This window comes from Vigna unguiculata, chromosome 6 (assembly GCF_037176805.1).
Source record: "Vigna unguiculata cultivar grain cowpea cultivar isolate G323 ecotype 2 chromosome 6, ASM3717680v1, whole genome shotgun sequence".
Classification (NCBI taxonomy): Eukaryota; Viridiplantae; Streptophyta; class Magnoliopsida; order Fabales; family Fabaceae; genus Vigna; species Vigna unguiculata.
This window is the reverse complement of record NC_140797.1, coordinates 36736364-36860592: the sequence shown is the minus strand read 5'-3', so window position 1 is coordinate 36860592 and position 124229 is coordinate 36736364. Positions and strand designations below refer to the sequence as shown.

Below are 124229 nucleotides of genomic sequence, written 5' to 3'. Positions count from 1 at the left end.
TTTGTTACGTGTAGTTGCTACAAAAGAAAATCCCAATGTTGACTATTCAAAGGTTGCAATGCAAAAGCCCCGTGCTATATATTAGGAGGGTTTGAAACCGCGGATAAATAGTAGAGGTTTCAAAATCACATGTAAATGCTATTTTACTATAAGTTAGTCAAAATTATTGATAATCTATCAATGACATTGATTTTTCTAGAAGAAAAACAAATCGTTGGAAACTTCCTTAACATGATTAAAATCTCCAAAAATGTCATAAATAATCTCTGATAAAATTATTTTTGTTGCAGTGTATTAACACTATTTTTATTTTTTTGTGTTTTAATAAAAAAAATATTAATGATATTTTAATTAAAGTTTGATGAAATAATATTATTATGGTGAATTATTATAATTAAGATGTTTTCGTTTTACAATTCCAGGTTCTATCATCTATGTTTTCGTAAGATTAGATCTTGTCTTTAACATTCACTGAAAAGAAAAATATTAGGTGTCATTTGCTAGACGAATAAATATTTATTAAAATATATACACACTTATGTTGCACTTCAGGTTGCTAACCTTTCAGACACAATCCAAAGTTGTGAAAGCACATGGGTAACACATAGGAAAATTACCACACACCTTCCTAAGGAATCTATGTAGTCTTTCACGTAACCTCCCTACAACAAATTCATTAAATAAAAATTGATTTAGTGATAAAAAGTTATCTATTCATTATATAGACATATTTAAAAGTTGAGCATTAGTGTTGGAATTCTTGAAAAATATTAGAATATTGATATTTTTAAGGAATAAATTGTTTAGGAGTGAATATTAAGTCTAACTCAATCCTATAAAACAGATTTATAAGTTGAGATTTGCACTCACTTAATTTTTTTATCAGTAGAGAATTAATTAATTCATATAGAAAGCACCGGGGTGGGGTGCTTATATACTATGAAATTGTCTTATCTCGTTAATGAGGGACTTCCAACACACCGAGGGGTATATACATATCAAGCGTGAGACTAAACATTAATGAGTGGTCCGATAATGGCCCAATAGACTTTAACAATCAATAATGGCTCTGGTTAAGAAGTGAACTTTAAGTCTAATTTAACCTCATAGAACTGACTTGTAAGGTGAGGTTTGCACCTACATATATACTCTAAATTGACCTTATCTCTAATGTGAGACTTCCAACATAACGAGAGAGGTGTTGGAAGTTTGATGTATACTACCCTTTTTAGCATAAAAATATGTAAGTTTATACTCTGCACCATTATCATTACACCTTGGCGTGAATGGTGTGTGTTGAAAGTCTCACATTGACTAAAGATAAGGTGATTTTGTAGTATATATGTGGATGCAAACCTTACAAGCCAATTTTGTAGAGTTGAGTTAGACTTAAAGTCCACTTTTAACATGATATCAAAGTCATTGTTAAAGTCCATCATAACAAAATTTTTTATTGGGCAATATTGTTCCACTCGCTATCAGACCACCCATATATGTTAAGTCTGATGCTCGAGATGTATATACCTCGGCGTGATTACGTTAATTAAAGATAAGGCCAACTTATCTAAAAACTTAATTATTGCATTCTTCATATCACAAGCAGTCATAACAACTTTGAATTTTGCAGGCATGGCCTTTTGGAATTTTTCCATAGTCTATCCACATTGCTAACATATACATTTGTTAAAAAAAATACTTTTAACAATACTAATATATTAAGTTATCTTTACATAAAAGAAATGCAAACACCATTAAAGAAATTAATGTCGATGGAAAAACAATTCTAATAGCTTTTCTGGTGAAGGTTGAATCTCGTGTCGATATTATTATTAGTTAGTTAAAAGGTTTGAGTCTCCATTTATGTTTGATATTTGAGTGAGATTAGATATTACATATATTTTCCTTCACGATATATACCATTTTGTTTGAGATAAATATACACTACAAAGCTATGTTTAGTTTAAGAAAAAAAAAGTAATTAACAAATTAGGTGAAAAATGAGACGTTTTTTAATTATTTAGTAGGAAACTACGTGCATAAAAAATTAAAATGTGAAATATGTTTTTTTTTTGTAATTATTAAAATAAATTTCGGTTTTGCCCAAAATCTGAGGGGTAACTACATTCACATGAATTTTGTTCTTTCCTTTTCCTTTATAAATGCAATTTAAAGTAAAGAAAAAGAAGAGTTTAATATTTTGGTTTCCTCTTCATCTGTATGCTTAGTTAGAGAAGAGAATAGAGAGAGAAAACAATAAGTGAAAGAGAAAAGATAATATAACATAAATGGGAAAACATAGAATAGAAATGAATATTATTTAAGTAAAGAAAAATAGAATGAAAAAAAATAATTTAAGATTTTTTAAATAACAAGTTTTAATAGATAGTTATTTTAATTTAAGAAAATGGTTAATTTTTTTAAAAAAAATGTTAAATAAAAAAACAGTTAAATTTTAAAAAAAAATACTTAAAACAGAAAATTGATAAAATTAATTTAGAAAAATATTATTTAAAGAGTAAAATAGAAAACAAAAATGTAGACACCAATGTTTTTCTTTTTAAAAAAATTCCTTAATAATATTGATTGTAAAATAATACATAAGTTATACAAAATTTGAAATTTTTACCCGATAAATAAAATTTAAAAATTTATAATTTTTATTTTAAGCGATCAAATTATTCAAATTCTAAAAAAAAAAATCAACTAAATATTTCAAATTTTTAACAAATAAATTAGCTTTTAAAAATTCTATTTCCTCACTTTCTCACACTTCTCACACTTTTTTATTATATTTTTTTCTTTATTTATTTTAGAAAAAAAAATTTATTTTCACTATCACTAGTACAATGAACGCTTTATATTTTGGTTAAACTATAATCATTATAATAAGTGTGTATATAATCCAATTTTTTCACTAGTGTATTTAGAAAAGATAAAATCACATATTCTTTATATAACCAAATTCAATATACACACATCTTTCAATATAAAAAATATCTTAATTTATATTATTTTAAAGTGATAGTTCATTTATATATATATATATATATATATATATATATATATATATATATATATATATATATATATATATATATATATATATATATTGGGATGTCAATCTAAATAATATAGTGATACCTAACTTAAGTTTCTTTAGAAAGTGATAATTCATTTTATATATTGAACTTCCATTTATAGATAATACCTCATCATTTTAAAATCAAGATTAAATAACCAGATGGAGAAATGTAATTAATATAAGATGGTGTGAATGGAGTTCTACAAATTAATAGGATACAGACTTTTTCATATTAAAAAATATATACTTTTTAGATACCTATTATTACCTACATTTTCCTTCTCTTTTATTCATCTACCTACTCTGCCATATCAAATTTTTTACTTCAAACTTTACCATAAAAGCAAGAGACAAAATCTTAATTGCTCACCTTTCTCCTCTCATTTATTCACCTGAACCAAGGAATCATCTAAAGTTAATTAATAAGATTCAAAACTTTATACAATATTAATTGATAGTGTCTGAAAATATTAAAATAATAAATAGTTCGTAATATCTTTTAGTTTTCAGAAGGATAATTGAAAATGGTGTTATTGATTTAATAACATAAACGAATTATGAAAATAAGTTCGATATATATATATATATATATATATATATATATATATATATATATATATATATATATATATAATAAGGATAATTTTGATTCACTTTTTTATCTATTTTTAATTTATTGTTTTAATTATTTTTTAATTTTTTAATAATATGATATAATGATTTAAAAATAAATAAATAAATAAATAAATCAAAATATAATTATTTTTATAATAATATAAATAGACAGCTCAATTTTATGTTGTTGATGTTAAACAAAAACATTCAGATTATCTTCAAGACATATTACAGAAGTTTCTTTGACAGCAAAAGTTTAAAGAGGTTAAGAAAATGTATAACAAATAAAATAAAATTTGACTTGAATTTACTATATAATACTAGGATAACTATTCCTCCAAAACAGAATTTGAAAACTGGTTACTATTAAGTCTCATTGGAATTGAATTTTTTTAAACCACAAAAAAAGGTTAATTTTTTATAATGTGATTAAATAAAATTCTCTTTTTTGTTAGAATATGATAGTTTTTATATTTATTAGTCGCGTTCGTAATAAAATGTTTCAAAATAAACGACAAAAATGGAAAAAGAAAAAGAAAAACTCTAAATTGAAGCTTATTAAAGAAATGGAAATGATTAGGGTGGAAGTGTGGGAGTGGATAACCATGCATCTACTCTTCCCGCGCCACAAGGTAAAAATTAAACCCTAGTTAGATTAGGTGGATAAAAGGTATTAAAAAAAGCTTAACATTTTTCTAATTACCATGTGCATCACATTGGTTTAATTAAGTAGAAATCACGTTCATTACCAACTTTTTATATGGTAAGTAAGTAGTTTATGTCATTTTTTTCTAAATTTGGTGAAAAAAAAAATAGATCGTTGATCTAGTTTTTCATTGGTTCATCAACATTACAGTAAAGTGGGTTGCCGATGCCAATTATTTTATTAATTTTATTTATGAAAAAGTCAGATTATGTCGTAAATTTAAACTTATTTTAACACAAATAAATATATCACTTTTATATTTGTATTATTAATGTTTTCATATATATTTTCTTGTGGGAAAGAGAGAGGGCAAAGAGAGAGGTGTGGAACAATTATTGAAAATAGTTTAAGTGTGAATTAAAGTCTCATATTTGATAGAACAGATGGAGTTAAACATTGTATGAAAAGACAATGCCATTTTCTCTTACCAGGTATTATATTTTCTTTTAATTTTAAATCTACCTATAAATGAATTGAATTAAGGGCTTGATAAATAAGTTTGATTATTCTTTGAGACTTTTCTTTTTCTTATTTGAGTCCATTGAAATTGAAGTCATGAGTAATTATTGTATTTAGGTGAGTATAGATGGAAACACCTTTCGTTAGAGCTTAAAGTAGTTGTTCTTAAATCAGCAGGTAACCGACCAACCAAGCTAAGCTAAAAAAACTCATAAATATCTAAATTTTATATCATTGAAAGAAATTTTAAATCAACGTTTCCTGTCATATAGACTTTATTTAAATTCCCATATAGATTTTATTTGAATAAAATTTTCTATTAAGTTATGAGCAATTTTTTTATGCATTAAAAAAAAGATAACAGGCTGTTTTTATGTTTTGTTAATTTATAAACATTAATTAGAACTTAATTGTAGGAATTGCCCACTTTATGGATAGCCACATGTACTGATGAAGTTTTACACCACTAATTAGTTTAATCTTTAGATTTTTCCCCCCCAAAATAATACGTTTTAAATAAAAATTTCATAAATAGATTTTTGAAATATTATTTCTCCAAATGAACAAGCTTATTGTTTTTCTAAAATGTAAAGGAAAAACAAAAGAAAATAACAATTAATATTAATATTATGGCGAATTTTTTTAAAATAATTAATTAAAATATTGAATTTAAATTTTCATTATTTTAAGAGAAGTAATAGAAAATAATTTATGATTATTTAAAATATAATTAGAAATCAAAATTGTTATTACTGAGCTTTTAATAATTAAAAGTATTATAATAAAAAACATTTATGATTAATAATAAAAACAATAATGATAAAATTTTCTAAAATTTAAAATTTATATTTTATTTCTTATTATCTTTCTTACAAACCATTATAATAATAACAAATTTTATTTTAAATTATATTACAAAATTATTAGTAATGTAAATTTTATTCTCTCTTAAATTATTTTTTAATTTTTTTATCTTTAAATAATTAACATTTAATCTCAGAATTTTTGATTATTTTTTAAATTACTTTTCTCATATTTTAATTTTTAACTTTTTAATTTTTTCATCCTTCAAAAAACAATTAAAATAAAAGAAATTTCCTTTAGGAATTAGGTTTTTGGAAGCCGAATTCTAAAGGGGTTTGGCATTAAGAAATCAGTTGAGAATTTGACTCCCGTCTGCTTGGGGAAATAATGTTTTATTAGGTTCATTTCAAGATTTTTTTTTTCAAAAATAATATTATTTAGGAAGATTTGAAGATATTAATTTTGAAATATAATTTAGAATAATATTTTTCATTATTATAATGGTTTTGTAAAAAAAATTGAATGAGAAATATAGGATAACTTTAAAATTTTATAACATTATTATACTTATTATTATTATTATTAATCATAAATATTTTTTATTATAATATTTTTATTTTTCAAAAAATTAATAATAAAAAATTGAATTCCAAATTATGATACAAAAATATCATAAATTATTTTTTATTTATTCAGTTTCTTAAAGTAATTAAGATTTAAATCCAATGTTTGTAATTAATTATTTTAAATTCGTTTTCCATAATTTTAATTTTAATTTTTAATTATTTAATTTTTCCTCCCATTTCAGAAAAAAAAATATCAAATACGTCCATTTGAAAATATAATGTTTCAACAAATCTATCCAATAAGTCTATTAGGAATTTAAAAATATATATTATTTTGAGAAGAAAATTCTAATCTTTAGATCAGTATTTGTTGCTTCTTTTTTTTTTCTGTTGTTTTTAATGAATTTGGATTCTTTGTTGAGTTTTTTTTACTGTTCTTCTACGTGCCTTCATAATACATGATTACTACTAATTTTGAATTTTGATAAAATATATTAAAAAAATATTTAAATATCAATACAATGTATTTTTAATATTCAGCACAGAAGATAATATAAAAAAATAGTAAAGAATCTGTACTCGTTATTAATACCGAGGAACTCATTATTTTTACATTTGGGCCTTCATGTTTTTGGTTACGGGCTTTTCAGTTAAGTTGCAAAATAATCACTTTTGCTTTCTGCAGCTCCAATGATTACCACCGCATTTCGTTAAGAATAGTAAAAAGACTAAGCAACCCTCCGTTGCTGCACCATTGTTGCAGAAATTCTGTTATAGAAAACATTAAGGTTATTCTATAAAATATCTCATATGTTCTGAGAAGCTGATTTTAGAAATCCTGTTCTTGAAATTTTATTTTAGAAAGCTTAGTCTTTAAAATTCCTTTCAAATGCATCTCATATATTTTGAAAATCTTATTTTAAAAAATTCATTTAAAAAATTTTACTCAGAAATCATATTCTGAATATTTCAGAAGATTTTCAGAATAGGAAATCTAGAAGTCACTATTACGAAGTGTTGAATGATTTTTTCAAAACTTATAGAGGTAGAATTAATAATTATGGAAGTGCAGAAGCAAAAGGCGAACTAAGGCCCTACTTGGGCTTTGAATACAAAGCTTTTTGTCTTACTATTAATGTGATCCAATTATAGTCATTAAGCATTTTCTTATAAAAGAAACTACAATAAGCTATTCTTACTATTAATTTTGTTTTCTTATATATTTTCTCTTATCTTTAAAATATTAAATATGTAAATCAAATATTTATATTTTCCAATTTTATTAAATAAAACCTAAAATATCTAAAAAATAATAATAAAATAACATTAAAATATAAAAACAAAAATTAAAACATGATAATGTCAATTATTTATCAACCAAAATAAAAATTGAAAATTATCTTATCCAAATGAAAAATTAATCGGTTAGATTTAAAGATCTCATCGTGAAAAAACATAAACAATTTATGATCTTCAAACAAATGATCACATGGTTAAAATTTATAAGGAAAAGAAAAATATTAATAAAAATTAATTTTTAGAGAGATAAAATATTTTAAAACAATAAAACTTATTTATAAAATTTTTGTTCATACTTAAATATTTTATTATTAAAATAATCGAGTTCTATTATTTTAAACATAATAATACGAATTGTAAATTACTATTTTCTAAATCTTTACAGTAAATTTTTGATATATTTATTATCAAAAAAATTGTTCTTTGGTAGCTAATTAAATATAGTTGATCACTATTAAAATTAGCTATCGAAATAGGTATTGATTTCATGTTGAGTAGAAAAAGTTAGTAGCAAAAATGTTTAAGGATTTTTTTTATTCTATTGCTGAATTATATTTTCTTTTTTCTTTCTAAATGATGTGAGAACACATATATGTTTAAATTTAAGCCTTTCAATTAAGACTTGTCTAATATTTCTATTTTAAGTAATGAAAACACATGGATTATATAATTAGCACTAGCTTAAATTGATGTTAATTTAAATAAATATTAAAAATTTATATAACTGTTAATTGAAATGACACTAATTTAAACTATTCAAAAATAAATAAAGTTTATATTGACTCAATCAATACTAAATTAATAAATATTTAAAATAAACTAAATAAAATATACATAAAATTAATTTTAATTACAACGACAAGTACTTTAATAACTATTATAATACATGAATTAATATCTGTTAATCGACAGTAATTTTAATAAACAGTATAATAGATATTAATGCATATCTAACTTTAATAAATGTTATGATAAATCATATTAACAGTTAAGTTAATACTAATTTAAAAAAATATTAAATTAGTATTTACTATTTCAATATAGACCTAAAATTTTCTTCAATTGCTTAGATTCATTCAAAGAGTTGACATAACAATGTCAAAAATAATAATGCAGGCATGCTCATGATTTATATTTCTTATGGCTCCAGAGATATAAAAGTCATAATAGCCTACAACTAAATAATTGGTTATTACAAGTACATATTTGTCAACGATCAAATTGTATACATAAAAAGCTTGAAAACTGTTTTCATTATATAGTGAGAGAAAAAAAAAAGGGAAAAAATGCCTTTGACTTTTTTATAAAATTAAATCAATTTATATTCAAGTTAAAAAAAGAACTGTAAAAGTATGTATGAAAGAATTGGTACGAATGAGGATATATATATATATATATATATATATATATATATATATATTTTATTTTTCTCCTTTAATTTTTATTATAGAAAAATCTCATCCGAAATACACTACATATTTCTTAGACATTTACCAATTAAAAATTTAGGGCATATACAATAAAGTCATTTTAGTTAATACTACTTAGTCCAAGCTCTCCAATTGTCTTATCTCTTACTCGTCTAAATTTCAACACTTTCTCACTCTCTCTCACTATAGAATGAAAACACCATTTGTACATTTTTGTGTTGTTTAAGAACTTGTTGATCGTTTTCAGAAGTATGTAAAAACATTTTTCTTTGTAATGATGAAACCAAATTCATTTATATATTATAGACTTAAATAGTCATTTGGTTCTAGTTTTGGTTGACTTTTTTCACTTTGATCTTACTTTTGAAAATGTTTTCAATTTGGTCATACCTTTCGTAATTTTTATTCAAACAACTCCTTTTTGTTAACTTCGTCTAAATCGTTAACGGAACAGTGGCCAGCATGGTGATCTTGTGTGACGTGGATACTGTTAAGTGACGTGTCCGTTTGCACTGTGCTAACCATTTAATTGTAATTATAGATTCATTTTAGGGTTTAAGTTGAATTAAATTGGGTGTAGGGTTGTTTACGTCGAATTGGGGATTTGGGGGTCGAATTGGGAATTTTTTTGTCGCTCTGTGAAATTATGGAATTGCGCCTTTGAGATCAATTTCTGGCATCCAAGGTTTACGCTCATCTTTGTACAATCGTTGCGGAGGGAAAAACGTGTTCATCATTAAACCCAATCAATACTGAGCAAAAATAAAACCCTAAAGCAGGACATACCTCCATGATGAACACGTTTTTCCCTCCGTAACGATTGTACAAAGATAGCATAAACCTTGGATGCCAGAAATTGATCTTAAAGGCGCGCAATTCCAGAATTTCACATAGCGACGAAAAAATCCCCAATTCGACCCCCAAATCCCCAATTCGACATAAACAACCCTAAACCCAATTTAATTCAACTTAAACCCTAAAATGAATCTGCAATTAAATTAAATGGTCAGCACAGTGCAAACGAACATGTCACTAAACAGTATCCACGTCACACAAAATCATCATGCTGGCCACTGTTCTGTTAACAATTTAGACGGAGTTAACGAAAAGGAGTTGATTGAAAAAAAAAATTACGAAAGGTAGGACCAAATTGAAAACATTTTCAAAAGTAGGACCAAAGTGAAAAAAGTCGATCAAAACTAGGACCAAATGACTATTTAAGCCTATATTATATATATGTACGTACAGTTAATAAAGAAATTAACTCAACATTTCTTTGACAACTTAATAAACATTTCCCTTATTCAATAGAAGAGTACAAGAAAATTATCTATTAACAACTAATTTTAGTAAAAAAAAATGTTAGTTACTATAGTAACAAATCTAAATATTAATTTATAAAATAAAAAAAATGTTGATTACTAAAATATTCATTATTAATAATAAAAAATATAATTGGTTTTTAAATTGATTTATAAAATTTTGCTAACAAAATTTTAACTATAAAAATAATTAGTTTATTAATTGGTCACTAGATATTAGTTACCAAAATTTTAATTATCAAAAGAATTAATTTTTAAATTAATTTATAATTAATTAGTGACCAATTTAACAATCAATTATAATTTTTATTTATAATAGTAACTATTTTAGTAATCAATAATTTTTTATTTTATAAATTAATATTAAACTGATCATGAATACAAATTTGTGATCACTAAAATTGATTATATTTTAACATTTTTTATAATGAAAATACATTAATAGAAAAAAAAAATGAAGAAAGGCACTTTAAACTTCAATTTGCAACGTGTGCAATATATAGTTCAGAAAAATGACATGTTTATCTTTGTTTCTATATGATTTGAAATTTTTATTGCCTGATTTATTTAAATTCGAAAATATACGAGAAAAGAAAAAAAACACGAGTTAATGTATTATATAAGTTTTAACATTATGTGCACTGTTTAAAATAGATGTTTAAAAAGAAATAATATTACCATAAATGTAATGCCATATTTTACAAAATAGTACATTATAATAACTTGATTTTTTTTATTATATATATATATATATATATATATATATATATATATATATATATATATATATATATATATATATATAATTTTATTATTATTATTTTGGCCCTGCCCGTTCAATTGATTCCTGTTCCATTCCGGTACCTAATTTTGAATTCTCAAACTTGTGGAATTGTTTCATATTATCTAGCATTCAATGATAAGAAATGTGAATGATTGAAGCCAATTTTGCTTTTGCACCAACTTTTGGTTAAATCTATGCTTCTTGATTCGTGAATTTAAAGTATATATCACGGTTAAAAAAAATTCATATTTTCTATCAATTTTTTTTTTAAATTTTTTTTTAAGAAATATTTTTAAATTTTGTTTAAAAAAAAAGTTTGTAAAAAATTGCTACCAATTTTTTTACAAAATATTTTATATAAAACACTTTTCGCAACAAATTTGGTAAGAAATACTTACAAATTTTATAATTTTATAAGAAATAATTATCTATAAAAGAATTATTTGTCAATTAAGATTCTTAAAAAAATGACAAAAAAATAAATTTTTTTTTTTGCAAATTTTTTAATAAAGTTACAAGAAAAATTTCGTATAATATAATTTTTTTTAATAATGTATAGTGTATGGCTCCAAGAACAATCATTTAACGGACATCAAACAAATTTTTTATTGCTTGAAATTGCAGAAAAAAAAAAAGTTATATATATGTACCACGAACTAGCCAAGATCTTATTTCACATGTTTATGTTTAAAGCATCAAATGTTTTGCATTAACCATATTATTGTGTGACTAATGATAAATTATTGCATTTATTATTAACACTGTTGACAATAGCTTTAGGATAACATGAAGTATTTCTATGATTTTATGTTATTTTAATGCTCTGTCTTCCTATAATTGATTGAGTTCGTGGTAATCATAGTGATCACTGCCTCAGGGTCAATGCAAGTATATGCTTTTGACCCAAGAAAAATAATTAAGATTTCTTTAATGTCTCTAATGAAAAATATGACTCCTAAAGGTTAGCTTTTGCAATTATTTTCTAGACTTCAACTTTAGAAAAAAATTTGCATCACTCACGTTCCCACATGTCTCATTATTTTACTTGGTACAATCACGTTCCTGTTTAATGTTCTGCTGTCAGGCGAATGTCTTAAACTTATTTATTATTAAATGGATGAAGAGATTTTTAATTTACAATGAATTTGGTTATATATTATAAAAAGTTTGCCTGAGTTGGAATTTATATTTTTAAGTTTATTAATATTTAATATCTTTTATATACAAATACTTTGGATTTAGAGTACTCTTTTGTTTCACTATTTTTTTTATTGTTGATAAAAAATATATTTACCAGCATATATCAGGTTAGTCTTTAATATTAATTGTACAAATAATTATGCTTTGGACATATTATTTATATCTGAATATTAACAAGAAAACATGTTTTGGTCATCTTTGCCAGCTCACTGCTATATAAAAAAAAGAATCTGCATTTGAATTCTTATTATCTAAAACTTCAGGAACGAATATCCTCCTACTTGCAATAAACTTCGAAGACGTTTTAGTTAGGAACAATTAAAGTATTTATGACAATGAGAATCATGATTTGATTAATTCCATTTTTCATTTAATATAAACACAGTCTGAGACATGTAACATTTCTTGACTTCATGTTTGTAGCCAACGTGGCCGGGGCAATGTTATGCACATCCAGTTGTATCATGTATAAAATATCATGAGAATAACTAGTTGAAACATTAATTAATTAATTTCCTTCTATATAAATCATACCCTAGCCAAAGCAACAATAACAAAGTTCAAAGCAGGGTAAGAGCACAACACGATGGCTTCTATTATCCAATCCCTGCTTGTTCTTCTTCTAGCCACTTTCCTCACATTTATGGTCCCTTCCGATGCACACCTGAGTCCTAATTTCTATGACAAACTTTGTCCCAAGGCATTACCAATCATAAAATCAGTTGTTCAGCGAGCAATTATTCGTGAACGACGCATTGGAGCTTCACTGCTGCGTCTGCATTTCCATGACTGCTTTGTTAATGTAAGTTATCAATTACTGTGTATTGAGAATATATATATATATATATATATATGAGTCTAAGTTTCACGTCGTCGAGAAAAATTTAACATCATAAAAGTATGTGATCCTTAAATCCATTATCTTAAAGTTTTGAATTAGGAGTGATGTGAAGTTGTGCTCGTATGTCACTGCTATGCTATATTCATGGTCTAATTTTCTATGTTAATTATCAAAGCTGAAAACTTCGTTATTACTTTCCATATACAGGGCCAATGGCAAGTTAAAGTTGCTGATATCAGTTTACATGCATGGTTTACGTAAATGAAAGTTTCTTCCCGCCAAAACCACGTTTTGATATTATAACCAAGCATACATATGTTAACACAACATTATATGCCAGAAGTGTTTATGGACAGTTTTTTACAAGCATGATTTTAAGACATGGAACATGCATGTCACTTTCTATTTCTATGTTGTTACTGATTATATATGTTGAATGGTTGGGATGACTCATACACAGGGATGTGATGGATCAGTTCTGTTGGATGACACAAGGAACTTCACCGGCGAGAAAACAGCCCTACCAAATCTGAACTCCATTAGAGGGTTTGAAGTGGTTGATGAGATTAAGGCAGCAGTTGACAAAGCTTGCAAAGGCCATGTCGTTTCATGTGCTGATATCTTAGCTACAGCTGCTCGTGATTCTGTGGCCATCGTAAGCATATATTATAGTTCATAGTTCATTGATTGTTTATGTGGAGATCTAAAAAATTGTAACATTTTGTGTTGCTAATATCAGTTGGGAGGTCCAAATCTATGGTACTCGGTGCTATTAGGCAGAAGAGATGCTAGAACTGCAAGCAAGGATGCTGCAAACACAAACCTTCCGGCTCCATTTTTCAGCTTCTCGCAGCTTCTCAGCAGTTTCAATTCTCACGGGATGAACCTGAAGGACTTGGTGGCACTCTCTGGTGGCCACACCATAGGGTTTGCAAGGTGTACTAACTTCAGAAACCGCATCTACAACGACACCAACATTAACCCTACCTTTGCAGCCTCTTTGCGCAGAACATGCCCTAGAGTTGGTGGTGATAATAACTTGGCTCCATTGGACCCAACCCCTGCAAATGTTGACACTTCGTACTTCAAGGAATTGCTCTGCAAAAAGGGTCTCCTTCACTCTGATCAAGAACTCTACAAGGGGGTTGGCAGTGAAAGTGACAAGCTGGTGAAGCTTTATAGCATGAACCCTTTTGCATTTGCTAACGATTTTAAGGCTTCTATGATCAAGATGGGGAACTTGAAGCCTCTCACCGGGAGAAAGGGAGAGATCAGACGCAATTGCAGAAGGGTTAACTAATGCTGAACTGAATCCACTCATAAAGATTCAAAGATTGAGAAATTATTATTATACTATGTCTGTGGTTGTGTTTTTTATGTTTTCTACTTTGTTAAGATTAACGTGTTAGGTTCAAATAACTCTGAACCATAAGTGTCAAAAGAAGCCTGCTAAAGATAAAAGTCTCTGTAAGACAGTGACTATGCAACAATTTGTACTTTCTGAATTCGTGCACCGAGTGAATCACCGCAAGATTTTTTAAATTTTGTTATTCGATCCAACTGAAATAATTAAATTTTGTTATTCTCATTTTGTATTTAATCTATATATGAAAACAATAACGTACACTACTTAACAGCAAATGGGTTACATTATGTTTGCTTGTTTCTCTCAACTTTTAATCTCTCCGTATTATGCGCAATTTACCAGCGGGTATACACTCATCTCCATATATGGCTCCAATCATAAGCTTAATTTTAGGTCGAACAATGTATATATTATGCAAATGTATTATATAGGTTAACTGATGAAGTATGGTCATTTGGTAATAAACTTTGAAGTTTCTATATTATACTTTATTATCAATAACAAATTAATATATTATAAATACAATATTTACATACGATTATCAAGAGATGTTGTATTCTTGAATACAAATGTTTTTTTATAAAATGTGTGTATTTTTTAATGAAAATTTACTGATAGAGACAAATGTTTTAAAAATTATACAAAATAAATCGTATTTATGAAACATGTATTTATAATAAAATTCAATAAATATACAATCGTACTTTCAAATATCTACTTTATATATGTGTGTGTTGAAGTAGTACTCTTACTACATGACTTTACTTTGTTTTAAAAGTTGCCACTTCTCCACTTCTTTCTTTTCTATTTTTTTTCTAAATTTGTATATAATATATATTTTTACTTTAAATTATCTTTTAAAATTATGATTAATGGATTTTTTTAACTTTTTACATTTTTCTAAACTTTTATATAATCATTTCTTTTGTATTGACATATTCATTTTAATAATATAATTGTTTTTATAATCTTTTAAATGTTAAAGGTAAAAATCAAGAATAGTAAAGAGTAGTAATGAATTTTAAGATGTGACATTCGATTATTTTATTATTCAAAATATTATATTATAAAAAAATTTCTACTAATCGATTTTTGTTTTATATAAATCACTATCTCTTTAAAAGCTTTATTCTAAAAATTTCTCTATGCCTTTTTTCTATTTCTTTGAAATCATCCTTCACATGTTTAAAATTCAGAGACCATAGGAGGAATTTTTGGAGAGAGCACTACATCCAATTATCATAATTCAAAATAGACTAAGTTCACTATTTGTTCAATTTTTGAGTTAATGTAATGTCATGAGTTGTATATGATCCCCAGGTTCATGCATGTAACATAAAAGAATTCAAGGTAAATCTATATTTGTTTGTGATCATGATGGTGTATTATGATATTTGATTGGGGTTTTATTTATGTAGTTAGACCATCTCTTGAAAATACAAATTTAAGAAACTTTGAGTTAGAGAATTTTTTATCTAGGTAAGAGAAGCTATAATAATTTATATTTTGTTTATATAACTTATCATGTTCACCTATGTATATGTTGGTCGTAATTGAATGGTTAGATTGTTGGCGATTACTTCTTGCGTCTTATCATTTTCTTCATGCACTCCATCAATTCCGAAATTTATTTTCAGGAACACAAAAAACAATTTCAATTTTTTTTTTCCAGAAAACAAATGTCCTCTCTTTTACTGAAAACACTTTCTGAAAGGTTTTTTTATGGGATGCGGGAAGAAATTGTCTATATTGTTTGTTTGACTGTAAATCAGTTTAATATCTAAACATTGTTGAGTTAAAATTGGTATTTGATTGGTTTAATTTTGCATTGTCTCAGTTTCTTCATCATCTTATATTCGTGGTACGGGCAGTCAAAAACTATGTTTTCTTTGGTTTTCCCTTAGTTCGTTCCACTCCTAAATACTTGAATGGAACATGCCACAATTTAATTCCTTCAAAAATATTTTTAGCTCATTAATATTTAGACTTGTCCCTCCAATCTTACTTTTATGAAAATTAATTAACACTAAAGTCTAATAAGTTCAAAGCATCTGAAGATAATTTTTATTACTAATACGTATTTTAAGTCTTCAGTATTACACACAAACAATTTTTTTTTTTATCTTTGATTGATGTTTGTGCACAACCATGTGTTTACAATCTTTGTGCCTTTAAAAAATATTAGGCTCTTTTGTTCATGTTGATGGTGTACTCTTACTTGTATTAGTAGACTGTTATATTATCTGATTGGATGAGGACATGAATGCAATGTTTTCTATTTATAATGAGTTTATAATTAATTCTATCTTTTTTTAATTGGTAAGTATAAATATGTATTTAAATAGGAGCACATGGGGTACTCCAACTCTTATACACAATTTATATACATTGATACATTGTTTCTGAAATACTTTATTCCTGCTATATTCATATTCTACTAAGAGTTCATTTCTACATCCTATTATTGTGTCCTACTCTGTTTTCCATCTTAATAACAAGACTGCTATTACAAATACACGTGTATGTGAAAATTTCAAATAATTTGGACCAAACATTTGATTGCCTCTATGTGCCTTCAACAAAAAGACAAAGACACCATAACACAACAATTAAGTTAAAGTGAATAGGATGTGATGGATTTATTGTGTACGTGATTAACCATAAGCTTCATCCCATATCCAGTTCTATATTGTTAGTACAGTAAAAGTCATTGATATCTTCATACCACCACTCATATTTCAGCTAATTCTTGAGAATCTTCAATTGTTACATAAGGGCATGTCTCCTTCCCGTGATTTTGTGTTATTCCTTTAAGATTGGTCTATTTTTTTTTTCAGAATAATTTATCTTAAAAATGATTTATCATATTTTTCACATGGTCAGCCTTCTATTGCAAATCATTTCCGTGCAATTTGGTGGGTAATAGCATGGGAGAGAAGGATGTATGGTTAGAATTGTTCTTGATGATTTTTTTTGTTTCTTTTTCCTTCCTTCTTTGTTTTTAATATTTGAATTGAGTTCGATAAAAAAAATCTAACACTTGTTTCGTAACAATTATATATCGATCTCAGCTAAATCTTCTACAACTACTAAAAGTAGGGATGAAGTTAATGAGTTACTTTAACTTCAACTCCTCACTTGAACTATCCTTAACTAAAACTGAAATTGATATGAGTGTAAACAACTCACAATCCATCTAATCCATGTACTACAAAAAATGTACTACAAAAGCTTAATTTATCCATCATGTACTAAAAAAGCTTTTAGTTTATAGTAGCTAATTTGTTTTTGACTACTGATCTGGCACCAATGGTACCTCTTTATTTTATATTTCTGTGTCTTTCTGAAAAAAAAAAAAAAAACAAAGACTCACCCACAGCAACTTACCCACAGCAACATAAACCCTAAGTGCACCCACAGTAATACCAGCAACTTAAATCCTAAACTCAGCCACAACAACTTACAAATCATGTATTACTTGTGACAGAATATTTTTCGAAAATTCGTACTACCTTAAACAATAACAAATTCATTTATTTCCATTCGAGAATGAATTAAAATTAAATAAATATTATATACTTAGTCACCAAGGGTTCGCCTATGCAAACGGGTAGTTGTTAGGGTTATCATTAATTCAATGCCAATTAATAGATTTTCTTTTTATATATTTATATTCCTATAAAAATTTATATGCATGCATATAGTGTTGACTTTTGAAGAAATCATCATAGTTGAATTTTAGTTTTTCTTTTCAATGAATTCAATGGGTCAGTTCGATATATATATATATATATATATATATATATATATATATATATATATATATATATATATGTTTATTATCAATTTTTGCAATCCAATTATACTTAATATATCCCTTTATATATATTTTTTTTGACAATGATGGCAATTCGATTTAAATTACGACTTTATACAAATTTTGAATCCCCCTAAGCCGACCGAATAAGTAGTACTAGTAGTACAGCACGAAAAAGAAACTATATATAAAATACTGTTTACTTTTGTTTTAATTAACATTGCAGAATTGGTCGAGTTTTTCGTTTCAATATATTCAACTTTACTTGGTTAACATTTTTGTCAATTATATTCATATATAAATAATAGTTATGATAAACAAATACCAACTAGCTATTCCCACGCGCATGTTTTATGATCAGTTTACTTTATAAAAGTTGGCATTGACTTTTCACTGCCTGCTCACAATTTGAAAATTTGATCACTAATAAGGTTTACACAAAAAATTTATAATAAAAAAATATATAATGTATCGTACAATCGTCGGAATATTTTAAATGCTTATGAATGAATTTAAAGTTGAAATCAAATTTATTTCACGAGTTTAATTGGTTTTGTACCAACAACAACTCTTTTTGACCCGTGATACGTATCAGAAACCTACGGGTTTTTTTTTTTTTCTTGGTTACTTTATCCATTTTCTGTTTTCTTTGTGAACCTGTGTTTCAAAAACTTCCGTGTAAAATATCCATTATATTTTTCTGTATTCTGAAATATTAGTACTCAAATTTTGAGGACAAGATTCTTAAAACAACTCTTTACTGTTTTTGTTTAACATTCTTAGTTTTTGCTAAACATGCGACTTTTTCCCATTTCAAGCTGGCATGCATTATGCACTTACAGTTGCATGCAATGCATAGAAATGTGTGGCCTGTGGGGGCAATATTTGAACATTTCTCTTACGCGGTTTCGTCAATTTGTAATTTAGCAAACTCAAGTTGAAACATAACGATCCAAAAATTTTACTTAGATTACTGAAACAAGTAAGCTATAGCTGGTTGGTACTTGGAGCCTATATAAATTCCCCCTTAGCAATTAAGAATAACTCACACAAATCATAGACTTGTTAAGTTCATGATCCAAAAGGATATGGCTTCTCATCTCCAACACTTGGTTGTTATTGCCATGGCCACACTTCTCACAATCCCTTCGCATGCACAACAACTCACTCCTGATTTTTACAACAAGGTTTGCCCTCAGGCACTTCCAGTCATTAAGTCAGTTGTTCAAAGAGCCATATTCCGTGAACGCCGAATGGGAGCATCTTTACTGCGTTTGCACTTTCATGACTGCTTTGTCAATGTGAGTTGCATACAGATCCATGCACACGCATCCACTCATCTTTTTTCTAACCAATTCATGCATAGTTCATATCACTAATTCTAACTAATAATTTCAGTTTATACTGAGTAAATGGTAACAGAAAATTTCAAACAACTTTCTATTGGAAGCAATGAAACCATTCCTGATAAAGTTAATGCATGCAACAATTATTCTCCTAAAAAAATAATGAGTATGGCTGAAATTATAGGGCTGTGATGGATCAGTTCTGCTGGATGACACCCCAAATTTCACAGGGGAGAAGACTGCACTCCCAAATATTGGCTCAATCAGAGGTTTGGAGGTGATTGATGAAATCAAAGCAGCTGTTGACAAAGCTTGCAAACGTCCTGTGGTATCATGTGCAGATATCTTAGCAATTGCTGCTCGTGATTCCATTTCTATTGTGAGTGTCGATTATCTTGATGTATCAATTCATTTTTAAAGTTTAAAAATCGATGAATTTTAATTTTATATCAAAGTATCAAAGTTCAGGACTAAAAATATATTTTCTAGTTCCAAAAGTAACGAGTGTGGTTCTGTGTTAACAGTTGGGAGGTTCAGTGTATTGGTACAAAGTGGCATTAGGAAGAAGGGACGCAAGAACTGCAGTCAAGGATGCTGCAAACTCAAATCTTCCTCCGCCATTTTTCAGCCTCTCTCAGCTTCTTTCAAATTTCCAATCTCATGGACTTGACCTTAAAGATCTCGTAGCTCTTTCTGGTGCACACACCATTGGATTTGCACAATGTTCCACCTTTAGGAACAGGATCTACAATGACACCAACATAGACCCCAGCTTTGCATCTTCCTTGCAGAGCACGTGCCCTAAAAGTGGTGGCGATGGCAATCTTGCACCGTTGGATCGTGTCACTCCCGCAAGAGTTGACACTTCATACTATACTTCTTTGCTAACTAAAAGGGGTCTTCTTCATTCTGATCAAGAGCTCTTCAATGGAGATGGCAGTGAAAGTGACTCTTTGGTGAAGCTCTATAGCAGAAACCCTTTTGCTTTTGCAAGAGATTTCAAAGCTTCCATGATCAAGATGGGTAACATCAAGCCTCTTACTGGGAATGCTGGAGAGATCAGAGTCAACTGTAGAATAGTCAACTAAATGCTTTCGGAGTGATGTAGGGTTTCCACAGTGATGTGATCACAGTTCTAAATGCTTTAAATTCAAAATTTATTTGAAAATATGTCGAATGAAGTTACTATGTCTGATGTCATTTATTTTCATACTACTAAAGAATGTTGTTGCATCTTCAATGTCAAAGATTTTTGAGGTTCCATGTATTTATTTATTTATCTTGTAATTGCGACTGTATTTGTATTTCTTTTGTAATTTTTTGGTATTAGTAATTGTGATGAATTCATTATTAAATTGAATTAGTTGTATTTTGTTCGTAATTTTCTAAGAGTAGATAATTATAATGAATTAAAATAATTACAATTATAAATATTTTTCTTTATATATATATATATATATATATATATATATATTAGATTTTTTATTATTTCATCCCATTTAACCTATCTTACATAAATAAATTCATAAACCATTATAAAAGTACATATATAGTCCATATATACCACTATATATATGTCTGCATACAAAGACTCTATTAAGTTATGGATGTCATTTGTTGTTTACAAAGGAGAAAACTCAGGTATACTATTTTGGTTGTTTATTAGAGTTATAGTTTAATTTTAGTAAGTATACAAATTTTATTAAAAAGAATTCTTGAGCAAATAATTATGAAGATACAAATTTAATTTTAATTAAAAAACACTACTTAATTATAGTAATAGCTCTAAGTTTTATGTAAGTGGGAAAAATATTCTAAAAAATATGTTCTATGCATGCTTGAGGGTTACATCTACAACTCCAAACTATAAATGATGTAGACATAAGATATTGATTTTTTCTTGTCAAACGATGCATTTATTTGATATCCATAGTTAGTCCAATGTCCAAAGGGATTAGTCCAAGATTAACATCCAAATACTTGTAATATATCTACTTATCTTAAGTTTTAACATATTGAACTCTTGTACTCATCTCTTTTATACTTACTAATATCTTGCATAGATTCTATGAAATATCAGAGTTGGGGCAGAGTAAACAAAATCAAGGTAAGGCTGATTTTGGACCTGAGTTAGGAAAACAACTACATGCTGTGTGAATTTTGGATAAGAGAATTGGTGCTAACATCAAGTGACTGTTCAGAATTGAGTAATAAAATTGATGCAACATGCTACTTTTACACCAAGAATCGAAATGGCATGAGAATAACACTCTTTATTTAAAGTATCCAATTGATGGAGAACTACAACTAAAAGTAAAAACTTGACTAACACACATTCCAATTCAGATTCTTTGATCATTAACAAGACTCGCACACATCAAAAACAAAAAAACCATCACACTTAAAGATTGTGACTGAATCAGCTTAACTCTCTAGCTATCTTTTAGTTAACTGTGCGGCAATTTGTGCGGATTTGGCCACTGGTTCCTGTTAAAGGACTGAGGTTTCCCATTTTGACCATGGCACTTGAAAAGTCTGCATAGAAAGTTGAAGCGCTTGTGCTGTAGGTTGTGACCTGAGAATCGGTGGAACCACCACTGAAGAGTTGCTGATCAGAATGCAGAAGCCCTTTCTTGTTCACCAGATTCTTGAAATAAGCATTGTCAAATAACACATTCGTCGTTACATCAAGTGGGGACAGGTTGCTATCACCATCAGTGCTAGGGCAATTTGACTGTGTTGATGTTGCAAAATCTGAATCAATGTTCGTTTCATTATAAATCCTACCCCGGAAGAACTGGCACTTCGCTTGCCCCGTTGTATGAGCTCCTACAAATTGTACATTCATTTTTGTCATAAGAACTAAATACTAACACAGGTGTTATTCTGATATAATTGAAACAGTTTTTCAAAAGTCGAGATAGTTGATTCTTGAAACTTTTGATCAAAGAAACCATTAAGCCTAGATTGAATTATTAGATACCAAAATACATCAGAAAAGTCTGCATATTCTCCATTACCTGAGAGAACTACCATCTCTTTGGTAGAAAAACCCTTATTTGAAAAAGCTGTTATGAGATCACTCAGATCCAATTGAGGGGATGGAATATCTGTGGTGGCAGCATCTTTACTTGCAGTGGTTGAATCTCTTCTACCTAACCCAACAGTCCATGATGAACCACCCAACTGAAATAATCAATAAAAGTATTAGTCTTAACATAATTATTATGAAATCTACGATTATCATACATCAATAAATTAATGAAAATGTAATTATTCGTTATACGTATGTAATGGAATTTCTTGTTTATGTGTATTCTTCTTCTGTATGTTCATATTACTGTACTGAATTAACTTACTGCTACGACAGAATCTCGAGCAGCAACTGCAAGAATGTCTGCACAGGAAACAGTTCCTGGACAAGCACTTTCCAACTGACTTTTGATGTCGTCGATTACATCAAAACCTCTCAGAGAATTCACGTTTGCAGCAGCTGATTTTTCTCCCGTGAAGCTCGAAGTGTCATCTAGAAGAACCGATGCATCACATCCCTACAAGTTTCACAACAATATTTAATCAACAAAGACACAATGTGTTCTTCATGGTATATATATATCTATCTATATATATATATATATAGTCAAGGTATATTCATCTCGTGGGAGAATAAATTAGTGAGTAGTATGTTAGCGGTCTAATATCAATGTCCAAGAAAGTTTGTTAGAATAGACTCTAACTTGACTCTAATACCATATTAGAAGTGAGTTTTAAGCCCAACTCAAACCCTACAAACCGACTTGTAAGGTGAGGATTGCAGTCACATATATATTGTGTATTGATCTTATCTCTATTTGATGTGATACTTCTAACATGCATGGATGTTGACGCAAGTCCTGAATGAATATATAAACCCATGCATACGTGAAATTACTGATGCAGGAGTAAGAGTGAAACAGATGAAACGGTAAGTAGAGAGACAAAGAGAGAAGAAAGAACTTGCATTAACAAAGCAGTCATGGAAATGAAGACGGAGCAAGGATGCTCCCATGCGACGCTCTTTGGAAACAGCACTTTTGACTGCAGATTTGATGGTGGAGAGAGCAGTGGGGCATGAAGTTGCATAGAAATCTGAAGAAAGCTGAGAAGAGGCTATGGCAAGTACACAAAACAAAACAGAGAAGAAAAACACGTTGTAAAGTGAATTCAAAGCCATTATTGTAGTTCAAAATAATCACTAGCACTGGCTAGGTGAAGTTTAATTTGAAGTTGTGGTTTTGTGAGTGGACACTGCTCCTCCAGCTTAATATATAGGAAGCCATGCGCGGTCCATTTTGGACCTTATGTGATCTGGTTCTCATCAACTTTAAACTGGTCAAAAGAACAGAAAACTAAGCACTATGCATATTATTAGTTATTGGGTTTCAACCAAAGTCTCCCATTTGGTTTTTTATTGCATGGTGTGTTGGATATTAAATTAAAGGTTATGTGTTAGAGGTATAATGGGGGAAAAACAGATTTATTATATTCTACTAGTAGACTTAGAAAAGGCATTTCCAAGGAATTAATGTATTTATTCCCTGCCAAGCAAAGCAATGTTGTTGCTTGCCAAACAATGTAATGAAGAAAAGTTTTAAGTGCAAAAACTGTTCTCTTCAGAAATTCTTGTGCACTTATAGGTCACATAGACATACATTTGTGTTTTAAATAGTAAAACAGTTCAGAAGACATACACAAACAATCATGGCCTAAAATTTGGAGTTGGTTAATAAGAAAATGCTTTTACACAACTAAAGTGTAATAACTTAAGTTCTTTCTTCCTTTACTTTTGGAGGAATGTTTTAAAAATGTGTGTATGCAAGAAAATGCAATATGGTCCTGGCATTAGTTAATTGTGATATTAATTTACTACTGATAGCTTTCTGTAATGGTGGTTGTAAAGGAATTAAAGAGAGGGGTATCTGAGCAGTGGCCTGTGAAAAGATAAAAATAAAAAGTTATTTATATTATACTTTGACATGTGTTGCTTATAGAATGCCAAAGTCCAAAAGTTAAATATGTTCGGCTTGATTAGAAGATACCTAATCCTGAAGAAAATAGTCATAAAAGGTAGCTACCAACTTATGTATACAGAGCAGTGGTAGTATAAAATTATTAAAAGCGAATACGAGACAAAAGCAGTGATGATAATTTTTAGTGCAATGGAGGAAATGTGAACATGCAATTGAAGGAATCAAGGTAGTCAACTCCTGAGCTTGGAAACTAAGTTTTGCCAATCTGCCAAACTTCAGAACATTCCACATGTCTGATTATATTAATATATTAATAAGAACAAAAGTAAACATTGAATACAGAAAAGGGTCCAAAAGGTTCATATTTAAAGATGGTTTCTGAGATATATATATATATATATATATATATATATATATATATATATGATCCTATGAGTTGATAAAGATGGAATATTGGTTTTCACTGGAATTTTGGAAGAAAGTAGCAGCCAAAATGGAAAATATGGAGCAACGAATCCCACTAAACTCATCATGGTTGACACTTTTTCTTTTTCGGTTTCCAGAATATTTAAACGAATATCTTTGTTTTACACACTTCTATATATATTGAATAATCATTATTCATGGATTATTTTTCTTCAAAATGTGCAATGTCCGATGTTGATCGAATTTAAGATGAAATAAAATTTTGAATCAATCAATTTTTATTGATTTAAATTAAGTTGATGCTTTTGCTTCTCACAATCCAAAGATAAACTAAATTGAATCAAGATTTAAACTATTTGAAAATATCCGATTATGTAAAAGCGTTCAACATTTTTGGGAAGAAAAAATGCATTACATTACTTTTTCTAAGATGTAAACATAATTTTCATTAAAAAGTCGAAACAACATATTTACAATTTACTTACATAAACTATAAATAAGAAAAATTACACAAAACGAGAACACCATAAAACTCATATATATAATACTCAATAATAAAAAACATTGTTAGTTTAGATCAAATTCATCAAAATTTAATTTCAAATATCTAGAACTTGGTTAATTTATTAGAGTTAGATCCTATTAAAATAAATTTAATTTTTTTAATTAATCGGGTTAAATGACGAACACACTTATTTCACATTTTTTGGAGTACTCAAAATGACGAACACAAAAAAGAAAAACAAATAATCCTAAAGTTTTTGAATGTGCACATAAACAATAGGTTGAACAATTAAATAAAAACAAAAGAAACTATGAGTGTAATTCATTTTTTTCATTTGTAGGTACAAGACGTTCATTGCGTAAAATTTGCATGAGGGATTGAACTACATAGATGAGATTGTATAACACAGATTTCAAGGGAGATTGAGTGGAAGAAGCATCAACAATCTTAAAACGGGAGCGATGAATAATCTGGGCAGGAGCAGGATCCAAAAAATTGATATGGTTGACAAAACTGGTCCATTACCAGCATAAATTCATTGAGTATAATCATCTACCAATTCCACAATTTTCCGTGCTTGAGATAATTGCATTTAGTTTAAAACATTGACAACTTTGGAATCTAGGTGGTTGTTTTGTAACTTACGTCAGGTGGTTGTCTCTGTACACCTAGAAATGTGTTCATGTTCATCACTACATATGAAATCATTCACTCTTTGCCATCTATACTAGTGATAATCCAAAAAACAAATTCTACTATTTGCTACCCAGCTTGACAGTAGAAAGTAGAATACAGAAAGCAAAATGCAAGAAAAACAACTGTAATGCATACAATTATAAATGATAAAAAAATACAATCATAAATGATGTTGAAGAGGCAGCCATTAGCATGACAACCATAAATTATAGGTCTCACCCTAGGCATGATGAAAATAAGCCCCTGACGAACCAAAAAAGGGGTGGCAAAACCAACCAACCATTTCCATGCTCTCCACTCAACAGTTCCCCTATTAGCATCCCATGAAAAATCAAGATTGAAGAACAGTTCCCACTCTTTAATACCAGTTTTCCATGTCTTAAATCTAACAATGTCTCAGGTATGGTCGTTAAATAGGGATTCCAAACATAAGTCAAAACATTTATTTTCTTAATCATGAACCGAATTGTATTATCTATAGCTAACAAAATCATAAAAAAAACTAAAAAACATATATCTAAGGTTTCATATAAAGAAACAATAAAAACATCTGTATTCTGGCATTTTAAAGCAAAATAAATCCCTGCATAGCTAATCAAGTAAAATATAAACTTCAAAATAAATCATAATGCAACAAATAAAAAGTCAAAATCAACTTCAAATAGCTAGGTAAGGGGACCCATCCACAGTGGCTTAATGGACTTAACAACCTCTTTATTTGTGACTCTCAGAGCACACACACAAGGGTCAAGAACAAAATAAAGTTATAATATCAGAACCAAAATTAGAGAGATACCAACATACATCAGCAGCAAATGAGCAAGATACTATTTAAGTCATGTATAAACAGGGTGAAAAATACAAAAATTCACAAAAACAAAGGAGAACTATCGTTTTCAATAGTTCTGCTCTTAAATGGCCAGTTCTTAGCCCAAAGCTTAATCAATAGTTAGGGAAAAGATGAATAAATTTGCTCAAATATAGTTGTGGCCTAGATTCAAATATCTTGTTTCTCAGACTAAAACAGCTATATTTGGTAAACTCCTCAGTTTGGGTTGAACACCCGCATCAAGAAACTACAAAATCGCTTTGGAAGTTACATGACTCAACAAACAGTAATTCAAATTTGTATTATACAATCGCACATAAAAACAGCTTCTAAAGAATAATGAAAAACACAAAATTAGTAAAGCCGTACTATGCTATCTATGCCTTACTATACCCACAAGCTATTTTTCACTCTGTTATCGCAGAACCATTATCCACATCAACCTCGCCCATTCCTGTATCTTCTTCTTCCTCACTGTCTTCATCACCACTGACCTCCTCATTATCTTGGCGCAGCTTAGCCATGTGCTCAGCAAGCAATTTATCATCACGTTCACTCACCTGAAACAAAATGCAACGTCAAACCTCCCAGAGTAAGAAAGTACCACTACTCTTTTACAAAAAATAGAGAACAGGACCCAAAAGCAGATGGACAAACTTTTGCAAATCAATAGAATACATAGATAAAAAAAAAAAAGGAAAAAAACTATTTTGACACCCTCATTTAAAAATACACCCACATGACAACTACTTTTAATAATTAAATTGTTAAAATAGGATATTTAATTATAATATAAATTATATTATTCAATAAAAATAATAATAAAACCAATTGTCAAGTGGGAGTAAAAATTTTGAGGGGCGTCAACCAATCATCTCCATAAAAAAATAAAGTGACACTCACTGCTCTAGGTGCCTCCTTAACCACAAGTTTACCCTTGTGTTGTTCTATTGCTTCGGTGCAAGAAGCAATGGCATTGTTGAGAACCAATATTCCTTGCTCCTGTTCAGACCGTAACAAAATACAGAAATTACTTTCAATAGCAAGGTTATCAATTGAAGTTAATTAGACAAATCTAGAATATCCTCATGTAGGGTGGACATTGAATATCATGCACGTTATAGTGTCTAACAGTAGTGATATTAATAAACTCAGTTTCCTGAACTCTCCCAATGCTGTTCTATGACACAATTAGAATAGAAAATCTCTACAAAGTATCAATACACATATACAAGCGATGACTGAAGCACAACTTGCTCGTAACAGCAACAGTTACAGTTTCTAGAGAAATCACAACTTCTAGGTAACAGAATTTGATTCTCATTAGGTAACAGAATATACCGAGCCCAAACACTATACATATCATATTCAGTAGCCGCATGATAGACAATGAGAATTACATGGGAAAATTTGGTACAAAAGGCAGAAACTTTCAACCAGCTTCTGATGCACATTCCTAAGAATATGATTGAAACAATCAAGTATTCCCCTAAGTTTTTATTTTCTTTTACGTAGACATCCTTTTAGAAACAAACCACAACAGAAAAATATAGTTTTACCACACCACACTGACTTCCATAAAATAAAGAGTTATGAGAGAATGCTCAGGCCTTCAGGGATGAAACCTATGTGGCTGTTGCAAAATGCATGGCTTACATGGCAATCATAATAAAGTTAAACAGTTGCCAACCTAGTTCTACAGCCTAAATGCCCGAGAGCATGATCTACAATACAACAATAGCGTCAAAGTCATATCTCAAATATCCGAAAATTATATACACTGGAGCCAGATCTTCAAAGGCTAATTCAATTTAGTTAAAAGAACAAATCAACATATAAAAATCATGTGAAGATTAAACTAACCTTGTCAAGTGTCTGAGTAGTAAGAACATAAAGTGGGGGAGCAACCAGTTTAATTTTGACAGGGCAGTCATCGTTTCCAGCAGCTTCAGCTCTACGCATTGCCTCCTGCATAATCAAATGATTATAAAAACTGAGAATACTGTGGAAGGTAAGCTATAAGCAGTACCGCATCATATTCAGTACCGAAAGAAAAGATGGAACTTTGTATCCAAAATAGACAGGTGAAACAGAAACAATTAAGACCTTAATGTGAAGAACACCATCAAATTGGAAACATTTCATTTCAATATCAGCCCTAATTTTCAAGGGCTGGGGGGTCATCCGTCTTCTAATATTCTTCACAAGAGAATCCTTCACTTCTTCAGACACAGCAGGGACTACCTTAGTCACCTACGGCAGAACAAAAAAAAAAACATTCAGTCATGACAAACGACTCACAAAAGGTGGTAAATTTTACTCTGTAAATAGCTTTACCTCTTGCCCATCAGGACCAACTTCCTTGATCTCACGGGTGAGCGTATTCAAAACAGAATCAGGATCAGTGACAATTATTTTGAAAGCCTGGAGACACAGTGAAGCATATTCAATAACTAGTACAAGAGTCAGAAAAGCATCAAACAATTAAAAAAGAAAAATTACCCACCTCAAAAGCATGACCATATTTGCGATATAAAGGCCATCCAATGTGAACATAGAGCTCCTACACAACAAAGGCCATTTCAAATTTACTTCAATAAGCAGAAGAGAAACTGTGCAATGGTATTATAGGAAGTGATGAGCACAGAGAAAAAAAAAATGGGGTTTTGGTGAGTACCTCCAAATCGATGTTGAGGGTTTCGGCAACGTGGCGCATGATGGAGTGGACGAGCTTGCTCTTGTTGTACCTCTCCTCGCAGGCCTGAATGTCCTCTTCCGAGACCCTACGCTTGCTGAGATCGATGTAACCCTTTTCCTTGTCGACACGGAGGACCATGACGGGCTCGATGCGCCCCACCTTGATGAGGCTGCTGACGCTGCGAATCCGACGGCGGGAGAGCTCCGAGAACAAGATCATGCCCTCGATGTTGTTGTACTCCAGAAGTGACACGTAGGCGCCCATGTCCGCGATGTTCTTCACCTGTATCATCACCGCCATGTCCACCTCCGGGTACCTCGCCTCGTACATACGACATTCTAGGTTCGGACCCATCCTTCGATACTCTCTTTCTCTCAGCGCCGACTCAGGGTTTTCGTTTAGCTCTGTGGGAAATGGAAATGGGAAGAAAGAGTACCTGGGAATCCTATCTTCCACGTTCTTGGGCTTTCATTGCCACCAATCTCAGCCCAAAACAGTTGCTTACACTATGTACACTCCCCTGTTTACCAAACACACTCTTAGTTTAAAAAAATATTTGCATATTACAGACCCGGCTAATATGCAAAGTCGAGATAGGACGGAATTCATTATCCTATATTCATTTGTATAAAAAAAAATTATCTTTATCTTTATATTTAAATTTAACAGATATCAAATTTTTATCTCATTTTCATCCCTATCAGATAACGAATATATACTCGTAATCATACTCATATCCGTTTTCTAAATGTTTCAATATTAATTAATTAATATTTATAAAATAATAAAAATTTACAGTAAAGGAAAAATAATATTACTAAATATTCAATATTAAGAGGATAATTGTTTCTTCAATATCAAATATTTAGAAAAAAATTATAATTGCATACATTTCAAATTAAGAATAGTGAGTAAAATTTTATGAGAACCAAAACATTTATTAAATTTACAAATATTAATGAAACCTAGTTGATGAAATTTTAAAATATTTTTAACAAAATATAAAAGGAAAAAAAAATATTCAAATTAAAATATATTTTAAATGTTTGTTTCTTAAATCTTTTAAAGACTTTTATACATTGATAAAAATTATAATACATGACTTGATCAAAATCACGCAAAGAACAAAGATTAATCTAATAATAATAAAATTTTATTATAGATCTTTTGGACTTCAATATATGTTGGATGGTGATAAAAAAATTAATGGCAATTAATTAAATTTTATATTATAGTAAATAAAATTTATTTATACAATTATAGTGAGAAAATTACGATATGATAATGAGTTTGAAAATAAAAATAATTATATAAAGTATATCAAAATAATATTCAACATGATAAAAATAAATAAAAAATAAAAATATTATAAAAATTATCAAATGTGTGTCTTAGAAACAATTTGAGAGATTAATGAATGAAATCGAACAAATAAAAACAAATGTATAATTAAGGGTATGACAAGATGAAAACTAGCTCAGAGATCTAACAAAATTTTTCAAATATCAACATAGTCAATGGTTGATAAATAACGAAAATTATTTTAACAAAATAAAATAGTTCTTCAGGTGAAACAAATATTAATAATAATATAGTAAAGATGATAAATTTTTATATTACCTAGTAAATGAAAGGTTTAGACTACTGAACACTTAAATTGAAAGTGTTAAACATTATCATGTGAAAAAAAATATATATATACAACAAATAAACATATTAAAAAAGAATAAAAATATTCAAATGTGAGACATAAAAAATATTTAATTATCATCTGAACATAATTGCAAAAAGGTTATGATAAAATAAAAAATATATTGGATAGAGATGCAAATGAATTTTATGACAAACCAAACAATTAAAAGAAATAAAAAATAAAAAAGTGTGAGTAATATATATATATATATATATATATATATATATGATTACTTAATTGACTATGAATATTTTAATAATTTAAACGGGGCATACATGAGTATTTTGGTGCGGGACGAAGACGGGGCGGATATGTACATCCCCATACCAATTGAAAAATTCGAAAATTTTCCATACTCATACCATACCCAATCAATGCAGGGATTTTCCGTTAAAACGGGAACAGAGTCAGATAATAACCACGGGACGAGTTTATTTGTCATCTCTAACGAGAAGGATACTATTTTATTTTGTTTGGGTGTTTACCGAAATACTATTTAAGAAGGGTGTCTGGTACCTTAGAGATCTCACCTCAATCAATAAAATATAGGTAGGTAAATCTAACTTTATTGGATCAATTTAACAAAATTAAGATTTGAATTTATATATATATATATATATATATATATATATATATATATATATAATATTAGAGTTTTGAATAATTCATCTTACTTAGTAGGGTGTGTTTTGTTGTGAAGAATTAATGTTGAAAGGTGATGGGAAATAATGATTGGAGAGATACCTCACCATATTGCATCCCGCTACCAAGATGAAATTTGGGAGTGATCTTTAACGTTTTACCAATATGCCCTTGTTATTGTATTACAAAATACAACACCACTACTGTACTTTCATGGCTCGAGGTTTGTATAAAAAAGAAGATTCCTGATGCACACAGTAAGGAATCCTGATGCATAACTGGAGATATTCTTGACTCATTTGAATCTTGAATTGTTTGACAATGTATTATGTGTTATTGGTCCTTTTGAATGAACCATTGAATACCATTAAGAAGGTAGTTGGTTTATTATATTATTGGTTTATTATATTACATGAGCTGGAAAGAAGGAAGCTTCTCCATGGTTGAGAGAGTCAAAAAAATTAAAATAATTAATTTTTCAAATAAATTATATTATAATATTTATTTTATCCAAATTATAAATATTATTAATAATTTCATTATAAAAAAAATTCAAAATTAACTACAACTTATCTAAATATCTTTTTATATTACTTTTAATATCAAGGACAATTTAGTAATTTTACTTTATTATATACTAGATTTTATTTTTTATTAATCACATAAGTCAAATTCTTCATAAACTTTCCCCAATCTTACTCTTAAATCAATTCTATTATCACTTACAAATCTTTTCAAGAAAACAACATAAATTTCACCATCAAATTCACTCAATTCTTTATTATTCTCGCATTTGATGTCCTATACTCGAGAAATATGTGGCAAATCTTAAATTGATAGGAGATAACCCTGATTTATAATATATCAAGAACAAATTTAAGTTTAATTTAACATTACATTAATATTAATATTAATGTAGAGAAGTTCAAATATAAAATATGTATTTCAGGGAATTAAAAAATACTCATAATTCTTTATCTTTATTTTATTATTTTGTTAACATTTTTTTGCTTAGATTAAAATATATTGAAAATTGTAAAATTTCTATAGTTTAAATCATATATACTCTTTCTCTTTATTTTATTATTTTTTTTAACATTTTTTATAGATTAAAATATATTGAAATTAGAAAATTTGGATCATTTAAATTTTATTAAATAGACAAAATCAAATTTTAGTATATAAATTAGAGGAATTAGTTTAGTAGAATTAAATTAGACGTAAACTTCAATATGGTATATGGGGGAGTACAAATAAAAATTAGCCCAATTGGTCTGAAGCCTCGCTCTTTACGATAGAAAATATGGAGGGTGGGAATTGAAAAAAATATGACGTGGGAAGTGAATTTTTTTTATCTCATCCCTTAGTCGTAAATTTAACAAGAAAAATCTCCAATTTTTTCCTCGTTATATGGTCCACAACAACACTGTCACAATAAAAACACCAAGTAAAACAAGTTTGGTACATATGTGTCTGGAGATAAAAATAAAAAGCAATAATGTGAAGAAGCATGACGTTAATAATTACAAATTGGTAGAATGTGGATGATGGATGATTCTCTTTGTCGAAAACACAGAGACAGAATGTAGTTAATGATGTAAAGGAGAGAATATCAAGAGAAAGATGTTAGATTGCATGAGTTATTATTGGTATGGGAAAATGATTTTTAACGACTAAAATTCAATAACTTTATCTTATAATTTAATGTGTTATTTTTTAAATAGTTTTTTATTTTTTATATTTTTAAATTAATTAGAAGATATTATTTTATATTGTAAGAAAAAATTGTTAAAATTTAGTTGTCGATATATAGATATATTGTTGTAGTATGCATGCATCTAACATGCATGGAGTATGATAATATAGTGGTTGTTCCTACTCAAGGACCGGAGAAAGAAACAAGACAAGGGAACATGCACGTACATTATAATTAATGTGTCTGTTTTCAACCCTTAGTAAGCCAAATTTGTATTCCTTTGATTCATTACAAAATGTTACTATAAATGTTCTTTCTCCATTTTTTGTTTTCCCTATGCTAATAAGATAAAGTGTGGAGAATACTAATGAATTGCTTAATGTATTTAGCTGTTTTTGGATTAGACATGTAAAAGACCAACAAATGAAAACATGTTATAAGGATGAAAAGAGTACACAACATAAAAAACAAAAGTTAATTAGTAAAAGAACAGTGACACACGTGATGCCGTAATTTTTTTTCTAATACATTTTTATGAATATTTATACTAGAATTGTTTATTATGTATATAAAAAGTAGGTTGGCAAAACGAATTTGTCTAACCTGATTTCCTATTATTCCGTTCAAAATAACGGGTCGATTCAGCATAACAAAATGATAAGAATGGCCCGGTTCATGGGCTGATCCATTAATTTTAATTTTAATTTTTTGAGTTTTTATTTTTAAAATTGTTTAATCATATAAATATTTTTAAAATTGATTAATTAATATTTTTAATTAAAAAATATAATAAATTTTATTTAAATATTAAATTATTATGTTATAATTAAGAATTGAAACTTAATTTATAAATATTATTGACTTTAAATTATAATATTATTGTGTATTTGCGTCTTTAAATAAATTTAACATAAAAAAGTTAATCTTGTTTTTTCATTTTATTTTTTAATTAAAAATAAAGACCAACAAATTGTTTTGCTTGTTAGCAATGACCCACTTTATTAATTTTAATAAAAAGGATCATATATATATATATATATATAAATATATATATATATATATATGTACAGTAAATATTTATTTAATTCTAATTTTGTTTTTGAAAATTTGATGCGAATTTAATTAAAATGTAGACTTAAATTTTAAGAGTCATATAATGATTCTATAATTATAATATAGAATATTATGAGTGTTGAAAATGTATAGTGATGGTGAAAATATGAGAAATATAAAATATATAATAGATATAAGAAATATGTTGCAAAAAGGAGAACTTGTTATTTTATTTTATTCATTTACTTTCTCTCTCTTTATATATATATATATATATATATATATATATATATATATATATATATATATATATATATATAACACAAAATATAACAGAATATAAAATAAAATGATTTTAAATGAGTTTTTATTAAATAAAATTACTAAATAATTGATTCGAGATTTTTCTCTTTTTAAATACGAATTTAGACGAGTTGTGAACTTAAATGAACGCGACTTTAAGCAAATGTTTGCTGTATATAAAAATATGAATAATTAATTAAGAATATTAGTATATAGTATATATTGAACTAATTCAATATCTATACAGTACATTGTCATTTTCGTTTATATCTGCTAAACAATTTAATCTTTATAAAAAGGAAATAATTTTACAACAAACAAATAACGCATGTAATGATCAACTATTTAGGCAAATCTTTATTATTGTGTTTTTGAGCCAGTGTTTTGTAATTTATCTTTCTTTTTTCTAAAGGTGGTTATTTATGATCATTGTATTCTTAATAATTATTATTTATGATTGTTAGTTCATTGTATTCTTAATAATAAATTCATTTATCTTTTAAAAATACGAATTTTATTTTAAACTTTTGTTTAAGGTATTTTAATATATATTATAATAAAAATTCTAATGAAATTAAAAAGATTCTGAGGAGATCAATTTAAATTTGACAACAATCAAATGAGATTACTGATTAGAATGTAGATAGATTGTGGAAAACTAATTCAGTAGGATTCCAATTTAGACACTACTGATTTAAATATTGTGTTTTAACTTATAAGGAAAAATGCTCTGCACTCATCTCACACTATAATTTGAATATTTGAATGGAACCCACATGATAAGTGCAAACAATACTAATATAATACCTAGTCTACTTTTTTTTTTTACCATTATTAGGACTTTAATTAATGAGGGCTTTTTATAAGTAAAAAATTAATTTATTGTAAGTCTAAAAAATTATATATATTTTTCTTTTATGAAATTCTTCATAAATATAAACTCATACAACCTTTGAAGAACACCAAAAAGTGGATCAAGGGTCTATTTATCTGGAGAAAGTTAAGCATGATTATCTAATCATTAACATTCAAAATATTCATCAGAAAGGCCAACTTCTCAACCTAATAAACACTACAAGAAGGAAATTCAAGTAAGCATAGTTCTTCTGATCATGACAATACACATAGGAGCTGGATCATTATATCTCTGAAACTTCTCTCCAGTTTTGAATAGCTTTAGACACTACTTCTTCAACTAGTTGTGCATCCAAAGCACGACTATCTTCATTCTTCTCCTGAAACATCCATAACATATAATGCATTCCATTAATGAGAAATACAACAATCAAAACCTCAAGATAGATATATAAAAATACAGTTTAAAGTGAAATTTGTACAGAAAATGCTTTAATTTCATCTTAAATTTTCTTATTGATTCTACCTATATAGCTTCTATGATTTGTATGCTGGCACTGGCTAGAGGTGGTATTATTTGTACACTCTAGTATTTATGTTATTAGATTCCATTTCCATTTACTGTTATTTGTAGTCTTGGTTTGGTTTACATCAAAAGTCTTCTGAAATTAACTCTTTGCATTGTCTTTGTGTGTTTTCGTGGCTTCATATTTTGCAGGATGCTATTGGAGAAGGACATTTAAGGTTTGAATTCAAAGCATAATCATGAAGGATCTTCTTCTTACTTGTAATCTTTGTTTTCATTCTTTTGTGATAATTATGAGATACTAATCTATGTGGAGAATGATGAAGGAAAATTATAGCATTTTTTTGTGTATTATTGTTTGAGTTGAGGTAACCCAATTACCTCCTATTAATATATGTGTTCTTGCCGGTAAAAAAAAAAACATACTTACTTTGTTTCCTAAAGCCTCTAAAGTGAAGCTGTCAGCACAAGAAACCCTAGCCTGGAGCACATCAAGACCCAACTCTTCAAAGGCTTCCAATATAAACACCAGCAACCCCTGGCAACTCCTTTGACTAAGCACCTTTATCACAAAACCCTCTTCTTGCATTTTAACTTCAAGCTACAAAATCATTAACAACAAGCACAGATTAGTCAATTATATCACCAATATCTGCAGATAGGTGTAATACTGCATGCACTAGAATTTTTCCTGGTATTATCAATATGAATGCTTCCAACCTTATTAAAGTACATGAAACTGTTTTAAACACTTAGAGAAGAACTTTAACAGTCTTATAATATTTTCCCCTTCTTTTATAAGGTAGTAGATGATGAGATTATTCTTATACCTTAGGCATTGGATCATAGTCAGCGATTTTTCGTGCCGTTGCAACTTTTAACTCGTTCAATTCTTGCAGCTTTTGCTTTAAACCTTGTATGCAATTTGACACATCCAATAACACTGAGGCTTTTGGTGGCTGCATAAACAGAAAACGTTCGGTCAATCTGAAAGAGATGAGAGTGTAGATTTGTGACTGCTATAAACACCAGAAAAAAATAAATAAATCAAAGTGAGAGTACATGAATGTTAGAAATATTGAGTGAGAAAGTGAATGAGGGGAAAGTATGGCATGCAAAGAGAGAAGAAAGAGATATTACAGAGTGATTACCGAGTAAGAGTATCTAATTGAACGAAGCAGCTGTAGGTTCCTGTACATGGCTGTTCTCTTGTGAATCCTTGAAACCATTCTCTCTCTCTTAATCACACACACACACACTCTCTCTCTCACAAGAGACTAAATGTAAGCATTATTTGATGGTTTATAAAGAGAATGATGATACAGAATCTTGTTGATCACATGTGATGCAGTTTGGGAATTACAAAATGTATGAAATGTTTAACTTCGATCAAGGGTCTTGTTTTTTTCCTCCTCAGATATTCATTGTCACTCATCCAATTTTGTTCTTCTCTCAAGCTAACAAAGACCTAGTGTGACACGGTATGCTTTACGGGGAAAGTACAAATAATAAATTATTGGGATTTTCTTAATATAAAAATGGAAAAAATAATAATTGATCATGTACAAACACAAAGATATTTTTGCATTAGTCCAACTATCTTTTACCATGTCTTCGACCATTACACTTTTGAATGCTAACTTTACACGCACGAAAAAAAAAAATTCACTAGACTTTCAATTTTATTGTAGCGTGTGTATTATTTTCTTTTGGGTTAATTATATTTTTTATCCATAACAACTCAATTTTTGTACGCTTAAAGAATATATTTTTTCTTGCTCTGCAGACCGATTTGCCTATGTGTGTAAGTTATAAGTATTAAAACCAACATTGGATGAATGGAGAGTAGGGATTATTCTATGAACATATATTTTTGTATACGGATTAGGATACCTCAAGTGTTTCAATATATATAAAATTCTTACCTTTGTTGATTAAAAAAAACCAAAAGATCTTAATATTTAAGTAATGAATGAATTTAGTTCTTTTTCATAACAGTATAAACTATGTTTTGACATGATAAATGATAAATCACATTAATTTTTTAAGACTTTTATAAAAGAAGAATATGTGAACCGCATCCAACATGATTTACCTTATTAAAAAATATCATTTATTATATCAAAAAATAGTTAATGTCATTAGTCGAAAAAAACTGTCTTCGTACATTTCTTATGTACAAGGACCTAAGATAATCAAAATATGACATAGGAATGAAAATCAAAATTATATTATAGTTTAGAGACAAAAATATAACCCTTTTTTTTTAATAAAAAAGAATAACTAACAAAGATTATTTACCAATCATGTACTGTAACTGATTAACCTAAACATATCTATTTACTAATTGCATTAGGACTTTTTTGGATAAATTTTGTAATAGTAATTCTAAAAAATAAGAAAAATAAATAAATCAAAGTTTCCATAAAAGTATGTTAAAAAGTTATTTGAAGAAATGAATTGAGAAAAGTTTTGCAAACTATGTATAAGTTAGTTTTAGCTTATAGGTAAATTTATTTTATTTATTTCTTTTGGTATAAAACATTTATCTATATAATGAAACCCTAAATTAATAAAAGGTTAAATATGTTTTTGGTTCCTAAAGTTTTAGTGAAATTTGGAATTAGTTCATTTTCAAAATTTTTGACAAATTTAGTATTGCATATTTAAAATTGTATGAATTTAGTCATTTTAGACAAATTTTGTTAAGTTTATCTGACGTTTCAAGTACATTTAATGATAGTATTTGAATTGTTTATATCGTTTGACACATTTTCGTTTCAATGTTAACTCAAATATTATCATAAAATACGTTTAAAATGTCAAATAAACCTAACAAAATTTGGTAAGAAAGACTAAATCTATGTATTTCTAAAGATGAAGGATTAAATAGGAATTAAAGTGACTCCAACGGTTCTCCATAGTTACCATTTACTTCTAGAAGAAAGGCATGAATGAAGTAATTAATTGATATAAGTAAAAAGTGCAGTATGATGAAAAAGTTAATGATGTAGGAGGAACGGAGTTTGATTTGGCAGAATATCGTAGAGCAGTCAAAGTGGATAATAACAGAGAAAGGGACAACATGTGCAAGCTGGTGTAGGTTTGTCGTGTGCAAAATGAGGCAGCGATGAGTGATGAAAGAAGAAGCATGTGGGGTCACAGATAGGGCAAAGGGAAAACAGTGAAACGAAACATTCCTCTGCATGGGAACGTGGTGAAGTTAAGAGAGAGAGAGAGTGGTGGTGATGGTGGTGGTGGTGTTGGAAGCTGGCAAAGGAAAAGGAATCTGAATGGGTCATGCATGGCAGTAGGAAGTAGCGTAGCACCTACCAACAAGTGTCAAAAACATGTTATAGCTTTATGTGTCTTCTTTGAATGCCTCCAAGCTTTTCTCACGGGAAACCCTTTTTCTCTCTCTGTCTCTCTCCACACACTTCAAAGACTTTTTGGTTCTATTATCAGTACTGCAAAAACAAAAATTAAATCATGCAATTTGTTCATTATACTCCACTTCCTCCAAAACTAAAAGCAAAAACCCTTTGTCTTTCTCTTCCTGTACTTTTTATTTACCTCTTGTCAATAAATTCTCTTATTGTTTCAACTTATTTGTATATGTTGAATGAAAGATAACACAAGAATTCAACGTCGTTCGACCTATAATGTTTATGTCTATATCTATAACTATATTAGAAAGTATTTTTATTTCTAATGTATCTCAAGCTTTATATAGGATTTTTTATATAATAAAATAGAGAATCACATTTTATAATTTTAGATAATGTGAGACTAAATCAAACACCGTAATCAAATACCATAATATTAACGGTACTGACATAACACTTCATTATTTGACAACATAATCAAGCAGATTAATTAATCATTCTAATCGCATTGCTTAGGGCACTCGGAATCAATTTTCCATGGCATTGCAATGAAAGCTAAGAAAGCGCGGCGTAGAAAGATACGTGAGTGACATAAACGATGACCGTAGTCAAGATATTTTTGAACGATTTGATATCTTGATGGAGAATATTAAATGAGACAAATTGAGATTTTTTGTTCTGATAAAGAATAAATCATCATTAAGATAGATGTTTTTAATTTCACGTGCAGATAATCACATACATAAAGTCATGTTTACTTACAATGAATAAAGAAAGTGATGAAAAAGTTAAAAGGGGATACATTAACATTGAAACACCTGTTTTACATCATTTAAATAGCTTTTGCCAACAAATTATATTTTATACCCAGTTACCATATTTTTTGGTATATAATCACTTACCATTTAGTTTTTTTTTTTTTTTAAGAATGTTTGTATTAAAGTGGATCACAACCAATTCAATTTTATCAAAACTACAGCCGAGTAAAGAAATAAAGAAGAGCAGTATGAATTATGAACGATAATTATATATATATATATATATATATATATTTAAAAAAGATTTTCCTACTAGAGTTGATTAAATCAAATCTTGAAATATTAACTAGTCAAGGAACAAAACATTATAATGACAATGTTACAATATCAACGTACCAAGATGATTAGAAAATTTATATAAAGGAGAAAGAGAAGATTGAAAGGGGATAAAAAGAGTTTGTGAGAAGATGAAGGGAAGTACTAAAAATATGTCATTTTTATATTCAAAAGGAAGCTAGAGTAATGTTATTTTTCATGCTTAGATAAAATTAATGTTAGAAAACTTTAACTATAAAATATAACTAAAATTATAAATTTATTAGTTAGCATCTACTAAGCTAACTTTAAAAAATAAAAATAAATACAATTTTGAAAATTAGAAGAGGAGAACTAAGTGAGAAAAATGTTTTCTTCATGCTTAAATGACATTAACAATAATAATAATAATAATAAAAAATCGTACCCATAATAACTTGAATCTCTCTCGATATTAATTAAATATTTGGATTGATTAAGCATGTGTATAAATATAAGTGTTATGTGAATTTTTAAAATCAAGTACAAGGATGAAAATCAATGTATATGTTTATAATTACTTAATCCTTGTACTTGTCTATATTTTAAATTACTAAAATAATATTAGTTTATATTATACTTTATGTTAAAATTCATATAATTATAATCTAATTCATATGAAAAGAATTGTCACGGCCACACAATGATGGATTGCACGTAATTTAATTTAATATCAAATCAAGAGTTTCACAACTTCTCTTTATCGTGAATCCTCTTGAACAAGAGGGGATGCCATTTCTTAAAATATAAAGTTCAAAAATATATTGTTCTAATCATATATTTCTTTAAATCTATATTATATACGATATTCTCACCTTATTAGGGGATTTGTAATTCATGTCACATCATTGATTAGAACAGCATCTCCACATGCACTCAAGTTGACATGATTTCCCATTTTATACAAGGAGGAAAAATCTTGACTATTACCATAAGCTCACATCTCACGTTCCTATTATTTTATTTTCATTCTAACATCTGCTACTACTATGTTATTTGTTATTTTATATTGTTAAGTTCTTTGAAAAAAAAGTAATTGTATTTAGGATCTATATGAAAAAAGTAATACCGAAAAAAAAAATTCTTGCTCACTTCGATGAAATAATGTTTTATGGGAGTAATTTAGACATCACACTTTTGTGATATAAAATCTATTATTGTATGTTGTTTATAGATTGTTATATTCACTCAATGCGTAAATAGGTTTATTTGTATCGATTTGAGTAAGAATAGACCTCAGTGTATAATATATGTATAAATAGGTCTTTTTTATTAATTTTGGTTAGCACATATCATAAGATGCCACTTTAGATTATAATGGGAGTTTAGTATTCCAAGATTTCATATTTAATCTTCACACTACTAAACATTCTTATATTATTTAAGAATTTTTTTATAAATTTGTTAAAAAAATTACAAAAAAAAACATTTTCTTACTATTTTTTTTAAAGATCTTAATTGACAAGTAATTCTTTCATGAGTAATTATTTTCTATAAAATTATAAAATTCATAAATATTTCTTACAAAATTTGTTGCGAAAATTGTTTTATACAAAATATTTTACATTAAAATTAACAGCAATTTTCTGTAATTTTTTTTATAATAAAATTTATAAGTATTTCTTAAAAAATATAAAATAAAATTGATAGAAAATATGATTTTTTTTAGTAGTATGATATATTTATTGATATTTTTGTATATGAATAAAAATATTCATTTCCTAATGACAACATGTTTTAAAGTACAATAATATAGGACATAACCCTTGTAGTCACCAGACTCAATCATATCGGTGGTAGTTAATCTTAGAACATATATTCCATTTCTGTGGAGCATAGTTTGGTACTAGTATTCGCTTTGATAGGATCAGACTCAGTAGTTCATGGTTCTTGCCATAATAACACAAGCTTCGGTTTCTAGTGACACATATAACACATGAAAATATTCAGTTTGGTATTAGAAAGTAAGTTTAAAATTAATTTATCTTCACAAAACTCACTATAAAATAAAATAAGGTTTTATTAATTTATATATTATAATTTTGTAATCAACGTGAGGTTGTTTTTTTTTTTTTTTTTATCAACAACTAATACATAAATAAAAGAATAAGACTAAATGGATTCCGACGGTTAACGGGTAAAGTATTTTTTATACCCGCATATTAATAGAGCATGTACGGGTATCATAATATCTGTACCCGTGGATACTCATACCCGCTATACTCTAATTTAAATTTTAAAAAAAATTATTAACATATTAATTTTGAATGGGTTGTTTTCTATCAATTGGTTTTTAAAGTTTTTATTTTTTTGTAAATTGTCATTCAACACTATTTAAATAAATTATTTGGATTTTGTTTGAAATTTATGGATATTATGTATTATATTTTATTTGAATTTACCATTAAAATATACTGCTAAATGTTTTAAATTATTTTTGTAAATATTTGTAGATATCCGTGGATATTAAAAAAAATGTGGATACCCACATAATGGATAGCCGCACAAATATGAATACAGGTAGTGGCGGAACTTAGGGATGTCAAAATGGGTCGAGCCCGACGGGTCGGCCCACCAGCCCGATCAAAAAAACATGGATCGGGTCAGAAAAATCAGCCCACCAACCCGAGACAACCCGGCCTATCAAGTCCGTTAACTCGTCGGGCCAACCCGCGGGCCAAAACAGGCCAGCCCGCAGCCCGTATGCCTTAATTAAAAAGCACGTGCAGAGGTGTGTGTTTAATTTTGGTGCTCTGCTCTCTCTGCCAGATTTCCCATTCCCCTCCATTTTCCTTTCTCTCTCTCTCGTGACCATACCTATCCCATTTCTCCTCCACCCAAGACGCTGGCCAAGAACACGAACGAAGACAGTGCAGCCCATTCATCACTTCGCGTCTCTCTTCCATCGTGACCTCCACCACTTCGCGTCTCTCCTCCACCGTGACATCCAGCACGTTGCTGGCCAGGAACACGAAGGGAGTGCAGCAGCGAGAGAACGCAGTGCAGGGAGAACACAGAGCCACCATCGAACTCCGATTCGCGGACGATTCCGACGGCCACGACCACCGCGAAGACAAGTTTTTGCGTTCTAGTTCCCTTTTTTTCGATTTGTAACCTAAATTTCTAATTTTTGTAGCCCTAAAATTTGTTTCCCATAATTGGGGGTTATGGTCTATATCTGGTTGTTGTTGTTGCGATTTGCCCTTCTTTGGATTTGACCCATTCTATGAATCGTAATTGTTGGTGTGGTGTTGCTTCAATTTTCCCCCAATTTCAATTTCGTTGTTGTCGTTAATCACACATTTGGATTGTTTGTTCATGTTTGTGTAGTAAAATTCTGTTAGATTCATTTTCAAATTGAGATGTTTTTGTTATGTTATTAAGATGTATGTTGTTGGGTTGCCGTATAATGACATTGTGTTGCTGTTTTCAGCTCCTAATGTTGATGTTTAATGTTTAATGTATAAGTACTGTTGGTAATGAACTTGTGTGTATTGTCCCTTACATGTTTTTGTTTCTGAATCTTGCGTAGTGATCAATAAATATTAAGTTGTGTGTACTGTCCTATGCATGTTTATGAATCTTGCCTACTGATGATCAATAAAGAAGTCTCGCCACTGTGATAAAATAACTATTGCCATTTTCTTGCAGACAATCTGTCCATTTTCTTGCATTATCCAAAAAGGGTTTGTATTGATGCTGCAGCAGTGACCTTCATGACTTGCAGAGAGCAAAACATCATTTATATGTGTTTTTAATATTTTCATTTTCTTGTTTAATAAATCATTGTTGTTGTATTCTTCATTGAAGGAGAATTTTTTTTGGTAATATAACATTGGGACAATGTTCAGTCAACTAAATTTGGAATGAAACAAATTGAAATTTGATTTTGGACCACAAATTAAACATATGGAAAAAAACTTGCGGGCCAGCCCGTTAGCCCGCCAGCCCGCCAGCCCGCGGGCCGGGTCCAAAAATCTAACCCGTTTCACTCTATCGGGCCAGCTCGGCCCGACCCGTAAAAGGTAGGCCAAAAATTCTTAGCGGAACTTGAACAAAAATCCTAAGGGGGCCAAATTATATTTGTTATATATAAATTATTTTTTTAATTAAAAAAAATTAATTTCTTTACATCATTTTTTTATTCAAAATAAGCACTCATGACAATAGAATCTAAACAATATAACAATAATATATATGAAAGAGTAACATAAAGTTTATCATCAACAATAATATATAAAAAAAAAACAAAAGTTACCTTTTATTCAGAGTGCTCTTTTATGCTCTTTCAATGACTTAAAATCTTCAATAATTGAATCAGAGCTGAAACTAGTTGCAATATCCCTTTCAATATAGATTATCATAGTGCTTGCTAAAAATTCAGCCTCCATCTTATTTCTCAACTTGTTCTTGATTATTTTTATTGCAGAAAAAGATCTTTCAGTTGTAGTTGTAGAAATTGGAAGAGTCATGATAAGATAAAGTAATCTATTTATCAAGTAGTAACTTCAGACTTTTTTGTTGTTGCCAAACATGTACATAACTTTTGCATTGTTGATAAATTCTTCAATATTTGGATTCTTGTGAAGTTTCTCAATTTTAGATGACGTAGATGCATTTTTTTCATTTTCATCACAAGCCTTCCTCTTGAAAAAAGAATCAATTCTTTTACTCTTTATCATAATTTTTCTAATATAAATTTTTCACCTCTAACCTATTTACAAAAAGATAAAATTATGAATACTTCAAATTAAATCTTAAAAGCAAGATTCAATATTTTAAGAAAACTAATAACTTCTAAATGATTAGCTTCCCTTACCTTAGAGTAATTCCTAATCTTGTTCTTCCCTTACACAATTTCAAAGCTTAAAATAGCTCTATTTACACAAAGAAGAGTTTGATCAACAATTAAAGCATGATTTTATGATCTCTAACACATACATGTCTAGAGCGTAGAAAAGCCACATACAAGAGAGAAACATATTGCTTCATAAATAAAAAGGAAAAGATGAATGTACTCAAAAGAAGAAATTGTTCAGTCCAAAATGTTTCTTAACTCTTCAATTTTGTGGTAGTGCAATTTGATTTTGAAAATAATAAGGAATTGATGGTAAAAATTGAGATGAAAATAAAACGGGAGAAAGAGATGAAGGCACATAAAGAGAGAAACAAAATAAAAAAGTATAATAAATTATAATAAAGAAAAAAACGTGATTTTTAAATTTTAAAAAATATTTTTCAAACTAAATTAATTTAAATAAGATAATAATATATAAATAAAGTAATAATATATAAATAAAGTAATAATATATAAATAAAGTAGTAATATATAAATATATTTTTAAAAATATATAGAAAATAAAATAAAATAAAATAAATTAATATAAATAAAGTAATAATTTTTAAATATTATTTTTTAGATATATAGTAAATAAAATTAAAAAAAAATGGTTGGGGGAGCCGTGGCTCCCTACTGTTCCTTCATACTTCCGCCATTGAATACGGGTACGAGGCAAATATTTATCCGACAATAGGGTACAATACTACTTGTACTATACCTGACCCGTTGACATTCCTAATGACAAGGATGAAGTGGTTAGGACATGAAGCAACTTCTAAAGTGAAGTTGTTATAACCGGCAACGATTTTTTCAATTATGACACATAACAACTTCTATGAAGTAGCAATGAAATAAAGTCGTTACCACTCGTTTAAATTGAAATCAAAATTTGAATGATATATAAAAAAAACAAAAAATTTATAAATATTAAGATTTTAAATTTTATATCGAAAGTGGTGTCTAATTTATTACATTAAACTTATATCGTTGAAAGGTTCACATTGACTTGTAATTTGGTCAGTTTATTATATATAAGTTAGTGCAAATCTCATTTACACGCTAGTTTTATAAGATTGAATTAGATTTAAAATCGACTTCTTAATATATATATATATATATATATATATATATATATATATATATATATATATATATATATATATATATATATATATATATATATATATATATATATATATATATATATATATATATAACGTGTTCAACCTCCTCAATATAAAATGTTTCAAAATAACTTTTATATATAAAAGTGAATGGTTATTTCTAATGATTTTTTTTATCATAGTCTAGTTCCTTCTCTGTAAATTCTAGAGCTGTCAAAATGGGTTGGAACCCGGGAGCCAACCACGCTCACCACGGGTTCAGGCTAGGTTGGGTTGAAATTTTTTTACAAATTTCAATACGAGTTAATTTTTGACCCAGCTCACTAACCCGTAAATAAAAGGTCACACAAGTATTTTTTGTTAAGTTGGACTATGTATCTAGGTCATGTTAGGTTGTTTTTTTAACCAACACATAAATAATTTGTATTTTTGTGATTTTGGTTTGTATTTGGATTGTATTAAAGTTTATTTATATTTTAATTAGAATTATAATCTAGTTTTGACTCAAAAAGAAAAATAAAAAATTGTATTTTTTGAATTAAGTGAGTCCGTGAGCCAACTCGTTTAACCCACCAACCTGCGGTAGGCTGGGTTGGGTTTGATTTTTTTTGGCTCGCTAATAAGTGAGCCGGGTTGGGTTGACTCACTAAGTAATCAACCCGTGGTGGGTCGAATCGGATCGGACCAGATTACCCGTTTTGACAACTCTAATCAATTCAATGTGTTTGGATCACATAAGGTATGATTCTTTTAGTCGTGTAGTATTAACCTTCAATTCTAATTAGTTGTGTTGGATAATTTCTCTCATAAATTAAAACCATCCTGTGTATTTTATTTATAGAAAATCTCTTTGCCCTATTTTAAGAAAAGTTATAAGGTGTTTTAGAATTGATTTTAACTTAACATAAAAACTAAATATGCAATTTATTTTGCATAAATTTGTTACTATAATAATGTTTTACGAAATATTTATAAAAATAAAATTTAGTACTGTTCAAATATGTTTTGGGTGCAAAAAATGACTTATTATCGTATTGTTTCGATCCCAAATCTGTCAAGTAATATCGTTAGAGTCAACTATTATACATCTAAAGTATTGTTTGATTTAGAGTGTGATTCTGTCACAGTTATATCTTTAAAAGACGTTTCGATGAGTGGAAGGAAGAAAAAATATTTAAACGGCTTTAAATTTCTAAACTATGTGACTATTGAGTGCAATAAAAACACGTATGATTTACATTTCTTAGGCTTTTGGTCCTCAAACGATGCTAGCATTATTAAAAATATTTGATAGTTAATAAGACAAGACCGACAATAAAAAGAAACCTCTCTCATATGATGATGGAAGCAAAATTTCTTCTAAAAGGACATTTGACACATTTTTTTTTCGAAAGATAATAAAATATCTTCATGTTACAAATTTAAGTGACCATATCTAGTCTACCGATGTCTTCAACCCTACTCTTAGAATTTAAATTAGGAGTGTATAATTGAGTTTTGATAATCTATCACCTAATTCAATTAAAATAATATGTTTAATTAATTTTTTTTTTAATTTTTATTCAATCCAATCCAACTCATTTCATTTTTTTTATTAGATTAGATCAATTATGTTACAAGTTTAAATTTTGTTATTAAAACTTAGAATGATAAAATAATTATTTAAAATATATTTAAAAAAGTATGTTATATCATTAATGTTTAAAAAAATGTAATATTTTAAATAATATTTAATAATAGAATAATAGAGTAAATGAATAATAGTTATATTACTATTTATTCCAACTTAATAGTTTTAATAAATTTAAATTTAAGTCAAATTCAACATACCGTCAATTTGAATCGTGAAATTATGCAAACTAATGAATATCTCTTATTCAAATAACAATACTAACTAAAATGTATATAGAGAGAGAATCTTATAAACTTGGAATGTATACTGCAAAATCGTGTTATTCATACATAAAACCTTTAAAGATATAACAATGTTTTATTTTAATTTTTTTTCTGTATTTTCTTCCATTAATGTTGCTTAGTTTTTCTTATTTCGTTTGTATAGTTTTTTTTTTTCCTTTTTAGGCGCAACCTGTACGTTATTACAAAGTTTTATTTTTTTATCAGGAAATGTTAGTCGGTTAGTTATTAGTATTTTGTTAATCAAAAGAGTGGAACTTGCGATTTTTTTTTTCTCTTTCAAATTCACCAAACTAACTTCTTTAAATATTAACGAAGAAAGTTGAATCCTCAACTTCTCTTATCCTCTTTTGTAATTTACTTCTAAGTCACCTAAGCTAAAATTGAAAACGGAGGTAGGAATGTCAGAAAAAAAATCTCTATATAGAGATATTCGTAGATAAAACCTGCAACAGGTAGAACATGATATTATAAATAGATTTTTGTGAGTAACGGGTACGAATATCTTTTATACCTGCATGTTAATTAGCCGGGTACAAATATCATAGTATCTGTATCTGTGATGAATACACGTATCCAGTATATCTAATTTAAATTAAAAAATAAAAATAAAAACATGATTAAAACATTAACACATTGAGTTTAAGTGAGTTATTTTTTATCAACTAGTTTCATAAAAATTAATTTCTTTGTAAACTGTTATTTAACACTATTTAAAAGGATTATATGCAATTTTTGAAATTTTTGAATGTTATACATTATATTTTTATTTGAATTTATTGTTAAAATATATTGTTAAATATTAAAATTTTTTTTATAAATATCCGCAGATACCCATAAATATCTCTAGATATTAAAAATATGAGATCCTCGCATAACGGATACATACGTGGTTATGAGTATAGATACGATATCTAATAAATAAAATACATGATAGTTACTGTCGGTATCTTATTTGCACTGTTAACGTCCCTAGATGATGTGAGGTTAAAATTTCATGTTTTCGGTGAAAAGGCAAATGGAAAAAGAGAAGTAACTGTACACATACATATCAAGGCCGCAACTGAAAAGCTTAAATGACAAAAGAAAAAAAAGTAGTGGTTTCATGGAATTGCTAGCTGCAAAAGAGAAAATGAATACAACAAGAATTATTTATTGTGATATTTATTTGTGATGCATGTTGCTGTTGATTCACGTGGTTCACAAGTTGGATTATTGGTGTTGCAAAAGTAGGCAGAAGTTGTCCCTATCTACATGAAACAAGTTCCACACTTATAACATAATTAACTTACAACATATATACTAATTTTGGTTGACTACGTCTGTATTAAGGTAAAAGAATTTTTCTATTTAATACAAGTTGAAACTCATAATTCATAAAGTTATGCTCTACTGCATTCCGCGTTATTCCTAAATCATTCAACATTGTTTTTTGGAAACAAAAGAAAGAAAGTGTCTAAAAGACAATGCTGAACAATCTAAAATAACATTGAGTGAATCAGAACATAACTTTATCAATATTCTACATTGCCTTTGGAATTTACTAAAAGTACTATTGGTCGTATGTAAAATTTTTTAGGCAAATTGATATGATGTAGTATTAAAATCATGCACCACAGATTGTATATATATATATATATATATATATATATATATATATATATATATATATATATATATATATATATATATATATATATATATATATATATATATATAGAGGGAGATAAATAATACTAGAATTTATCTCAATTTTGTCTGATTTTTCAGATAAGTTGTTATCAGAGGAGTTGAACAATATTTCACATATATCAGACAAATTTTATATTGGGAATTACTTGAACACAAAATTAAAATTTATTTTTATTCTAAAGTTACATATATTTTAATTCTTAAACTCAAAAAATAATAAATATAAATATTTTGTTAAATTTTATAATTTGTCTGTTCAAGGATATATATATATATATATATATCCTATATTTGTTTTATTTACATTAAGACAAATAAATAAACAAAGGGAGGAATATCTCTTAGAAAGGTAAATGCTTAGTTTTGGTGAGAAGAATGTGTACTGTCTAGTTTACTATTATTACATTTTTTTATTAAAATATCTACGAAGGTGGATTGTATAATGATTCATAAAACCTGAGCATGAAGCAGGAGTAATTATGTGAAGGGTTCCAATTTATCTTTGTCGTTTTTAGTTAATTAATTAATTAATTAATTATTGGTCCATTTACTGTTCTATGAACAGTAGTGCAGTAGTCACAAATCTGATTCTCTTGCATATGTTTGTGTGATGACGACCCGTGAACAATATATTCCATTTATCACTCTACTCTTAGAAATTGGAATGAGCAAATATTAATTATTTCTTTCTTAGCAAGCTGGTGGGAATTATTGAGAACAAAAGTTTTTATATATGTTCATAACAGTCTCTTGTGTGTATAAATACAAAAATATATTAACAAAATGTCATCGAATAAACAACTTTTGATATATACAGTATATAATATAATGTTTCCAAAATAATGTGAATTACGAACACGACGTATACGTGGTGGATGCATGATGCATGCAAGAAAGTTTGAATTCACGGGCATTTTTAAGATCTCATCAATTCATGTTCACTTCCTCCATGCAATTAGTCTTATTATCAAGAAGAGAACAAAATACTCTAATGTCCATCTATTAGGAATAAATATTCACGTATTAACGATAATCGTGACATATATCAATAATTTGATTATGTCTTGATATTTTTTATTATCAAATATTTATAAAATATATGGTATATTGGATAATGTGACACATTATTATTATTGTTTATTCAAGGTAAGTTGTTATTTTATTGATGTTGGTTAATATTACATTACATGTTTTATCATATAGATCAAAGGACCAAGAGACCATATAAATATATTTAGTATTCCCCAAAGAATACACACTCAAAAATACTCATTTTGTCTTGTACAAGATCCTTATTCTCTTATTGACTTGAGCATCAGAGAATATTTTGCAGGTGGATCTTTCTCTGTATTGCAACCTTTGGAAACATCTCATCAAGGTTCACCGAAGCCCTCCTGATTTTGTCATCTGTCTGAAGGCTCACCTCAAGATTTCGGTAAGAACATTTGATGCCCACCATGAGATCCGGTAAAAATTTTGCCTCGACCTCGCACTTCTATGGTCACTACTCGGAGCCAAACCCAACTCTCACACAAGATGAAATCAAACCCGATGACAACCATGCAAGGTCAGATTCAAAATATGATCCAACAGAACGAGTAGTTGTGTAAACACCATGATGACAGGTCAGATGAAATATTGTCACCCTACGCACTCAACAACAGGCCGATCTCCAAATACTAAACCAAAAGCTGGCTGACTTGGAGGAAGGGAAAGCTCCCTTCCAACCTCGTCCAGATTGACAGACCCCTCCACCCGTTGTAAGAACCTAGCATTCCACTACTAGTGATGGGTCCCCCTCTCACAAGCGATGGGGTGGGAGCCAATCCCGGACACCTTAGAGAAGCCCCCAGGACAAGGGTCCACACCATTGACGGGTAAGAAGGAGTTTGGAGCCCTGGGACGGTTACCTTAAAAGTCGAAGTTGGTCTTCCCGGTGTAGGACTAGAAGAGAGTACAATAAAACAACTCGATGCAAGGATAAGGATCACCATGGTCGATCACACCATTCGCGATTGGATTGCAACTCAAAGAAACAACACAAACTTTTGGAGAGAGTGGTATCAATTGAGTCTCAAAACTCCATCGGACATCATGACTAGAGAGAGTGTCAAAGAAAGCGTTGAGTTGACAGGTCACACCATCATCGCCCCGACTACCTGGACAAGGCTGACCTCTTGTATCCCTCAAACGTGGAAAACTTCCCCCCTTTCGCGGAAGAAGTGGCGCAGGCCAGTATCCCCAAGGAGGTCCTCATTAAGATCCATAAGTACGAGGAACCACCAACCCAGCCACACATTTGAAGGCTTATGTGATCCAAGTCAGTATATACACAAAAGATAAGAAGGTGTTTTGCAAACTGTTCCCTACCATTCTGGTTGGTCAGGCTCTCGACTGGTATTACACATTACTCTCGTACTCGTGGATTCTAGATTTTATTTTTCAAAATAAACATTTTTTCAAAAAAAATATTTAAATAAACTTATTAAAATTTTATTTTCGTAAATAAACTTATTGAAACATTATTTTTTTCACATAAACTTATTTGATATTTTTTCGTTTTTATTTTAAAAATGGGAAGACAAAATAAAAAATATTAAAATTATGAAAAAATAATTTAAATAGTTACATAAAAATATTGAATTTAAATTGAGCAGTAAAAAATCATTATCATACGATACAAAAAGTATTGATATTAATTATGAAGATTATATTTTATCAGATTTTGACAGTTAAAAATCGTCACAAAATATATCATATATTGATAGTTGAAAACTATCATAAAAGATATCATATTTTGAGGGTAAAAATTGTCACAAAATATATAATTTTAATGGTTAAAAATCATCACAAAATATTTTATATTTGCACTTAAAAACTATAAAAAATTATTTGAAATATTATAAAATTTTTTAAAATTCCAAAAATTATTTATATAATTAGTAGCCTAACTCCATAATTCCCATTTTTCTTTTCTATTGCATTATTAGATAAAATCAAGTCTTAATTAGTTATTTCATACATTTGTGTCTCTAATATATCTTAATTTTAGGATTATATAAATAAAGCATAAATAATCCTATGACATAATGGCAAATTTATCTCTTCCAATCATCTTGTGTTTCAAGAAAAAAATCCTAAAACAGTAAGAATTTTTTTTTTTTTTGTAATTACGATATTGAAGTCTCTAGCCCTATGAATAGCCTTACATTTTCAACTGAGTTAGTTTTTGGAATATAACCAAAAGAAATGAGATTTAACCCGATGCCATGCTGCATTGCTTGCAAAGAAAAGAAATTGTTGTATGAAGAAATAAAATGATGATTAACCATTTCAAAATGCCACACACACATAGGGATGGCAACGGGGCGGGGCGGGGACGGGTTTCGCTATCCCATACCCATCCCCGCATAAAAAATTCATCCCCATCTCCATACCCAAACCCAACGGGTATCAAACTTTTTTCCCATCCCCATCCCCACCGGGTAACGGGTATAATCTCGTACCCATACCCGTACCCGTGTTCTAACTACTTCAATATTAATTTTTATAAAAGAAAAAAAATTACAGTAAAGACAACATAATATTATGAAATATTCAATATTAGGAGGATTTTCTTCGATGCCAAATACCTTAAAATAAATTATAATTGTTTACATTTTATATTAGAATACCAAATAAAATTTAATGTGAACCAAAACATTTATTAAATTTGCAAACTACAACATTGATGAACTTAGTTGATAAAATTAAAAAATATTTCAAAAAAATATAAAAGGAAAACAAATATTCAAATTAAAATATATTTTAAATGTTTGTTTACTTCAATTTTTTAAATTCTAATGAATCTATTTTTTATACACTAATAAAAGTTATAATATATCACTTGATCAAAATGACACAAAGAACAAATAATAAACATAATAATAAAAGGAAAACAAATATTCAAATTAAAATATATTTTAAATGTTTGTTTACTTCAATTTTTTAAATTATAATGAATCTCTTTTTTATACACTAATAAAAGTTATAATACATCACTTGATCAAAATGACACAAAGAACAAATAATAAACATAATAATAAAATTTTAACATAAATTTTGTATCTTTTGAACTTCAATATATGTTGGATAGTGACAAAAAAATATTCATAGCAATTACATTAAATTTTTATATTGTAGTAAATAAAAGTTATTTATACAATTAAAGTGAAAAAAATTACAGTATGATTAATAGTGAGTTATAAAATAACAAATAATTAGATAGAATATATCGAAATATTATTATACATGATGAAAATAAACAATAAATAAAAATATTAAAAAACTAACAAATGTGTGTTTTAGAAATAATTTGAGAGATTATCGAAAGAAATCGTACAAAGGAAATCAAATGTATAATTAAGGTATGATAAAATGAAAAATACCTTCGAGAACTAATTATTAAATTATGTTTGAACTGGTTAAAATTAAATAGAAATATCATTAGTGACCAAAAAATTTGTCATTAAATTACAAATAAATTAGTAATTAAATTGGTCACTAAATCAAGTACCGATTCGATCATTGAATCGGTCACTAATTTAGTCATTGATTCAGACAATAAATCAACTACTACCACCAATGACAAAAAATAGTGACTGATATGGGTTACTGACTAAATCAGTCACCATTTCATGTTTTTCTTGTAGTGAATTATCATATACTATTCCTAAATATCATTATATATATATATATATATATATATATATATATATATATATATATATATATATAATTTTAACCAGTTCAAACAGAATTTAAAGTGAAAAAATTATATTATGATTAATAATAAGTTATAAAATAAAAAATAATTAGATAGAATATATCAAAATATTATTCTACATGATGAAAATAAAAACAATAAATAAAAATATTAAAAAACTAACAAATGTGTGTTTTAGAAATAATTTGAGAGACTATCGAAAAAAAACAAATCAAATGTATAACTAAGGTATAATAAGACGAAAAATATCTTAAAGAATTAAGAAAACTTTTCAAATATCAACATATATACTTAATGGTTGAAAAATAACGAAAATTATTTTAATGAAACAAAAGAGTTCTTCAAATTAAACAAAAATTAATAATAATAATAAGTAAATAATTTTTTTTATATTACCCTAAATTGAGAGTATAAACATTCTCATGTGAAAGGAAAATTTATAATAAATAAAAATATTAAAAAATAATATAAATATTCAAATGTGAGGCATAATTTTTTTTTAATTAACATACATCATTTTAACATAATTACATAAAGGTTATGATAAGATAAAAAATATATTGGAGATGAGAATGAGTTTCATGACAAATGAAATAATTAAAAGAAAAAAAAAATAGAAAAAAAAAAATATATATATATATATACATATATATATATATATATATATATATATATATATATATATATATGTATATATATATAGGGGTTACTTGATTAATTGTGAATATTTTAATAATTTAAACGAGAATGGAGATATAGCGGGGACGGGTATTATGACGGGTATATGTACATCCCCATACCCATCCCCATACCCAACTGAAAAAGTCGGGGATTCTCGTGGGTAGGGATGTTAACGGGATGGGTAGTGGACGGGTAGTAGTTCCCCCGTACCCTACCCGCTGGATAAATATTTGCCTTGTACTCATTTCCATATCTGTCGGGTATCCGTTATGCAGGTACTCATCTATTTTTTTTATATCCGCGAGTATCCATGAGTACTCGTGGGTATTTACAAAATTATTTAAAAAATAAATATTTAATCATAAATTTAAAAAAAAAAAATACATCACTGTCATAAATTTTAAATAAAGTTCAAATAAACTCAAGTTCATACAAGTTCAAATAATTATAAAAGTACATATAAAATGACGTTCAACACAATAAAAATTCATTAATTAGTACTTGGATCAACAAACCCACTCTCTCCTATTTAACAATTTATATTTAGACAGTAAAATTTAAGTTTAATTCAACTTCACAAAACTAAATTGTAAAATAAGATTTGCACTCCACTCATATATTATGAAATTATCTTATTTTTAATCGACGTGGAACTTAAAATCTCCAAAACATAAGAATTTAACATAAGAATTTAATAATAATCAGGACTTGATGAGAAGAAAATTCCCCAGATTCACGCATTCACATAATTTCAAAGAGAAAATATCAAAGATTGTATTGACAAAAAAACAATCACAATTTCATAAATAGACATTAGTTATGTTGAAAAATAAACTGTCAGTTGCTATTGAAAGAACGGACCTCGAGTCTCTCTTCTTGATCATTCCACTCAAACATTGAAAAATTAGTTATCCACAAAATTGAATGCCTTTCCTAGAAACTCAAACAAAATAATATTAGAGAAAGAAATAGTCGAGAAAAAAAACACCTTTTTTTCTCTAAAAAAACTGTTAACTGATATGGTGGATCAAACCTAGGTCATGGGCCACACATAAACTCTCAGACAATCTAAACTTTTATTTACAAAGGCATGATGACACACTGCAAATAGAATGAGCTCACTTGGTCTTGCAGAGCATCACCTTAATAAATTCTCTCTAGGTGTAGGGTTTATACTTTTTTTTTACCAGAAGGTACACATAACACTTTAACTCCCCCACTTTCCAAGGAATCAGAGAAAACCCTGAAGGAAAAACCTGAGAAAATGTCAGATACATGTAGGTACGGAAAAATTAAATTACACCAAGATTCCTTAAGAAGAAAATATAGATATCTACGGAGGAGGTGAAAGAAATATCATTACATCTTTTAACTCAAGATCAAATTTGGTATCTGGTCATACCTATTCTTTGGTTCAACATATGTAAGCCTAGGAAAATGATTTGGTAAATTATTAGAATTTATAATTTAAGCTTAAATACCTTTTTGTCCTCATTTTCGTAGTGTTTGTTGTGGATAGTCTTTATTTTGACATAATGTCATAATGTTTAGAATGGTCCTCATTTTTACCGAATGTTTAAAATGGTTTTCATTCTCGCAATGTTTTATTTAATCTTTTTATGTAATGTTGATTAAATCATTAACGGAGCACTGTACATATCACGGTTTGTAATAAGATGTGTTACGTGTACGGTAAATGTGACTAATTAACGTAAATTTTTCCTTGTGGGGGTGCACCATTGGATTGAGGTTGTTACATTCTGTTTGTGATGGCGTTGGAGCATGTCAGTTCCTCAAAGCCATCATGGAGTTTGCAAGGGGAAAAACTGAGCCCTCTGTGAAGCCTGTGTGGGAGAGAGATAGGCTAAAGGGATCAATCACTAAAAACCCATTGCAAATTGATTTTTTGGACGAATGCCTCAGCTGCAGTTTCACCCTTTCTTCCAACAGAAGTTCTCATGCATCAGTGCATCAAGGTGGACAGTGAGAGCATCAGAAGACTGAAGATGAGCTTGGTGAAGGAATCAGGTGAGAACGAAAACTTCACTACTTTTGAATCACTTGCTGCATATGTGTGGAGGTCTAAATGTAGGGCCTTAAAAATGAGCTATGATGGGAAAGTTAAGCTGAATATCACAGTTGGAGTGAGAAGACACTTGCAAGATCCTTTGCCAGAAGGGTATTATGGAAATGTTGTTGTGGATGCTGACGTTAACAATGAGGGAACTCAATGAAAGGCCACTCTATGAGATTGTGAAGCTCATTAAAGAAAGCAAGAAAGTTTCTTGTAACAGTGATTATGTCAGAAACTTCATGAACACTTTAGAGACAGATTTAGAGAAAGAACTAATGAATTTGAAGGCCGAAGCGAGTGGTGCATTCACTGCCTTGACTGATTGGAGGCACTTGAAGTTCTTTAGAGACAGATTTAGAGACAGATTTAGAGAAAGAACTAATGAATTTGAAGGCCGAAGCGAGTGGTGCATTCACTGCCTCGACTGATTGGAGGCACTTGAAGTTCTTTGAAAATGTAGATTTTGGAGTTAAAGAAATTGTGAATGTTGTACCAATGCCTTATGACATGTTTGGATGTGTTGATTTATGCATTTTCTCAGCTCTTGGGAACTTTGATTCTTCAATGGAAGGAGGGGTTAGTATTTGGATCGCATTTGTTTGTTTGAACTACTAACACTTTTGATTCTAGTTGCATGCTTGGGTCCGTAATATGATTCTGGCTAAAATGCAGGCCCCGTAGAGTTTCTTTCAGAAAAAAAAAAAATTTAACAAAGTTTTTCTTTTTTTTACAAACTTTTGACAGCAGCCATGTGGCAGTACTTCATTGAAAAAAAAAGGTTTTGAAAAAAACAAAAGGTTTTGGAATGCCTATTTGTTTTGAAAATTAATTTGGCATTACTACTAAAAAACTACTTATTACCTGCAAATTCTTCTTTAAAAACATTTTACCAAGAAATTGATGCATATTTGTTTTTTAAATTTTTTTCGCATGAAATTTATCTGATATTTGATACCAAATGTATTTGACAGCAAACATTTACAAGTTTTACTGTGAAATTTTTTCTGTATAAAATACCTGTAAAATTACTTATGAATTTACATATGTATTTATTAATTACAAATGTTTTTCTTGCTAATAAAATTTTGTATCAAATATTTGTAAATTTTCTTATGTAAAACTATTCGCAAGAAAAGAATTTAAAATTTTCTGAGAATATATATGTATATGTTATTTTTCTTGTTAACAAAATTTTGGAGAAAAAGTATTAAAAATTAAAAAAACTAAATTATTAGCTAATGCTTTTGCTTAAGTTTTTTTTTTCTTAAATTTCTTTTGCGCAGAAAAGCAAAATAAAATATTATGTTAATTTATTGTATTTAAAAAATTTATTAAATTTTATGTTGATTTGAGTTTCACTATTTAAAAAAATTATTATTTATATTTTTTGAGCAAAAAATTATTCATAGAAATTATTTATGTAAAACTCTAAAAAATGGTATTTTAGAAGTGATATTGGTTTAAAAATAATGAAACTCGATTATTTTAATATTAAAAAGTTTTATTATAAATAAAATTGTTATATACGAGTTTCACTATTTTAAAATACATCATCTCTCTAAAAATCACTTCTCTAGAACTCTCTGACTTCTCTCTAAGTGATTTGTCTTTCTAGTCGTTTGATTGAAGAACCAGAGACCATAGGATTGATCCTCTCGGTGAGCTCTTCAAGCTGTACCGATCAGTTTCTTTGTTTGCGTAAGTTAAATTTTTGCTTTTTTTTTGTCTTTTCTGTTTTCTGTTGCATGCAAGCCCTCTTCTGCTTGCATGCGTCGTTTTATTTATCAGTATTAGTCTCTGCTGATCAGTGATTATAATGATATGTCTTGATCGTTTTTGTGATGTTTCTATGTGTACATAAAGCATCTTGTGAAGTTAGAGACATTTGACGTTTATAGAGTTGTTTAAGCAGGATACCAGGTAAGGGAAGTTAATATCTATCATGTCTTATAAACTTGTTAGGAACTAGGATGTGATGTTTGAAAATGATAAATACTTAAGTTTTATCTGTTGTTTGAGAATAATTGTATGTTATAGGTGCAATTGGATGCAATTGGTGTGAATATTTTGATAGAATTAATGTTTGATAATTGAATGGTCTCTATAAAGGTTTTGGAGTTGTATGGATTGGTTGAATAGGTATAATTTTGCTTGAATCAGTTTCTGCATAATTGTGCATATTTGCTTACTCGTTGGGCGAGCCTACTCGTTGAGCGAATGAGTTGATTTGCAGAACACTGATTTGCAGAATTATGCAGATTCACAAACTCGTTGGACGAATAATACTCCCTGGTCGAATTTCTAAGTCAGAAACTTCTAGACCTAGACCAGTGGCTGGACAAGTGCTACTCATTAGGCGAGCATGGGCCAGTGGTTGAGCGAGTGCTACTCGTTAGGCGAATTTCCAAGTTAGTAACTTTCAGACCTGGACCAATGGCTGGACGAGTGCTACTCGCTGAGCGAGCATAGGCCAATGGCTGGGCGAGTGCTACTAGTTGGGCGAGTAAGTACAAACCTGAAACTTGCATTCTTGAGTGATTTGAATTATATTTTTTTGGTTATAGAAGTTTTATAATTATTATGAATGATGGGCATATGATATGAGATTTTTTATATGAAACTGAGTTGAGATTGGTTGAGGCTAACTTAAGGAGGATTAGTAGTGATTGTGGTAGTGTATGCATTAAGGTAGGGATTGTCTTGACAATTATCCTGACACTCTAATAACCATTCAAATTCTCAAGTAGAGAGGAATGAGGTATGTGGTGAGAAGAGCAGAAGGTCCTAGACTAGGGATTTTTCCTTGACCATATGTGTTAATGGATTGACCTTGTATGTGGTAGAGTTGTCAATCTTAATTTGTTGCTCTACAGAGCATGAGATGTATCCAGATTAGTTGAGTCATGATTTATAAATATATGTATGTGAATATTTGCTTGTCTGTACTTGTTTATATATATATATATATATATATATATATATATATATATATATATATATATATATATATCAATATTATATGATTTAAGAAAATTCTTTAAAAGTCACTAACTTACCCTTCTTCTGTGTTTATGTCTTGTTTTGTATGTTTTTTTTGCGATGATCACCTATTCGGTGAGAACAGTCGAGTGGTGGTTGCAGTTTCAAAGGCACCTCTAGAGGTTGAAGAGCCATCTTTTAGGTCGGAAGGATGTCTTAGTGGGAAGCTGTTGTAAGTGGTTAGCTTGTGTTTAGAGTTAGAAATGTTTGGTACGTATAATTAATATATTTATATAGTCCGATTATTTGTAAGACTGTATTAATATACTTTATACACTTGTTTATCTATTTTGAACACTAGGGTGGAACATCCTAATTTATTAGTTTTAAACCACTAAAATTGGGATGTTACAATTTATAATTTTTTTATAAAAAGTATCTATGATTTTTTTAGGATTACTTTTTGCAAAATAATCTATAATTTATTTTTAAAATATAATTCATAAAAAAATCAATATTAATGCCTGATGACAATATTACATATTTGTTTTTATGACTACGAATCTAAAAGAAGTATTATGTATAAAATATTTTACGTAAAATTACATCGACAATAATGTTATATTTAAAATTTGGTTAAAAATTCTTAATACAACTTTTAGTTTAATATTAATAACAGTTTGAAAAATGATTAATAATAGGTAATTATAAAGAATAAGGTAAAATTTTATATTAAAACATTATTTCTCACCGAATTAGATATTTTATGGCTGAGATCTCCCTCTACCAATCTTGTCGTGTACTGCGTTGGCAATTGTCACAATCACAATTACAATAGAACGACAGATCAAAATTAAAAATTGAAAAAATAGAGTTTGAATTTGTCACTATAATTTATTTTGAAAAATTATAAAAAAATTAAAAAATAAGAGAAGCTCTGCAAAAAACTAGGTATTAGTACTCACAACGCTTATCTGAGACGATACCTTTAATTAAATGTGCAAAAGATATAAATTTTTCAAAATATTTATTTTTTTGAAAAATAATAATAATCATAGCTCTTACGTATCTTCATCCATAATGGAAAATAACTTAAGATTATGTTATTCTTGATGTAAAAACTATTTGAGAAACAGGTTGATTTGTTTTTTTTTAATAATTTTGAAAACTCTTTTTTGTTTGTTTTTGAAATATTGAATTATTTAAAAATAGGTATATTGCAATGCGAATGGTCGGACAGACATAAGAAGTAAACAAAAAAAAACTATTTTTTTTATTTTGGGTTTTTTATATACACACACACACACACACACATATATATATATATATATATATATATATATTAGAAAAAAAGAAATTTGAAAATGGGAATCATATGATGCGAGCGGTCGGACAGACACTAAAAATAATAAGAAAAAATAATTTTTTTTATGATTTTTAGAGTAAAATATTTGTAAAGAGTAGAAAATAATGTCCTTAATAGAAAATGTCAAAGTTATGTGTAAAAAAAAAACAAGTACAATATTAAAACAAAATATAATAAAAATTTAGAATTCACAAATCAAAAGAAAAGAATAGGAGTGACATACCTTCCAAACTCTTCAATTCCTCACCTTCTCTATCAATCTCACCCTCTTTTTCTTTACACTACAACTACCTTTTATCTTCTTCTTTTTTTCTACCTCCTTCAATATATATATATATATATATATATATATATATATATATATATATATATATATATATATATATATATATATATATATATATATATTAAAAAAAAGAGGAGGTGTGTATGTGTGAGTACACTACAAGAAAATTTCAATATATCTACAGATAATTACATACGGATTTAGATTTGTATGTAAATTAACCATTACATACGGATTTTACCTACGGATATGAAAATTTAAGTTACATACGAGTTTTTTTTCGTATGAAAGACAAAACAACTTTGCTACCAATTTTTTGGACGTAAAACTTGTATGTATAATTTACGCGTTAGAATTGAAAGTTTTGTGAAACATATTATCTATAGATAATGAGACAAGATCCTTAGATAAAGAAAATAACAAATTTACCTACTAATTTTACACGCGGATTTGAAAAATATAATTATTAAAAACTAAAACCTAAATCTACAAATCTCACCCACTCAAAATAATTTTTCCTCACGCTAAGTGAAGAGAGGAACACAAATTTGCCTCGCTTACTTGCACTCCCTCACAGAGAAGAAGTTCGCCCTATTCATTAACTCTCTGCCACCCGCACCAGTGGCGGATCTTGACCAAAATTTTTGGGGGAGCCAAAATTACATACTTAAAATTTACATATTTAACATTATTGTCACTCGTTCAATGAAATTGAATAAACTACATTATCTAACAGATTGTCCATCGTTTTTTCATATTCTTAAACTTATCAAATAATTCAATCATAACTAAATTTTTTGAGCTTTTTTTTTAATTTAAATAATCATATTATCTGCAAAATATTTCTTTCCCATTTTCCTAATGTGCACATATCGATTCAAATTCGCATTTCATTTCATTGTTATGCGATGAGCAACCATATTGTCATGTTTTGGTCTTCACTCATCTTTTATCAATTATAAAAAATGAATTTATTCTTTAGTTTTTCATCAATATACCTATTTAAAAAACAAATTTAAGACTAAAAAATAATTTATCATAATATAATCAATAATTGAGAGACATAATTACTAATAAAAATTATGATAATCAATTCACTCCCAAGTGAGACAGGAGATTACTTTTTTTCTTTTGTGGTAAGGTAACAAAAAGAAATCAGGTCAGGGAAAGAGATAAATACAACATGTGAAAAACTAAAAAGACAATGAAAATAAAAAAAATAAAAAGTATTTTAATTGTTATGAAATAAAACAAATAACATAGAGAATAATAGATAATAAAGAAAAGAAGAAACAATAGAATAGAGATAATGAGAAAATAGGTAGCAACTCATTTGTGTATTATCATTAAGTGAAGAGTCTTATTTATAGATACAACATGTAATCCATAAAGGAAACAAATCAACTTAGTTAATACAAATATTTACATAAAGAGTAATGAATCATATGACTATCAATTATATGAGTAAATGTATCAAATCAATAAACAATCATTAATTCATAACATTAATAATTTTGCTTCTTTATTATATTTAATTTTATATATTATTATTTATTAACATTAAATGTTATAACTTATAAAAGAAATAAAAAATATCTAATTTTATTTTCATTAACTTTTCAATATACAATTATTTAATTTAAAAATATACATATAATTTAAAAAATTTAAAAACATGAATAGTTTAACAAATTTTAAATATATATAATTTAAAAAAAATAAAAAAGATTAAAAAAATTGAAAAAGTTAGGGGGTGCCGAGGCCCTTGCCTGCACTAACGATCCTCCGCCATTGACCCGCACACTGGTCATATTCCTCAGCTCTCGACCACCCACACCTACATAGAGAGATACCTCATGTGCCTCTGCCATGACCATATTCGTAAAAAACCCTACCCTTCACTGCGTATTGGCTCTTAGATTATGAATTTTAAAAAAATCATAAGAAGCATCAAACCATACTTACAATAAATTATCCTCAAATATTAAGAGCAATTCCTAATATCAATAGTAGAATGTGGAAGCGTACTTGATCAATAATTAAGAATAATATAGATGGAAGAGTGGTATCTAATCTTCTAAATAGAATCAATGAAAGATTAAGGATGATTTACGTGTGAGATAATACTACTCTCTTTCTGGTAGGGTATGTCAAAAGACTAAGTGCATAAAAAGAAGAGCACAAAAAAGCACATTTTCTCTGTATTAGAAACTGATTAATGGAATATCAATTTTATATCCTTACTAGAGAGACCAGGAACCTCTCAACGAGTGGGTTACTGATCCGTTAAGTTCATCACAGACTGTTCATTGAACAATCCAACTCATCACAGACTGTTCATCAGAAATCCAATATGTATTATCCACAAATTAATAAGAATTGTGCAATATAATTGATATTTACAAATAATATAATTTATTGATTAATGTTAATCCATAATAATAACAAAATGGAGAATAATAATTTTATATAATAAAACTATATAAAATACAACAATATCCCACTTGGATAACATTAATAAATAAATTATTTATATCAATTCCAACATAAGTACAAATACCAATTAAGAAATATAAACATGAATCATAAAGATAATATCGAATAAGGATACATACCATATGCTTAGATTTCATAAATAATGGATATAATTAAAATAAAACCAAAACATAATAAATGTGTGATCCCAAAATGGTTCATGAATTTTAATATGCTAAAAGAGATGTGATGAAAATGACGTCATTGATAAATTTACATCTGATGAAAACCATAATAATAAGAGGTATAAAATCTCACACTCCCACTAACCCAATACATCAAAAGACTTCACACCCAGTGGCGGAACTTGGATAAAAATTTTAGGGGTGCCAAATTAATATTTTTTATATACAATTTTTTTAATTAAATAAATAAACTTCTCAATTTCTTTACTTAAATTATTTTTTCACATCAATCGAACTTCAATTTTTAATATTTTTCCTTTCTATTCTAATTTAAGACTATTCAACTAATTTATTATGAGTAACAAAATTTGTAATGCAACTTAGATACATTCATAAAATTTTACAAACTTAAACTGAAAATAGAAAATTCCTAAATTTCATAATTTATAATTATACTAATATGAGGAAAACTATAATTAGGGTTCATGCCAATATCATGAAAGAATTCCTAAAATCTTGATTAGGATTCATACTAATTTGAAGAAAACTTAAGTTGGAGAAAACATCGTAATAAGAATAAGAGAATCATAAATTTAAGATACATAAATCATAATCAAATACTAATCTTGATTTATGAGATATATTGCGATAATACATTCATCAATCTATCTATTCTTCAATCTCTTCCCCCGATTATCTTTTTATCTTTTTTCTTTTTTAGTTTCATACTTTATTGATAACTTACTTAGAAAGAACCTTATGTACAAAGACAAAATCCTATTCCTTTTTATTAACAAGCATCCATCAAATGGATTTTTATTTTATTTTTTAAACAATAAAAATACATAATAAATAATATATAAAAACAAAAATGATAAATATTTTTTAAAACTTAATATATATATATATATATATAATATAATATATAATTAAAGACTTTTAAAATTTTGTATAATATAATTAAAATATATATAAATATAATATATAATATAATTAAATGCATGTAAAAGATAAAATTGAAGACTTTTGGGGGAGCCATGGCTCCCCTCGGTCATAAGGTTGTTCCGCCACTGATCACACCCATATGAGTTACATGATTTTGAAAAACTTCACTAGCTAAGTCTTTGGTTAGTGGATCTGCTAACATATTTACTACAGTAGTATGCTTAATTTGAGTTTGAAAATCCAAAAATTTCTCTCTAACAAACAGAAAATTTGCATAAAAAAAGTTTTACGCAAGTAGAGCTTTTGTGGTTTTGAGAGAAATGCACGACAACGCACAATGTATTAAAAGCACAATATATTAAAAGTGGACTAGAAATACTTTCAATAACTTGAAAGTCATAAATCAAATTTTATTCCACACTTTTAAGGCACACAACTTGACAAATGCTTCATAACAAGCAATATATTGCCTCCATAGTAGAAGTAGTTGTAAGAGTTTGTTTAACACTCTTCCAAAAAAGAGCTTCTCCAAGAATGCCACATGGCCTTTCACGAAAAAACTGAATGCCTAAAACAACATAGGCATCACAAAAGGTTTATCATATCAAAGTGGCTATTTAACATAAATTTTGTCTCGGTCTAAAATTCAACATTGCTTCTAGAAAAAAAAAATCATCAACATCTAAGATAAGAATGATGGCGATATGGCTCTCTCTAGTCTTCAAGTAAATTCATTGATCTAAGACATTTTCCTTGATGCCAAAAAAAGTGACCATCCGATCAAATTTCAAATATGATTGTCTAAAAGCTTTGTCGAAGCCCATAAATAGACTTTTTTCAACTTGCTAACCAACTGCTATTTGCCTTATTTAACAAAAGCCATCAGGTTGAACCATATAGACTTCTTCATCGTATATTTCAAGACCATCAGACACACTCTCTTTGAGTGTTCCAATTTCTCACAAGAAGTTCTCTAGACAGTAGTGGACTCAAGAGTAAGAGCTAGAGACTCTTTTTCTCTTAAAGAAGAGTCCATATCGGTAATTACCAAACACAAGTCAAAAGATTCTTTTCAATCCTCAAAAATTTGTCTCATCCAAAATTTTGACCCAAGTCAATGGCATAGACAAAGAAGCTTATATAAAAACAACACAAAGACATTTAAGATGCACAACTATTGTGCAATAAAAAAATGAATGTTTCTAAATACACAGTCAAACATGTCTATAATACCAAATTTCTCATCCACTATGACCTCGCCTAAGGGTCCCGAATCATAATAAATAAGAAATATAATTAAGAAAGAAATGAAATGCACAACTCATGTCATAAAGAAATCTAATAACGATAGTATAAGACAAATAATTGGCATAGGATAAAGTTCAAAGTACATTGTATCAAGAGATAAAATAAAATACATTAACACAAACATACCGATAAGGCATGATTGACATTAATGTAATATAAAATTAATTAACAAGATAATTAAATTATCTCATTCACACACAATTTTATATAACTATACCCATAATAGGTGAGTTTACAATCATATAAAATTATATCGTTCATGCTTAACTACATATATGCTACTAGGGAGAGCATAACATGGTCACCAAAATAACAAATACCTTGTACAAAAATTTCATACCCAAAAGTCAAGAATACAATATATAAAATTAAATTTTATTCTTGAAATAATTAAACCTAAATTATTTCATTCACTCATAAAATTTCATATAAATATACTCACGAAAAGTGAAATCACGGTGCTATGAAATTATATTACTCGTACTTAACAATATCAAATAATATTTTTCAAGAACTATCTATTAAAAGATGTCAATTTCTTAAATCAATTTACTCGTCAGAAAATACTAAACTACTAAAATTTAAATGTTCATTTATTTAAAAATCAAATATATTTATTATATATATCAAAATCCAAAATATATATAATAAAATAAATTGCTTATATATTTCACATTCACATAAAATATACACGGGTGCATGTGTAACAGTAGCAGGCAACACCAATCCTTCAAGTCCAATAATTTCATCACAATCCAAGTCATTCAATTATTTAATATTAAAAATACGGCATTTCAAATAAGTATCACATGGAATAAAATAGTAAAAAAAAACTTTTCAATTTGCCTCTTCGCATAACAAATGAATTTTGCACTGGAAAGTTAATTACATGATTTCATTCGATCAATACAATTAAATGTGCACCCATGAAAAAACCATTCACTCAACACATTAATAACCATTGCAACGGCGGAAGTATTCCAAATTAATAAAATAATACATAAAAGGGTAAAAATAATTGGATAAAGTGTGTATGAGCATAAGATGGGATGATGCAGGCATGGTCATCGATCACAATAATAAAGGAACATGAAAACACCACAAAATTTAATACACTTTCAAAAGGCCCACTTGAAAAACTAGTCTTGTGCTATGCGTTTGAACTTGTATCAAATCTTTTCTAATCAGAATTTTCCTAGACATGCACTTTCATCACGCAAGACCCAACACGTAGAGATCACTGAAAATCAGTTGGCACACAGCAGATTGCAGCAACACAGAAAAATGCATAAATTGTTGGGTTTTTGGTTCCTACCATTCTGATTGAGAGAGAAAGAACATGAACAAAATCCTATGAACTTTGTTACAAAGGAATCTTCCCCACCAGTCCTACTTTACTGAATGTTTTGTCCCTTTGCCTGCTATTTCCAAATTCACATAAAGCAAAGCTCAAAGCCCTAATTACTGAATGTGAAAGTCTAATAATTGAGTCCTGCAGGGTAAAGTCAATATCAGATGGGTTCTCATTAAATGCTCTCTCACCCCTTTACACTTCACCAATATTTCTCACACCTAATCAAAAATATATCTCCAACAACCTAAAAAAAAATTTCAAAGTTGAAGGAAAAAATGTCTCATTTTATAACATGTTTTATATATCTCATGTTTTACAATGGTTATTGTATATATATTTGAATGCAAAATATAGTAAATTTAAGAGTGAATGTTAATTTGTGATTTCTGCATTAAAAAAAATGGTATTTGCTACACATTTAAAAGACATGAAGAAACCATACAAAGAATTAGAAATGAAGGGGAAAGGTCAGATGCTCTAGAACTAAATCAACCATGGTTTATATATTGATATTTACTATTTTTGTGGTTTTCATAAATTAGTTTTTATAAATATTTATAAGATGTTTATAATATTTGAACTTATATATTTTGTATTATTTGCACGTCGAAGACAATCTTCCAAAAGAATAATATTTTTTAGTCAAGAAATAATTCTAAATGTTTATAAAGTTTAGTTTTAATTTTGATATATTTATTCTTATTATTATCGTGACTTTAAGATAAATGTTTTGATCATGAAGTATGAATGATATTATTGAAACATATGTTGAGAATATTATTTATTATGCATTCAATTATATTGTTTTTTTTCTATTAATATTTATTTGGATTATATGTTGTTATGACTTGATTTTGGATATGGTATTAGAATTTTATTAGATTGTTATGTGTGAACTTCATTTGAATCATTTTAACTCTATTGTAGTTGGATTATAGGAATATAAAAAAAATATAAACAAATGTTACATACATATCTATTTATGGAAAATGTCACTCATTAATTATATACGGATTTATTCGGTAGGAAAAATCTATATTTATTACATACAAATTTATTTTCGTATGTAATGTCCTTATCAGTTATATACGGATTTATTTCGTAGATAAAGTCTCATATGGATTTATCCCGTATGTAACATTACATACAAAATTTTTTCGTATATAAAATTATCGATACCTATTTTACATGCGGATTCTGTTCCGTATGTTATCCATCAGAGTTGTTCAATTACATACGTATTTAGGACTTTACATATAGATTTTGTCGGTATGAAATTTAATTTTTTTTTGTAGTGAGTGGTGATGGGAAAAAAAGTAGAGAAGTGTAGAGAATTTTTTTTTTCGATCCCTTTTCATATGATAGACGGTGTATTTATCTCCACACATTACAATACCAATGTATTCTAGCCTTAATTCTAATGAAATATAAAAAAGAAATTGGTCATCATGGTAGCACATCACAACGATAATCAAATCAAATCACAGTTAATCAGTTCACAATATTAATCATCATCAATAATAAGATTGATTCTAGTCATTAGAAAAGATATTGTTTCTAATTATTAGAATCATATCATTATTTTCTCTATAGAACAAAGGGTACAAAAGCAAAAAGTGAAGACCAAAATATGTTAGGTTGTTAAGCTCATGAGAATGAGTGTTATATTAAAAACAAATTAGACTTTTCCTTCTTCTGTTTTTTTTTTATCTTTTTTTCATCTTTTTTTTCTTTTTTTACTAAAATTAAAGTTTGAAAATCATTGAAGAAAAATTTACTTCACCTTTTTTTATATGTCATTAACTAAAAAACATTTTTTACTTTTATTTTTTATTTCGAAAATAAATTCATTCCTCCAGACGATATTGAGTGTTGTCAGCGGTTACAAGTGCAACGATGGGTTATATTCACACAAGACCTAATCGAGGTGGACCCACGTCCTAGCTCATCGGGATCACCGCGAGACGTTAGTTGAAGGCTAGTGCGAGAGTGCATGAGCCGGTTCTTGACACGTCGTGCTATTTCGTCTTCAAGATAGGTTTCGATGACAGTAACGAGGCCTTTGACTTTGACGTTGTGCTCTCCGATCACGAGAAGTACATCTGCCACGAGCACGAGAAGGAATCCGATTTTGTCGTTGTTAAAAATCTTAGATCGACATGCTTCCTGCCATCAACTAAAGGCTCAAGGTATACAAGGGAAGGCAGAAGCACACAGGCCAAGTAAGCTACTGTTCTGATTACGGATTCTTTTAAGTCGATCTTTTGCAATTATTATTCTCTATTATTAGATCATTGCAATGAAGTACGGGAAAATTGAGAAGGATATTCACAATCTAAGGCATGGAATTTAGGTGATTCATTCAGTTTTTATATATTGTTTTTAGGTTATTTGCATCTCATTGTTATGGATTTCTTGTCGTTAGGAAATTTGAAAAACGTTGGTCATGGAGTTTGTGTGGCTTGTTATTTTAAGGAGTGTAAGAATGCTCTTTTGATAAGTTTTTCTTTATTTTACATTATAAAATTCTAAGTGAGATTCACATAAGCATAGTGAACATCACTAAGGAAAACACGTTAAGTTGCAAGTAAAGCGCTTGTGTCTTCAAGTAACAGAGCATGTATTTTATAGTAAAAAGCATTATACTATTTTTTGGATCTTGAGAATGTTCTATTGGCATTTGTGAAGGATTAAGGATAAAATTTTTAGTTCACTTATTTCATAAAAAAATTTTGCAAGAAATTTTCTGCACGATTACTAATTACCCATGAAGGTATTACCTACCGATCAAAATTCGTAGAAAAATTGGCAAGAAACATTTTTCCTACAAATTTTTGTAAGAAATCCACAAGAAATTTCTCATGAAATACAAAAAAAAAATCTACTAATGCATGATATATTGCTCAAAATTAGAGGATAATTGCATGATTTGATGTAACATCTTAGACAAATATTACTTAATAAAAAAAATTATAATTTAAAATACTCAATATTTAACAAGAATTCCCAAAAGCGCCGAAAATTTTAAACTTTATTAATCGCGCGCAAGTTCAAAATCCATAATATAACGCATTACAAAATTTGAGTTCCAAAATCGATGTAATTAAAAATTACAGTATACTCAAAACAATTCCTCAAAGGAAACCCCAACAACTAGTCTACACTTTGACTCTAAACATCACCAATATCACCTGAAACAACATCTGCTCTTGTGTGATAAGGCACACGATCATCGCCAAACACAAAAAAAAGGGTGAGCTCAATATAATTAAACATGCATGCAAAGGTCATATCATAAACCCTCACCCAAAGCACTTTAACTTAATCATTTTCTCACTTTAAAAAAAACCTTTATTCCACGCCAGCTCGGTCTCATAATCTATATATGAGATGAGCACACACTCAACCTTAGTCTTAGGGATTCCAACGCTTTCACGAACCTGTCGCTCGTGGTCTAACCTCTACGAACCTCCCGTTTGCAATCCAACATGTGTGGAAACATCCTGTTACAAACATGCCGCTAACAATCAAATGGAGTCAACCAATATGAGCCTCCACCCGTATTCTCATACAAGATTCCCATCATCACAGACCTCTCGCCCGTGATCACCACATGTTCACAATCCATTACGAACCGCCGCTCGTAAAAAAAAGTTCCAAGCACATCCCAGGCCAAGACCATCACACCAAACCATGCAACACACACCACAAAAGCCCATTGCCCCTACACTATCGTCTGGTGCAGCCTAATCATCGTCAAGCAAAATTTTGTTGTAGAGTGCTTGGCGGTCATCCCTCACCGCCAGGCGCCACGCGTTTCAAGACCCACTGTTTGTTAGCTATCGCTTGGTGGATCAATCCTCACCGTCAAGCGCTATGCGCTCTGGGGACTCCCTGTTTTATGGCTATCGCTTGGCGGTCCAGTCCCCACCGCCAAGCGCTACACTAGTAAAGCGAGTTTTACTGGTTTAGGCACTGCAGAACAAAATTCAGCACAGTCAAAACATAACGAGCACACTACCAAATGCCAAGTTACATATAGATCATCCAACATGACTCAAAATTCACTCCCCATATGCCTTACTAACATATTTATATCCACATGTATTCACCAATTTAAACTATGCCATCACTTAGAATTAACTAAGGGCAAACCATGGTCCTAAGACTTATACAACAATCACCCAAATCATATATATATATATATATATATATATATATATATATATATATATATATATATATATATATATATATATATATATATGTGTGTGTGTGTGTGTGTGTGTGTGTGTGTGTGTACCCATATATTCATTCCTTGTCCCAATCAATATTGCATATTCCACTTAATCCAATGCAACATACCAAACTACACTTTAACATCACCACATGTTCATGCACTTATACATAGGATCCCATTAATTGCACATTGAATCTACGCAAGAAAGAACCATGCTTATGACTAAAACCTCGACCAACCATTGCAATATGCTAATATCAACCACCCTGCACTAATTTCCTTTAATAATCATCTCATCCCACATCTAATTGCTCAAAATCCCCAATCATGTTTATTACATAAAATATACAAAACATCACTGGTCCAACTTTTTCCTATGTTCACCTTGCTAGTTCCACTTAAACCCCCCAACAGATTTCCCAAACTTGGGCACAACACAACCAACCCAGAATTGTTGGTTCCTAATTGTAGCTTGGCGACAAGAACATGCCGCCAGGCGGTGTGTCATATTCTAGGCATTTCCCAGAATTTCTTGCACCTGCGAGAAACCTCAAAATTTCCCCATAGTGCGATCCAGTCATCCAACGGTACAATTTCACTCCTAATTAAATTTCCAGCATGCACACACCTTCAATTAGATCATCCAATCATTTAGATCCAAATTCGTATTTAACATTCATTTCCCCACCCCCCCTTTTTGAACCCACATGCTTCTATAAACATCCAATCATCAAAATCACCAATCGCAGTATAAATTCTCCACCATTTACAAACATGTACAATCACATTCACGTATCGAAATTTATAGTGCACTCAAAAACACCACAAGACTCAAAAATTGCAGAACCCAAACCATTCAAGCTCATGTCGCCTGGCGGGCCTTTCTTGTCGTCAGGCGGTTCTGCGTAGAATCCAAAATTTTGGATTGGATCAACATGAGTCGTCTGGTGGACCTTTCTTAATGAAAAACGACAAATGTACCGATCGCACATAACAAGTAAATAAATATATATAGAACCACAATTTCTTAATAACTATAACCCATATAAAACATAACCCAAGATAATTGGAGTTTGATTTGCCAGATTGTAGAACGGCCAAAGTGGATAAGATAGAAAGGGACAACATGTGCAAGCTGGTGTAGGTTTGTCGTGTGCAAAATGAGGCAGCGATTAGTGATGAAAGAAGAAGCATGTGGGGTCACAGATAGGGCAAGGGAAAACAATGAAACGAAACATTCTTCTACATGGGAACGTGGTGAGTTAAGAGACTGGTGGTGATGGTGGTGTGTACATAGTGGGGTTATGTTTGAAGTTGGCAAAGGAAAAGGAATCTGAATGGGTCATGCATGGCAGTAGGAAGTAGCGTACCACCTACCAACAAGTGTCAAAAACATGTTTTAAAAGGAAAACGATTTTTTTGACAACATTGTCCTATAGCTTAAGGTGTCTTCTTTGAATGCCTCCACTTTTTCGATTGATTCCTGAAAAACAAACAAATAAGAAATCACTAACAATTTATATTGTAGTTTATTTTTGAATGAAATATTAAAGAAATTACTAACTTCATCAATGTTCACATCTTGCAACATTATATAAAGTTTTATGTTGTCCAATTTTAATCTAGAAGAGCTTGAAAACATAAGAAGTTCATTAAAAATTTCTAACAATCAGTTAATTAACATATCTAAGTAAAAGTGTTAATTTCATTACCTTCCATGTTGGTCCATAACCAATCTTTGAGACACATCAATGCCTCTACAGTATCTCGAAGTAATCTACTATAATCCAATGTGGGGTAAGAATCCAACCACCATTACTAAATGAAGACTCATAATGCTTTATATATATATATATATATATATATATATATATATATATATATATATATATATATATATATATATATATATATATATATGAGGATATTTCTGTGAATTAAAGTTCAGCGGGTATGGGTATCAACGAGTACGGATACTATAATACTTGTACCCGCCCCGTTAACATGCGAGTATAAAAAATACCCTTACCCATAGATAACGAGTATCCATTTTTAATATTCGTTTCCTACCCATTGTGGATTCTATCCACGGATATCCGCATGTACGGATTTTTTTATATCCCTACTTGCGATGAATAAAGAAAGTGATGAAAAAGTTGAAAGGGGATATAGAAAGGGGATATATCCAATACCAGAACAGTTTATACATTAACATTGAAACACCTGTTTTACATCACTTAAATAGCTTTTACCAACAAATTATTTTTTATACCCAGTTACCATATTTTTTGCTATATATATAATCACTTAATTACCATTTAACATTTTTTAAGAATGTTTTTATTAAAGTGACTACAACCAATGTAATTTTATCAAAGCCGACCCAAATTACAATCGAGTAAAGAAATAAAGAAGAGGAGTATCAATTATACGAACGATAATTATATATGTTTAAAAAAGATTTTCCTACTAGAGTTGATTAAATCAAATCTTGAAATATTAACTAGCCTAGGAACAAAACATCATAATACATTAGCAGATTACAATTCTCATATAAAAAAAATGATTTTGTGAAGTCTTATTAAAAATATTACGTGGGGAAAACAATCTTGCATTCTGATTTATTCTCCTTTCCTTTCCATTTAGGTTGTTCCAATGTATCACTTAGATGTTATTTGATGTAGCGTTGACATAACAGTCTTTCTGATAAGTTTTAAATTTTTTGAAGAACATAAAAATCATCAAATACATTTTAAATAAAAAAATAAATATGTATTTTTAAATTAAATTTTAATTTATATACAAGGTTTAATATGTAAATAAATATAAAATATAATATAGGAACCCGCTTCAAAAAATAATATTATTTTAATTTTGTTAAATATAATTATTATTTTATAAAATGAGTTTAACTTTAGAAAAGTTTGGATTTAATCCTTTTAACTCAATTTTGTTAAATTTGTTGAACATTTTAAATATGTCTTTCATGATAACATTTGAATTGTTTATACAGTTTGGCATATTTTTATTTCAATGTTAACTAAAAAAATGTATTGAAACACGTTTAAAATGTTAAATAAAATTAACAAAATTTAATTAAAATTATTAAATCTAAATATTTGTAAAGTTAGAGAATTAAATTGGACAAAAATTTTAAAAAAAGATTAATTTTAATTTTTATTAAAAATTAAAAGACCAAAAATATATTTACCCCTTCTTCTATTGATGTATCAGTTGTTGATATTTAAACCTTATTTTATTTTATAATTGAGTTTTGTGAAGATAAATTAATTTTAAACTTACTTTCTAATACCAAAGTGAATATATTTCCACGTGTTATGTGTGTCACTACAATCCGAAGCTTCTGTTATTATGGCAAGGACCTTAGTCAGATCCTGTCAAAGCAAAAAGCAAATAGTAGTACCAAAACATATGATCCACAGAAATGGAATATGTATTAACTACCACCGATATAATTGAGTCCGGTGACCATAAGGGTTATTTTCTACATAGTACTTCAAAACATGTTGTCATTTAGCTCCTAATAATGAAAATATGTAAACAGCGATCGATTTTAACAATTAATAATAATCGATAATTATAGTAATTAATTTATATATTAATTTTGCAAAATTAAAATTATTAGTTATTAAAATAGACAATTATGAATAAAAAATTATAATTTATCATTAAATTAATATTTAAAATTAGTTATTATGATTTTGACTATAAAAAAAATTAATCTTTAAAAATTAACTAAATATGTTTTAATCTCGAAAATGACTTATTTTTAAATTAATCTTTAATTATTTAGTGATTAATTTTTTGACTAATTATAACATTTTATTTCCGGGTCGCCAGGTCGTCAGGCCCATCCAGGTCGTCCGGTCCATCCGGGTCTTCGGGCTCGTTCGGGTTGTTAGGCCTGTTCGGGTTTTTGGGCCTACTTGACTCTTTCGGGTCTTTGGGCTGCCTGACATGTTTTCGTCATTGGTTCTGCCTGGTCTGTTCGGGTTTTCGGGTCCGCGTGACCCTTTCGGGTCTTCGGGTCTGTCTGACCCGTTTGGATCTTCGGGCCCGCCTTACCCCGTTCAATTCTTTGAGCCCGCCTTACTCGTTCGGGTCATCGGGCTCGCCTGACCCGTTCGGGTCTTCGGGTCTGCCTGACCCGTTCAGTTCTTCGAGCCCGCTTGACCCATTCGGGTCATCGAGCCCGCTTGGCCTGTTCGGGTCTTCGAGCCCGCTTGGCCCGTTCGGATCTTCGAACCTGCCTAGCCTGTTTGGGTCTTCGGGCCCACCTGGCTCATCAGGTCATTGGGCCTGATCGACTCGTTCGGTTTGTCGGGCCCGCCTATCTCGTTCATATCTTTAGGCCCACCCAACCTCTTATGGTTGTCGAGCCTGTCCGATCCGTATAGGTCATCGAGCAAGGCTCATCCAAGTCTGAATTTAGTATAGTTCATCTCAACCTTTAGTCTAACCCAACTAAAAATTTAAATTGAAAATTTGGATTGGATTTTTTGGATTATCCATATTTAAAAATCTTGATTTATAAAATGGATATCCAATCCATAAGATATATAAAATGTAAATTAGATTGGAATCCATATCCATTCAATGGATTTTAAATAGATTAGATTTTTAATAAAATGGATTATAAATGGAGTGGATTGGAGCAAAAATGGATTGGATCAAGAAAATTAAATTTTTTGCCCAACCCTACAGAAATGAAATATGTATTAACTACCACCGATATAATTAAGTCCGGTGACCATAAGGGTTATTTTCTACATAGTACTTCAAAACATGTTGTCATTTAGCTCCTAATAATGAAAATATGTAAACAGTGATCGATTTTAACAATTAATAATAATCGATAATTATAGTAATTAATTTATATATTAATTTACAAAATTAAAATTATTGATTAGTAAAATGCACATGAATAAAAAAAATTATAATTTATCACTAAATTAATATTTAAAATTAGTTATTATAATTTAATTTTGACTATAAAAAAAATTAATCATTAAAAATTAACTACATATATTTTACAAAAATGACTTAATTTTTAAATTTTTCTTTAATTATTTATAATAATAACTATTATAGCAATCAATAATTTTTAATTTTGTATATTAATATCTAAATTTATCACAATAATAACTAATTATTTTTTATTTTTAAAATTGATTTTTAATTATTTTCTTTTTTGCGATGGTCGTTATTTTCAACCTTATAAACATCATTCCAAATAAATTATATATAAACATAATCAATTTATTTTTCTCTTGAGAACGGTGTAACTGTTATAGTTATATATGTTCTTCTGATTCTGACAGTATGCATGTATATTGAAATTGTAGGAACAGAAGAAGATCATGTTATTGTTCTGCAATGGGAATTGTTTTCCATTCAACCAGAAACACGATTCTTTTTATTCGTCTTGTTGAAAGTGTGAAACAGAGCTACCATTTTTCTTCTCGGGCAATATTATTTATTGGAGAATATCGTTAACCACTTCGAATAATTTATTTTCTTTCGCTGAATTCTAGTTAATTTCATATTATCATGACATGAATTCTATTATTGTTTGAAACGATGATATTGGTGGTTCGTGGGTCAATCTACTCTGGGGTTTGTCTCCGGATATAGCATAGCGTTGTAGGAAAAAAAGCAAAGTGTATAATAATTAATAATAATTAGTAATAATTAAAATATTGTATAATAATTAAAATATATATTATTATTATTATTTATGTATAATAATTAGTAATAATAAAATATATATAAATATGAATATATATTGAAATGTTGTTAAATTTTAATATTTTTAACTCTTCTAATAATTATTTTATTTTATTTTTATCATAGGGGTAATTTAGTAATTTTAAAATTTTATCTATTAAATTTTTTTTAATCTATCACATCACTCAAATCATTCATTAACTCTCATAAAATTTATCTTCAAATCTACTCACTTCACCCTTTAAATTCACTAAAAAAACACATATATTTATCTAATCAAATTCCCACAAATTCATTTTTATTCTCTTTCTCAAAAGCATGTACACGTACGAACACGGGCTCATGTTTCTGGCTCCATCATGTCTGTCATTCAATTTTAGGAATCTGTGACGTGGGAATGATTCATAATTTCTCTCTATTTATTGTATTCACATCATAATAGGATAGTTACATTTAAAATTCATTCTTAAAGTATATTTAAAAAATGTTCAACGTCCTTAATAAAAAGGTTTTAAAATAACTTTAGAAAAAAAAAGTTGTGGTTTGATGGAATTGTTAGCTGCAAAACAGAAAATGAATACAACAAGAATTATTGTGATGATTTTTTGCTTGTGATGTTGATATTTATTTGTGATGCATGTAGCTGTGATTCACGTGGTGACGTGGCTCATAAGTTGGATCATAGTTGGTGTTCCAAAAGTAGGTAGAAGAAGTTGTCTCTATCTACATGAAACAAGTTCCACACTTATAACATGAAACAAGTTCCAGACTTATAATATAATTGCTGTTATACGAACACTACTGAAGACCTCACAAATCTGATTCTCTTGCGTGTTTGATGACGACCCGTCAACAGTATTTTCCTTTTACCACTCTTAGAAATTGGAATTTCAAGTCATGACCAAATATTAATTATTTCTTTCATAACAAGCTAGTGAGAATTATTGAGAACGAATTATTTTATATATTGGAAAAAAATTATAATCGAGAGTAGATAAGATATTTTAAAAATTCAAGTATATTATGTTAAAAAATAATAAAAATTATTTGAGTGAAACAAAAAAAATTTTACAAATAAAACAAAAATTAAGTAACAAAAAGAAAAAAAATAAGTTTTTTTTAAATTACCTAATAAATAAAGTTGGCAATTGAACATTCGAAATTAAAAAAGTCAAACCTTCTCATATAAAAATAAAAATAAACAATCAATAAAAATATAAAAAAAAGATAAATAATTAAATATAAGACTTAAAAATTATTTAATTTATTGAAATTGATAATTTACTATTTGAATATAATTATATGAAGAAAAAAAATCGAAAATTAAGATCGAAATAAGATAAAAAATACCTGAAAAATATGAATAAATTTTATAAACATAAAATAACCAAACAATAAAAAAAGAAAAAAATTATAAAACTAAATACCAAGATAATAATATATATATATATATATATAAAGTTTTTACATTATTTAATAAATTATTAATATTTTAATTATAAAAAAATAAGTTTTTCTTTTTTCAGAATAACCTAATAAATAAAGAGTTGGGAATTGAACATTCAAGATCATTCTCATATAAAAACAAAAATAAATAATTAATAAAAATAAATAAATAAATAATTAAATATGAGACCTAAAAATTATTTAATTTACTGAAATTGATAGTGCACTATTTAAATATAATTATATAAAGAAAAAAAAATCTAAAATCAAATCGAAATAAGATAGAAAATACCTCAAAAATATGAATAAATTTTATAAATATAAAATAAACCAAAGAAAAAGAAAAAAGTTATAAAATTAAATACCAAGAATATATATATATATATATAAATTTTTTACATTATTTAATAAATTATTAATATTTTAATAATTTACACGAACATAAATAAAAACAGAAATACGGTCAAAAGAGAAATATGAACCCTACACGCGTGCATGTGTCCTCAATTGATAACCTATGCACATATTTTTATATCGAAACAGAATGTGTTACCTAATGGCGGGTTTGTGTCGGTGGGACTACGAGGATGTGATGGTACATTATTTGTTAAAGATCCGTTAATGTTCGTGGGACTGTAAATAAAATAAGGTTAAAATACTCCGTTGGTCCTCGTTTTTGTTACAGAATCTCAATTTGGTCCTCGTATTTTTATTAGTCTCAATTAGGTCCTCATTTTTGTAAATTAGTATCAATTAGGTCCTTTTCGTTAGTAGAGAACTAACACCGTTAAGTAGGTGCCACGTGTCAACTCCTCGTTTTTTTGAATTTTTGAATTTTTTTTTTTATTTTTTTTTGAATTTTTTAATTTTTTTTAAAAATTTTTTTAATTTTTTTCAAAAAATATTTATGTCACGTGTCACTTCTGTGATGTGCCACGTGTCAATCTAATATGGTGACACGTGTCAAATTAATGTATGAATCTCAATTTGGTTCTCATATTTGTTAAATTGATTTGATTTGAGTCCAAACTTTTTTAAAAAAATTTCAATTTCGGGCAATCCAAAATTAGACCAAATTTTACTTTTATATAATGTTATGATTATTTTTATTAAAATTGATATTTTTATTAAATATTTTAATAATATTAATTATATTTAATATTAAAATTTTAAATATATTTATTTTAATTTTTTATAAAATTATTTTAAAATTTTAAATTTGAATTTATAAAATTGTTATTTTTAAGCCAACTCTAAAATATTGTTGATATTGAATATTATACAAATATTTCGAATATAAATTTATTAATTTATATATTTATAATTTTAAAATAAAATTTAAATAAAGCTTAATGTAAAATATAAATTTAAATAAATTAAATGTTGTTAAAAATATGTAATAGAAATATCACTTGTAATAAAAGTATCATCATTACATTTATAAAAAAATTAAATTTGTTCTAAATTTGGAGCATCTGAAATTAAAATTATTTTAAAAAAATTTGGGACTGAAATCAAATCAAATTAACAAATATCAGGACCAAATTGAGATTCATACATTAATTTGACACGTGTCACCATATTAGATTGACACGTGGCACATTACAGAAGTGACACGTGGCATAAATATTTTAAAAAAAAAATTTTAAAAAAAATTTAAAAAAAATTTTAAAAAAATTTAAAAAAAATAAAAAAAAATAAAAAAAATTCAAAAAAATGAGAAGCTAACACGTGGCACCTACTTAAGGTGTTAGTTCTCTATTAACGGAAAGGACCTAATTGATACTAATTTACAAAAATGAGGACCTAATTGAGACCAATAAAATTACGATGAACAAATTGAGATTTTGCTACAAAAACGAGGACCAACAGAGTATTTTAACCATAAAATAATACAATACTTACTAATAGGGGTGAGTAAGGGTCGGGTTGGGTCGGATTCGGGTCCGATATGTCCAGTTCGACATAATTTATATTCAATATTTCAAAATTCAACCCGACCATTTAATTTATCGGGTTAACTGAATATGGATAAGTTTGGATACGGATAACTTTAGTCGGGTTATTCGGGTATGACATATATTAAATTAATTAAAATAAACTAATGAAATTTATCAAAATAAAATAAAATAAAATTAAAGAATTTTTTATGAACAAAACCCATGTTTTATGAAAAAACCCAGAAATCACAGAGAAGACATGGCACTGAACAAGCATAATATGCATAAAAGTAGATTAATCGGATACAATGATACAGGAATCAAAATCTTCCTCACCAAAAATCAAATATTTAAATCATTTAACCCCATTACTAACAACCAAACCCATTTCAAGCCTCCCTTTACCTAAACCCTAAAATTCACAAACGCAAAAACCACTTTCTCTTCTCTCTCGATCCACAATGGCAGAGCGTGAGGCAGTCTCGCAGTGGACATGGCAGTGATAGGGGGTTGTCGACGCCGCTGAAGACCTTGCTAGGAAGTGGAGAAAGGGATCCCTCACAAAACTTGAGCGTCACACAATTTTGGAGATGCTAAAGATTTCAGAGAAGAAATGGAAGGCACTGCAGTTGCTTGGATGAAGGAATTCAAGTGGGGAAAGTAAGTGGAAAAACAAATGGGAAAGAGGAGAGGCTAACAGGAAAGTGGAGAATAAATGAAAAGAGGGACTGTCAAGGTTTTTCAGTCTTAAAGTATGGTCGGGTCGGGTACCGTCAATTTTTTTTTCTTAAACCGAATCCGACTGTTGGTATCCGTTTTACCCGTTTTAAATGATTCAATCTTACCCGAATTCGTACCAAACCGACCCATCACCTATTTTTTCATTCGGATTGGTCGGGTTCGGTCGGCTTAACCATTTTTGCTCACCCCTACTTACGAAGACAAAGATTCAAAGAAGAAATGATATGTTGACTACTTTTTCTCTTACTTCATATATTCCACTTCTTGTACACACTTGTTTGCATTTAAGAGTCGTAAGGTCTTTCATTTTCTATATGCTGCATCACTCAATTTTTCATCCTATTTCTTTTTAATCTTTAATTATTTTATTTTATTTTCTTAAATAATATTTGATAAAATTTAACGACTTTTTATGATAATTATTGAACTAAAACTCCATCACATCGGTGTATTTATGATTTGAGTTCATTAAATAATACTTTTACATTTTAATTAATTTTATATGATTGTGTCTTTTCATTATTTTTTAAATTTTTATATAAATATTATATTGATATCGGAATTAAACTTGATATTTTAAATTTTGTTTTAAAATTATAAATTTAAATTTATTTCAACTATATTTAAAAATCATATTTAAAAAGTATAGTTCAAATAATTTTATATATAACTATTTGAAATATAAATTCTAATAAAAAATCAATATCAAAGTATGATGTAAGAAATTTATTTGAAAAATATAAATTTCAAATTTAAATTTATAACTTTCAAACACAATTTAAAATGAATTGGTTATTGTGGTCATGAAGTGAGAACCTACATCAAATTAAGTGGGCAGCTACAATAGACCTCTTGAACAAGTTTTTCAACTTTGGCTAGCCAAAATTTTTTGACAACACACCTTTATTATTTTTCGTTTCCTTTAAACTTGAATTTTAACATAAAAGCATCATTTACTTTACCTGTATCGGTCATTACCAAAAATGAACTCGTTCTTGTTGTCATGCATAAGTGAAGAGTAGAGTGTTACTAAGTGAGGAGTTGTGTTAAACTTTTTGAACAAATTTTTCAATTTTGGATTGTCACACATTTTTTGACAACACAGCTTCACTGCTTTGCGTTTCCATCAAAGTTGAGTTGCAACATCAATGTACCATTTACTTGGATTGAATCATTCATTACAAAAAATTAACTGGTTGTTTCTATCATGCATAAATGTGAACTTACATTAAATAAAGCGAGGAACTATGATAAACTCTTTAAACAAGTTTTTCAACTTTGACTCTCCAAATCATTTTCATTGATCGATGTGTCATTATTGGTAGAGTTTCACTCATCATTATCTTCCTAAACAGAAATGAACAATTAGTTGTGAAAATAAGTGAACAAAGTTTTTTCTAATATGTGTAATTAAGTTATTAATTTAAAAATAATACAATATTTAATTATTTTATTTTAAAAACTAGTACAAGCGATTTCGGGATAGTAATAAAAGAATATTTTAAAAAAGTAATAAAAAATATTATCGTAGAAGATTGATTAAAATGTAAAATAATATTTAATGAACTCAAGACATACAAGAGTTTTAATTCGATAGTTATCATAAAAAAGTCGTTAAATATTACCACATATTTAAGGAAAATTATAATATAATCGAAAAATAAAATAATAAAAACTTAAAAAGGAGGTAGAATGAAAGATTGAGTGATGGAGGACATAGAAACTATCAAGTTCAAGAAAAAGCATGTGTGCAAAGGACAAAATGTGGAAACACCTAAACTGCCTGAGAAAAAATGGAGTAAAAGAAAAAATAAGTCAAGATATAATTCTCTATTTAAAGATTGCACCCTCAGATTTCTAATCTCACAGCTACATACTCAAATCCCCTTCATTTTAATGGCTACTGAGAAGACACCATTCGAACTTGCCATGAAAGAAGTTGTTCTTATCAAACCATCAAAACCAACACCATTCTCTGTTCTTCATTTATCTTCACTAGACCACATACCTGATCTTAATATCCTATGCCATACCCTCCATGTGTATCGATCAAAAGTTGATGATCATGATGAACCTAGTTGCCCTAATCACCAACTACTACACCCTGCTGATGTGATCAAAGCAGCACTTTCAAAGGCTTTAGTCTATTACTATCCTCTTGCAGGTAGGCTAGTAGACCACACTGATGGAAAGCTCGTAATCAACTGCAATGCAAAAGGTGTTCCGTTCTTGGAAGCCAATGCTACTTGCAAGCTTTCTTCTCTCCGTTACTGGGATGGCACTGACATGGAAACTGCAAAAAACTTAGTGTATGACCTTCCTTCTCAAGATGAAAGTGGCCACCAATATCCCTTGGTGTTCAAGGTCACAAGCTTTCCTTGTGGGGGGTTCACCATTGGAATGGGGCTGTTACATTCTGTTTGTGATGGCGTTGGAGCATTTCAGTTCTTCAAAGCCATCATGGAGTTTGCAAGGGGAAAAACTGAGCCCTCTGTGAAGCCTGTGTGGGAGAGAGATAGGCTAACGGGATCAATCACTAAAAACCCTTTGCAAATTGATTTTTTGGACGAGGCCTCAGCTGCAGTTTCACCCTTTCTTCCAACCAAAGTTCTCATGCACCAGTGCATTAAGGTGGACAGTGAGAGCATCAGAAGACTGAAGATGAGCTTGATGAAGGAATCAGGTGAGAACGAAAACTTCACTACTTTTGAATCACTTGCTGCATATGTGTGGAGGTCTAAATGTAGGGCCTTAAAAATGAGCTATGATGGGAAAGTTAAGCTGAATATCACAGTTGGAGTGAGAAGACACTTGCAAGATCCTTTGCCAGAAGGGTATTATGGAAATGTTGTTGTGGATGCTGACGTTGTTTTAACAATGAGGGAACTCAATGAAAGGCCCCTCTATGAGATTGTGAAGCTCATTAAAGAAATCAAGAAAGTTTCTTGTAACAGTGATTATGTCAGAAACTTCATGGACACTTTAGAGACAGATTTAGAGATAGATACGGAATTCAACATTGAAGGGAGTGGTGCATTCACTACCTTTACTGATTGGAGGCACTTGGACTTTGAAAATGTAGATTTTGGAGTTAAAGAAATTGTGAATGTTTTACCAATGCCTTCTGACATGTTTGGATGTGTTGATTTATGCATTTTCTCAGCTCTTGGGAACTTTGATTCTTCAATGGAGGGAGGGATTGGTATTTTTGTGTCCCTACCAGCTCCTGCATTGCTCACGTTCAAGGACGAGATGGAGGCTCTCAGCCTTTTCATTTGAACACTACTATATCTGAGAATGAATAAAACAACATGAAATGTGTCAGATTTGCTCATGCTACATTCCTTTTGGACCTTTCATGTTTGTCTAAGTATAAAAATGTACTTGCTTTACCAAACATTTAAACCCTTGTTTGTATTATTATGTTGTAATAAATGTTGGATTACATTTGTTTGGTTGGAATGCTGAACACTGTCAATTGAGGACTTTTGATACTGGTTGCATGTGAGGACGATATTCTCAAACGACCTTCCATGTTAATATTAAAATAAGAATATATTGGTTTTTCTTCAATTGTAGGCAAATTTGCCTTCTTTATTACGAAAATGGGCAAATTTTTAAAAAATTACGTATTTAGGCAAATCGTGCCGTCCCTACACGTTTTCATCCAAAGAAATCGTGCACCTCCAACACGTTTTCCTTGGTCCGGGAGATTCAATGGGTCAGATTAAGAAATTGTGGGTGCCAAACGCTTTCATAACAAAATCGTTAGGGAGCCAGACGTTTTCAAGCAAAAAACATTAGGGGGCACACATTTTTTATTGGTAATCGATTACCAAATCATGTAATCGATTACCAATCGTGAGGTCACAAAAATGATTCAGCAAGACCAGCAGTGTTTATGGCAGCATCACTGTCTCATACGATTACACACTGTACACAACTGCAATGATCCTAAGAAGGATGACACTGCCATAATTGCTCCAATTGCAATTGGTTACATAGTTGGTGCTATTGATAACATCTATTAAAACTATTGTTCCTTCCCTTAGTACATGATTATACATCATAAACATCATAACCATAGGCCAAATTCATTGTGGTGTGCGTGTGTGATTGAATTAAATAATAAAGTATTTACTATTTATTTCTTTAATTCATTTTATAATCATGAAACTAATATTTTTTTAGGGTACATTATTTTTTGTCTGAGTTTAAAAACTAATTACAATATTTAGTGAAAACATGTGACAAATAGTATTAAAAGCATGATATCATGTGTAGGTTGACACTGAAGTGATCATGACTCCTTGATTCTTTTGATATGCGGGACATAAATTCAATTTTTGAATGCTGCTCAATACATGAAGTGTTCAACTGTGACAAAAGAATATACAATCAAATAGATAGAGACAAAACCAAAAGATAGCATGCAAAAAGTAACAAAAAAAACCACAAAAACGTTTGTAATCGATTACATGATTTGGTAATCGATTACTAAAAAAACGTGTGCCCCTCTAATGTTTTTTGCTTGAAAATGTCTGTCCCCCCAACGATTTTATTATGAAAATGTCTGGCACCCACACGATTTCTTAATTTGACCCGTTGACTCTCCTGGATTAAGAAAAATGTATTGGGGGTGCACGATTTCTTTGGATGAAAACGTGTGGGGACGGAACGATTTGTCTAAATACGTAATTTTTTAAAAATTTGTCCATTTTCGTAATAACGAAGGCAAATTTACCTACAATTGAAAAAAACTAGAATATATTAAACTGTATAAACAACTTAATATTAAAATATTATATTCATTCTTAAAGTATAAATTTTAAAGAAAAATGTTAATTTTACGAATTCAATATTAAAAACATATTTAATTCATTTATTAATCAGACAAACTTTACGCGAGCTTTTACTCAAATTTTTTATATTATTTTTTCAAATCATTTTCTACTTTTGGAGAGAAATTTTATGTATTAAATTTATTCAATTAACTTATTATTGGTAAATCTAAAAAAATTGTTTCTTCTAACTCTTACATTTTTTCTACCCTTTTCATACTGATTTTTGTAAATTCAAATAAATTATTTTATGTTTAATACCCATTTCAAAGGGATAAATTTGAGTAATGGAGTTGTTAAGACTATTTCTTATAAGGAGAAAACTATTTCTATAACATTTTTCACACCGGTAGATATCATATTAGATTTTGAATTATTTTTTGAGTGGTACTATTATTATTAAAAATTTTAGCGGTCTTCTTTAGGTAAATTTTTTTAGTATTTTTGTCTTTTAAAAATTCTATTTTTTAACTAAGGAGGTGGACTTTAAGCTAAAATTGTTCGACAATATTAAAATTAAAAGTTTATGTGCTAAAGATGTTCAATTAGTGTTAAGGAGGTGAATTCTTTTTACTCAATTATAAAGTGTAAGATAAACATTGTATCAATCACATATACCAAGTAGTAATATTGTTGTACTCTATCAACTAATGATCACTTGTAAGGGTATTCTTAGTCCTAAATCTTTGGGTGAGATAAAACTCTTCGAAAAGCCTAATGGTCTGTAAAAGTTAACTCTTAATATATAGACTAATTAAGATGCTATTTCCTAAATGAAAAGAAAAAAAATATGGAAGAAACAAAATTATATATATATATATATATATATATATATATATATATATATATATATATATATATATATATATATATATATATATATATATATATATATAAAACGTTCAGGGAATCATCGATTATGTTTATTTTGATTTCGATCCGATAAATATTTATCATAAAACGATGAGTTTCATTAAATATTTGTCATGGACCGAGGTGACAAGTTAAGATTTTGAAAATTCTCGACTTTGGAGGAGAGTTGAGATTATGTATGATTTTTCTTTTTTTTTTATAAATAAAACACTCACTCATATGGTCAAGAGAGAGAACTATTTTAGTCTTAATACTCTTAAATTTATTTAGGTCGAGAAAGTTCTTTTTACATTTTGTTTTTTTAAGACTACAAAACTTTTATATATATATATATATATATATATATATATATATATATATATATATATATATATATATATATATATATATATATATATTTCACCCAATTTTTATTTGGTCATGTGTTAAATGATGGTGAATGGTACACCACAAATTTGGATCTAAAAACTTGACCATGAGTTCTCTGATTTGTCGTTGCTATGACTATGAAATGTTAATGCCGTCTTGCCCCTAAAACTCCACACGATGCGACATGAACGAGTACACACACTCAAAAATAAATTAGTATGTATCTTTTACTCACACCACTTCCAAATTTATTCATCATTAATTGTACTACCATTTGCTGGATGTCACATGCAATCAATATAAGCAGAAAGGTACCTATTTGTAGTTAGGGATGACAATGGAGCGGGGACACGGGTTTAACTATCCCATATCCATTTCCATCAAAAAAAATTTATTCCCATCCTCATACCAAATTCAACAGGTATCAAACTTTTGTCTCATCTCCATCCCCATCGGGTAACGGGTATAATCTTGTACCCATACCTATATCCATTTTCTTACTACTTTAATATTAATTTTAATTAACTTTTATAAAATAATAAAAAAATTATGATAAAGGAAACATAATATTATCAAATATTCAACATTAGAAGGATGGTTGTTTCTTTGATATCAAGTACTTTAAAATAAATTATAATTGTTTACATTTTAGATTATAATATCAAATAAAATTTCATGAGAACCAAAACAATTATTAAATTTTCAAATATTAATAAAACATAGTTGATAAAATTTATAAATATAAAAAAAAACAAATATTCAAATTAAAATATATTTTAAATTTTTGTTTACTTCAATCTTTTAAATTCTAATAAATCTCTTTTTATACACTAATAAAAGTTATAATACACCATTTGATCAAAATGATACAAAGAACAAATAATAATCATAATAAAAGTTTAAAATAAATTATAATTGTTTACATTTTAGATTATAATACCAAATAAAATTTCACGAGAACCAACACATTTATTAAATTTGCAAACATTAATGAAACCTAGTTCATAAGATTTAAAATTTTTTTTTTTAAATAAAAGGCAAATAAATGTTCAAATTAAAATATATTTTAAATGTTTATTTACTTCAATCTTTTAAATTCTAATGAATCTCTTTTTTATACACTAATAAAAGTTATAATACATCATTTAATCAAAATGATACAAAGAACAAATAATAATCATAATTTAAAGTTTAAAATAAATTATAATTGTTTACATTTTAGATTATAATACCAAATAAAATTTCATGAGAACCAACACATTTATTAAATTTGCAAACATTAATGAAACCTAGTTCATAAAATTTAAAAATGTTTTTTAAAAATATAAAAGAAAAACAAATATTCAAATTAAAATATATTTTAAATGTTTGTTTAATCCAATCTTTTAAATTCTAATGAATCTCTTTTTTATACACTAATAAAAGTTATAATACATTACTTGATCAAAATGATACAAAGAATAAATAATAATCATAATAATAAAATTTTAACATAGATCTTGTATCTTTTAAACTTCAAATATGTTGGATGGTGATAAAAAAATATTCATGACAATTGCATTAATTTTTTATATTGTAGTAAATAAAAGTTATTTATACAATTATAGTGAAAAATTACAGTATGATTGATAATGAGTTAGAAAATAAAAAGTAATTAGATAAAATATATCGAAATGGTATTCTACATAATGAAAATAAACAAGAAATAAAAATATTAAAAAATTAACAAATGTTTATAAACAATTTGAGAGACTATTCAAAGAAATCGGACAAAGGAAAACAAATGTATACTTAAGGGTATGATAAGTTGAAAAATATCTTAGAGATTTAAGAAAACTTTTCAAATATCAACTGTTAGTATATGGCCGGGTACTTCCCGGCCCAACAAGGGGAAACGGGCCGGGATCATCCCGGCCCAGGTAGGAGCGTCCCCATGCGATGGCCCAACCGCGGGGGCTTGGATCCAGCGCAACGCTGGCAGCCCAACAAGCGTAGTGGCCGTGTAATTCCCAGCCCTCTTGGCCGAGTACACCCCGGCCCAAGGGGTAGCAAGCGGGACATGTGGTACAGAGGGGCAGCATGCAATCAAACCCCAAAAAAGAAGGAATTGATATTTGAGAAGTACAGACGGCCAAACCCTAAAAAGGAAGGAGTTGATATGTGAGAAGTACAGACGGCCAAACCCCAAAAAGGAAAGAGTGGATCTTTGACAAAAGTACAGACGGACAAACCTTAGAATGGAAAGAATTGATCTTTATTAAAGGCACATAAGAACAATTACAGCCAATAAGGAAAGAACCGATGCGTGCAACCTCAGTCGGAAAGGGAATGAATCGATCCTCAAATACAAACGGCCCGCAAATATTAATAACAGGTCCATTAAGAAATTAGTATAAATTAAGGCCTAGTGAACAGGTAAATGTACGTTTTTCTCACTAACCTACTACACCCCATATCAATCACTCTCTAACTTGAGCGTCGTAGTGCTTGCAGGTACCCCCACCCCCGGAGTGCAGACGGTAGGGAGTTCCAGGAGGAGTCTAGGAAGGAACAGGAGGAGGTTCCACACATAGGGTTCTTGAGATCGTCTGGTTCCGCACCAAAATAGTACCGTTCAGGTACAATTGGTGCCCATCGTGGGGCCAGACAATTCTCATGCAGGATGGTGTCGACAAGAGCAGTAGTCAATCATAATTCAGTAGCAGCAGAGATGCAGCGAGAGATGAACCGTCATTTGGAAGAATTAAGGCGCAAGAACGAGGAAGAATTGAACGCCCTAAGAGAGGAGAACCAGCGGATGCGAGCGCAAATTGAGCAGAATCCCCCCCAAAGGGAGGAATCCCGTAGCAATGGTACCAGACGAGACGAGTCTCGAGCACAAACTACCACCAACCAAACAGAAGCAAGGCCCAGAGCAGTTAGACGTCACCCCTTCGTGGACGGGATCATGGAAGCGGAACTTCCCGCGCGCTGGAAGGGGTTGACTATGAGCCAATACGATGACACTACTGATCCGGAGGAGCACGTGGACGTCTTCACCGCCCAGGCAGGATTGTATACTTCGGACGACGCGATCCTCTGTCGTGTTTTCCCAACATCCCTAAAAGGGCCGACACTCAATTGGTTCACACGATTACCACCCAACTCTATCGATTATTTCGATACATTGGCCACCCGTTTCGGCATACAGTTTGCCACTAGTAAGCCACACCACCTTACTTCTCTAGCATTGGTAAATATACGGCAGGAAAAAGGAGAGTCTTTGCGGGAGTTTATGGAACGATTTGGGAAGATATCCTTGAATATCTCTAATTTAAATCCTAAGGTCGCCATGCACCACCTCATCACAACACTAAAGCCTGGCCCTTTCATTGAGAGTCTGTGCAAGAAGCCCGTGAACAATCTGGATGAACTTCGGACCAGGGCCACCAAATTCATGCAGATGGAGGAACTAAAAGAATTCCACAATACAACTCGACCGGACGCACAGGAGAAGAGGCACCATGATAGAGAGCGAACGTTGGCACCCCGATCCGGCCACAGGTTCAAAGACTCTAGGCAGCCGAAATACAGGAGGTACACGCCTCTCGTGTCCAACAGAGCCAGAATTCTGGAGGAAGCACTGAACACCGATCTAATAACAGCCCCTCAAAGGGCCCCGACTCCCCCGAAGCATTGTCGGTATCACCGAAATTATGGGCATACAATAGAGGAATGTTTTACCTTGAAAGACAAAATTGAGGAACTGATACAGGCGGGACACCTAAGAAGATTCGTAAAACGGGAAGGCGGAGGATTCTCAACAAGGGGAGAACGAGAAAAATGCTACGAGGAGCAACCACGAAGGACATCCGGGTACCGAGAGAGGGAAGGAGAAGACACCCGCAGAAGGGTCGAACCTAAAAAAGATGATGAGCAGGATACGAGAGAAAGGCCACTAAGAGGAGTAATTAATTACATTTCAGGAGGCTTCGCAGGAGGTGGGGCCACTACGTCTGCAAGGAAGAAAAGTATGTGCGAGCAATTTAAAGTGTCAATGCCATGACAGTATGTCCCAGACTGCACATGCCACCCATCACGTTTCGAGACGATGATTTCCAAGCGATCGACCCCCAGCATGACGACCCAATGATGATATCAGTAGAGATCGAGGACTATGCGGTCAGGAAAACCCTGGTGGACCTGGGAAGTTCGATGGACATCCTATACTGGGGCACTCTCAGAAAGCTGAAAATTCCAGAAGGGGAGATCCAGCAATATTCAGAGACTATCGTGGGCTTCTCAGGGGAGCGAGTGAACACGAAAGGCTACGTCGACTTATTCACCAAGTTCTGGACAGGAATGGTAACACGAACGGTAAAAATCCGATACCTTATGGTTGATGCTCACACCTCTTATAATATTTTGCTAGGGAGACCCTCGTTGAATACGCTTGGTGCAGTAGTCTCCACATATCACTTGGTCATGAAGTTTCCATCCGCCTCAGGAGACATAATCATGGTGCATGTAGACCAACCGACTGCTCGCAGATGCTACGCGGACAATTTGATAGAAAGACCCGAGTCTCCTCCCAGACGAGCAGTGAATAATGTTGAGAAGGTCCCAGGGGAAGCAGAGGTATACCTGGATCCTCGGGTCAGTAGTGAGGAGAGGGTGGAACCAATCGAAAGCACAAAAGAATTCCATTTCAATGAGCATCGATACACCCATGTCAGCAGGACACTTATAAAGCCCCCGAGATGCGGGAAGTGTTACAGAGGAACGTTGATTTGTTCGCCTGGAGTGCGGCCGACATGCCAGGCATTGACCTAAGGGTAGCCAGTCACAAGCTGTCTATTTTTCGGGAAGCTCAGCCCGTTGCACAAAAGAGAAGGAAGATGGGAGGAGAAAAAAGGGAGGCAGCCAAAGCGGAAGTACAGAAGTTAATTTCGACAGGCTTCATCAAGGAGGCCACCTACACGACCTGGCTGGCCAACATAGTGTTGGTAACTCACAGGGGAATAGTTCCTGGGTTTCATGTTAACTCACAGGGGAATAGAAGCCAACCCCGACAAGTGCTAAGCGGTTGTTAACATGAGGAGTCCAGCCAACATCAAGGAGATACAGAGATTGGTGGGGAGGCTAACTGCGTTGTCACGTTTTATGTCTAAGTTAGCAGAAAGAATCCAGCTGATGCTGAGGCTCATGAAAAAAGCGCAAAAATTCGTATGGGATGAGGCTTGCGAGCAATCTTTCCAAGCATTGAAAGAGTATTTGTCTTCTCCCCCAGTACTACAGAAGCCTAGCAAGGGGAAACCCCTGTTAGTATATCTAACCATCTCTACCAATGTTGTTAGCGCGACCATTGTACAAGATCAGGCGGGGGACCAGCGACCCGTATACTTTATCAGCAAAGCCCTACACGATGCAGAATTGCGGTACCAGATAGTGGAAAAGGTAATCCTAGCCCTTGTGATAACAACCAGACGACTGCGACCGTACTTTCAGGGGAACGAGGTAATAGTCAAGTCTGACTACCCAATACACAAAGTCTTAAGGTGACCCGACATCGCCGGCCGAATGGTTGGGTGGTCCGTAGAACTATCTGAGTATCATCTTCGATGCGAAGCTCGAGGGCCGATCAAGGGACAATGCCTGGCAGACTTTGTCAACGAATTAACAGGAGATCCTGACGTACGCGAGGAAGGTTGGATCTTGTCGGTGGATGGCTCCTCAAACGCAAGAGGCGGGGGCGCTGGGATTGTTTTGCAAGAACCAAATGATTTACTACTCGAGCAAGCTTTGCGCTTTGGCTTTAAACCCTCTAACAATCAGGCAGAATATGAGGCATTAATAGTAGGGTTGACCCTTGCAGCAGACATAGGAGCAAATACGGTGACATGCCGAACTGATTCTCAACTGATCGTAGGACACTTGGACGACACTTTTCAGGTAAAGGACCCCCTCCTATTACGATATTATCACGTTGTGCAGGGCATGTTAAATAGATTCAGAACAGAAAGCGTAAAGCATGTTGATAGAGCCCAAAATTCCAGAGCCGACTTGCTCTCGAAGTTGGCAACTACCAAAGTAAAGGGACAACATCATACAGTGATCCATGCCACACTCGACCGTCCTACTATAACTTTGGCAGAATGCAATACTACTGAGACAGTCGCACTAGAGGAGGAAGAGTGGATGGCTCCAATTATACAATTCATTCAACATGGTGACACGGACGGAATTGATGACCCTATCATGCGTAAGAAAGCTTCTCGATTCACTCTGGTTGGTGAAGAATTGTACAAACAAGGCTTCTCCAACCCTCTGTTAAAATGCGTCACAAACCGCCAAGCCTAGTATATTATGGAAGAGTTACACACGGGGATTTGTGGCTTACATTCAGGATCCCGAACCATGGCAGCTCGAGTATTACGAGCAGGATACTATTGGCTGACTGTCAAAGAAGACTGCGAGAAATACGTAAGGAAGTGCACCCAATGCCAACAGCACGGTAACATGATACATCTCAAGTTAGAGGAGTTGCACGGTATTACCTCCCCATGGCCTTTCGCCAAGTGGGGCATGAATATTCTAGGGCCCTTCAGCCCAGGGAAAGGTTAGGTAAAGTTCTTGTTGGTAGCTATAGACTACTTCACTAAGTGGATTGAGGCGGAGCCACTGGCACTGATCACGGCCCAGCAGGTACAGAAATTTGTCTGGAAGAATATAGTGTGCAGGTTTGGCATACCAAGCATCGTTATAACAAATAATGGTAGGCAGTTCATCGACAAGGGGCTAGCTGAGTTCTATAAGGGACTCCATATACAACATATAACCAGCTCAGTCGAGCACCCACAAACAAATGGGCAAGCCGAAGCAGCAAATAAGGTCATACTGCGAGAACTTAAGAAGAGGTTGGGAGATGCCAAAGGAAGGTGGGCTGACGAGTTATTAGAAGTCTTATGGGCATATCGCTGCACCCCGCAGTCAACAACACAAGAGACACCCTACTGCTTAGCGTATGGAGTAGACGCAATGATCCCGGTCGAGATTGGAGAGCCCTCTTTACGGTGCCGCCTGTTCGACACGCGTCTTAATGAGGAAAGTATGCTAACAAGCCTGGACCTGGTTCAAGAGCTCCGAGATCAAGTGCGCATTCGGGAGGAGGCATCCAAACTAAGGGCCCAACGCTGCTATAATACTAAAGTCAAACCCCGAACCAGGGAGATCTAGTATGGCGTATGGCAAGTGCCGCCCGGAAGCATGAAGGGAAGTTCTAGCCCAATTGGGAAGGGCCATTCCGAATCAACGAAGCTGTGGGAAACGACGCATACAGGTTGGAGCACCTATCTGGTACCCCTGTTCCGGCCACCTGGAACGCCTCACATCTCAAGTTTTATTACAGTTAGTTTGTCAGACATTTATTTTCAGACTCATTTGTGATTTCGATTACGCAATAAATGATGTACTCTTTCCTACCTTGATCTTTTTTCCCTAAGGAGGGTTCTTGGTCAAGAAAGTTTTAACGAGGCATCATAGTCATAAATAAAGCATGATTATTTCATTATTATCCTATAATTATCTTATCTATTGTCAACAAATGCATATACCCCGATCAAGCACAATAAATGGTAAAATTTCGCACTCTCTCATGGGAAAGGAAGCTTCATCGAACTAGATGATCCCCCCATACCTATACCAATGAGAAAGGAAGCTTCATCGCCCTAGATGATCCCCCCATACAAGCAAAAACCTAAGGTAATACACAACCATACAAAAGCTTAAGGAGCAGACGACCTAAAAGAAAACGCAATCCTGGCCAGAAGTGGCCAAGTACATCCCGGCCAGGAGCGGCCGAGTACATCCCGGCCAAAGGTGGCCTGCCACATCACGCCCAAAAGTGGCTGAGCACATCTCACCTTCACCTACAAATACAAATGGCTAGCGACATACAAAGAGGCACAAGCAACAGATGCAAACACAAAAATCTAAAGGAAAGTTCGAAGCATAACATCCAAACATACAATATGTGTTAATACATGTCCAACAAGAAGAAAATCAAAGCTCGACAAATAGTTCCTAAAAACTAGAAAATACAAAATAACATATCAATCCTCGGGGGAAGCAGTAGGTTTCTGTTTCCCAACAACAAGGACGTCCTCCACAGCCATGACGGAACCTTCGTACACATCCTCATCAATATTAAAACGCCCATCTCCCGCGTCAAAGTTAAAATAGTGGGCAGCCTGGCGCAGGGCCTTGTGGAAACCTTCCTCATACTGGGACATCACGTACCCCTCCAACTGGTAAATCCGGCCAGTTTTCTCAGCGTTATCCCTCTTCTCAGCTGCTAGCTCCTCCTCTAGACGCTCCAAGGCCGCCTGGGAATCCTCATCTTTCTTCTCAAAATCCCTGCAGCGCGTCTTCAAGACATTACGCTCTGCTAGAAGCTGAGATCGCTCATTTTTCACACTTCCCAACTGAAGTGAAACCTCTTGCCTCCTATTATTGGCCTCGGCCAATTCCCCCGTAAAGATCTGTGAGTCTTTGTCTACCCATACACAATAATCATTTTCTTTTTCAATGACTTGATTAAGTATACTCATCTTAATTTTCTATAGTAAAATAAATTTTCTATTAGATTAATTTATTTGGATATATAAGACAATAATATCACAAATTAAAAAAATTGTTGGACTTCACTATTTTTGAAAAAACAAAAGAGTTTGATAAATTTTGGAAAGTCAAGACCATTCCTTCTGCTCAACATTTTGTCTGAAAATTATTTTTTAACAAAGTTGTACAATATATATATATATATATATATATATATATATATATATATATATATATATATATATATATATATATATATTTGTTGATAAAAAAAAGGTTATGTCCTATATTATTGTACTTCAAAACATGTTGTTATTTGGCTCCGAGTATGCATGGTTGTTATTTACAACCTTGTAAGTATCATTCCAAATAAATTATATATAAACATAATAAATTTATTTTTCTTGATGAGAATTTAAATGTGAAACTAAGTCTAATATTGAAGAAAAATGAAAAAAATTTAATATCATATAAAGATAAAAATTCATCAATTTATAATTTTAGATTAAGATTAGTGTCAATCTTTTATATATAAATTAGACTCATATTTCATTAGTATTATATCTCTCAGGTGAAAGAGTCCCAACATTCTGAACTGTGTAACAGTTACATATGTTCTACTACCGGTATGGATGTATATTGAAATTGTAGGAACAGAAGAAAATCATTTTATTGTTCTGCAATGGAAATCGTTGTCCATTCAACGAGAAACGATTCTTTTTATTCGTCTTGTTGAAAGTGTGAAACAGAGCTACCATTTTTATTTCTCGGACAATATTTATTGGAGAAATAAATAAAAATGCTTAATTATATTTTTGTTCTCCGGCAATATTTGTTGGAGAATATCGTTAACCACTTCTGATCATTTATTTTCTTTCACTGAATTCTAGTTAATTTCATATTCTCATGACATGAATTCTATTATTGCTTGAAATGATGATATTCGTGGTTCGTTCGTCAATTTACTTTGGGGTTTGTCTCCGGATATGTCTGCATTCTGCAAGAATTTCTGTAGCAATTATACGATAGCTATGTAGGGGAAAAAGCAAATTGTACCAACAATAAGAACCATCAATTCACACCAGTCTTCCCTGTTAATGATTATCACTGAACAGTCACTTAGGTTCTCACTTTAATGTTTCTTTTTCTGGCTCCACCAAGTTTGTCATTCAATTTTAGGAATCTGTGACGTGGGAATGTTTCACAATTTCTCTCTATTTATTGTTTTCACATCATAATAGGATAGTTATATCTCTTAACATTTTGCTATAATTTATCTTCAATATTACCGATGGACAAATTTTTAAAACAATACCAAAATAAACAAATCGTGCATTTCCTACATGTTTTCTAAAAAAGAAATCGTGCATTCCTTCCGAGTTTTTCTTTGAATCTGACAGTCAAATAATCAAATTAAGAATTTGTGTAGGTACCACACGTTTTTAAAAACTGAGATCGTGTGGAGGTTAATGATTTCAAATTGTAATAAATTAAAATATGTTCGTAATCGATTATGGGAATTGATTAAGGGGGTGCACAAATTCAAAAGGAAAAAAGTGTGGAGGTGCACATTTTCTTTATTAGAAAATATGTGGGGCTGTGACATTTTCAAATATTTCTAGTTGCACTCCATTTTCCCTTCCAAAATTCATCTAACAACTTCATTTGTGATACGTGAACAACATATGTACACTATTGGTCAAGCTATAGATGTTCTAATCTTATACCAAATTCTCAAACCTGGTGTAAGACTTTCGGTCAATCATCCACTACAAAGATCCATGGATCATCCAAATCCAGATAAACCAAAAAAATGTTCTTAATGTCGTATTAAAGGTCATCATAGGGGTCCTAATCATTGTCGATATGGACATTGGCCCCTATGATGACTTTCAGTACGATAGTAAGAACATTTATTTGGTTTATCCGGATCTGGATAATTCATTTCATTATGTATCCTTGTAGTGAATGGTTGTCCAGAAGCCTTATGCCTGGTTTGAGGGTCTGGTATAAGATTAGGACCTGTATAGCTTAACCAATAGTGTATATGTTTTGTTCACGCACAACAAATGAAGCTGTTGGATAGCTTTTGGAAGGGAAGACATTGGCCCCTATGATGACTTTCAATACGATAGTAAGAACTTTTTTTGGTTTATCCGGATTTGGTTTATCCATTTCGTTATGGATCCTTGTAGTGATAGTTGTCCGAAAGTCTTACGCCTAATTTGAGGGTTTGGTATAAGATTAGGACTTGTATAGCTTGACCAATAGTACACATGTGTCGCTCACGTACCACAAATGAAGTTGTTGGATGTCTTTTGGAAGGAAAAATGGGAGTGCAACTAGGAATAGTTGAAGATGTCACACCCCACACGTTTTCTAATAAAGAAAACATGCACTCTCATAGTTTTTTCCTTTTGAATTTGTGCATCCCCTTAATCATTCTCATAATCGATTACGAACACTTTGTAATCAATTACAAGTTGAAATCGTTAACCCCCCACATAATTTCAACTTTTAAATATGTGTGACACCTACACGGATTTCTTAATTTAACTGTTTGACCGTTCGATTCAAAGAAAAACGTAAAAGGAACACACAGTTTCTCTTTTAAAAAACGTAGGGAGTCTTACGATTTTCCTATTTGCATAATTTTTTTAAAAATTGCTCATTTTCGTAATATGAAAGATAAATTTGCCTACATATAAAAAAAAAAAATCTATCCTTGTGCGATTCCAATTCAAAATTGGTCCAATGTAACACTTCCTTCGGCTGCGACAATTTTAAGTTAAAACCAGCAATTTTTATGCTAAAGAGGATGAAAACGAACAGAGTAAATTAATAATGTAATCAACAAGTTTAGTGTTAGATAAATAGAGAAAAAGAAATGTAAAGAAGAAATTTTATGAGTCTCATTGTTCTCAAGAAGACGTGAAACTCCAATGACGTTATGTTCGAAAATAGCACCCTCAATAAATCGTTAATAGAAATTTAGATTTTTTTTAATGGAATAACGAATTTGAAGGTTGGAGGGAGTGGTACATTCACTGCCTTTGATTGGACCCATTTGAAATTCTTTGAAATGTAGATTTTGGAGTCAAAGAAATTGTGAATGTTGTACCAATGCCTTCTGACATGTTTGGATGTGTTGATTTATGCATTTTCTCAGCTCTTGGGAACTTTGATTCTTCAATGGAGGGAGGAGTTGGTATTTTTGTGTCCCTACCAGCTCCTGCATTGCTCACGTTCAAGGAGAAGATGGAGGCTCTCACCCTTTTGATTTGAACACTTACTGTATATGAATATGAATAAAACGAAAACGACGTGAAATGTGTGAGATCTGTTCATGCCACATTCGTTTTAGGCTTTTACCCAATGTGTATTAATATGTTGTACTCAAATTTGGATCACATTTGTTTGTTTGAACTACTAACACTTTTGATTCTAGTTGCATGCTTGGGTCCGTAATATGATTCGGGCTAAAATACAGGCCCCGTAGAGTTTCTTTCAGAAAAAAAAAAATTAACAAAGTTTTTCTTTTTTTTTACAAACTTTTGACAGTAGCCATGTGGCAGTACTTCATTGAAAAAACAAAAAAAGGTTTTGGAATGCCTATTTGTTTTGAAAATTAATTTGGCATTACTACTAAAAAGCTACTTATTACCTGCAAATTCTTCTTTAAAAATATTTTACCAAGAAATTGATGCATATTTGTTTTTTAAATTTTTTCGCATGAAATTTATCTGATATTTGATACCAAATGTATTTGACAGCAAATATTTACAAGTTTTACGGTGAAATTTTTTCTGCATAAAATACCTGTAAAATTACTTATGAATTTACATATGTATTTATTAATTACAAATATTTTTCTTGCTAATAAAATTTTGTATCAAATATTTGTAAATTTTCTTATGTAAAACTATTCGCAAGAAAAGAATTTAAAATTTTCTGAGAATATATATGTATATGTTATTTTTCTTGTTAACAAAATTTTGGAGAAAAAGTATTAAAAATTAAAAAAACTAAAGTATTAGCTAATGCTTTTGCTTAAGTATTTTTTTTTTAAATTTCTTTTGCGCAGAAAAGCAAAATAAAATATTATGTTAATTTATTGTATTTAAAAAAAATATTAAATTTTATGCTGATTTAAGTTTCACTATTTAAAAAAAATATTATTTATATTCTTTTAAGCAAAAAATTATTCATAAAAATTATTTATGTAAAACTCTAAAAAATGGTATTTTAGAAGTGATATTGGATTAAAAATAGTGAAATCCGATTATTTTAATATTAAAAAGTTTTATTATAAATAAAATTGTTATAAACGAGTTTCACTATTTTAAAATACACTATCTCTCTAAAAACCACTTCTCTAGAACTCTCTGACTTCTCTCTAAGTGTTTTATCTTTCTAGTCGTTTGATTGAAGAACCAGAGACTGTAGGATTGATCCTCTCGATGAGCTCTTCAAGCTGTACCGATCAGTTTCTTTGTTTGCGTAAGTTAAGTTTTTGCTTTTTTTTTGTCTTTTCTATTTTTTGTTGCATGCAAGCCCTCTTCTGCTTGCATGCGTCGTTTTATTTATCAGTATGAGTCTCTGCTGATCACTGATTATAATAATGGTATGTCTTGATCGTTCTTGTGATGTCTCTATGTGTAGATAGAGCATCTTGTGAAGTTAGAGACATTTGACGTTTATAGAGTTGTTTAAGCAGTATACCAGGTAAGGGAAGCTAATATCTATCATGTCTCATAAACTTGTTAGGAACTAGGATGTGATGTTTGAAAATGATAAATACTTAAGTTTTATCTGTTGTTTGAGAATAATTGTATGCTATAGGTGCAATTGGATGCAATTAGTGTGAATATTTTGATAGAATTAATGTTTGATAATCGAATGGTCTCTATAAAGGTTTTGGAGTTGTATAGATGGTTGAATAGGTATAATTTTGCTTGAATCAGTTTCTGCATAATTGTGCATATTTGCTTACTCGTTGGGCGAGCCTACTCGTTGAGCGAATGAGTTGATTTACAAAATTATGCAGAACACTGATCTACAGAATTATGCAGATTCACAAACTTGTTGGACGAGTAATACTCCCTGGTCGAATTTCCAAGTCAGAAACTTCTATACCTAGACCAGTGGCTGGGCGAGTGCTACTCGTTGGGCTAGCATGGGCTAGTGGCTGAGCGAGTGCTACTCGTTAGGCGAATTTCCAAGTTAGTAACTTCCAGACCTGGACCAATGGCTGGACGAGTGCTACTCGCTGAGCGAGCATAGGCTAGTGGCTGGGCGAGTGCTACTAGTTGGGTGAGTAAGTACGAACCTGAAACTTGCAATCTTGAGTGATTTGAATTATATTTTTGTGGTTATAGAAGCTTTATAATTATTATGAATGATAGGTATATGATATGAGATTTTTTATATGAAACTGAGTTGAGATTGGTTGAGGCTAACTTAAGGAGGATTAGTAGTGATTGTGATAGTGTATGCATTAAGGTAGGGATTGTCCTGACAATTATCCTGACTCTAATAACCATTCAAATTCTCAAGTGGAGAGGAATGAGGTATGTGGTGAGAGGAGTAGAAGGTCCTAGACTAGGGTTTTTTCATTGACCATAGGTGTTAACAGACTGACCTTGTATGTGGTAAAGTTGTCAATCTTAATCTGTTGCTCTACAGAGCATGAGATGTCACTACAAGTGCACAACTGACTAGATCCGGCCTCACTGCATGTATCCAGATTAGTTGAGTAGTGATTTATAAATATATGTATGTGAATATTTGCTTGTTTGTAGTTGTTATATATATATATATATATATATATATATATATATATATATATATATATATATATATATATATATATATATATATCAATATTATATGATTTAAGAAAATTCTTTAAAAGTCATTAGCTTACCCTTCTTCTGTGTATCTGTCTTGTTTTGTATGTTTTTCTTTTGCGATGATCACCTATTTGGTGAGAACAGTTTCAGAGGCATCTCTGGAGGTTGAAGAGCCATCTTTTAGGTCGGAAGGATGTCTTAGTGGAAAGCTGTTGTAAGTGGTTAGCTTGTATTTAGAGTTAGAAATGTTTGGTACGTATAATTGATATATTTATATAGTTCGATCATTTGTAAGACTGTATTAATATACTTTATACATTTTTTTATCTGTTTTATACACTAGGGTGGAACATCCTAATCTATTAGTTTTAAGCCACTAAAATTTGGATGTTACAATTTATAATTTTTTTTATAAAAAGTATCTATGATTTTTTTAGGATTACTTTTTGCAAAATAATCTATAATTTATTTTTAAAATATAATTCATAAAAAAATCAATATTAACGCCTGATGACAATATTACATATTTGTTTTTATGACTACGAATCTACAAGAAGTATTATGTATAAAATATTTTACGTAAAATTACATATAACTAATATTAATACTTATGACTTTTATTACATAGACAATAATGTTATATTTAAAATTTAGTTCAAAATTCTCAATACAACGTTTAGTTTAATATTAATAACAGTTTAAAAAATGATTAATAATGGGTAATTATAAAGAATAAGGTAAAATTTTATATTAAAACATTATTTCTTAACGAATTAGGTATTTTATGGCTGAGATCTCCGTCTACCAGTCTTGTCGTGTACTACTTTGACAATTGTTGCAATCAAAATTATGATAGGACGACAAATTAAAATTAAAAATTGAAAAAATAGAGTTTGAATTCGTCGTCATAATTTATTTTGAAAAATTATAAAGAAAATTAAAAATAAGAGAAGGTCTGTAAAAAATCAGATTTTAGGTTCGGAAGTCGATTATGCGTGAAAAATGTATTAGTACCCACAGCGCTCGTCTGAGACGAAACCTTTAATTAAATGTGCAAAAGATATGATTTTTTCAAAATATTTATTTTTTCCAAAAATAATAATAATCATCGCTCTTACGTATCTCCATTCATAATGAAAAATAACTTAGGATTACGTTATTCTTTATGTAAAAACTATTTGAGAAACATGTTGATTTTTTTTTTAATAATTTTGAAAACTTCTTTTTTGTTTGTTTTTGAAATATTGAATTATTTGAAAATAGGTATATTTGCAACGCGAACGGTCGGACAGACACAAGAAGTAAACAAATAAAATTATTTTTTTATTTTGGGTTATATATATATATATTAGAAAAAAAGAAATTTGAAAATGAGAATCACATGATGCGAGCGGCCGGACAGACACTAAAAATAATAAGGAAAAATATTATTTTATGATTTTTAGAGTAAAATATGTGTAAAGAGTAGAAAATAATGTCCTTAACAGAAAATGTCAAAGTCATGTGTAAAAAAAAAGTACAATATTAAAACAAAATAAAATAAAAATTTAGAATTCACAAATCAAAAGAAAAGAATAGGAGTGACATACCTTCCAAACTCTTCAATTCTTCACCTTCTCTATCAATCTCACCCTCTTTTTCTTTACACTACAACTACCTTTTCTCTTTTTCTTTTTTTCTACCTCCTTCAATATATATATATATATATATATATATATATATATATATATATATATATATATATATATATATATATATATATATGTATGTATATATTGAAAAAAAAAGAGATAAAGAGGAAGTGTGTATGTGTGAGTACACTACAAGAAAATTCCAATATATCTACAGATAATTACATACGAATTTAGATTTGTATGTAAATTAAGCATTACATACAGATTTTACCTACGAATATGAAAATTTAAGTTACATACGGGTTTTTTTTTGTATGAAAGACAAAACAACCTTGCTACCAATTTTTTGGACGTAAAACTTGTATGTATAATTTACGCGTTAGAATTGAAAGTTTTGTGAAACATATTATCTATAGATAATGAGACAAGATCCTTAGATAAAGAAAATAAAAAATTTACCTACTAATTTTACACGCGGATTTGAAAAATATAATTATTAAAAATTGAAACCTAAATCTACAAATCTCACCCACTCAAAATACTTTTTTCCTTACGCTAAGTGAAGAGAGGAACACAAATTTGCCTCGCTCACTCGCACCCCCTCACAGAGAAGAAGTTCGCCGTATTCATCAACTCTCTGCCACCCGCACATTGGTCATATTCTTCAGCTCTCGACCACCCACACCTACATAGAGAGATACCTCATGTGCCTCTGCCATGACCATATTCATAAAAAACCTACCCTTCATCGTGTATTGGCTCTTAGATTATGAATTTTAAAAATATCATAAGAAGCATCAAACCATACTTACAATAAATTATCCTCAAATATTAAGAGCAATTCATAATATCAATAGTAGAACGTGGAAGCATACTTGATCAATAATTAAGAATAATATAGATGGAAGAGTGGTATCTAATCTTCCAAATAGAATCAATGAAAGATTAAGGATGGTTTACGTGTGAGATAATACTACTCTCTTTCTAGGGTATGTCAAAAGACTAAGTGCATAAAAAGAAGAGCACAAAAAAGCACATTTTCTCTGTATTAAAAACTGATTAATGGAATATCAATTTTATATCCTTACTAGAGAGACCGTGAACCTCTCAACGGGTGGGTTACTGATCTGTTAAGTTCATCACAGACTGTTCATTGAACAATCCAACTCATCACAGACTATTCATCAGAAACCCAATATTTATTATCCACAAATTAATAACAATTGTGCAATATAATTGATATTTACAAATAATATAATTTATTGATTAATGTTAATCCACAATAATAACAAAATGGAGAATAATAACTTTATATAATAAAACTATATAAAATACAACAATATCCCACTTGGATAACATTAATAAAGAAATTATTTATATCAATTCCAACATAAGTACAAATACCAATTAAGAAATATAAGCATGAATCATAAAGATAATATCGAATAAGGATACATACCATATGCTTAGATTTCATAAATAATGGATAATAATTAAAATAAAACCAAAACATAATAAATATGTGATCCCAAAATGGTTCATAAATTTTAATATGCTAAAAGAGATGTGATGAAAATGACGTCATTGATAAATTTACATCTGATGAAAACCATAATAATAAGAGGTATAAAATCTCACACTCCCACTGACCCAATACATCAAAAGACTTAAACACACCATATGAGTTACATGATTTTGAAAAACTTCACTAGCTAAGTCTTTGGTTAATGGATCTGCTAACATATTTACTACAGTAGTGTGCTTAATTTGAATATGAAAATCCAAAAATTTCTCTCTAACAAACAGAAAATTTGCATAAAAAAAGTTTTGCGCAAATAGAGCTTTTGTGGTTTTGAGAGAAATGCACGACAACACACAATGTATTAAAAGCACAATATATTAAAAGTGGCCTAGAAATACTTTCAATAACTTGAAAGTCATAAATCAAATTTTATTCCACACTTTTAAGGCACACAACTTGACAAGTGCTTCATAACAAGCAACATATTGCCTCCATAGTAGAAGTAGTTGTAAGAGTTTGTTTAACACTCTTCCAAAAAAGAGCTTCTCCAAGAATGCCACATGGCCTTTCATGAAAAAACTGAATGCCTAAAATAACATATGCATCACAAAAGGTCTATCATATCAAAGTGGCTATTTAACATAAATTTTGTCTCAGTCTAAAATTCAACATTGCTTCTAGCAAAAAAAATCATCAACATCTAAGATAAGAATGATGGCGATATGGCTCTCTCTAGTCTTCAAGTAAATGCATTGATCTAAGGCATTTTCCTTGACGCCAAAAAAAGTGACCATCCGTTTAAATTTCAAATATGATTGTCTAGAAGCTTTGTCGAAGCCCATAAATAGACTTTTTTTCAACCTGCTAACCAACTACTATTTGCCTTATTTAGCAAAAGCCATCAGGTTGAACCATATAGACTTCTTCATGGTATATTTCAAGACCACCAGACACACTCTGTTTGAGTGTTCCAATTTCTCACAAGAAGCTCTCTAGACAGTAGTGGACTCAAGAGTAAGAGCTAGAGGCTCTTTTTCTCTTAAAGAAGAGTCGATATCGGTAATTACCAAACACAAGTCAAAAGATTCTTTTCAATCCTCAAAAATTTGTCTCGTCCAAAATTTTGACTCAAGTCAATGGCATAGACAAAGAAACCTATATAAAAACAACACAAAGACATTTAAGATGCACAACTATTGTGCAATAAAAAATGAATATTTCTAAATACACAGTCAAGCATGTCTGTAATACCAAATTTCTCATCCACTATGACCTCACCTAAGGGTCCCGAATCATAATAAACAAGAAATATAATTAAGAAAGAAATGAAATGCACAACTCATGTCATAAAGAAATCTAATAACGATGGTATAAGACAAATAATTGGCATAGGATAAAGTTCAAAGTACATTGTATCAAGAGATAAAATAAAATACATTAACACAAACATACTGATAGGGCATGATTGACATTAATGTAATATAAAATTAATTAACAAGATAATTAAATTATCTCATTCACACACAATTTCATATAACTATACCTACGGATGTCAAAAATATTCGTACCCGCAGGTATCCAAGGATAAAACCCGCAATGGGTAGGAAACGAATATTAAAATTGGATACCCGCTACCCACGGGTATGGGTTTTTTTGATACCCGCATGTTAACGGGGCGGGTACGGGTATCATAGTATCCGTACCCGTGGATACCCATACCCGCTAAACTTTAATTCACAAAAATACCCTTATATATATATATATATATATATATATATATATATATATATATATATATATATATTAGTAAAAAACATTTTGATCTAATATTTTCTAAGCTGCATATCTTATCTTCTTCTGTCTTCATTCTTCCTGCTTCAAGTATTGGTACGTTGTCTTCTTCCAAGTACACCCTTTGACATTCTTCTTTTTCCCTTCTTTGAAATTGGGCATATACATCAAATCTTATATAGACGGTGACGTTTATGATATGCTTGTTGTCAAATGATGGAATCAAAATAAGAATACTTGGCACATGGGTTTATTATTTGGTTATTTTTCAGGAATCAATCGGAGAAAGTGAGCTTATTGAGCAAAACACTAATTATATTTATTTTTATAATTATTTGGACTTGTATGGACTTGAGTTTGTTTGAACTTGATTTAAAATTGATGACAGTGATGTATTTTATTTTATTTTATTTGAATTTATGATTAAATATTTATTTTTTAAATAATTTTGTAAATACCCACGGGTACCCGTGGATACCCGCGGATATGAAAAAAATAGACGGGTACCCGCATAACGGATACCCGACGGATATGGGTACGGGTACGGGGTGAATATTTATCCAGCGGGTTGGATACGGGGGAGTTACTACCCGTACCCTACCCGCCCCGTTGGCATCCTTAACTATACCCATTATAGGTGAGTTTACAATCATATAAAATTATATCGTTCATGCTTAACCAGATATATGCTACTAGGGAGAGCATAACACGGTCACCAAAATAACAAATAACTTGTACAAAAATTTCAAACCCAAAAGTCAAGAATACAATATATAAAATTAAATTTTATTCTTGAAATAATTAAACCTAAATTATTTCATTCACACATAAAATTTCATATAAATGTACTCACGAGAAGCGAAATCACAGTGCTATAAAATTATATTACTCGTACTTAACAATATCAAATAATATTTTTCAAGAACTATCTATTAAAAGATGTCAATTTCTTAAATCAATTTACTCGTCAGAAAATACTAAACTACTAAAATTTAAATGTTTATTTATTTCAAAATTAAATATATTTATTATATATATCAAAATCCAAAATATATATAATAAAATAAATTGCTTATATATTTCACATTCACATAAAATATACACGGGTGCATGTGTAAATCCTTATGCTCATACAATTAAGTGTGTATGAGCATAAGATGGGATGATGCAGGCATGGTCATCGATCACAATTATAAAGGAACATGAAAATACCACAAAATTTAATACACTTTCAAAGGGCCACTTGAAAAACTAGTCTTGTGCTATGCGTTTGAACTTGTATCAAGCTGGGTCGAAGTTCCCATGCATACATAAAATGATTCAACCAGGTAAAAAAAATTCTTTAACTCATTTTTTTTTACCTATTTTTAACTCATCACTTCGATCACTATTAGATTATCACGTTACATCACTATAAAAAATAAAAAAATGATCTAATAATAATTAAAACAATTAGTTAAAAGTGGGTTAAAATAATTGCTACACATATATTTAAAAGACATGAAGAAAGCATGCAAAGAATTAAAAATGAAGGGGAAAGGTCAGATGCTCTAAACCTAAATCAGCCATGGGTTATATATTGGTATTTGCTAAAATTTGTGTGGTTTTCATAAATTAGTTTTTATAAATATTTATAAGATGTTTATAATATTTGAACTTATATATTTTGTATTATTTGCATGTTGAAGATAATCTTTCAAAAGAATAATATTTGTTTAGGTAAGAAATAATTTTAAATGTTCATAAAGTTTAGTTTTAATTTTGATAGATTTATTCTTATTATTATGACTTTAAGATAAATGTTTTGATTATGAAGTATGAATTATATTATTGAAACATATGTTTGAGAATATTATTTATTATGCATTCAATCATATTGTTTTTTTTTCTATTAATATTTATTTGGATTATATGTTGTTATGACTTGATTTTGGATATGGTATTAGAATTTTTTTAGATTGTTATGTGTATTAATTTGAACATCATTTGAATTAGTGTTGGTTAAAGTTTATTTTATTTTAACTCTATTGCACTTGGGTTACAGAAATATAGAAAAAAAATTATAAACAGATGTTACATACAGATCTATTCATGAAAAATGTCACTCATTAATTATATACGGATTTATTTGGTAGGAAAAATCTATATTTATTACATACAAATTTATTTTCTTCTGTAATGTCCTTATCAGTTATATACGAATTTATTTCGTGGATAACGTCTCATATAGATTTATTCTGTATGTAACATTACATACAAAATATTTTCTTATATAAAATTATCGACGCCTATTTTACATACGGATTCTTTTTCGTATGTTATCCATCAGAGTTGTTCAATTACATACGAATTTAGGACTTTACATACATATTTTGTCTGTATGAAAATCAATTTTTTTTGTAGTGAGTGGTGATGGGAAAAAAGTAGAGAAATGTAGAGAATTTTTTTTTCGATCCCTTTTCATATGATAGTCTATCTATTTATCTCCACACATTACAATATCAATGTACTCTAGCCTTAATTCTAATGAACAATATAAAATAGAAATTGGTCATCATGGCAGCACATCACGAAAATCAAATCACACCTTCTCATATCACAATATTAAACATCATCAATAATAACAATGATTCTAACCATTAGAAAATATATTGTTTCTAATTATTAGAATTATATCATTATTTTCTCTATTAGGAGCAAAGGGTATAAAAGCAAAAAGTGAAAACCAAAATATGTTAGGTTGTTAAGCTCATAAGAATGAGTGTTATAATTAAAAATAAATTGGACTCTTCCTTCTTCTTTCTTTTTTTATCTATATTTTTTTTTTACTAAAATTAAAGTTTAAAAATCATTGAAGAAAAATTTACTTCACCTTTTTGTATTTGTCATTAACTAAAAAACATTTTTTACTTTTATTTTTCTTTTCAAAAATAAACTCATTCATCCAAATGAAATTAAGTGTTGACGGCAGTTAAAAGTGCAACAATGGATTATAGTCAGACAAGACTTGATCAGGGTGGATCCGCGTCGTAGCTCGTCGGGATCACTGCGGGACCTTAGTTTAAGGCCAGTGCGAGAGTGCGTGGAGTCGGTTCTCGACACGTCATGCTATTTCGTCTTCAAGCTAGGTTTCGATGAGAGGAACGAGCCTTCGACTTTGACGTTGTGATCTCCGATCATGAGAAGTACATCTGCCACAAGCACGAGAAGGAATCCCACATCTTTGTCGTTGTTAAAAATCTTAGATCGACATGCTTCCTGCCATCAACTAAAGGCTCAAGGTATACAAGGGAAGGCAGAAGCACACAGGCCAAGTAAGCTATTGTTCTGATTACGGATTCTTCTAAGTCGATCTTTTGCGATTATTATTCTCTATTATTAGATCATTGCAATGAAGTTCATAATGAAGTACGGGAAAATTAAGAAGGATATTCACAATCTAAGGCATGGAATTTAGGTGATTCATTCAGTTTTTATATATTTTTTTAGGTTATTTGCATCTTATTGTTATGGATTTCTTGACGTTAGGAAATTTGAAAAGAGTTGGTCATGGAGTTTGTGTGGCTTGTTATTTTAAGGAGTGTAGGAATGCTCTTTTGATAAATTTTTCTTTATTCTACATTATAAAATTCTAAGTGAGATTCACATAAATATAGCAAACATCACTAAGGAAAACACGTTAAGTTGTGAGTAAAGCGCTTGTGTCTTCAAGTAACAGAGCATGTATTTTATAGTAAAAAGCATTATACTATTATTTGGATCTTGAGAATGTTCTATCGGCATTTGTGAAGGATTAAGGATAAATTTTTAGTTCACTTATTTCATAAAAACGTTTGCAAGAAATTTCCTGCAAATTTTTAAATTTCTCGCTTACTAATTATCTATGAAAGTATTACTTACTGATCAAAATTCATAGAAAAATTGGCAAGAAAAATTTTCCTACAAATTTTAGTAAGAAATCCACAAGAAATTTTCCATGAAACACAAAATTCTACTAGTGCATGAGATATTGCTCAAAATTAGAGGATAATTGCATGATTTGATGTAACATCCTACGCAGATATTACTTAATAATAAAAAATTATAATTTAAAATACTCAGTATTTAATAATAATTTCCAAAAACGCGAGAAATTTTAAACTTTATTAATTGCACGCAAGTTCAAAATCCATAATATAACACATTGCAAAATTCGAGTTTCAAAACCGACGTAATTACAGTATACTCAAAATAGTTCCTCAAAGGAAACCCCAACAGCTAGTCCCCACTCCAACTCTAAACATCCCCAACATCACCTAAAACAACATATGCTCCTGTGTGACAAGGTACATGATCATCGCCAAACACAAACAAAAAGATAGACTCAATATAATTAAACATGCATGCAAAGGTCATATCATAAACCCTCACCCAGAGCACTTTAACTTAATCATTTTATCACTTAAAACAAAACCTTTATACCACGCCACCCCGGTCTCATAACCTATATATGAGACGAGCACACACTCAACCTTAGTCTTAGGGATTCTAATGCTTTCATGAACCTGTCACTCATGATCTAACCTCTACGAACCTCCCCTCGTAATCCAACACATGTGGAAACATCCCGTTATGAACATGACGCTCATAACAATAGAGTGGAGTTAACCAATATGAGCCTCCCGCTCATATTCTCATACAAGATTCCCATCATCACGGACCACCCACTCGTGATCACCACATGTTCACAATCCATTACGAACCACCGCTCGTAAAAAAAAAAAGTTCCAAGCACATCACAAGCCAAGACCATCACACCAAACCATGCAACAAACACCACAAAATTCCATTGCTCCTACACTATCGCCTGGTGCAGCCTAAGCATCGCCAGGCGAAATTGTGTTGTAGATCGCTTGGCGGTCATCCCTCACCACCAGGCGCTACACGTTTCAAAACCCACTTAAACCCCCTAATAGATTTCTCAAATGTGCGCACAACACAACCAACCCAGAATTGCTGGTTCCTAATTGTCGCTTGGCGGCAAGAACGTGCCGCTAGGCGGTGCATCAGATTCCGGGCATTTCCCAGAATTTCCTGAACCTGTGAGAAACGCCAAAATTTCCCCATAGTGCGATTAAGTCATCCAATAATACAATTTCACTCCTAATTAAATTTCCAGCATGCACACACCTTCAATTACATCATCTAATCATTTGGATCCAAATTCGGATTTAACATTCATTTCCCACCATTTTTGAACCCACATGCTCCTATAAACATCCAATCATCAAAATCACCAATCGCAATATAAATTCTCCACCATTTACAAACATGGACAATCACATTCATGTATCGGAATTTATAGTGCACTCAAAAACACCACGAGACTCAAAAATTGCATAACCCGAACCATTCAAGCTCGTGTTGCTTGGCAGGTCTTTCTTGTCGTTAGGTGGTTCTGCACAGAACCCAGAATTTTGAGTTGGATTAACATGAGTCATCTGGCGGGTCTTTTTTAGTGAAAAATGACAAATGCACCGACCGCACATAACAAATAAATAAATATATATAGAACCATAATCTTTTAATAACTATAATCCATATAAAACATAATCCAACATAACTGGAGTTTGATTTGCAGATTGTAGAACGGCCAAAGTGGATAAGACAGAAAGGGACAACATATGCAAGCTGGTGTAGGTTTGTCGTGTGCAAAATGAGGCAGCGATTAGTGATGAAAGAAGAAGCATGTGGGGTCAGAGATGGGGCACGGGAAAACAGTGAAACGAAACATTCTTGTACATGGGAACGTGGTGAAGTTAAGAGAGTGGTGGTGATGGTGGTGTGTACATAGTGGGGTTATGTCTGAAGCTGGCAAAGGAAAAGGAATCTGAATGGGTCATGCATGGCAGTAGGAAGTAGCGTAGCACCTACCAACAAGTGTCAAAAACATGTTTTAGAAGGAAAACGATTTTTTTGACAACATTGTCCTATAGCTTAAGGTGTCTTCTTTGAATGCCTCCAAGCTTTTCCCACGGGAAAACCCCTTTCTCTCTCTCTTTCTCCACACACTTCAAAGACTTTTCGGGTTCTATTATCAATTACTTCAAAAACAAAAATTAAATCATGCAATTGGTTCATTATTCTCCACTTCCTCCAAAACTAAAATCAAAAACCCTTTGTCTTTCTCTTCCTGTCCTTTTTATTTACCTCTTGTCAATTAATTCCGTGATTGGTTCAACTTATTTGCTTATGTTCACCAAAATTTGAAAAATGTGCTCAGATAAACTTCACTATTTGACAACATAATCAAGCAGATTAATTAATTAGTCTCATCGCATTGCTTAGGGCACTCGAAATCAATTTTCCATGGCCCCGCGGCGTAGAAAGATACGAGAGTGACATAATCAGAGCAAGAAGAATAACGATGACGATAATCAATCTAATTAGGAAGATATTGTTGAACGATTTGATATCTTGACCGAGAATATTAAATTAGACAAATTAAGTTTTTTTTTTTCTGATAAAGAATAAGTAATCGTTAAAGATAGATGTTTTTAATTTCACGTGCAGATAATCAAATTCATAAACATGTCTACTTGCAATGAATAAAGAAAGTGATTGAAAAAGTTGAAAGGGGATATAGATAGGGGATATATCCAATACCAAAACAGTTGATACATTAACATTGAAACACCTGTTTTACATCACTTAAATAGCTTTTACCAATAAATTATTTTTTATACCCAGTTACCATATTTTTTGCTATATATATAATCACTTAATTACCATTTAACATTTGTTAAGAATGTTTTTATGAAAGTGACTACAACCAATGCAATTTTATCAAAACCGAACCGAACTACAATCGAGTAAAGAAATAAAGAAGAGGAGTATCAATTATACGAACGATAATTATATATGTTTAAAAAAGATTTTCCTAATAGAGTTGATTAAATCAAATCTTGAAATATTAACTATAGAGATGACAAATAAATCCGTCCCTAGACATGTCAAAGTAAGTCAACCCGGTTCACACGGGTTGGCTCAACACGAGTCGGGTTCAAAATGAGTGAACCCAATCCGGCTCACTATCTGGTGAGCCAGAAATTTTGTAACCCGGCTCATCCCACCACGGGTTGGTGGGTTAAGTGGGTTGGCTCACCAACCCACCTAAAACAATTATTATTTTTTTTTATTATTCAAATATTTAATAAATTTTTAAGTAACCCATGAGATGACAATCATAGTAAAATCAAGAACCAATGTTTTGATCATGCTCACCACCAATATATGAAGAATTATTTCCAAGAAAGTATCCATTAGTCTAAGAAAGCATGACTAATATTACAAATTTTCTGTCATGCTATTCAACAAAATATAAATAAAAAAAATATACATTTTTTTCATGCTAATTTAGAAAAAATTGTTTATAAGACGGTTACTTGAGTAATTTACTATAAAGATTATAGTTAAAGATTAAAGTATCAACATATATATAACTTGACAATCAAATTAATTAAACATTTAAATAATTCAAATATAATTAAGCAACATTCTAGCATTTAAAAATATGAAATTGTGAACAAATATAATTGAAGTAGTAAATAATTTTAAAAAAAATTAAAAGAAAATTTAAAAAAAAAATTGTAAAAAAATGTTGGTGGGTTAAGTGGGCCAACCCACACTACAAAAAAAATAGAGATTACCGACGGTCGAGATTCGTCGATACCAACATATATCCGTCGGTAAACTACTTTTTCCGACGGACAACCGACGAGCCAAAATCCGTCGGTAAAAGGGTCGTAGGTAACGGTTACCGACGGATACTGCCCGTCGGTAATTACCGACCGCGTATCCGTCGGTAATTATCGACCGCGGTATCCGTCGGTAATTACCGACCGCCGTATCCGTCGGTAATTACCGACCGCAGAATCCGTCGGTAAGTACCGTTCGCAGGATCCGTCGGAAATTACGGACGGCAGTATCCGTCGGTATTTACATGTATTCGACGCAGCTTTTTCCGACGGATTGTCGACGGAATATTCCGTCGGTAATTTGAAAACAGTTTTCCAGTGCAGTTTGTATTCGCACTGTCCACAAAATTTATCAAACCTGCAATCTCACAAATACAATCAGACCTGCCCATCTTATAGTTATCCATAGCCAATCCAGACAGGTATCTTATACAGACATCACACGCATAAATATTTTTAGAGTCTGTATATAAAAGTCAAATAAAGATAAACATCTTTCAATCACAATCTCATAGGTTATATATGTTTAACTAATGTAAAAGCAGACATAAATAACAAACTCAGTATAGAAAAATGTCCTAATAATCTACATAATCATCTGAATGATTTTCTTCTGTAGGGTCTTCTTGTTGCTCAATCTGTGGCTGGACTGGAGTGGGCTGGACTGGAGTGGGTTGGACTGGTGTGGGTTGGACTGGTGCGGGTTGGACTGGAGTGGGTTGTTGCTGGGGCGGTGTTGGGTTGGACTGCTGTTGTTGAAGACGGGTCTGGGCATCAGGAGGTAGAAAGGCCATGACTAGATTTTGGAAGTTTTGAAACTGCCTTGTCAAATTTTCATAAGCTTGATCACGTTCTTCTAGTCGTTGTGTGAGTCGGTTCAGGGCCTCCTCAGCATTGCTGGAAGAAGATGCTTGTTGTTTGTGGATACCTCTTCCAGCAGTGGAACCTTTGCCAAGTTCTCCAGTGCCATAAAGTCTTCCTTTATTTTTTCCGCCGACAACATCAACCCAACACTGTGTCCTAATGACGTCTTCCTCATCATTATGCTCTGACGCCTCAGCACAGGACCCTTGCTCAGATCTAACCTGTGAGAGTCTAGTTGAAAATTCTTCCTGTTAAAGAAAACAATGACAAATTAGTTAAATAAGGTACAACATATAAGTTTAAAGGAAATAATAAATAGTAAAAGGATTTCCTTACATGTGTTCTTCGAGACCTTTCATCAACAAACTGGCCAGATCCCTTGCGAAGATGAGTTTGGTAAAATACCTCATCAATATATGCCTCTCGCCCCAACTCTTTTTCCTTTAACAAAATAAATTGTTATATGTATACATCGATTTTAAAAGAAGTAAATTATATCATAATATGAAAATAAAAAAGATTAAGGTTTATACCATACGAAGGGCATGCTTATGAGTGGTAATGGAACCACCTGTGTGTAGGGTGCCACCCTTTTCTGAAGCTCTATTCCTCTGGGCTGTAATTTGCTTGTTGCGATAAGAAGGAGAATTCCAATGTTCTAGCAATCGATTCTAGATATCGTCCCCAATCCAATAAGGGCGCTCTCCTGCAATTCGGGCATCTCTAAACATCTCAGATAGCCTATGAGATGCTTTAGAGTGGAAATTTTTTTTAATTTGACCTTCGTGCTCAGGTCTCCACTGAACCGATCTCTGTAACAATAAATCAAGTACATATGATGTTGACAACACAATATGCATGGTATTTAAAGTCTAATAGCAGTGACCATCTACTTTTCCTTTGAAATACATACATAAATATAGAATGAAAATAAGTTTCATGACGTTTTACCTTAAATCGTTGCCAAAAAGGTTCTCTCTCTTCTGGAGGTATGGCTCCCCATGATGGCCAAGGCGAAAGGAACTGTTGCTTAATAGATCTTGTGATTGCCTGAGAAGCAACTCTAGAAGGAACAAACCTAAATATAAATGCATAAAAGTCATCAAAAAGAAGGCAAGGCAAATAACAAGTCATGGCATACAAATTAGTATTTAAGATCTAAATAGATATTACCCCCGATTAAAAGGCTCAATCATCGGTCGCTCATGGAGAGGAGGGTCAACATCATCAGCAGCTGAATCAGGAGCATCTGCTGTAGGAGCAACATCAGGAGAGGGATTAGAGGATGAGGAAGGTCTAGAAGAAGTGTGAACCACAACAGGGGAGGGTCCTTGATGGGAAGGTTGTGGTGTGGAGGTAGGTGGTGCAGGAGCCACAGTAGGGTTTGGTGTGAAGGTAGCTGGTGCGGGAACCACAGTAGGGTGTGCTGTGAAGGTAGGTGGTGCGGGAACCACAGTAGGGTGTGGTGTGGAGGTAGGTGGTGTGAGTACCATGGTGGGATCTAGTGTGGGTACCACAATAGGGTGTGGTGACGGAATGGATGTAGATGGTGTGGTAACCCCGGCAAGGTGTGGTGTGGGTACCCTAGCAAGTGATGGTGCCTGAATGGGCGCACTCTGTGGTATTTGGCCAGGAACCCTTATGATATACCGTGCTGGCTGTCTTCTTGGCTTTGTCTTCTTCCCTTTATCGGAACTAGATGGACGTCTAGGTGACATTGCAGCAGTCAAACTATATAAAACAACAAAATTCAACATCAAATATTAACAAGATAGTTATTTTACAGTTTAAAATGACAAGTGTAATTCACATTACCAACCACAAAATAATACTTTTATAAGTGAAATATTTAAAGTTTGCCAAAACATAGTTAATGAATCTTTTACATAAATTTAACAATTACAACAACCACAACAACATATCACAACAACTAAATAATTCAATCATCATCGTCATCCTCATCATCATCATTTTTGCCATGATCGTCATACTCGTCGTCGTCGTCATCATCATCATCATCATCATCATCATAATCTTCTTCTTCTTCTTCTTCTTGGTCGTCTTCATCTTCTTCATCTTCTTCTTCTTCTTCTTCTTCTCCATCTTCTTCTTGTACTTCTCCTTCCAATTCTTCAGGAGCACCATCAAAGTCATGCAATGTAGATACACTTTCAACATCGATTATTTCATGGGCATATGACATTTCATCAACTTGATATGGAATATCCTCTTCCACCTCATTTGACTCAATGCGACCCCTAGGCTTAGTTTGTATCGCAACACACCAACCACTTTTGTCGATGCTCCGAAATGCTGGATATGGGACATAGTAAACTTGTCTAACATTATTAGCTAGAATGAATGGATCAAAAGGTCGGTATCTTTTACTCATGTCAAGTTCAACAATATTATACCTAGGATTCACCCTTGTACCATCTCTAGAAGGATCAAACCATTCACAATAAAAAACAACTACTTTCTTTGGAGAAGTACAACTGTTGTACTCTAGCTCAAATATTTTATGAATTATTCCATAAAAATCATCATAACCTCCCTCTGTAATGCCCTTCACGTACACACCACAGTTAATTGTCTTCTTTCCTTTGGACCATTCATTAGTGTGAAACTTATACCCATTAACAAAGTATGTGTGCCATTCTTTTACGCATCTCATGGGCCAATTTGCCAAATCTCTTAAATCTTGATTTTTGAGACTTAATGGCGCATTATAAACCTACAAATATGCAACAATAAATTGTTACATGAATTTGGATAACAACAATTTGTTTAAGAAATAGGAGCATACATACTTGATGTTTGAACCAGTAAGGAAACTCTGAGTATATTCGAGCAGAAGCAGTTCCCTCATGTACTTGATTAGCCACAACGAATGAGCTATTACATAAGAATACAATTAATAATAAGTATATAAACTTCCTGATTAAGGTGCTGAGATTGAGATTAGAACATACTCAAGGTACGATTTAACTTCAGCGCAATTGATTAACACATGGACATGAGCAGAGTTGAATTCAGCATCAGTTAACCAATAAGTCAGCTCCTTGCCTGCGTGACGACCAACTTGTCGAAACACTGATAATGTTGAGTCACATGTTTCATTTTGCCAGCGTGTTTCATTCCTAACATTGCTAGGCGACAAGATGAAGTTCTTGAAATAATGAGAACAAAAATATGTTGTTTCACGATGCAAGTAGGCTGCACAAATTGAACCTTCCACTTTGGCTTTGTTTTTTACAGAACGTTTTGATTCCCCCATAAATCTATAAAAAGAAATGAATAGATTGTGATTTGAAACGAGAATAAAAGTCTAAAACATACAAAGATATAGTAATCATGGTTTATCACCTTTCAAATGGATACATCCACCTATATTGCACTGGCCCACCAAGCCATGCTTCATATGGCAAATGAACAGGGAGATGCTCCATTGAATCAAAGAACCCGGGAGAGAATATTCTTTCCAATTTGCAAAGAATAATTGGAATATTTTCCTCTAACATTTTCAGTGAATGCTCCTTCAGTGTCGTTGAGCATAAGTCTTTGAAAAAATGACTAATTTCTATTAGAGGATTTAACACATGCATTGGCAATGAGCTGAACGCAACAGGGAGTAATGTCTCCATGAAGACATGACAATCATGACTTTTCATACCGTGAATACTACCCTTTTCGATATTAGCACATCTTGCCAAGTTTGAAGAATAGCCATCTGGCATTCTTAGTTCCTTGATCCAACGACAAACTATTTTAGATTCATCTTTTGTGAAGGTGTAATTTGCTTTTGGTTTGAGCAACCGTCCGTTAGATTGTGGCTTCAACTGCAAGTCTTTTCGGCCACAATATAAAGATAAATCTTTTCTTGCCTTGTCATTATCTTTAGTCTTGCCACTAACATTCATCACGGTGTTGAAGATGTTGTCAAAGAAATTTTTTTCTATATGCATGACATCGAGATTATGTCTTAGTAAGTTATCTTTCCAGTATGGAAGATCCCAAAATATGCTTCTTTTGGTCCAATTATGCCACTCTCCATACCCATCTATCCTTGTCACACCAGTTTCAGTCACTTTTGGATAATCTTTGACCCTTCTCCAAACTTGTGATGGGGTTAACCTAGGAGGTGGCCTATCCGTTTCAACTTCCCCTTTGCGAAATGCCTTTTTGTTTCTCCTAAATGGATGGTCAATGGCCAAGAACCTCCGATGGCAGTCAAACCAACAACTTTTCCGACCATAATTCAATGTGAATGTCTTAGTGTGCTCCATGCAATGTGGACAAGCTAATTTACCATGTGTGCTCCAACCAGATAACATTCCATATGCAGGGAAGTCATTAATTGTCCACATCAAAGCCGCCCTCATAAGGAAATTTTGCTTCCTTGAAACATCATACGTCCAAATACCATTCCACAACTTATTCAAATCATCAATCAAAGGCTCCAAATAAACATCTATGGATGCCTTTGGATTACATGGACCTGGTATTAGACATGTTAAAAACATGAAAGGCTTTGTCATACACATCTCAGGTGGAAGATTGTATGGAGTAACAATCACAGGCCAACAAGAATATGGTGAAGACGATGCCTGGATGTATGGATTAAATCCATCCGAACAGAGACCAAGTCGAACGTTACGAGGATCACTGGCGAAGGATTCATGTTTTCGATCGAAGTGCTTCCAGGCTTCACCGTCAGATGGATGACGTAGCACTCCTTGAGTTTTGTTCTCATAATGCCATGTCATGTGTTGTGCTGTTTCCATTGAAGCAAACATTCTTTGTAATCTTGGAACTATAGACAAGTAGAACATAGACTTCAATGGAATTGGTTTTTTTTGCCTTCTTCCTGCATGGATTGTGTGATATCGAGCTTGTCCACAAAATTTGCATTCAAGTAATGATGCATCATTTTTGCCATTATCGTTGTCATAAAAAAGCATACACCCATTAACACAACAATCAATCTTCTTAGACTCTAATCCCAACTTTGAAACTAATCTCTTGGCTTCATAATAATTCTTTGGTAAAGAATTATTTGGTGGTGTTAGATCTAAATAGATTTTTGCCATATTGTCTAATGCTTGGTTAGGAATGTTCCAATTAGATTTGCATGCCAAAAGTCTAACGCATACTGATAGTTTCGACTCTGTTACCCCTTCAAATACAGGTTGATTTGCCTCTGCCAATAAATTGTAAAACCTCTGAGTGGCTTCGTTTGGAGACTCTTCTAAACGGCTATTGTCTTGTTCTTCAAATGAAGGATGTCGATTAAGAGCATCATTCACCATTTCTTGCATATACATAAATTGATCCATCTCAGAGCTGTGTGCAACAGTACTTGAACTATGAAGGCAATTTTCTTGTGCAGTCAAATCAACAGAGGGCATTTCTTCACCATGAAATGTCCAAATCTTGTAATTTGGCATGAATCCTTTTTGGTATAAATGAACTTTAACCACCGCGTCTTTCAAAATTTTAGTGCATTGGCACTTTAAGCATGGACATCTAATCCCTCCATCAAGAGCATAATATTTATATTGTCGAGCCGTCCAAATAAAGTACTCAACTCCTATGATAAAATCTTCCTTTAAACCTCTTCTTCCAGGATAACAACGGTCATACATCCAACCACGGTGGATGGGAACTTCGGCCATGTCCTGGGACAAGCCAAAGGAGAAAAATGTTATGTTACACTATGCTAGTGCAACAAAGTACAATTATCAAACATGAGACTTAAGTAATAAACCTATTACTACTTAAGCCCATGCATGTAGAAGGCAAAGATAGAGGGTGCGCGAATAATTTCTTCATTCTAGCACACCTCTAGTTAACTTGATTTCAATTTTTGCACCAATTTTATAGTATTATTTTAGTCCAATAGCAATTCACATATACAATTGGATGAGAAATTCGGCCATGTCCTAGGACAAATCAAAGGACGAAAATGTTATGTTACACTGGATAAGTGCAACAAAGGACAATTATCAAACATTAGACTTAAGTAATAAACCTATTACTACTTAAGCCCATGAATGTAGAAGGCATATGAAAGGTAGTATACTTGATTTCAAGGTAGCAATTGAATAAAGCAATTAGTATTTGCTATAATCATACTTCAATCATATATATTCAAACAACAACAAAAAATTTACAATGAAAGCTACATACCAAAAACACCAGACAAGGGTTGAGGAACTACAAAATAAGATAGTCAATGTACCTGCAAAAGAATAAGCCATTTAGAAAGTTGACTAAACTTTGACTTTTTTATTTGAACCTTAAACACAAGTGTAAACTGATGGAGAATGTATAAGAATGATGAAAACTTAGGCCAAAGTGAGGAATAAGATGGCACACGAAAATTCATATGTGGAGGCTAACTTTATGCATAAGTAGTCTACCACTCACAACTTAGTCAATGTTTTTGTCATTGAATTAGAGTGACTAACTTTGTGGCTTAGTTTGATGCAGAAACAGTGATCCTATGGCAGAAAATGCAGCTGAAACAATGGCCTAAATAAACACTAAATTGGATTAAAAGTTGCTAAGTTGACCAAGAGTTGACTTTTTGCATTTTTGCTCTAATATGCTAACTATGGAAACTGGTAAGAACAGCACCAAGAACCTACTGAACAAGCTTAAAATGACAAAAGGAACCTAAGAAATAACTCAAAACTTAAATCCTACCTAAAACTCAAAGTTTCACTACCTAAAACCTCCTAAAAGACACTAAAACTAGGCTAAAAACTATGGTTATGCTAAATCACGGGTAGAAGTGGATAGAAACTACGTAGACAAGTTTAAAATGACTTAGGAAAACTTAATCCTAACACACAAGCTGCCTCCAAACAGATTTACACAAAATCACTACCTAAAACCAAGACTAGTCTACTAAATTATGTGCATGTACTACCCTAACCTATGAAACTTTAATCTAACTATCCACACAAGTTTCTAAT

General features: G+C 30.4%; 8 protein-coding genes, 2 long non-coding RNA genes and 2 pseudogenes across 10 annotated transcripts; 7 read left to right on the top strand and 5 right to left on the bottom strand.

Annotated features, from left to right (window-relative positions):
• Positions 1–12830: 12830 nt before the first annotated feature.
• Positions 12831–14696, top strand: LOC114188742 (peroxidase RIP1-like). Its single transcript, XM_028077376.2, has 3 exons — positions 12831–13069; positions 13569–13763; positions 13848–14696. Exons 1-3 carry the CDS (start codon positions 12854–12856, stop codon positions 14406–14408), a joined length of 972 nt encoding a protein of 323 aa, XP_027933177.2. The 5' UTR covers positions 12831–12853; the 3' UTR covers positions 14409–14696.
• A 4628-nt stretch (positions 14697–19324) lies between these two features.
• LOC114187540 (peroxidase RIP1-like) lies at positions 19325–21000 on the top strand. Its single transcript, XM_028075816.2, has 3 exons — positions 19325–19592; positions 19822–20016; positions 20162–21000. Exons 1-3 carry the CDS (start codon positions 19365–19367, stop codon positions 20723–20725), a joined length of 987 nt encoding a protein of 328 aa, XP_027931617.2. The 5' UTR covers positions 19325–19364; the 3' UTR covers positions 20726–21000.
• An 890-nt stretch (positions 21001–21890) lies between these two features.
• On the bottom strand, positions 21891–23931 carry LOC114187987 (cationic peroxidase 1-like). The gene is made up of 4 exons (XM_028076455.2): positions 23638–23931; positions 22997–23188; positions 22658–22823; positions 21891–22466 (listed from the first exon to the last, which is right to left on the bottom strand). Exons 1-4 carry the CDS (start codon positions 23848–23850, stop codon positions 22081–22083), a joined length of 957 nt encoding a protein of 318 aa, XP_027932256.1. The 5' UTR covers positions 23851–23931; the 3' UTR covers positions 21891–22080.
• A 2275-nt stretch (positions 23932–26206) lies between these two features.
• LOC146885845 (uncharacterized) lies at positions 26207–26576 on the bottom strand. The gene is made up of 2 exons (XR_014995846.1): positions 26493–26576; positions 26207–26245 (listed from the first exon to the last, which is right to left on the bottom strand). It is a non-coding gene; the product is annotated as an uncharacterized LOC146885845 (long non-coding RNA).
• Positions 26577–27222: 646 nt separating this feature from the next.
• LOC114187986 (eukaryotic translation initiation factor 2 subunit alpha homolog) lies at positions 27223–30231 on the bottom strand. Its single transcript, XM_028076454.2, has 7 exons — positions 29780–30231; positions 29609–29665; positions 29440–29526; positions 29209–29355; positions 28966–29070; positions 28006–28104; positions 27223–27662 (listed from the first exon to the last, which is right to left on the bottom strand). Exons 1-7 carry the CDS (start codon positions 30152–30154, stop codon positions 27510–27512), a joined length of 1023 nt encoding a protein of 340 aa, XP_027932255.1. The 5' UTR covers positions 30155–30231; the 3' UTR covers positions 27223–27509.
• A 5854-nt stretch (positions 30232–36085) lies between these two features.
• Positions 36086–37920, bottom strand: LOC114188882 (uncharacterized). Its single transcript, XM_028077541.2, has 4 exons — positions 37720–37920; positions 37399–37527; positions 36999–37169; positions 36086–36422 (listed from the first exon to the last, which is right to left on the bottom strand). The coding sequence occupies exons 1-4, from the start codon at positions 37795–37797 to the stop codon at positions 36327–36329; spliced, it is 474 nt and encodes a 157-aa protein (XP_027933342.1). The 5' UTR covers positions 37798–37920; the 3' UTR covers positions 36086–36326.
• A 5892-nt stretch (positions 37921–43812) lies between these two features.
• On the top strand, positions 43813–44870 carry LOC114188881 (uncharacterized). Its single transcript, XR_003605466.2, has 2 exons — positions 43813–44143; positions 44718–44870. It is a non-coding gene; the product is annotated as an uncharacterized LOC114188881 (long non-coding RNA).
• A 12950-nt stretch (positions 44871–57820) lies between these two features.
• Positions 57821–77618, top strand: LOC146885844 (tetrahydroanabasine acetyltransferase-like; annotated as a pseudogene).
• Positions 77619–85022: 7404 nt separating this feature from the next.
• Positions 85023–86631, top strand: LOC114188522 (tetrahydroanabasine acetyltransferase pseudogene; annotated as a pseudogene).
• A 6662-nt stretch (positions 86632–93293) lies between these two features.
• Positions 93294–94324, top strand: LOC146885843 (uncharacterized). Its single transcript, XM_085675113.1, has 2 exons — positions 93294–93887; positions 93971–94324. Exons 1-2 carry the CDS (start codon positions 93294–93296, stop codon positions 94322–94324), a joined length of 948 nt encoding a protein of 315 aa, XP_085531239.1.
• A 487-nt stretch (positions 94325–94811) lies between these two features.
• On the top strand, positions 94812–95591 carry LOC146885842 (uncharacterized). The gene has a single exon (XM_085675112.1). The coding sequence runs from the start codon at positions 94812–94814 to the stop codon at positions 95589–95591; it is 780 nt and encodes a 259-aa protein (XP_085531238.1).
• Positions 95592–119188: 23597 nt separating this feature from the next.
• On the bottom strand, positions 119189–122924 carry LOC146885841 (uncharacterized). Its single transcript, XM_085674240.1, has 4 exons — positions 120616–122924; positions 120222–120530; positions 120060–120144; positions 119189–119983 (listed from the first exon to the last, which is right to left on the bottom strand). The coding sequence occupies exons 1-4, from the start codon at positions 122922–122924 to the stop codon at positions 119189–119191; spliced, it is 3498 nt and encodes a 1165-aa protein (XP_085530366.1).
• Positions 122925–124229: the final 1305 nt, after the last annotated feature.

Bases quoted from the DNA above. Each gene is read 5' to 3' on its own strand.
- LOC114188742 (XM_028077376.2), top strand. From the start codon at position 12,854: ATGGCTTCTATTATCCAATCCCTGCTTGTTCTTCTTCTAGCCACTTTC. The intron at 13,070-13,568 runs GTAAGTTATCAA...ACTCATACACAG, and splicing joins TCCATGACTGCTTTGTTAAT to GGATGTGATGGATCAGTTCT. The intron at 13,764-13,847 runs GTAAGCATATAT...TGCTAATATCAG, and splicing joins CTCGTGATTCTGTGGCCATC to TTGGGAGGTCCAAATCTATG.
- LOC114187540 (XM_028075816.2), top strand. From the start codon at position 19,365: ATGATCCAAAAGGATATGGCTTCTCATCTCCAACACTTGGTTGTTATT. The intron at 19,593-19,821 runs GTGAGTTGCATA...CTGAAATTATAG, and splicing joins TTCATGACTGCTTTGTCAAT to GGCTGTGATGGATCAGTTCT. The intron at 20,017-20,161 runs GTGAGTGTCGAT...CTGTGTTAACAG, and splicing joins CTCGTGATTCCATTTCTATT to TTGGGAGGTTCAGTGTATTG.
- LOC114187987 (XM_028076455.2), bottom strand. From the start codon at position 23,850: ATGGCTTTGAATTCACTTTACAACGTGTTTTTCTTCTCTGTTTTGTTT. The intron at 23,189-23,637 runs GCAAGTTCTTTC...TGAAACTTGTAG, and splicing joins TCCATGACTGCTTTGTTAAT to GGATGTGATGCATCGGTTCT. The intron at 22,467-22,657 runs GTAATGGAGAAT...TACAATTTGTAG, and splicing joins AGAGATGGTAGTTCTCTCAG to GAGCTCATACAACGGGGCAA.
- LOC114187986 (XM_028076454.2), bottom strand. From the start codon at position 30,154: ATGGGTCCGAACCTAGAATGTCGTATGTACGAGGCGAGGTACCCGGAG. The intron at 29,666-29,779 runs GTACTCACCAAA...TTTGTTGTGTAG, and splicing joins CCCTCAACATCGATTTGGAG to GAGCTCTATGTTCACATTGG. The intron at 27,663-28,005 runs GTGAGTGTCACT...ATTTTGTTTCAG, and splicing joins TTAAGGAGGCACCTAGAGCA to GTGAGTGAACGTGATGATAA.
- LOC114188882 (XM_028077541.2), bottom strand. From the start codon at position 37,797: ATGGTTTCAAGGATTCACAAGAGAACAGCCATGTACAGGAACCTACAG. The intron at 37,528-37,719 runs GTAATCACTCTG...CTGTTTATGCAG, and splicing joins CAATTAGATACTCTTACTCG to CCACCAAAAGCCTCAGTGTT. The intron at 36,423-36,998 runs GTAAGTATGTTT...TGGATGTTTCAG, and splicing joins TAGAGGCTTTAGGAAACAAA to GAGAAGAATGAAGATAGTCG.
- LOC146885843 (XM_085675113.1), top strand. From the start codon at position 93,294: ATGACAGTATGTCCCAGACTGCACATGCCACCCATCACGTTTCGAGAC. The intron at 93,888-93,970 runs GTCAGTAGTGAG...CCATGTCAGCAG, and splicing joins AGGTATACCTGGATCCTCGG to GACACTTATAAAGCCCCCGA.
- LOC146885842 (XM_085675112.1), top strand. From the start codon at position 94,812: ATGGTTGGGTGGTCCGTAGAACTATCTGAGTATCATCTTCGATGCGAA.
- LOC146885841 (XM_085674240.1), bottom strand. From the start codon at position 122,924: ATGGCCGAAGTTCCCATCCACCGTGGTTGGATGTATGACCGTTGTTAT. The intron at 120,145-120,221 runs GTATGTTCTAAT...CTTATGTAATAG, and splicing joins GAAGTTAAATCGTACCTTGA to CTCATTCGTTGTGGCTAATC. The intron at 119,984-120,059 runs GTATGTATGCTC...GCATATTTGTAG, and splicing joins CTTACTGGTTCAAACATCAA to GTTTATAATGCGCCATTAAG.